The sequence below is a fragment of the Epinephelus lanceolatus genome, chromosome 9 (assembly GCF_041903045.1).
Source record: "Epinephelus lanceolatus isolate andai-2023 chromosome 9, ASM4190304v1, whole genome shotgun sequence".
Lineage (NCBI taxonomy): Eukaryota > Metazoa > Chordata > Actinopteri > Perciformes > Serranidae > Epinephelus > Epinephelus lanceolatus.
The window spans coordinates 5,595,235-5,739,413 of record NC_135742.1 but is presented as its reverse complement, the minus strand read 5'-3'; the positions used below and the strand labels follow the sequence as shown (position 1 = coordinate 5,739,413).

The 144,179-nt window shown below is 41.0% G+C and overlaps 1 protein-coding gene across 1 annotated transcript; it reads left to right on the top strand.

Moving 5' to 3' along the window:
- The first annotated feature begins 23,498 nt into the window (after positions 1-23,498).
- antxr2a (ANTXR cell adhesion molecule 2a) lies at positions 23,499-139,426 on the top strand. The gene is made up of 17 exons (XM_033620241.2): positions 23,499-23,809; positions 33,415-33,486; positions 38,986-39,057; positions 41,815-41,896; positions 42,011-42,115; positions 42,393-42,461; positions 45,418-45,498; positions 48,651-48,711; positions 49,721-49,816; positions 54,940-55,009; positions 68,357-68,435; positions 70,192-70,287; positions 80,917-80,967; positions 82,959-83,048; positions 86,779-86,949; positions 88,107-88,187; positions 138,953-139,426. The coding sequence occupies exons 1-17, from the start codon at positions 23,637-23,639 to the stop codon at positions 138,989-138,991; spliced, it is 1,488 nt and encodes a 495-aa protein (XP_033476132.2). The 5' UTR covers positions 23,499-23,636; the 3' UTR covers positions 138,992-139,426.
- The last annotated feature ends 4,753 nt before the right edge of the window (positions 139,427-144,179 follow it).

Below are 144,179 nucleotides of genomic sequence, written 5' to 3'. Positions count from 1 at the left end.
TCTCTTAAACCGACAATGCTCGCTCATCGCTCCTAGCGCTAGCTCCTCACATTTTTTCCTAGGCGGGAGGGGCTAAACAGCTAGCAAAGTCAGCTAGGTAAGATAACTAGCAGTAATTTAAGAGACTTGGGACGGACCCTATGCTGTGATTGACTAGTACTAGCCCTAACCATGACCTCTGCCCAAACACCAACAGCCTCCAACCTTGATGCATCAACGTGACAAGTACAAAGCACAGTCCGAATGATGTTACGGCCTTAATGTCAAGTTACATAATTAATGTAAAGTTACGGAGGTTGGGTTCAGGCAAGTAAAGTTACAGTGGTTGTGTTTTAGTACAGAAACATGGTGAGGACGTACCTTAAAATGACTCAGAGTTCACTGGAGGTTCACAAGGTTCCAAACACCGGTCTTCTGGAGAAAGTCCTGTGTTCTGTGGCCCATCCACCGCCCCAACACGCCTCCTTACTGGATCACCTTCCTGTTTACTCCCATCAGTGCACTGGTCATGTTATTGCAGCCTTCCAAAATATGTGTGTTGTGCACAAACTACTGGCTCATCATTACGTGAGATACTGTATGTACACATTTGGATGCATTCCTTTTCGTAGGAAAAAGTATGAACAGTGCATGAGCACAGCCTGATCCATAATAACTCAGGGATGTTCAGCGCTGTTAACTCCACTTGTTCCCCATTGAGAGTACTACCTTGATGACAATGACTTCTTTTGGAGTAGGAATGGGGTAAAACACCCATGTTTTTGAAAACCTCTTTGCTTTAGATGAGAACATGTGACAATGGATATAGTTTCACATCACATGTTTCTCTGTAGTATCCTCATCTATTGTACTCTCATGAGGGCACTTTGATTCTTCTAACCTCACACTTTTGTAAACGAGTTTTCCTCCTGTTACACCCCACCCTAGCGGAACCCTGTGGGACGAACAAAACTCCACCACTGACCCAAAAAAACAAAAAGACAAGCAAATAAGACAAGAAAAACTCCCAGGCTGAGAGGCAGCAGGACCAGCAGTGCCCCTCCCCCCAACACCAGAGGCCTCTCTCCTCTGCTGCTGGCACAGGAGCTCATAAGCACCTCCTCCTTGCCAGGTGCAATGCATCTCGTTAAGTAATGCAGCACACCTGGGCGATCCATAATGGAGGGAAAAGGGACAGCAGCACAGAACACATGCAGCCGTTACACTCCTCATTGTTTTTGTTGTTGTTGTTGTTGTTGTTGTTGTTGTTGTTTGTTGTTTTTTTAATGTAAAATGATGATTATCATGGATAAAAATTCAACTAAAGACCTAATATGAAAAAAACAAACAAACATCTGTTTACACCAAAAAATTTGACCTCCATCAGGCTTGACCTTTCTCAGAGCATTCCTTTTTTCCATGCACTTTAATTTCTGTAAGTTCTGTTACCTGGTAAACATCCTAACAAGCACCAACATGTATCGCATATAACCTTCCAAAGAATGGTTTAAATCCATTTTTTACCAACTTTCCCACACCCTTGAACTAAAGCTAAGAGATGTTACGCAAACGGTTACATCAGTCAGAGGCCTCCACGTGGGGAAGACAGACAGGACGCTCGGCCAATCATTGCATTCGGTCCAAATGCAACGACTGGCCCGAGTTTTCTTAGAACCATATGACAATGGTACGATTATGAGTTTTTATCACTGGTGGAATTCACTTAGTGTGCCATCAGCTTATTAATTGCATTTTAACCTAAACAAAGAAAAGCGTAAAATTTCCAGAAAGGTAAGTGTCGCTTTAATAGAAACATACATTTACAGCATCTGTCTTATCTGGGCATGGTTCTCGATGTGGAGGTGGCTAAGCCGGTGGCTAGCAGCTAATGGCGCTAAATCAGTAAAGAGCACTAAACGACTGCAACAGTGCTGACAGAGCTAATGGTGTTAAGGGTACCAGAGGTTGTCATGATATCAATAGCAACCGCCGTATGAGTGCAGTGCAAAGTGGCGGTGATGGGCTAGTTAGTGGTATACACGCACTACACTGCGCTGATTTATTACAACAAACCACAGGAAAGCTTGGCTCAAAACACACACAGGTAGCGTGAATCATTTTTTGCTCAGGATGCTTTTACTCCGCTATATCTTTATAGCAAATAGTGGTTTGCTACTGTAGTAATACTCTGAATTTCATATACAGAACCTTGTGATGAAGCCAAAAGCTCGACACACAAGGATGAGGTAAGAGTGAAGGAGGGAGCTGCAGCCAGAGTGTATCACCGAGTGAATTTGATTGGATGTTGCATATTTCCCTATTATAAGTCACTTCATGTCAGTTAAATGTCACTACTAACATATAATTCATTCACTAATGGTGTGAAGAAATGAATCATTTTTATTGCCGTCTGGATATGTTTTTAGGACCTACATGTTGAGCAGAGAAGTTTGATTTCAGAGGGCGTCTGGAGCCTGAAAGTTCACAGGATCAGCTCTGTGATAATGAGCAGTGTGTCAATCAACAGTCATACGTTATGAAATGTCCTTAAGCAACACTCTGAATTCCTGACTTACACACTCACACAGAGAGTCTCAACAAAATACTCCTCCAAAAATGTGTTAAACATAATGCAGTGATGAAATCCTGTGACTTCTCCAGAGATGAGCATGCCTCAGGACGCCGCGCTGACCTGATGTTTGCACAGGCAGCCCATCAGCATGCAAGACATTTCATCAGAGTAGAGGGGAAAAAACAAAAAAGGTGGTGAGAGCGAAACACTGCTGACACTCATCTGCAGCGCTCTGGACAGGAAGGTGAGCAAACAATCACCAGGAGCAGGTGCCTTTTGATGGACAAGGCTGCCAGCGCGAAGGCTGCATGTCAGCCAAGTAAATAAAACACGGAGAGGGGGGAGAGGGGGAGGCCGGTGGGAGTGTGAGACAGAGGAACGAGATAGATGCAAACTGATGGTTGTGTTTTTACAGACTGGCGGCGGTGTCTGAACTGAGAGAGGAAGCAGGTATTCACTGTTTGTCAGTTTTTGGGAAAGCAGGTGTTGTGGGTAGCTATCTATCAAAATGGAAACAGTTACAATTTTAAGTGTTATAATTAATTAAATCTTCACAGAGGATGGCAGGTGGAGTTATCTTAGATTGACAGTACAATGTATTCAAACAGTGACCCTCATTTCAGTGTGGTTTTCAGTAGTTTTAAATGCCAAGCTCTCATTTGTCACTGGTATGATGAGCTGGTTATGTTTAGCTGTTAGCTTTATAAGTTAGCCACAAACAGAAAGTAGGTTTTGTTTGGTATATTTTGGAACATACTGAGCATGTGGTCAGATAGCAGGGAAGTTCATCATGTTGCAGGGTTTTTATGCCTCCGCACTGATGATAGATGTGGTTGGAGGCATTGTGTTTTCCAGTCACCCGTTTGCACAGACATATAGACGTCCACCTAATTCTCACAAATGCAATATTTCAAGAACCCCTTAAGGGTATTTTTTCAAACTCAGCATAAACACTCACTTGGACTCAACAATGAACTGATTAGATTTTGGTGGTCAAAGGTCACTGCAACCTCTTCCACTCATTTTGGTGAATAAGATATCTCAAGAACACCTTGAGGGACTTTCTACAAATTTGGCTCAAACGTCCACTCAAGGACTCAACAATGAACTGATTAGATTTAGTGATCAAATGTCTAAGTCACTATGACCTCACATTCATCTACTGCCTGTAAACACAATATCTCATGAAGGCCTTAAGGGAATTTTTCAAATTCTTTGGTGGTCAAAGGTCAAGGCCGTTTGTGCTGAATTTTTCAAATTCAGCACAAACGGCCACTTGGATTGTGTGATGACCTGATTCGATTTTGGTGGTCAAAGGTCAAGGTCACTATGACTGTCTGTCTCATTCTAGTGAGAGCAATATCTCAAGAACACCTTGAAGGAATTTCTACATATTTGGCACAAATGCCCACTTGCACTCAACAATAATCTGATTCGATTTTGGTGGTCAAAGGTCAAGAACACTGTGACCTCTGCTGTCTCATTCTGGTGAAGAAGATATCTCAAGAACACCTTGAGGGACTGTCTATAAATTTGGCACAAATGTCCACTTGGACTTATCTATGAACTGATTAGATGTTGGTGGTCAAAGTCACTGTGACCTCACATTCATCTTATGCTTGTAAATGCGATAGCTCAAGAATGCCTTCAGGGAATTTTCATCATATTTGACACATATGTCCTCTTGCACTCAACATTGATCTAATTAGATTTTGGTGATCAAAGGTCACTGCAACCTCTTCCACTCATTTTGGTGAATAAGATATCTTAAGAACACCTTGAGGGACTTTCTACAAATTTGGCTCAAACGTCCACTCAAGGACTCAAGGATGAACTGATTAGATTTAGTGGTCAAATGTCTAAGTCACTATGACCTCACATTCATCTAGTGCCTGTAAACACAATATCTCATGAAGGCCTTAAGGGAATTTTTCAAATTCAGCACAAACGGCCACTTGGATTCAGTGATGACCTGATTCAATTTTGGTGGTCAAAGGTCAAAGTCACTATGACTGTCTCATTCTAGTGAAAGAGATATCCCAAGAACACCTTGAAGGAATTTCTACATATTTGGCACAAATGTCCACTTGCACTCAACAATAATCTGATCAGATTTTGTTGGTCAAAGGTCAAGAACACTGTGACCTTGCATTCATCTAATGCTTGTGAACACGATAGACTAAGAATACCTTAAAGGAATTTTTGTCAAAACTTTTAGATGTACTATAAGAAAATATTTTATTAAACAAAAAACACTTAATTTCTTTAAGACCCAATATATTGCTTCAACAGGATATCCTTCAAATTTTAGCTGATGACATTTTGCCTTTGCCTAACAGCTTACTTTCACATCTATCCTTTGGAAGAACCCCTGAGCCACAATCAACTCACAATTCAGAATACCTCAGTTGTGACAATGCTCCTAACTTTTCCAGATAGTAGAACCAAATTCACATTATGCAGCACCAAACTTTGGCTGGCTGTAAGTTATCAGTGAACCATCTGAGACTGTGACAGGAACCAGGAGAATCGTTTGTACTGTGTGACCATGAAGTCTGCCTGATGTGTTTGGGCTGGCCCTGATGGTGAATTCCACAGAGTTCTCAGGAAACATTTTGTGGAAATCTGCTGCCCAACTGTTTTTATGACTCTTCTGAGGAAACAACTCCTGTCAAGTGTATAAATGCTTTTGCTTGGACCACAACAATCTATAATAAATATTTGGAATTCATTGTTTATTCACCCCAAAATTATGATAAACATTCATATCCCCTAACACATTTTTTTCAGGACAGAATTTGTGTACGTATGAATACAAATGTAAGTGAGACGACATGTATGTTGGTAACAACCACATGAACCCAGACAGAATGAGGTCTATAGAAAGCAGTGAAGTGCACTTTAAACCTTTAAGTCCTTCCTTTCATCTTCTTTAACCCGAACAGATAGAGAGACAAGACTAAAGATTTGATTGTCGCTTCGAATTGTCCTTAATAAAGCTTTGATTTCATCTGTCACGGCAGGAATGACATGAAAATAAAAACTGCAGACTTCATTACTGACGGTGTTTTGGAGGAGATCAACAAAGACTTGGCTGGCATGAATATAAAAACCATCCATTCATATTTCATTTGCATTTATTTATCTTACTTGTTTATTCAACACAGACATTAATATGAAATCTGTTGTGCATTTGGGGCTCTAGTGTTGCCACAAGACACTAGTTTCATTTCCTTTAGTTACATGATTATTGTTACATTTAGTTGTCTGTTGAATGGGATTGTTTAACATGAGATAATAACATGTTTTTTGAGTTCACAAGTCAAAGATCACATTCCAGTGGACTGAGAAAAAAAATAAACTTCTGCAACTCCTCTTGGCTCTGCTTTCAGGATTTAGAAAATGTAGCCCATGATAGGAGTCTTTGGCCAATCACTTTGTTTTGTTTGTTGCTTTTCTACAATTGCAGATGCATGTCCCTTCAGTGAGAACCTAATTCAATGACAGAAAATCCTGCAGAGAAAGTTGCTATTCCAGTATTGGCAGCAACTGCCTACACTGCAAAGCAACCCAACCCGCTGATGGACTTCTCAAAAAGAGTCTGACACAAAACAAAACGTATCAATATCGGCGTTTCAGAGATGGAGAGAAAAGAGCACTAGTAGTTCATGGCTCACCTTCAAGTTCTTCTAAATAGAGGCTCGAATTACAGTATGTTCTCTGCCTCACTCCCCGCCTCCACATACCACCTTGCCAGCAGGAGAGCAGGGAGCAGCTCCAGGGATGAACCCCGAGTCAGCGGCCATGGCAATTGCAGTGCAAACCTCAGCTGTAGGGGACTGGACAGCACAAACTTACTTCCATTAGCAGACTTTCTGTTGCTACCATCACTGAAGTTAGCTTCTACTGGCCACAGCGAATTCAAGTCCCTACAGCCGCTGACCGAAGCTCCAAAGCTGCTGCCGCTGTCCTCCCATAGCAGTCCAAAGTGGCCGAGCAAATGAGCTGCTCGCAACTGTACTATGAAATAAATTTAAATAAATCAGTGTATGGTATGAAGTGCATATACCCAGGGGTTTAGGACAGATAGGGGAGAGCTGCAGGATGAGGGTGTATTTTCAAATGTTGCAGTTTTGTCTTTATTTTTTCCTTTTCCAGATTTCTGCACACCCCAAACTTTGAATTCTCTAATACTCATCTTGACATTTAACTCAAACCCTCCAATGTTAACCTTATAGTGGCACTAGATGACAAGTCAATGGGTCACCAACGTCAGTAGGAGTCATTGTTTTGGGACCACCAGTGTCTGTACGAAATTCCATGGCAATTGTTTAAAAAGTTGCTGATATATTTTAGTGTCAACTAAAGTGACAGACCGACAGAATGCTAATGTGGCTAAAAAGATTAAATTCTTATGAGCAACATTAAAATGCTCCAATCTGAAAGATATTCAACAGCACAAACTATCCCATCATGTTCAGTCTTGAACTAAAGTACAGATATTAAAAGAACCTTGCCCTGCCCTATCCCCACTGCTGAACATCAGGAAACCGCTGAATGTTCTACTTTGACATTAATCTGTTCTGCCTAATGTTTCCCAAAATTAATCCATACGTCCTCACACAGGCTTTCACTTCCTCCCATGATACTCCATGCCAAAGAAATCCTTGATGTCTCAACAGCGCGGGGAAAGAAGTTGAAAAGGTAATTCCGAAACGACTTCATCACCTGTTTTCCCCCCATCCAGCCCTCCCCGACGCCCCGTCTGAGAGTGTATTTATCCCGATTTCCCTCTAATCCAATTAAACATGGGAGCAGAGGTGCTGTCACTGCCAAACATGTTTCAGTGGGAGCCAGCTGAAAGAAAGCCTCGAGACAGATTAAGGCAAAGACGATCCTTAATTTGTTAATCACTGAACTCTGCTGTCACTGATAGGGGGAACGAGCACGTCTTCATACACAGGCCCTGATATGAGTGGGGAGTCAAGCGTGAAACACAAAGGGGGAATCAAGAACAATTACCGGGAGACGCTGAGAGGATCAAACGTGGATTCATTTCATTATCTGGACGATGCCTGGCTGCCTGTCCGTCTCTAAATGCTAACGTCTGCCTAGTGAAGATGTGTGCTTAAACTGAGGCTGATCGTGCAGCCGGGATATAATGAAAGGTGAGCACACAAGAAGTAAGCTCAAACTCATCTTTATCATGTGAATTTACAGTTTGACAAGTACTCCTCCAACTGTTGGTAACCGTCCCATATCTGTTTAGTACCTGAAGGACTCTGACCATGGCCAACCTGCAAAGTTACCGTGTGTAACTTGATTGCTGTTTTGACAATATAACCAGTCTTTGTTGATAATTTTTGTTTACTTTGTTAGGGCCCAGGCGAATGCTGCAATTTTTGCACTTTCATATCCATTATTGTCACTGTTGATGCACAGAAGGTACATTCAAAAGCGAGAGTGAAGCTGTCCAGGACAGTCACCAGAAAATAGTGTTTGCATTGTACTTTTCTGCAAACCATGATTACGTTACATTTGCACATTTTATACGAATCATATTAATGTTTTTAAACTGACATAGTATGTGAGTCGACTTTGAGATGGTGGACTGCGGGATGTCTAGGCAAGACACCTGCCAAACTGCAGACCACTGTTCGAGACCAACAAACAACAAAACCGGTGGTGTTTTCAGTGGCGAGACCTTGCTGTTTTTCCTGCTGCAACTGTGTCCCCAATACCGGCATTTTCATAGCCTTTTAAGACCATCCTGACAATGTGAGCTCAACATTCTGTTTTGCTCTCTGTATCAGTCTGGACTCAGTGCTGCCCCGCTTCTTGTATCCAGAAATTAAAATCCAACTGGGGCCAATCAGCACCATAGTTGATAATGTAAGCAGCCATTTAGGGACTATGTTGTTGAGGAGGTAAAATGCAGGCCACAGCTTGCAGAACAGTAATGATGGCTCACAACAAGCGCTAACTCTAACGTTTGTGGGGTAAAGTTATCGAAGAGAGTCAATAGAAACAGTTAAACAAGAATAAGAGTATGCACTCAAGGAGTTTCTCGGTGGACATTTTTTTCACTGTTCTTCCAACTGGATTTGGCAAAAGCTTGATTTATCAATTGGCTCTGTTGTTGATTAAGATGTTTTGTTTTGCAGAGTGGCTGAAGGAGTTTATCTGTTAAAGCAAGTACTCGCGTCCACTGAAAGTGTTTGGGGCCGCACCAGGTCCAGACTGATACAGAGAGCGAAACTGAATGTTGAGCTCACGTCATCAGGATGGTCTTATCAGGTTAGTAGTTTAAGCCAAAACACAATCTTCTCCTGAACATAACCCAGTGCTTTGTGTGCCTAAACACCATGTTAACCACTGCACTGTTGAAATGTAAAGTTTCAACATGTGAGCTACATAGTAACAAAGAAAGATCTTTGTTTGCCAAAACGTACAATGCCAATAATTTTTCTCTTTGGCAATTACCAGGTGCCTTTTTTCAGTGCGCAACGGCCGCACTCTGAGATGAACAAAGATAAACTTTTGGAACACAGCTGCATGTCATGTGACTAGGAACAACCAGTCACAGCCAGTGGATATCTTTTCATTCCTCCATAGAATATCTGTCCAACCAGTGACAAGAGAAGTTGATCTTTTTAGTGCAGGGCTACCCAGAGCTTTATGATCTTTACAAACAATATTTTATTATGCACTTGAAAAACAATGCATGGAAAGAAGATCAGCTCTGAACTTGGGATTTCTGGTGAGGAGGCAACTTGCCTCATAGCCCTGGAAAGTTGGAAGCACCCAGCACCCAAACTCATGTTGTCCAGGTGGTGAAAGACGTAGAATTTCTACGAGCTGTGATGGTGTTAGGATTCATTTTGCTGCCTAATTACTTAAAACTACATCACTGCCATAAGTAATTGTGCGGGACAATCAAGCACAATTTAAACACATTATAACCACATTTTGGATCTTCTGACCTTATGGCGTGTCTCCTGTAACACCGCCAACTGGTGAAGCTGATGTGGAGCAGCTGATGAGTTTACAGGTTGCTATGACTGAACAAAAGATGGTCACTGTGTGCGTAATGACCATTTACACATTAACAGGGAGAGGTAGAAGCCGTCTAACTCCCACACACACTGCACACATTACACTCATTACACACACACACACACACACACTTTTGGCTTTTGTGAGTGTTGACACTTGGCCTCAAGTCATGATTGATAGATGCTGTTTACTTGTGGGCAAGGCACTCAATTTCAACTTAAGATGCCATTAGTGACAAACAATGCTTTCTCAAAGGAGGAAAAACAAGCTAAAATAACAGTTATTAAGGTAATTATGAGTTATAGGTGCCATTAGGGCTCAATGGATCTTTGTTATTGTGACTAATATTTCTTTGGTTGGGTTTTCTTGAGGTGCCTTGATTTTCTGACGCCTCTCCAATTATCGATAACGAGTTTTTTCTCTCTTGATGAAGCATCATCAACATGCGGCAATTCTGAACTTCAAGGACCCTCAGAGGACGAAGCAGAGCGGCCTCCCTCCTGCAGAGCAGCTAAGAAATATTTACTGGGCACTAAACCACACTGAGTCACAGAGAGCAGGAAGCTGATTCAGTAATGCTCTCAAGTGGGTTTTCATCAGTTGTTACAGTAAACAAAACCCCAGGAGAGAGGATGGAGGAAAAGGAGAGAAGAAGAAGAAAAACAATGCAACAACTCTGTAGGTGGAGCTCAAGATACCTGCTTAGATATCCTGCAGGTCCTCCTACAACAGGAAACACCAGTCAATAAATCAGCTGTGCCTCAAAAATGATTGTTGGCCTGATAATTAAATATCAGTCAAAAACATCCAAAAGAGGTTTGGGTTTTTCCCCAAATATATCACCCCCTCCATCTCTGCAACGCTTAGCACATTCCTGCAGGAAGGCTTCCATCAGAATGAATCTGGCCTGTTGTGGTTTGATCTTATTTGGACTTCTAAAGATGGTCAGGTGGAGCATCTTAGACATAACAACACTGATTTAATTACATACATACATAGAAGAAAAACAAGTACTTGTTTTGAACATATTTTTAAGTCTGTATGGGCTTTTGTTAGAAATGCCCCGCAAACAATGTTACCTAAACAGTAGGCTAAACATCAGCAAGCTTTAAAGCCCCCCTCAAGAGCCTATCCCAGCTGACACTGGGTGAGAGGCAGGGTTCACCCTGGACAGGTCACCAGACTATCACAGGGCTGACACATAGAGACAGACAACCATTCACACTCACATTCACACCTACGGACAATTTAGAGTCACCAGTTAACCTGCATGTCTTTGGACTGTGGGAGGAAGCTGGAGCACCTGGAGGAAACCCACGCTGACACAGGGAGAACATGCAAACCCCAACCAAGGTTTTAACCTGGAACCCTCTTGTTGTGAGGCAGCAATGCTAACCACTGTACCACTGTGCTGCCAATATATAGTTTTTATTAGATTTTTCTGAGCCATGATCCTGACAATGTTGATTGGGAAGACAAAATATGACAATAGTATAATCTGCTTGTGCAGATGTACTGTTATGAACATCATAAACATTGTTGTGAGCTCACCAGTCAACTTATCTTGTATTTACCATAACTGTAGCATCAAATCCTTAGTTATATCTCTAGGTAGTTACCCTCCACCTCAGTTTGGTGTGTTTAGTGTGTTGTTTATTTTCATAATGGCATTTGTGGTCTATGTGCAGCAAACACAGTGAATTACACCAAATCACACTGGCAAAAATAGTACAACACATCTCTCCCATTCACTCGCTTCTATACCGTCTCTCAGCCTCAGGGCACTGCAAGATGGATAGACATGTTACCAAGGGCCACCATCTAAAATGCAGTTGAGAGACGTGTTAAAAGTTTGCTCCAGTCACCAGCATCGGCCTCCAAAGCCTGGTATACACTGTGTGATTTTGGGCTGTCCCAGACGAAAGGTGACCAACATGACAGAAATGTGGTGATATCTTTGCTTTTGGCTCTAAAACAGTGGTCCTTTGTCACATAGTGAGAAAGGTTCATGGATGGTCATTGTCACGGCCTTGTGATCAAAGTCAGCCTGGTATAAAATTCTGACAGTGTCAGAAATTTGGGATGACCATCTCACTGTGGCCCTGTGATAGTCTGGCGACCTGTCCAGGGTGTACCCTGCCTTACGCCCAATGTCAGCTGGGATATGCTCCAGCCCCCCCGCGACCCTCAAGAGGATAAACGGTTAGAAAATGGATGGATGGATGGATGGATGGATCTCACTGTGTGACTGCTGTTACCACCTACGTCTACTAACCAACCAATAGAAATGCAGCATGAAATGGCAGTAAACCCAAACAAACAGACAGATAGCAGCTCGCCATGGAGGCAAAACATGCTAAAAGAAATGTGTGAGATTCAGGCAAAGATCGCATTAAAAAGGATGAAGCATGGAAGGAAATAGCAGCTGCCAGGTGAGCAACCTAGCAGCTAGCAAACACACACACACACACACACACACACACACACAGACACACCACAGTATATAGTGCCCATAAAACTTTAGATTATTTAATAATCTTCCGCACTCAGTATGGGAAGCTATTGTAGGTCGTAGACTGCGATTCAGTAGGCGGTCACCGTACAGTCTGCATACATCTAACTTGATGTTTTACCCAAGTTTATTAGATCTATGTCGCACAGTGTAGCTACACTCAACTTATAAAATTGCTAAAATCTCACAGTCTGAAGGAGGCTTCACAGGTACGGACACTGGGAACCAGAAAAAGTGGCAGCAGGAGGAGAAGGTAAAGAAGAGAGTGAGTGAAAGAGAGGGAAATTGTTGTCTTATTTGTGCTCTGATAAACAGTAAACTCATCAACAAATTCAGAATTGGCTTATTTTCATATTCCGTTCTGTCAGCTTACAAGGAAGCCATCAATACGCCAAAATATAACCTGGGATTTGTTCAGAGTAGGGAAAGTGTGCAAAATGGACAGGACTTCTGTCGTTGGGCCGAGCTGTTGTAGGGTAAGAAACTGTTCCAGTGTGTGAGGTAATAGGTCATCGAAACACAATGTCTTGTTCTGTATTTCTTCACATATTAAACATGTGTTGTGCAGAATGGAGCTACTTTCTCTTATGCAAAAGTAGCTTAAAAATAATTTGCCTATTGTTGTCCTGTGGATATTCTAACATAAATCATGAGTAGATTGACAGAAATGTCTCTATGCTTCTGTCTTGACAAGTACTGTAGAAATATTTGTTTGTTCTTGCACTTTTGCATTTAGTCATGGGTTTATCTCTTGATTAGCTTCAACACTTCACTGCTTCCATAAATTAGTCTTGTTGTTTTAACTGTCACTTTTGATTTCACCTCCAGCTTAAAAGCCCCGTGACAAATCGATGCACTACAACTATTTTCTCAAGCCACTGGATTCTCATATACACGTACATCCCCCAAATAATGGGAAATACATGCCTGTTGTGTTTTTCTTTTTTTCCCCTCTGTTCTCTTTGTTTTATGGAGCCCTGCTCAGGATACATCAAGTGAGGTAGCATATACTGAAACCAAATGGCGTGCAAAAGAATTAACATTCTAATTAAAATCTAATTAGACTTTGATTTGCCAGATAATTATACTCGTGTGTCGCTGTTCTCTGGACTATTCAGATTTGATGAGGTGTGTTAGTGGTAATTACCTCGCTGATATGGAGTTGTGTGACAGCGCAGTTTTCACACTGAGGCACAACAAAAGAAAACATAGTTCCTTTGTATAATTCATGTTTTAGTTTGAATAATTGGTTGTTACACAGAATGAGGCTGGAGTACTTTGTGAAGGAAGAGCCAAATAAGCGCTGAAAGCAATCAGGAGTTAAACAAAATGCAGTTTGAGACAATTGTTTTATATTAATGTTGTCTATAGCCAGTTTTCATTATTCAATATGTTTAAATGTTTTAGTTTTTGGGACAAAATTGTTCAAGAGCATCACTCACAGTGTATACTTATACAACAGTACTTGGGCTGATTTGTAAACTTAGGCTCTTCAGTGAAACAAATACAATTCTTATATGAAGTTGCAACACAGTCTCACCCCCAACTCATCAAACACTTATGCTTAAAGACACGCTAAGCGCCGTTGGGCATCACTTCTGTTTATGTTCAACAATGTTATCAAACACAATGGCTCTAGCTCGGAGCCTGGGCTGCCGACAGAGACCGGACTTTTTCTCAGCATAGTCAGAGGACATGTAGCTAGCGGATCGTGAGGTGATGTTTGCTGTATGTGACAAAAACTTTTCAAGCTTAAGAAGACTTAGAGAGCCTTTAATCAGTGGCTCTGTACATCAAGATATTATGAGCCAAGTACTCCTCTTGTGTCAGTTATGGAGGCTCCAGGACAGCGGGTCAATTCATTCTTGTTACATGCATTGTGTCTTTTCAAAATAAACTTTAGTTTTCACAGGAAATGTTTCTCCGCTTGTTAAATGCATGCAGTCTCTTTTCAAAATAAAGTTAGAACGTAGGTACAACACTTCATTTTTAAGTTACATTAGTTAGGCAACAAAAGTACGTGGTTAGGTTTTTAAGAAAAGAATCATAGTTTGGCTTGAAATCATCTGTTACTAACGTAAAGTCATGTGACATATGTCAGTAGCATTCTGTAAGACTTCAATTAAACGCCCTGTCCCTTTCACTAGCTAGTTGTGGCTACACATTTTGACAAATAAACACCTGTCTCAATTAGATGCCTGGTCTGGTTGCCAAGCAGTTCATCTTTATAAAAGTTTTTTGGATGTATAAAACTGGATTGTTAACTCCCTCAAATTATGTGTCCATCCCGTGATTACCCTGTAAGTTATTCATACGCCTTTAGTCCATAACAGTCCTCAGATCAAAAGAATCAAAAGGGTTTTTCATAAAAATGAATCCAAGTTGTGAGGATTGTTTTAACAGGAAAGACGGTGTTGTTTCGGCATGATAGGTGCCGTAATCCTCAAGTGCTGTAACTCACTCTCTCTCTGATGCTCTGTCTGTCGGCCCTAGGTCAAATGAATGATTCATAATTAATGTTACCTGAAGCCTAATTTTATACAAAAAATATTCATACTGGCTACTGTCCCAGATATAGGCCTGTTGAGTTCAGTGATTCAAGCAAATAATAGCCTGGGCTATTAATTGAAGTTTAATGGTAGTATGCTACACACTAGCACACTACTTTGTCTTTAAATGAACTCAGTTGACTTTTGGTTTCACATGAAACACAAACAGTGGGCTCAGGGGTGTAAGTGAAAGTCCGGTTTCGTACTGAAATACACCAACCAACCATATCACCATGGAGAAGGAATCATGCTTGTACTCATGGATGAGAGGCTTGTGCTGTACTGTAATAGCGCGAGATGTAAACATTAACCGCATCCATTTTGGCTGATGAGGTGAGCTAGCAGTAGATGCGCGTGTCCTTTTTCCGCTGTGATACGACTGGCGGGTGTAGATCAGTAAAAAGAAAATAGTTCCTACATGAAACTGCTCACAACAAGGTCTGTGGATTCTTGAGTAACTGGGTCATGATTTCTGAAGTGCCATCTAGTTTCATCATACTGGAGAGAAGACAGACATCTCTACAGCTGATATCTCCAACACTCTGCAAGGCACACCAAAGCTATCTAGATTGATAAATAGCACTACAGGTAAGAGGAAAATGTGTATTTCGATTTTGGGGTGAACTGTCCCTTTAAGCTCAAAACAGTTCGGAAAAAATAGGTGTTGATGTCCTCAAAACTACAGGCAGCAGCTCCCACTGAAAACGGATTACAGACTTTTAATTTGCTGCTAGATTTACATGGATTTCAGTGCTGGTGCCGGCTGTTTTATCGCCACCAGCAACATACCATGTAAAACAAGCAAATAAATATATCTACAGGAATCACAGAAATGACAAGAGATATATAAAACCCTTTAACTCTACCTTTATTGAGAACATTTGCTGCAGCAGTTACAGGTAAACAGTGGAGAGCTCAGCAGCAGCTGTGGAGTGTTCATTTTGACTACCTGTCAGTGTTGTTACCTAATTCCATAGCCTGAAGTCACGTCCTCCAACTACACACACCTTGTTCAAATAAGAGCAATGAGGGATGAGATAAGATCGAACCTGGAATTTCCTACATGTGCTGGAAAATACCACCTGAGGAAACATATCATTAGTGTTTATTGTAACCTGAGGGGAAGGTAGTCAGGTACACTGGAGTTACGAAATGCAATTACTCATCTGTCAATAGATGTGAGACAACTGTGAGAACATTTGCATCATCCGTCTTGGTATTCCCATGAAGACTTTTGGTTTTTGGACTGCCACTTGGCCACATGTTCATATTGCATTTGTTTAAATGGGGCTGTGTAGCTCAGTGGGTGGAGCGTGGCAGCAATAAGATGAGGGAGGCTTCAGTTTTATGCATACAGCTCCATGGTGCACTGCCAGGTTTAGGGGTTCAGCTCCCCGCGTAGATCAATGAGTAGAGAAACGCACTAAGTCTGCCAGGGTTGGGGATTTAAATCACACAATGAGCCATCCATGCTGAGGATAGAGGCACCTGCAGCTTCCATAATGTGCCTTGAATAAAAAGGCAAATTTAATTAAATGCTAAAAAGAAAATTCCCCATGTGCTTGCACTGTTGCATATCATATCTGTGATGCTCAGTGCTGTCAATGATGGCAAAACAAAAATACATGTTTCTAACTGAATAGCAGTGTTTAAAGTGTACATCAAGACACAACTGATTAAGTGCTTTAAATCACTGCAAGATATGATAAACTGCAGGTACACAGATCCTCAATACGTCCCCTGAAAGGTTCTGTGTGTAACGTAATCCTTTTAATTAACGACACCTCCCTCTGAGGCCGTTAAGTTGACTGCAGTCAGCATCCTGTTGCTCACGCTCCGGTAGCTATTGTATGAGTGAGCATCTGCATCGGCCACAGCTGTGACTGACAAGAGACTAACCATGATTGACCGGCATCATGTTGATAGAACACTGAAAAATAAATTACAGCCATATTTAGGTTTACAGTTGCATTTAGGTTAAGTATCTGTAGTTTCCATGTCAGAAGCAAGCTATGTTAGCTAACATTAGCCCCTTTTGTCTTCAGAGCTGCCTTAATTCTTGGTGTCATATATTCAACAAGGTGCTGGAAACATTCCTCAGAGATGTTGGTCCATATTGACATGATGACATCACACAGTTGCTGCAGATTTGTCGGCTGCACATCCATGATGAGAATCTCCCGTTCCAGCACATCCCAAAGGTGCTCTATTGGACTGAGATCTGGTGACTGTGGAGGCCATTGGAGTACAGTGAACTCATTATGTTTCCATCCAAAAGTGATTTGAATCATTGGGAAATGTGCACTAAAAGAAATACGAATCCTGTGTGTTTCCATTAAATGTACAGACTTTGGTGAAAACCATGAACTCGTGCAAGTTTTCCGCAGAACCGGATACAAAACAAGTCTCGCATTCTTCTTCTTCTACGTTTTCTGGCGGTTGGCAACCAGCTTGTAAATGCATTACCGCCTTCCCGATCCGGAGTGTGGATATCACCATGGAGAGAGGTGCGCTACGTCAGTCTTAATTCAAACATAACTGTTTCCATCCCCCATTTTGTGAATCAACATTTTTTCGAATCAACCAAAACCCGGCTAAGGCGAGCGTATTTTAGTTTGTGCGAAACAGGGGATTTTAATTCGAATTTTGGCGTTTCCATCATAATTTTCTAGACTTCTAGATGCATCTAAACAGGCTGATGGAAACATGGCCATTGTCTGTCTGTTTGAGATGATGTGAGCTTTGTGACATGGTGCGTTATCCTGCTGGAAGTAGCCATCAGAAGATGGGTACCAGAGCGCATGGACACCAAGAGGCGAAGCTCAATAGAACGCCCCATAGCAACAAACTCGCCCATGGTTTCGTCCTACCGCCGCCATTTTGGACCGTCAGCAGACCACAGCAGACCCACTTGCATACAAAAACACACAGACAAACTGAAGTATATCGCTATTAATTATGCTTACAATGCTACTCACCTCGTGATAGCTTGGTCACAGCTGCTTTTTCACGTTTTAGTAAAGCAAAATATAGACTTTAAAAAAAACAAAAAACGAAGAAAAACGGCCTAGATGGCATCTCTACATATTACATCCACTTATGAGAAGATTAACTTAATTACTCCTTCAAAATCACCCCATAAGCCAATCTACCAAAACAAATAAAAAAAAAAAAAAATCAATATTTTAACTAGAAACACATTAATGGCGACGTCACATAGTCAGGAATGAAGATTTATTTACAGTTTGTACAGTAAGGGGACAGTAATAATAATAATAATAATAATAATAATAATATATAGGCTATTTTAATATGATATATTTTAATGCTAAAGCAGTAATCAGTTCTGATATAAATGGTCCAAGAGGCCATATGTCTATATATATATATATATATATATATATATACAACAAAACTGGCATATTAAATTAATATTAAAACACTTTAAAACTTACACCTCAGGAGTTCTTACCTGTCGGGATCCTTCGGGAAACGGTGGAAGGCCAGGTGCGGGGTGTTCCACTGATAGTTGTTGCAGTTAATTGCACTACACTGTTTTCTTTTACTTTTTTTCTCCTCTCTCCTTGACATCTTGCATGTTGTCTGGGCGCAACAGTCCAAGCTCAACAGTCCAAAAGCGCCCCTAGTGGCTGTTGGCAGAAATTCAACAGAGCTTCGCCTCTTGGTATTCATGCTCCTTGTGGGTACACTGTGGTCATAAAGGGATGGACACGGTCAGCAACAATACTCAGGTAGGCTGTGGTGTTTAAACCATGCTCAGTTGGTACTAAGAAAATCTCCCCCACACCATTACACCACCAGCAGCAGCAGCCTGAAGCGTTGATACAAGGCAGGATGGATCCATGACACCAAATTCTGACCCTACCATCTGAATGTGGCAGCAGAAATCCAGACTCATCAGACCAGGCAACGTTTTTCCAATCTTCTATTGTCCAGTTTTGGTGAGAAAACCTGTGTGAATTGTAGCCTCAGTTTCCTGTTGTTAGCTGACAGGAGTGGCACCTGGTGTGGTCTTCTGCTGCTGTAGCCCATCTGCTTCAAGGTTGGACAAGGTGTTGTTGCTTCAGAGATGGTCTTCTGCACACCTTGGTTGGAACCAGTGCTTATTTGACTTCCTGTTGCCTTTCTATCATCTTGAACCAGTCTGGCCATTCTCCTCTGACCTCTGGCATCAACAAGGCATTTTGGCTCACTGGATATTTTCTCTTTTTGGGACCATCCTCTGTAAACCCTAGAGATGGTTGTGCTGAAAATCCCAGTAAATACTCAGACCAGCCCGTCTGGCACCAACAACCATGCCACGTTCAAAGTCACTTAAATCACCTTTCTTCCTCATTCTGATGCTCCGTTTGAACTTCAGCAGCTCGTCCAACAAACCCAAAACCTCAGTTCTCATGTGAATTTCGAGCCAAACCATGATGGTCTACTCTAAACCTCACCATGTCTAGATTTATGTAGCTCTTTTCAGGATACCCAAAGACACTAAGGGAATAAGTAAAGGTCTGTCTCTGGGCCTCAGCTGCAAAATACATATAATGGAAACACTCTGTGTCATGGTGCGTGCTGGTTGTTTGTTGACGCTGGCTGACTCCATTTCTTGGCTAACTTTGCTGTGATGCTGTAGTGGAGGTGAAGAGAGATGCACTACACTGTTGGGAGAAGTTTGCCTTGAGGGCTTTCTGCCAGGAAGAGATGTATTGGTTAAGGTTCATCATATCCTTTGAGTTTGCTTGGAAAAATGTGTCCAGATTCAGTCAACAGGGTGTCATAGGCAACTGAGACAGTCGGCGAAGGTCTCGATTTTTAAGATACATCACAATCCTTTCATCCATTGGTAATAAAAACAGTTAATACATGAGTAAAGTTATATCAAACACCTTTAATACTATATTAATTGTTAGCTTTTAACAATAGTTCAATATTTTCTCAACAGTTTTATTGTGTTCTGGGGTGTTTCTGTTTTGTGTTACTGAAACAGGCCAAAGTTATTCTTGGGCACCTATGAGGGTCGTCAGCCTGTTTCACCATGTGAGTTATAAAAGCTGAGAAAGAAGTGAAGAAAGACAGACACAGAGGGTTACAAAAACATGTCACACTGTCCAAAAACAACTTACAATAAATACTTTAATGCTGAATTTCAGAATCTGTCCTTATGCAACATCTTTTCTGAGACATCCTTGGTTTCACACATGGCAGGCCTCACATCTGCAAACTCTTCCTGGTCCTGTTGTGCCAGAATACTTTCCTGTTTCCTTGTGTGTGACTGTTCTCTCTGTATTGGGAAAAGAGTTTTGGATGCCTGCTGTGTTTGCCACGTGTTCATGCTGTTTTAAATGAAGTCTGTCACAGTTTACAGCAAGCCAAGCTGATATAAATGGTTCAATGAGAGGCTCTCAACATGGACGTCAAAAGAAAATTCAGGGAATTGTGAAGGTATGAGAGAGGGAGAAGGGACATATTCTCATGCCTGTGCAGATTGTGTGCTTCTTCCAAAGTGTAATCAATCATAGTAGCTTAAAAAATGGAAAATGGAAATCATCTTTTTGTATCAAAGGCCCTCTTTCTGTGTTAAACCCACAAAACGGTTTTGTTTGCAGTCCAAAAAGAGCCATGTGGTTTTAAGAGCAAATGCAAAATGAGATTTTTGTTTTCATACAGGGCCAGTTCATTAATTTGCCACAGGCGTGACACAGTCGTTTGGACCAAACACCTCATATTATACTCTATTTATTTTGTCTATATAACTATTCAGCTACATATAATAATCTGGGCCTTAAATATAAAGAAGATCAGGTGGACCAATTATCCCATAGTTTGTGAATAATAATATACAATGACTGAGTAAAGTGTGCTACAGCCAACAGATTTCAGCATACATGCATAGACCCAGTGGGTATCAACCCCCCGACCCCTGCAGCGGCACTGCCTTGCTCTTGAACTCCACAGACCCTGTTAAATCTGCACAGTCTGAAGAACCTCAACCATCTGACCCCAGCTCTGACCTGTTCCACTAATTCTAATTCAACTTTATTAAGTAGCCTTGTTCAAAAGATGATACAGATGTTATTGGGTGTGTGCACTGGGACCTCCAGCTCTGCACAAGTCCAACAGCTGCTTCCAGTTTGGGCATGCGCACTGGACTGGAAACTGATGAGGCCTTAAAGTGCTGTAGGAAAGACTGGATTGGAGCTTAGGCAAACGTGCAGAACACATTTGTGAGCACTGTGTCGCTACTTTAAGCTTGAATTTTAAAAAAAGAAAAGAAAAAGAAAGAAATACAGTAAGTAGAGTGAAATGCTGATTACACATTGATCCCTCAGTAATTTGCCACTGTGACAGGAGCAGTTAGTCAGAGTGAGTAATACCACAACAGCGATTGATTGTGCAATACTGTATCGTAAAATGACAGTATAGCTGAACCTTGAACCTTTTAATGTTAAAGGGACAGTTCAGACTTTTTAAAGTGAGGTTGTTTAGGGTACTTATCCATAAACAGTGTATTACATACAGTAGATGTCAGTCGGCAGGCCCCCAGTTTGGAGAAGCGGGCTTGAGTCTGACATGGACACTAAGCAATGTAGTGTTGTGGAGGATTTAGCAACAAGGCTATGTTTTATTTAGAATATTTTCACTGCTTTACCTTGCTGTCAGACAGTGATTTCCAACAGGAAAATGAAGCCCTTACATAGTTTTCTTCAAAGCCAGACTCCATTGAAAAAACTGTGATTTAAAATCACTGAACACAGGAGCTGCTGGTCAACTGCTGCCTCAGTCAGTTAGTTGATTTGTGTTGTTGTGTGACTTTGGCATTTAAAAGAGTTAGTTCAGATTCACCAGAGTCACACAACAAGATAAACTAAGTAAGTAATTGCAGCAGCGGTAGACCAGCAGCTCCTGCGTTCAGCAAGCTAAAATCACTGTTTTTGTCAGTGGAGTCTGGCTATGGTTTAGACGGTGTAGCATAGAAGGGAAATGGCTTCCCTGTCGAAACAGGAGGGTTTTCTTTAGGTGGGACTTTTTTTAAGCGGCTAAAATACATTTTGTTGCTGACCTCTCCACAACAGTACATTACATTTACTGTGTGTAATACAATGACAATGAATAAGTACCCCATACAACCCTACTTTTAAAAATCCAAAGTATCCCTTTCTACATTTAGTAAACTCTTTTTTTAAAAACATATTTTTATTGTTTTTTTTAACAACATATAAAGTGCTATACAGCATTATAAAAAGAAACTTGTACATATGCCCAAGTATACACATATACACATACCTACATACACATAGAGCCTTTTAAGGAACAGGCAGTTGCAGAGGATAAAGGCCTCATCAGGGCCTGTCCTGCTGTGATAAGTGAATGTGACTTATTTCCTTTTAGAGTCTAAAAGGAAGTTAGAGTCTAGCCTATCCAAAAATGGATTCCAAATTCTCACACATTTCAGTTTCTCGAGTTTGAGATGTTGCATCACTTCTCTTTAACCACCGAGTCCAGCTCAGAGGTTGAGGGTTCCTCTAGTGAAGGAAGATTAACCTCTGTGCTAATAAAGTGACAGATTTTGTCATTTTGAGTTTACATCCTGAAATATTCTTGTTTTCCTCCCCTGCTATGCTAACATTGTCAAAGGATCTGGGTGGATTTTCACTTTAAAAAAAATCTGATAGTGTTTTTAAGATTGAACTCCAAATAGTGGACAAATAAGGGCACAGCCAGAATGAGTGTGCTAAGGATGCTGGAGAACATCTGCACCTATCTAAATTAGTAAACCTTTTATTTATATTTCTATTGATTCAGTTTAAAAAAGACATGTAATGGATTACTTCTGCTTATACTGTACAAGAAAACTACGACTAAAAATGTCATCCTTTTAACTTCTCTACCACTTAATAAAATATTGGTTGCATGTTTAATAAAGATTTATAAAATTAATAAATAAAAAAAATCAATACATTTAATTATTAATAAAGTTTATTTGTTAATAAACTATCTATCTATCTATCTATCTATCTAAAATATATCTTTATTAATAATTTTAAAAAATTAAAAAAAATTTAATTAATAAAGTTTATTTGTTAATAAACTATCTATCTAAAATTATATCTTTATTAATAAATTTGAAAAAAAAACCCAATACATTTAATTATTAATAAAGGTTAGTTAATAAATTATCTATCTATCTAAAAAAATATCTTTATTAAAACATTTAAAAATCAATACATTTAATTATTATTAAGTTTATTTGTTAATAAACTATCTCTCTATCAAAAAATACATCTTTATTAATAAATAAAAAATATCAATAAATTTAATTATTAATAAATTGTATTTGGTAATAAACTATCCATCTAAAAATACATCTTTATTAATAAAAAAAATCAATACATTTAATTATTAATAAAGTTTATTTGTTAATAAACTATCCATCTTTCTAAAAACATGTCTTTAGTAATAAATTTGAAAAAATCAATACATTTAATTATCTATCTATCTATCTATCTATCTATCTATCTATCTACGGTGAAAACAAAGTCACGCCTGCAGCGCTCAGAGTTCCGAGCTTTGGCGGAGGACTTGAATGCAGCCTAACTTTTCTCCACAGTGTAACTTTAGCTGAGTGAAGTTTGTTGTTAGCAGTGATTTCGGTTATCCTCAAAAACAGGCTCGGTGTGAGCTCAGGAGCAGGTTAGCCCTCACAGAGGATGTTAATGATTTAACGGTGAGTCATGAAGATGAAGAAACGAGCCAGTTGATGACGCTGGGGCGGTGATTTCCTTTATTTCGCAGGTCAATCAGTTAACTTGGTTGTTGTGGAGGAACTTTGACATGTAGCTGCTCACACCGCGGGATGCGCACTTCACATTCAGCTCTCCCTGCGCTCTGTGAAACTCTGTGAAGGGTATTTATTGTTTTTTTTTAAACGCGAGATTTAGTTTTCCTGTGGCAGAAAATGTTGGAGAAGCTGTCACGTTACTTCCCCACGGAGGGTGAACTTTTCCACGGGAAGAGTCGGTGGACGTCTGCGGCGGTTGCAGTCGTCCTGCTGGGGTTGTTTGCCTCGTCTTGCTGGGCAGAGGAAGCATCCTGTCACGGAGCCTACGACCTCTACTTTGTTCTGGACAAGTAAGTAACAACTAAAAGTTTATCAGCTCTGCTTCAAACATTGAAACTAACAGTGCAAATAAAGATACAGCATTAAAATATAGTTGTTTTGTGATAAAGTGTTGAGCCTGCCTGCAGAGGGAGAGGAGCAGCGATGTGTCCGGCGGAGGGAGGGAGGGAGGGAGGGGGCGCTTTGTCGCAGGTGTGACACCGTTTTCTGTGACCCGTTATATCCCGTGACCTGATTGGGGCATATTTGGCACTGCACGTGTTTTTGCATGGTCACATTATGTATTTTTGTCTGTCTTTGACCCCAGATGGTGACAGCATACAGTTAGGTGAGATAACAAATGCAGCCAAAAGTATATGGACGCTCCTCTGCTCCTCTCCCTCCATGTGGCTGCATACTTTTTAATAAAGGCAAGCCTGAGTGCTGCAGTACACCCTATGCCAAGACAGTGATAGCAGTGGTTTGGGGAAGTCCCCCTTTGTGCACAAATCCAGCCCCTTCAGCAAATGATTTTCCCAGTTTGCTTTGGAAGGACTCCACTGATTTGCACAGAGCTCTGACCTCCACCTGACCTGATCACCCACCATGAGTGCTGGACCTCATGTAAAGCTCTTGGAGGTAAATAGGAGCCAATCCCTGCAGCCAGGTCCCAACATGTTGTGGAAAGCTTTACTAGAAGAGTGGAGAGGAGATGAGTGCCCTTGGCTCTGGAGTAACACACTCAACAGTCGCATAAAGGTGTAATATTTGGTCACTTGTGAACTTTTGTAGTGTAGATCTGATAGTAGGAACCAGGGTGTAAATACATGCAGGGCAGGCAGTTGCACAGGGGCCCGTTAGGTAGGGGGCAGGCCCTCCAACAATGGGCTGAGTGGAGAATGGGCCCTTGAGTATTTACACATTACTTGGATTGATTTTTAAAAAAAACACGGTATCGCTTACCACTTTTACGCAGACGACTCCCAAATCTACCTCCCGCTCAAAAGAAATAATAACAGCTCCCTGATACCTCTACTAGAATGTCTAAAAGATATCAAGGCATGGATGGCTTTTAATTTTTGAAACTTGAATGAGGACAAAACTGAGGTTATGGTGTTTGGACCCAGTCGGGTCCGTGATGTCCCTCCTATAGACCTGGGTCCACTCCAGCCCTATCTAAAACCCATAGTCACCAACCTCGGCGTGAGAATGGACAGTGGTTTTAAACTTGATAAAGAGATAAATTCTGTAGTGAAGACCAGTTTTTATCATCTGAGGCTTTTATCTAAAATTAAAAGTGTAGTATCTTTTAATGACTTTGAGCGCTTGATTCATGCTTTTACCTCGACCTGTTTGGACTGCTGTAATGCTCTCTATATTGGTATTAACCAGGCCTCCCTTGCACGCTTACAGTTAGTCCAAAACGCGGCAGCACGGCTTTTAACAGGAACCCGAAAGCATGACCACATTACCCCCGTTCTCGCCTCCCTCCACTGACTCCCTGTCCATTTTAGAATTAATTTTAAGATCTTGTTCGTTTTTAAGTCGTTAAATGGGCTGGCGCGTGAGTATATCGCGGACCTCATTCACATCTACACCCCCTCCAGAGCATTGAGGTCCGCTGATCTTTTGCAGCTCGTTGTCCCAAAATCGAGATAAAAAACCAGGGGCGACCATGCTTTTTCTGTGGTAGCTCCGAAATTATGGAATGAGCTACCCTCCCACGTCAAAATGGCCCCTACCGTGGAAACTTTTAAGTCCCGCTTAAAAACGTACCTGTATTCCCTGGCTTTTAATCCATCATGAGAGTTTGTGTGATCTCTGTTTTGTCTTGGTTTCTGTTTTTGTTTTTGTCTCTCTCTGTTTTGTCTTGGTTTCTGTTTTTGTTTTTGTCTCTCTCTGTTTTGTATTGCGATTGAATCACTGGTTGGTTAGTTTTCTGTTTTTAAGTATTTTCAGTGTTTTGAATACTTGTTTTTATTTATTTACAGTGTTTTTTAAATTTGTTGTGCAGCACTTTGGTAACCCTGTGTTTTTAAAATGTGCTATATAAATAAAAGTGGATTGGATTGGATTGGATTACATGCAGTACAGTACATATTTTCTGATAAATCAACAGTCCTACAAATTGAATATTTATAACTATAAGTCAGCTATAATATTGTTAAATTTAATCAATGATTTCTTATTTTCTTGGGTATTTTTTGTTATGTACAGATATGCAATGATGATTGTTGGGTAATATCCAATGTCAAGTCTCTGATCATGTGACCAGACGTTATGTGCATGATAACGTGCACTGGGGCCCATTGTAACTACCTTACGCCACTGGTAGGAACCAGCGGCCATATGGAGCCTGAACACCTCACCTGTCAATATCTGGTCATCCCATCAGTCTTTTTCCCTCCTGTGTCACAGAGAGTTCACAGATTTTACTGTGTTATCTGCACATGTTGGATTAAAGCAGGGTTTTTCTACCTCATAAACTCTCACAGAGGTGCTCATTATGAGCACTGCAGCTGGTCGCTGGAGCTTACTCCAGTGGAGCTGCTTAGTGCCCACCAGTATACTGTGGTTGTACTGGGCAGCTTGAGTGCTTCACTGAAAAGACCATACCACCAAATGTGCACACTGTTTACGACTGACCAGTTCCAAGGTTTGGTTTGATTGACTCTGTCATACATATTTTCAACTAATGCATTGAAGATAGATGCAACACATTAAGAGTTACACATACACAAAAACAAACTGCAAAACGATAAACAATGAATTGCATGATCCAGTATAAAAGCAGCAAAACTCAACTTATTCCTACCACAATATTTCAAGTTTCGGAGTAACAACTCCACCACTGGTTTCAGTTAATTTAATGTTAGTATGAAAAGCAGCTATGTGAAAGTAACATTGTGTTACAGCGCAGACCTTTGAAATCTATCTGCAGCCACAGCAACTTTGGCTAAATAAAAACAGACATGATGTTTATGGGGATGCATTAACAAACTCAGTGACAAGTTTTTCGAGCCTGTGAAGATTTCAGGGAATTAATTTAAACCAGTGCCTGCCTGGAGACTTGGAAAAGTTTGGTATCGAGACAGCACACTTTTGAAAATGGTCAGCAGTACCGTAGAAAACACCTGTAAATTCCCTCAGAGTTGTGCAAGAGGTGTGAATGTTCATTTCTTATTGGAGAATTAAAACTTCCTGACACTGGGGTCAGGTTGAACTTGGGTGGATCTGATCCAGACTCACTCTGGCTTGTGATTAATCAGATCTGATATGTAAGTGACGCCTTTCTTTGACTGGCTATAGTTGTGTGATGTTCAGTGGTGACATGGGAAGAAGAGAGTACTCTGACAAACCTCATGGAATTCCACATGTCTAACCACGACTGTGACCCCTCCGTAACCCAAACCAACTTAATCTTCTGAAGGCAAAGCAAGCTTTAACATGCAGTCTCTGAGGGGCATAGCTGGTCACACAACGCTCTGAGGTTGTCCACATATTGGTTTCCTCACATGAGACGTGCGGCCAGTGTTGGGGGAGTGACCATGAGAAAGGAAGAACACAAGTTTGTCATCGCTTCCTCCCTCACACTAACAAAGAAAACGCTTGCTCAACTATCTTTTGTGAAGGTTACATCATTGCCGCAGTCAGGGAGGTGGAAAAAGCCATTATCTGTCTTGACAGTGAAAATAGGGTCACTGAAAGAAATTGAAAGGTTGTAGATTTAAAACTAAAACGGCTAAACTGTTGCATCCTGGTCTTTTAGTCTTCTTTGTCCTGGAGGATCAACTAGCAGGAATTTTACCTTAAACATATGACAGCTTGAGTCCAAAAAGAAGAGCTCAAACATCACTGAGAAATCCTTGAGTGTTGTGTGTTAATCACGCAAACTAGCAAGAAAGAATTACATCACCATTTGGAGCAGGCTTTGGCAACACATCACTTCCTGTGTCTTCTATGCCCTAAGAGTGCTGCATCAGACATCAAACATACAAACTGCACAGCCACATTCAGTCAGCTCAGCAACACTTTGCAGTAGCATCGTGCACAGAGGCCTCCAATATATTGTGGAGAGTTTACAGCCTTGACAGCAACTGTTTTTAATCCTGTCCTCCCCCGGCTTGGAAACGTGCCATTACTCAAGGCCGTTGAGTTGAAACACTGCTCCCCTGACCCATTTCCAAACTACCCCACCCTCATCCAAATTGCTAAATTACAGGATGATGACCAAGATTGTTGGCACAGTTGTGACCGAGTGCATAGATCTTAGCTGGCAGCACGCTTCTATACATTTGCAACTTGGTGGTCTGTTTGATTTACATATGCAGGTTTATATTTGTGAAACAGAAAAGCCAAATCTGCAGGTGATTGCTCCACCATCAGTTTGTCAGGGTGTCAGATAGTAGCATGTCACTTTGAAGTAAGTTTACTTTGTCCCTGCAGATAAAATAGCTCTACTCCAAGACTTCCTGTTTGTGCTGATAAGACTCAGACCCCAGTGTCAGCAGTTTTGTTGCAGCTGTAATCTGCACCATTTCTGCACAAAGAAGTGTCCATCTGAGGCCAGTTTATGAAAGCTTCACTGTTTGGTTCTGAACCCTCAGGTTACTCTTTCCAAGGAAACGTCTTGTGAGGTGATGCCTTTAATTAGACTTATTTATACAGGGAAGTTTCACTGAGAGCCAAGCTCCCTTTTTTACGAGCGCCATGATCACACTCACAGTTACACACATTCACCTGGAAGCTGACCAGTACAGTCCCAGTCTGATGTGCTGGTCACTGAGCTGCTGTTTGGGTCCAAGGGCCTCACTCGAGGGTGACTCAATGAGCAAGTGCTGCATTTGCACTTTTCTGTGCATGGAATTGTAGATATATTTTCTTTTATCTATTTCAGCCTCAGGTGTTGCAAATAAGCATTTAGCTACATACACCGGAACACTGGGTGACCGCCAGATGTAAAGCTAGGCATCAGTACTCATGTGGTAGTGCAGCTTCAATGGGACAGCAATAACAAAAATGCTAATTTTACTAATATTTTCCCTCTTACCTGTAGTTCTGTTGATGAAGCTAGATTGTCTTGTGTGAGTTGCCAAATGTTTGAGATATCAGCTGTAGAAATGTCTGTCTTCTCTCCAATATTTTGGAATTAGATGTCACTCAGCTTGTGGTGCTCAAAGTGCCAAAAATATACATTTGAAAACCTCAACAGCTCTTTCTTCTGAGCTACACCTGTCAAATGTATCACGAAACAAAAGGAAGTGTGCATCTACTGCTGGCTCACTGAGCTAGCTAATGTTCCAGCTCAAACAAGGAAGATGCCATTAAAGGGATAGTGCACCCAAAAATGAAAATTCAGCCATTATCTACTCACCCATATGCCGAGGGAGGCTCTGGTGAAGTTTTAGAGTCCTCACAACACTTGCAGAGATCCAAGGGGAGAGGGGGTAGCAACACAACTCCACCTAATGGAGGCTGACGGCACCCCAGATTAAAATGTCCAAAAACACATAATTGAAACCACAAAATATCTCCATACTGCTCGTCCGTTGTGATCCAAGTGTCCTGAAGCCCCGACATAAAAAGTTGTTTGGAAAAACGTCATTTGAACTCTGTTTTTAGCCTCACTGTAGCCTGTAGCTCTAACTGAGTAACCAGGTCATGATTTCTATAAAGAGACATTGCTGTTGAGTTTTTCAAATATATATTTTTGGCACTTTGAGCACCACAAGCTGAGTGCCATCTAGTTTAAGGATAGACCGATACATCGGCCGGCTGATATATTGGGCCGATATTTGAGTTTTTTACTTGTATCGGCATCGGCCGATACGTGCGTTGGTTCACGGATTTATTTTTCCCTGGCACTTTTTTTCATTTCAAAGTATGTGGTTAAGTTGAACAAAGCTGTTGAATCCTACTGTGTACAGTAGTTGTTGTTTTATTTATGCTTCAGCTTAAATATTTGTTTATTTTATAAAGACATTACTGGAAGATTTAAGAGCACTGAACTCTTTTTTATTTGAATGTATAATATTAATAATAATATTCTACCTGTTCTACCTCAACTTTCCATCTTGTTTTAGTATTTTTTACTGTTCAATAAATGTTTCTTATTTTAAACTTGAGACCTGTAATATTTGTTATCATTGTGTCATTTTTTTTTATGTAAATTGAGGGAGCAAAAGCAGTAACGGCCCCAAATATCGGCTCAAGAAAATCGGCAGTCCATAATCGGTCATCGGCTAAGGGTGATGGAAAAAAATCGGTATCAGCATCGGCCCTAAAAAATCCATATTGGTCTATCCCTAATCTAGTTCCATCATATTGAAGAGAAAGCAGACATCTCTATAGCAGATATCTGTCCCTTTAAAGTTCAGAAAAACTCAGTGTTTATAGCATATCTCTAAATTTTTATCACCAAATCTGACAACAAAGAATCTTCAATCACTGTACAGAACTTCCAGTGAGTTATGGCCCCTCTCTAGTCGCTGGCGTATTTGTAATCATCAGGCAAACATCTGGATACTTGGCATGAGCAGTGATAGCCACCATTGCACAACACATTGGGACGGAAAGTTATGCAGAGTACAGATAAGTTGAAAAGCCAGAACTCCTTGAATGCCTCTGCTGATCATTAGCACCATCAATACGATACAGATGTGTTCTGGAGCAGTAAAATTGATTTGTCACGCCTCTAACTGCTGCGCCATTATTTAACCGAAGTTAACCTCTGCTATGTACCCACTGACACAGTGCTGTCAAAGTGCAGTGGAACTTTCCTTTACCCTCTCTGTCGTCTCCTCCCTCCGCTGTGTGACCTTGTCTTTGGGCAGCAGGGAGGAGAGAGAGGTGGCATGAAAGATGAGCCTCCTAATGGTCAAACCCTTCTGTTTTATGTTCTCCGCACATACATTGAATTGTAATTATTGCTTTAATTACCTCATTGTCGTTACATCAAGGGCACATTTTACACACTGTGTTCATTGTGGTCAGATTGACTTATCGAGGGGTGAGAAGGGCCAAGGGCTACAGGTCGACACCCATCTAACATTGATCTGTCCTTGGTTACAGCCAGAAATTGATGCATGGTTTTCAACAATTACCAAGTCTTAATTAGTTTTAATGAGACAAAGACAGTGGTGGAAGAAGTAGTCAGTGCTTTTACTCTAACGGAGATAGCAAACCCTCAAAGGAAAACCTCCTGTTTCCAGTTTTCATTCTTTCAAATGAGCTGGCGAGAGAAAGGAAAGAAGGATTGACCAAAGAACACATGGAAGGACAGAAGGAATCAGGAGAAATGAGTTAAAAAAGAAACAAAAGAAAGCTGTGAAAGTATGAATGGAGGAAAGAGAAAAGCAGGCATTAAACCAGGAAAGACATATAATAATAAAATTTGATATTTCTTCTCCTAATATAATAAATCTCACAATCCCAGCCCGTATTAATGAACCCATTCTGCTGGACTTACCCCAGTGGAGTCAGGCTGAATGGAGTTTTTGCTGGACTCTGACCTATTTCTATTTTTATTACAGTAGTAGTGGACATATCTAAAGGTCCAGTGTGTAGAGATTAGGGCATCTATTCCAAGAAATGGAACAAAATATTCATAACTGTGTTTTCATTAGTTTAGAATCACCTGAAACTAAGAAGCATGTTTTCGATACCTTAGAATGAGGTTTATATCTACATACAGAGTGGGCCCTCTGCCACTGAGTTTTTGTTTACGTCGGCCACTGTAGCTATCCAATTTCAAGAAAGATTTCAGGGAATTACCTTGAATTTGGCACAGATGTCCTCCTGGACTCAAAAATGAACTGATTAGATTTTGGTAGTCAAAGGTCAAGGTCACTGTGACCTCACAAAACACGTGTATATGCCGCTGGCAACATTATGTTTTGGGGTCATCTGTACGTATGTCCCATTCTCATGAATGCAATATCTCAAGGACACCTTGAAAGAGTTTCTTCAAATTTGGCACAAACATTGACTTGGACTCAACAGTGCACTAATTACATTTTGGTAGTCAAAGGTCATGGTCACTGTGACCTCACAAAACATGTTTATAAGCCTCAGCGCTGGTGACAACCATGGCCGAAGGCATTATGTTTTTGGGTTATCCATATGTATGTACCTATGTTCCATTCTGGTCAACATGATATCTCAAGAACACCTTCTTCAAATTTGGCACAAACATCCTCTTGGACTCAGAGATGAAATGATTAGATTTTGGTGGTCAAAGATCAAAGTCGCTGTGACCATGCCTCCGTCTCATTCTCATGAACGCAATATCTGAGCCTTTAGGACATTTCCTCAAATTTGGCACAAACATCCACTTGGACTAAAGAATGAACTAATATGGATTCGGAGGTTGATGGTCAAAGGTTAAGGTCACTGTGACCTCACAAAACACATTTATAAGCCTCTGTGTGGTGACAGCCGTGGCCAGAGGCATTATGTTTTCTGGTTATCTGTATGTATGTCCCATTCTCGTGAACATGACACCTCAAGAACCCCTTGAAGGAATTTCCTCAAATTTGGCACAAATGTCGTCTTGGGCTCAGCAATGAACTAATTACATGTCTGTGGTCAAAGGTCAAGGTGACTGTGACCTTGCCTCCGCCACATTCTTGTGAAGGCAGTATCTTAGGCCTCTAGGGAATTTCCTTAAATTTGGCACAAACATCCAATTGGACTCGGGAATGAACTGATAGGAATTTGGGGGTCAGTGGTCAAAGGTCATGGTCACTGTGACCTCAGAAAACATGATTGTGGCCATGACTCAAGAATTCATTTGCTAATTATCACAAAATACCAAACAAAATGTCTAATATGATAAAAATGATGACGTGATAACAATTTATATACAAATGGTCAAAGGTCAACTTCACTGTGACATTATGGTGTTGTGCAAAAATACTTATCTGATTATTTCACAACACTTTAACTTGGGAACAGAAGGGGAGACAGTTGGTCAGATACTGAATTGCTGACACTAATCTTGGGTTCTCACCTTGAAACTGTGCTGATTGTATAGATCGTCTGTGCTGCCCGGCTGAAGTTGTGCGTGAAGCATCCACATTTATAAATGTGAAGCTTCTTTGCAGCAACATCCATATTTGAGGCATTGTCTGCTGTCATGGCTACATATGAGTCTGGACAGACTTGGATGTACACTGCAGCTTGGCGGTTGTTGTAGTGTTTTATGTTGCACATTTCCTGTTTGTCTTTTGCAATCAGCTTTTCCTGCCCATGGCTCCTGTCGCACACCTGGACATCTTTCTTTGAACTTATGCTCTTTTTTATTTGAGTACTTTGTTTTTGAGATCGTGGATGGGTTGGGAATCATTGCTAATGTTGGCCTAGACATAGTTAAGCATATCACTTTGGTGATTCTTTCTTCTCCAGCCAAGTAGATTTGTAGAAAGGCAAAGCTCCTGTGAACATTTGCGTGTTCTAACAGCTGAAGTGGCTGCTATAGAACACAGACTTATCAGCACAATTATCCAGCATGTGGCTGGTGTTAATGTCCAACTGTGGTTGTGGTACAAAGCACAAATAGTGTACAGTATTTTACTCCCCAGCACACAATCTGCTGCCACTGACGAGCTGCAAACTGACTGTTGTTTTCTTGTTTCAGGTCTGGAAGTGTTGCTGGTGACTGGGTCGAGATTTACTCGTTTGTGAAGAACCTCACCGACAGATTTGTGAGGTGAGTGCAAAGTCGCCAGTGGCAGTGTCGTACATTTTCTTTGGAAAGAAAAACAAAGTTTTCGGGTTTCGTAACGCTCATATTTCAAGAAAAGAAAAAACATGAAGTGAAATTATGCTCCTCAGACTTAGATCTGCAGATATTGCATGAAGCAAGGTCAAGCAATGGTTTAAACTACATAAAATAAAGCAACAAAGCAGCGAGTATAAAAAGGATTTTATCCAGAGAAGATATTCACTACCTCTTAAAAATTGGCATGGTAACGGATAGAATTAAGTTAAGACAAATGAGCTGATCAGTTGGGAAATAGTTTAATCCTTTTAAAAAATACCTTTTTATTTTACATCTGTTTGGTTTCTTCATCTGATAAATGACTGTAATTAAGGAGTCTGTGATATCAGTTGCAGCCCCCACCTGTTTTCCAAACTATCAAATTGCAAAATCTATGACATCCTTTTTTTTTTTTTGCACATAATTCATTAAAAAGACGAAACCACAGAAACCGGCTTGAAACGTTCAGCTTGCATAACGTTTGAGTCAAACGGCGCCTGCCAGCACAGTACAGACGGTGGCGACCCAGCCAGAATGAAGTGGTTGGTTGAAGAAAATAGCAAAGGCACCAGGTGGGAGTGGGTGGCAGAGAGGAGCAGTCTTCTGGGCTGTGAGAATGGCCATTTGCACCGGGGGGGTCCGGCTCCACACTTATCCCCTGCTTCCACCACAGAACGGCTGACAGGCAGACAATGTACAGTAAAGCAAAAGAACACTGGAAGGCGACGAGGACAATCTGCTAAACAATGCCCGCTCACCAAGAGCTCTTCTGTTCCGCCATGTGGAGCAAACTGGACTACTTCATCAACCCCCCCCCCCTCGTCCAGAGAAAAAGAAATCCCACCACAACCCTCTGAAATGTCCTTGGCATCACTGCCTCTTTATCTGTCGTCTTTCTATACTGTAACATATACAATCCCAAGCTCCACTGAAAGCCTTAAGTTTGACGTTAAGTCACCACCCACGATTTATCATCTGCGACTTGAGCGTGGTTAGTTTTTAGTCCACATATGACTCTGAAACTTGCAGACAGGATGTGGATGTATACGGCTGCTACTGCCACCAGCCAGATCTGGCCGTGTGGCTTAAAGATTGTGCTATGTTTGCGGGGGAGGATCGCGACTGGGCCATGTGTCATGTGGGTGAGAAATATCGGCACCTCTCCTTATGCTCCGAAGGCTTCGGATCTCTGAAGGAAACACTTGTGCGCTTAACTCTCTGAAGTTTAACTCGCTCTGTGGGATGGCATCCGTGTGCTTTGTGTTTGTAACAGGGACGGGAAGCAACTGAGTTCATTTGCTCAAGTCTTGTACTCCAGTATGCTCATACTTTATTCGGTGTATCCAATTTGGGAGGCGGCGTTTTTCTCCACTATATCACAGAAGATAATTGTACTGTTTTCTCACCTACATTTATCTGATGGCTCGAGTTACTGGTTACTTATAGCATTTAATATTTTAAATAGAGATGCTCAGATCCTACTGTCTCTTTCCATATTCCAACTCTGAGAGCAGTGCTAGTCCTTCTATTTCAATTTAAAATCTGTAACCTGTGTAGAAATGATTGGTATTCTTCTATGTATTAATGAAGATAAAGCTCTAATTATGCATATAACTTTTTTTAGGCTTGTGCAGATGTTAATTATACAGATTTTAAGTTGTGTTGTTATATTTTTATCAACCACAGTGACTAAGAAAAGGTCTATATGTGCATTGGTCACATTGTTCTGATACTGGACTCATTATATAATGTCATTACCAGCACCTGTTCCTTATTGTACATTCAGTGTGAGTTGATACTACCTTTAGAAACAGTCTTATTTTAGCTTAATGATACAATGACTTTTTAAGATTTTAAGTAATTTATTAATAGAGGAGCATGTAATTCAGCATGTAGTTTATCATCCATGCATCAAAATCCGCCCCGTTAATACAGGTGTGTGCCTCCCTTTGTGTGCCAGGAGAGCAAAAAGTGTTTTGACCACATTGAAAATGTTGTTTTTGAAAGGCTAAATGTGAACAGATATGGATTAAAGCAGAGTATTTTGTGGAATAAAAATTTATTGTGAATTTCGAAAAGGGTTACATCTGTATTTTTTAAATAAATTATGATTTTTTGGACAACGCTCTGGAGTTATTGGAAATGTTTGGATGACATGAGACAGAAACAATCCTACACAGACACTACTGGAATACATTTACTATAATAAGTGTCTCTATCTGCAGCTGTGCAGAAATACCAGGTTTAAATAGGATGAAAAGACATGCACAAAAGGGCGCAGCATTTGAATGTTGTTTTAAAATTCGAATGTTAGTGTTAGAATGAACAAACTATTTGGTACAACCCTGATCTGTACAGTATAGGACCGCTTTTAGGCTTAGAGTGTCGGTTGGGATGAGGAAAAACTTCCTTAAAAAACCCTCTCCAGGATGTACAGACACACATTAGAAAGCTTGTGCACAGAGAAGACTGACATGATGAGCAGAGTTACAATATGTAGAAACAAGATGACAATATTAGGCAGATAAATAAAGTGAGTACAGATAAGAATGTGTCAGCAGCTGATTTTATCTTAATTTAAATCAGAGCTGTTCATTCCAGTCTCTGTCTTACAAGTTGTTGTATAGCTGCTTTGTGTTAATGAAAAAATAAAGACATGCATTTGAGATGTTCGTCTTGTGTTGTGTATATTGCTCAGACTAAGATATTGGAAAAAGTATTTTTTGTATTGATAACTAGGGGTGGGAAGAGGATCCACGATACAATATTATCAAGATACTTAAGTCATATTTTTGCGATTTTTTTGCGATATGCTGAGTATTATGATAATTTTTATTGATTACCTTTTTTGAATTGTAAATTATGTCCTCAAAGAAAAACTTTGTCGACATCTGTTTTATTTAATAAGATAAAGTTTTCAGTCTGTTCAAGTCATTTCAGCCATTTTTTATTGCAGCAGCAAAATGTTTCTAGTGACTGACCAAACATCTGATCATTGTAATATTTCAGTAGACTACCTAAAGTTAGATTTGTATTTATTATATTAATAATTATTATAATAGAAAAATCAATACTTTGCACTGTTAGATGATACGATATTGTCACACAAAAATGTCACGATACTATGCTGCATGGATATTTTCCTCTAGACTTTAAAATCTTGTTACTTGTCTATAAAGCACTAAATGGTCTCGGGCCTAAATACCGTACGTTATGAAGCATCCAGACCCCTCAGATCATCTGGAACAGGTTTACTCAGTGTTCCCAGGATCAAAACCAAACAAGGTGAAGCAGCCTTTAGTTTCTGTGCTCCCCGTCTGTGGAACAAACTTCCAGAATATCTGAGGTCGGCTGAAACTGTCAGCTCATTTAAATCAGGGCTTAAAACATTACTATTTACTGCAGCTTACCAGTGAACTAGATATGTAACTTATTGTTAGGATAATCTGTAGCTATTGTTTTTATATTTGTCTGCTGTTGCTTTTGCTTTATGTTTGCTTTTTAAATGTATTTTCTGCACTGTTTTTCTTGCTTTTAGCTTTTGTTTTTAATGATCTATTGTTCCTTTAATGTTTTATCTTAACGTATTTCTCTTGTAAAGCACATTGAATTGCCTTGTGTATGAATGGTGCTATATAAATAAAATTGCCTTGCCTTGCCTTGCCTTACTATTATTGATAACAAAACTAAGGTGTTTGTTGGTAGGGCTGGGTGATATGTCCTGAAAATTATATCACGATATTTTGGGCTATATCTTGATACACGATATACATTTTGATATTTTTCAGTCTCTTCAAAAGCTCAACAATATGTCTCACCAAATACCCCCTCAAAAAAAGTTGTACAGATGACTACTACTACTCATTTTTGATCAGTAACCATCAATAATGTCAATATAACGACTAAGTGGGTTTAGGCAAGCATTAAAAAAAAAAACAAAAGTCTGGTGGGTTGATCAATTTACATCACTTTACTAGAATGCAGCCTTTAAGATGAGGGAAAAAACATCACATATCCAACATCACCATACAATGATATCCAAAATCTAGGATGATATATAGTCTCATATCACGATAATACGATAACGATAATATCTTCATATTGCTCTAACCTATTTGTTGGCACTTGGATTGAAAATATTCAAATAGCATCCAAGTAAAGGCAAGCCTTAATTTAGTGGATACTTTGGGTTATTTGAGCATTCTGACAGTTACCTTTATCACTTTGAGTACATTTGATTTTAATATTCGAGTACATTTAATAGCTGATGCTTCGCTTTTGCTTCAGTAAAATCTCAGAACTTGTAGTATTTTTTCTATGAGGTGCTGTCAAAAATATCTGTTTATAACAGTTTCAATACTCATTTCTTGCAGTATCAATACACCAGTACCAGCTGTGCTTTCTCATTCTGTCATAGTGTTAATGTTTACTACAGTCATTCTGCTGTTCTCTGCTGCAAACCAAGAAAAGAAAAGGTGTCGTCTTCATGTTGTTGCCCTGTTATATTTATCTTTTAGTGAGAATTTTAATTTGTATGCTGTCAGTGTTAATTCACCGGTATAGAATATCAATTGATCAAGGTATTGCATCAAAGTTAGACTTTCTAGGATCATTAAAAGACACTATTGCCTGTGTGGTTTTGCAGCTTTTATTCAGTGTCTGCACAATCCTAAACACAAGCTGGTGAAGTTTTCAGCGACATTGTCACAGTGTGAGCTGTGCATTGCCTTTATCTCCATGCTAATTTAGCTTTCATATATTTCAGCTGGATGTATCCTTAGGAAGCAGTTGTGTTTACATAAATAAAATCCGTTCATATTTCCGAGGCAGCGAGCGTGCTGTGATCTGACAGAGGGATTGCTGAATGTAAACAGTACTGGTTGTACAGAGAAGACTGCCAGACTCTGTGGTCAGAGACACAGCAGAGTGTCCACTGTCAGTTCACACCCTTAAACAGTCACAGGTACAAAGTATATGTATTTGTGTAATAGGATGTGTGTGTGTGTTTATGTGTGACTCACCACCACAACATGTTATCTGTCTGCGAATTGATTAATCACTTCCTCCAGTCCCACAGAAGCTGCTTTAAGTCGTACACTAATATTAGTTGACATTAAAAAAGCCCCTTCTGTTTGGTTAATTATACATGCCTCTTTCATTCTCCTGAACTGAACTGAACCCATGTAAGAGCTTTATATAAAACTGTCAGTCACACTGACTCCTTAATAGCCATCCTGAGCGTTTTACATGTCAGCCTGTGTGGGTGGTTGATAGAGAGGATGAAGGACGGAAGTGATGATTTTATGGAGTAAGGAAAACCTGAGCAGATATTACAATATTTCAGTATATTGTCTGGGGTTATAATGTTTTTCCACTATAAGACTGATATATTTAATAAAAATGTAAAATTTCCGATTCCTAATGTTTGATTTTTGTTTGTCGTTTCAGCCCCAGAATGAGAGTGTCGTTCATCGTCTTCTCAGCCAAAGCACAAGTCCTGCTGCCTCTGACTGGAGACAGGTACTGAACTCTGCAATAAACTCTCTGGAATAAATTCATATTGGTATCAGGTTACTGTACCTGACCATGGTTTAGATATGTCTTAAGATGTCTTTTTAGGAGGCAAGACATTGAAGTCCACACAATTCTGTCTCGTTTGTTCATTTTTTAACATTTTGTTTGACGTCCCACACCAACAAGAATTGTGAGATGATATAAATGTGTCAGCTGTCACAGATTTCACCACACTGTTTAAACCCTTGCATGTGTATTTGATCAATGTGGGCAATGGTGTGAATCAGTGATCAGGACTGTTTCATGGCATTGTTGGAATTTTACATGGTTATTGCATCATTGTGATGATGTAACTCAATTAGTCAGGCGGCTGACTTACTAGATTTGCCCAGAAAAGGCATTCCTGTCTTCAAATAGTTGCTTTATACATAAAATAAATTAAAAAATGTCTCTATCTTATTAGGATAAAATAACACATACTGTGATAGTCTTTTTCCATATTGCCCAGTCGTGTGACTTCATCTGTTTGTGAAAGAGTTTAGCCTTCTTGTAATAATTTGCATGATGACTGATTCACATTTTAACCCAGAGGGCAAAGACAGTCTTTCTGTTTCTTCATATGTTGTTAAGCTAGGAAAGCCTTAAGTATCTTTGCTTTTCCATTTAGGGATGTTGGTGTAGTTAGCCCCCTTTACACTGCCTGTTCAAGGCAGGAGTATTGCGCCATTATGCCGTCTCGCTGTGTGTATATAAGTTATGATCGCGGAATAAGGGGACAGATTGGTCTCTCCTTTAATCTGGCACAGAAGGACAAAACTGTATGTGTATAAACAGAGCAGCAGGCAGGATGGCACCATTAGCACGACAGGTGTGACTACTTGACGACATGTTATTTGTGCGACTCACCGTGGGAGAGTTAAAAAGCAGCAGGTAGCAGTTAGCGGTTAACTCAAAAAGAAGAACAGCGGCCATTAATGTCGACAAATTGGGAAAACAATGAGCTCTTTACCCTCAGAGCAGAGAACAAGATCAGCTTCCATGTAACAGAGACGGTAAATGACTGTTACTGATGATTATATTACAAATAAGTGTTGTGCTGCCGACGCATATGTTACATGTCACACCTGAGGGCAACGCTGAAGTGTGAAATGTCACACCTGTCATGCCTGTTTTGATTTTGCGATACCACACATCACTCACAGACAGGCACGATGCTGCCATCGTTTGGTTCTGTGTAAAAATGCAAAGGAGGCATAAAGAAGGGACTTATGCCAGGGCCACATCAGACGCGGAAGCGCTGCAAATGGCCTCGAAGCGCCTAGAAAGCGAAGCCAGTTTCCTTTCGGCGCCCATGTTAACCGATTGTGTCATCCACACCAGCCACGCCGCGCAGCTCCGCGGCCGGCCCTGCAGCGATCATTTCGGCGTCTGGTCTATTTTCTGCACGAGCCACGAGCGAATGTGTCAAGCTGGGCAGGAAGTCACACAAAGGAACAACAACAGCATCTGGTCAATTTTCAGAATAAAACAAATTTCAAAATAAAACACCCCGTTTGACAAATGCGATGTATATATGTGTGTGTTTATATACATATTAGTCAGTGGTATCTGAACAGAGCGTGAGAGAGATGAACACACACAACACCCAGAGCGAATTGAAATTCAGAACGTTATGAGTTGTCTGCGCATGGCTCTCAACATGGAGGTGGCTGAGCTGGCGGCTAGCAGCTAATGACGCTAACTCCATAAACAGCCCTAAACAATAGCAACCGTGCTGACATAGCTAACGTTGTTAACTAGGAACTAACTGGAGGGTGGGGGCTACACTTCCTTGACTATACCTGAACTGTCTTATGAGCGCAGTGCAAAGCGGATGCTGATGAGCTAGCCAGTAGGATGCACACACACACACGTGTGGCTGGACTGACTTACTGCAACAAACAACAGAGACACTCGAATTACAACTTGCACAGACACAAAGTGTGACAAAGTGTGTACAAAAATAGTAAATTCAGAAGTATCAAGAAGTATAAAAACAGTAAACTGATGGTAAGATTCTTATTTCGCTGATTACGTTAATGGCCATGAATGATAAAGTGTGGTCTTATACATATAAGTATGTGCTTTATTTTCATTATATACAATAAAAGAAATCAGTGTTGTGCTCATGTGCAAGTTCAGTATCAATTCAGAATTTGACTTATACGATAGTTCAAAGCTGCATGATATCTAGAGATCAAAAGCTCTCTAATATTAAACTAACACACTCTCCAGAGCTGTCATAATAATATCATGTACATTATATATGGTTGAATTTATGTATTATGTTTTTCCCTTGTTGTAGTTACATACTGTGGAAGTGTTTTGTTGGTTTGGGTTTACAGTTAACTTGTCCTCTCCTGCCAGGCCACCTCAGTGAAATGTTTGCATGGTGACATTAGTCTTAGGTTAGAGGTTCAATCCCCACTGGGCTTTTAAATGCCAAACTGGATAAACAGCTTCTATTTTCATCTTTATTACCAGAACAACTTGTTAACGTCTCATTTTAGGATGCTGCGGTTATCAGCATGACCATAACCACAAGTTTCCAACACATCATGTCGCCACAGTCCGGGGGCTGTACTAATGATTGTCAGTGAGGTGTTAACATGATACAGAAACCTTCAACCACAGTGTGAAAAAATAATCATAATGGAATTGTGATATGATTTCAGTGCAGTAGAAAAGTGGAGAAAAATGTCAACCATTTGTGTGTGTTTTCAGATACCAGATAGAAGAGGGGCTGAAGCGCCTGCGGGAAGTCAAACCAGCAGGAGAAACATACATGCACGAGGGAATAAAAGAGGTCAGTTTACCCTCACAAATAAATCAAATTACAGCTCGGCAGCTTTTTACAAATATTTAAATAATTGTGAAACTGAGACGTGATGAAATGTTTGTCCTTCGTTTGAACCTGAAGGCCTCAGCGCAGATACAGACACAACCCAGCAAGTCCTCCAGCATCATCCTGGCTCTGACGGACGGGAAACTTGAAGTTTACGTTCACGAGCTCACAGTGAAAGAGGTGAGATTCATATTGTCACACAGTTGTACAAGTTTTCTTGTGCAAGTGTCGCAATGGTGAAATTCTCAGAACAGAAATCATGCTGGTTCCCACAAATCTGATGCAACACTAACTTCAGTGTGATTAATTTAACTGCAAAAACGAATTTCCCTCTCTTTCTTAGCTTTTTAAAACATCCTTATAAAACCTGTTGTTATATCCTGTATGTATTCAGTTTCCCCCCTTTTTTTTACATTCTACCTGTTGCACATCATCTACACATTTGTTTGATCTGCAGGCTGATGAGGCGAGGAAATACGGTGCCCGTGTTTACTGTGTGGGTATCAAGGACTTCGACGAGCAGCAGGTAAGAAAGCTTTAGTCTTAATCTGCAGCAGTCAAACACCAGTGAAGTCTGTTAGTGAATGTATGCCCAGTGATTACATTCAATAGCAATATAACACGTTGCCATGTTGGAAGAGTGTCAAGAAAGGTAAACACATGTAATATGAGTGCCATTACCTGTATGCTAAATCCATGTCTTAAAGTGGGACCAATAAAAACCACTCCTGCAGCATAATCCACTTTTCAGATGTTTACCTGCGTGTTCAGTGTGCTCCAGATCGTCAGTGTTTTGCCAAGAGAACATTACTACTACTACACACTACTTCCAGTGGAGCTCCAAGAACAACGGCATCTGTAGATTTAGAATTTCTTCCAGTTTGAGTTTTTGGTTTTCTATTTCCTACAGTAATTAAAGGTTTCAGTACTTTTATTGCATTTTCTTTATTGGCTAGATGAAAGATAAGATTGATACATGGTACTGGGGCACTTCATGATTACAAGAATAAAGGCATAACATTGCGTCTTTAGGTAAAAATAAATGACAAATAACAATTGTTCCCAGGAATATCCTAGGTAGAAACTTTCCATGGGTGTTAGCAGGAATTTATGGGAATTTGCTCAAGTTGTATTTCACCATGTCATATGTGCAGATGGAAACAAACCTTTTACCGTATATACCGAAAACATAATCTATTATTTTTTTTAAATAAATCCATCAATTTGTCATATTTATACAATGTGAAATGTGCCATATGGTGAGTTAGCAGCTAGCTGGATGACGCAAATAATGCATAACGCATCATTCAGTGGAGTTTCATTGGCTCTCCTGGGCTGTTGCTCAAACTAAAGTCTGCTCTTGCACATTTTGTATTGCTCGCCACTCATGCTGTCACTATAGATGGAGAGAGGAGAGATACAGATCAAAAGACAGCCCTGCCCTCCTCTTTCCCTCTCTTAAACTCGGACTGAAATCCGACAAAATGGTAAAACTAGGCAGTGCTGATTGAATATAATTCAAGGTGATGTTACTGCCCTGCCTATTTCTCGCCTACAGTGTTTTCAGAAACATATTTTAGTGCATTGTTTGCTGTAATAGTGAGAATTTGTGAACAGGAAGTGGGTGCCATACTGTTCCCTGCATAGTGAAAACAGAGGACAATAATATTGAGAGCAATAGTAAAACTAACTGATGAAATATAAACTAATGTTCTATGTTTGAGTTGCCTATTTCTCACCTCAGATGTTTTCAAAAACATGTTTTAACGTACAGTTTACTTGTAATACATAATCGTTTATTGCCAGCCAACTGCCATTGTGTCAAATGTACACATGAACTGAGTTTGCCTATCAGCTGGAGCGTTTATTGGTCCGGTGTGGCGAAGTGCATTCTGGTAGTTGTAGGTTTTCTACGTCTTGAGCAAAAACAAATGCCATAGTCTTTTTCTCTTTTATCTCTGATCATGTAGAACAAATCTTAAAAGTGTTTGCATCTTTCTGCTGCATAGACAGCCCAGTTTTACGTTCGGACCTTCTTCATATCGCTGAAATCCTTCTTTTACTAAAATATTCTAATAAAAATATTAAATCTATTTACTCCAGAACTTGCATGAAAGCATGAAGTCCTTTGGCTCAGACAGTGCAGTAGTTCTGGCAGCAGTGTTGGCTGCACATGTGATGAGAGAATGCACTGTGTAATTGATCTGAACATGTGATGGAATATTGCTGCTGAATGCAGTGCATAGTTATAATTCAATTTAATGGACAGACTTTAAATAAAACATTTAATAAGATCTAGTAGGGTTTTTTTTATGTGTATTTCCGCCCAAAATAAGTTCACTATGAAAATGATTTCAGATTAAAATGTGCAATATTTTGTAAATTCCTAAGCTTAATCTCCCTTGGAAATTTACCGACCTTTTGCAACACCACATGTTTGAACATGCAGCAAGTTAATTACACTGATCAAACTGAACAAAGAAAATAAGTTAACTGGAACAAATTCAACAGTGAGTGTTCCCTTTGAAAATCAACAGTAATATAAAAAAAAAAAGTGCAACTATGAACTAAAAACAGAGGCGATACAGCAAAATCATACAAAGATGAAAGTGTAGTTCATCATATAGTTCTGCTGTTGGTGCATTTAAATAAGACGTGATAGTGAATTCTGTGATTCTGTTTAATTTGCTCCATTTTGTGGAAGCTCTGCAAATGAGCATGTGTTTTAAAAAGATGATTTCTGGCCTGGGAAAGTCTAAGGAAGTGAGCACTGACGTCTTCAGGGTTTGATCAGATAATTCTGTACAAATTTCCTGATAAAACTAAGAGTATTTCCTTGTTGGATATAATCTAGACGTGGACAGGCCTGCAGGGTCATGTTACCATGAATCTGTTAAACACTGATGTGTGGCTATGAAAGCTTACTGTGAACATTTGCATTGTGTGCAGTCTTAAGAAGAAAGTGTGGATTATAGGCATCAACTCCGTTGGCTGTTAGATCAGTTATTGGCCCGTCACACTGTTCACACTGTTTAGAAATCAGTAATTTATTCAGCCGCAGAAAAATCTGATCACTACTTTATTTATTGTCTCCACAACATATGATCCTATCTCAAGTTATGCTCACATTATGAATGAGCTGCACTGAAGTCTTTCCTTCTTATGTCAGTGATGTCTGGAGTTTTACTGTCTCTCTTCCAACATGGTGGCCTGTCCCTTGTAACCAATGGTAACCATCCTGTGATGAGCTCTTATTAAGTCAAAAACAAAGGCAATATTGCTCCCAGTTTGTGTTGCAGTGATTTTTTTTTATGGTTGAGCAAAGTGTTTGCCACAGTCATGCCATCTGCTATGTCTCCTCCTGCCCATGATATGAAAGGAAAGACAGTGCTCAGTCATAAAGAGGAAAACAGAAAAAGAAGAAAGCAGCGTTAAATCCGCAGTTCTCCTTGTTTACTCAACTCCTTTGATGATACCAACAGCTTGCTGATATTGCGGACACCAAGGACCAAGTGTTTCCTGTCAAAGATGGCTTCCACGCACTCAAAGGCATTGTCAATTCTGTAAGTTCGCCTACTTTCTGCTTGTGTGTGAGTGAGTGTGTGTGTTGCTGGACTTCCAGTTTAAGCCACCTCCGGTTTGAGGCTGATGTATGAGATGAATAAGTAATCTTTCCTTTTATCTTAGAAATAATTGAAGTTTAAATTATTGGTGAATTCAGGAGTCAGGTGGGCAGGAGGGCAAAACAATTCCCTGCCTTGGCTTCATTGAAGTTGGTCACAAATGAAAGAAAACCTCAGTGAACTTCCTGCTACGCTGCACGGAAAATGTCTGTGGAAATAACTGCTCGTTGTGTCCACAGTTTGTAGACAGAGAGGGAAATGTCTTCGCCACTCTGTAGCAAATTAAGACGCTGGAATTGGAGCAGCTTGACAGTTAGTCACTGTCCATATGACATCTCTTCACAGGGTTTTTATTGTGTTCAGTGTCAAAACTCTCAGTGCAGCAGCGCTTCAATGCAATTAATGCTTTTATATTAGATGAAAAATTCAGAATAAAAGCCGGCGTTAACACATCGTCTTGTCAGTGTAGTGCTGTAATCAGTGACTGGCTGTCAGAGCATAAGAGTCCCTTAAACAGTGTTTATATGAAGTTTCCCAAGCAGCCTCCTCGTCCGCTGCCAGCCAATTAGTGATACTTTCCATTTGCTGCAGCTTTTAGCCTGAACACTGTCAGCCAAGGCGGGGGTTTGTATGGCAACATTTTTACATGAATGTGAACCCGGAGCCCCGCGGAGCGCGCTGACCTGAGCTGGACTTGCATCTGTGTCGGAGCCGACAAGGCCAGCAGTGTTTAGGGAAAGAACAGAGCTAGACGGAGCTGTCAGACATGCAGCTGGAGGGACGCAGAGCCAAAGGGTGTGTCTTGTTTCTGTTGTACAACAAACCGTGATTGATTATGTTGCTTTTAACTTGACTGTAAAGTAAAGGAGGGTGTTAAACTGTGGCTGTGAAAGTGGGATGATGTCTGAGTGCAGACAATAATGTGCTGCATATCTCAGATGCCAGTCTCTTCTCCTTATATTTCTCCTTAATGATTTAAGCAAATTACGACGATGATTAAAACATCAATTTAAATGTTTGTGTGGTAAATATACACATATTTAAAATTCCCACAATTGCATGACCCCACATGTCATCTAGGGTGCAATTAACTAAGTCTTGGTGATGCATCTGTCAAATATTTTGCAGCACAATGAAACAAAGTGATAAAACATGCAACCAGAATTCATCCAAAACACTTGTAACAGTTGTTGGATCATTATAAAGCATGAGTAACCATGACTGGCACCCTTCAAAAGGAAAAAGGAAAAAGTGACACGCTGCTTCTGACCCAGAATATTGTTATCTCTCAGGAACATGTGAATCCAGCTTGTCATTATTAACATTATAATGTGTTTAAAGCCTCTGAAAAAGCAGATTTGATTATTTATAATTAGAAGAAAATATGCTTGGAAAATCTTTTATTTTTTATTTCCATGGCATGCACAGTCGTGTTCACAGAGTCGTCCTTGCCATTAAAAGTCATTCATGTATTTTTCTGTCCTCCCAAACTGTTTTCAAAGCTTGCACAACAAAAAAGCCCATGGCCTCAGTCCTCGCAGGCTCTGAGCATAGTGACGCTTCCAGCATCCAAATGAAACGCGGAGCATTCTTCTCTGATTAGTAATACTGGATTCCTGACTAGTTGGCCTCCTCACTCCTCTGTTGGATTTCGAGGATTTGAGATCATCTGTGCAGCCTTTTGCTGCAGGATCCACCCCGTCTCTGTTACCAGCATGACAAAACTCACAGAGAGAGCTCAGCAAAGTTGTGTCTCTGCGCCCTGTTGGGACTTTTTTTTTTGTTTTGTTAGTCCTGTGCTACACTGGGCCTTTGTTGTCTGAGCTGCGGGCCTTTTGGGAAAACCCCAAATTGCAAAGTAGCCACATCGTTATCGTTAACTTCCCTTTGCTCCTGAACGCATTCAGCAGAGTTCAGCCACCCGTACAGTATCGCCGACTTCAAGATACTCGGATGTTGTGGCGCAAAACCCTCACACTCCTAATTATTTCCACTAAATGACTAAACCATCCTCATCCTCTCAGAAACCCCACCAGTTACAGCGCTGGCTGAGATACTTGAATGACTTTGAGTATTTGGACGACTGCCTCCTTTTCCCCCTGCAGCTCGTAAATAATGTTTGTCACTAGATCCCAGAGAAATGAATAGCTGCTGTTTGAGTTCAACCAAACTGAGGCCTCTAATCTCAGTGTTCAGATCTTATATTTTAATATCGACAAAACACCAAGGTCTTCCAACCCTTATGAATAACTTCATTTACCCAAAGTTCTTCAGAAAGCACCATATTCTGTTAAATTGAAGAGTGAGTGCTACTTTTCTAAATAGCAAATTTCTCATTTTGGAGCCGAACTTTTTCTTAACAGGAAAACAATGTCATTCCTCGGGCCCCTCCATCATTTTAAGCACAGGCAGGCAAACAGTCTATTTTTTTTTTTTCCCTTTTTATCTCGGGCACTGCCAAGGAAGTAATTAGACGGGGAAAATAGTGGCACAGAGGAACAGCAGCAGATCCTTTTCCTCCCAGCTGTCATCTACAACCCTCTCCCCTTTTAACGATTCCATATCAAACCATCATATTTAATAAGGCCGCTGTAAACACTCCCCTCTTCCTCTCCTCAGATTGAAGTTTCACCCAACATCAAATGAAAGGTTCAAGTGTCCTATATTGCAGTTAATATGCTTCTTTTTACCAACTGTGTACTGGGATTTGCATAGTTTGTCCTTTGTTGATTTATTGAATCATCGCGGATAGTGCAGCTCCATGACAGTGGGCTCACACAGGCCTCTTTATATGATAATGCAGGATCCCGGAGGTTTTTAATAGAACTGAGGAATGTAATAGTCTTGCATAATTTTCCCATAAAGGCTGACACAGCTGCCGTTTCTCCCTCCTGTTCTCCTCGCCGCTGATATTCAGCGCTCTCCTTTAGCCGCCAGGCCCCGATCAGGAGCGAGACATTTCTCAGGTGTTGCACCCTAATCTGTTTTCTAAACTTGACAGAGCCGATAACAGCCAGGACTTGATGTATTTATTCTTGGCCCTCAAGCGATAATGTACCCATTTCATTTTTTTTCCCTTTCTCATCCTCCAGATATTAAAGCGATCGTGCACAGAGATCCTGAGTGTGGAGCCCTCCAGTGTCTGTGTGAACGGTGAGTGGATCCTCCTGCTACAGTCACTCCCTGGAGCTCTGCACACATTGGTTCATTCTCTGCAGGAATCCCTCTTTTTACTGCTTGCTTACTGAACTCATGGCATCTCTCCAGGAGGAAAGATTTGTCAGTTTCAGAGAGTCTGCTTAGAGACAAGGAGTAGATTAATCACTTACACCATCGTCCATCACGGGACATTTAAACTCCCCACAGAACCACAGAAATCTGCACATTTTGCATCTTTTTAGCCTTTGAATGCACCTAAATCAGTGGTTCCCAGCCTTATTACTCTAGTGCTTATTTAAAATTAAGCAATGTCTGCTCGTGACTCTCCATCACTGCTCATGGCAGATTCAAAAACCTGAGTTTTAAAACAGTGTTAGAGGTGCTGTCCTGTCACTGAAGTTAGAGGAAAGTCAAAAATTAGAAGTTTAATAATGAAATGTATTATTTTTTTCTTCCTGTGACCCTGAATTACCTCCCTTCATAAGGGGGGTGCGGCCTCCACATTGGGAACCACTGGTGTAAATAACATGCCCAAATATATCAGTGTAAAACTCAGAATCTGTGACTCAGTCTTTCAAGTGTCGCTTGATGTAGTTTGTTCCAGCTGTGCAAAACACAACAAAGATACTGAAGTTAGAACATGAAGTTCAAACGTTTTGTTCTTGTTTTTAGAAGAATATAATTTGGAATGGAATAAACCTGCCAGCCATCTGAAAACTTGAACATTGCTTGCTTATAGTGTGAACCTTTGTATCTCTGCACAGAAGAGAGTCTAATCTATAGATACTTGGATTTTTATTCATTTTCATGAAACTTTTTATAGCACCAGTGGTCTGTCAAAGTTCTACATAGTTCCAGTTTTTCAAACAATAAGTGGTTGAAGCAAATGACAGCATGATTGCCTGATGTTAGATAATATTAGAAGAAGAAACTCTGTTCTTTGCGTGTACAGTGTACGTATGTTCCTCCTCTCAGTCTTATCTCCTGTTTGTTTACATTCCAGAGTCCTTCGACATCGTCCTCAGAGGGAACGGCTTCACCCTCGGCCGCAGCAATGAAGGCGTCGTCTGCAGCTTCATTGTCGACCAGCAAACCTTCAGTAAGTGATGGAAATCAGAAGTAGTGACTATGGTACACCTTGTGTTCATAGTTGAAGCAGAGTCTTTTTAAGGGTAGGTTTAGTATATTTCTCTGTTTTGCTATCCAAGTGACTAATGAGAACCAACTTTTGGAATTTGTCAAGAGCACTGCAGCACTAAAGTGCTTGTTTTTGCCACTGACAGGCTCAGATTATTATTTTAAATGTCTGATTACACGATTGAAAGGATCTCTCCACAGATGGACCCTTTTGTTAAAGAGTAAGAGCCATAAACAGCCCTGACATTGCTACTGCCTAACCCACCAGACTCCATTTGAATAAAGAGCAATTTTATCATTGAAAAACAGACCTACCTCAAAGTGGACAGACACAAAATAAAACTCAGAGAAGCCATCTTGGTTTGTCTTTTCACTGTTCCAACAATCACCAACTCTGGTTTGGTTGAATTTAACCCTTAATTCACCTGGTTAGATGTTAAAATATGCTGCCTCTGTACACTCTAAAATTACTGTTTATTCAAATGGAGTCTGGTTGAATTAGTAACGGCCATTTTGGGGCTGTTTCTGGTTCAACAAAAAGGATCTTACTCTCTAACAGAAAGGTCTGTCTCTGCAGGGATCCTCTCCATAATGTTGTCACACACTTGAAATAACAATCTGAGCCTGTCAGTGGCAAAAACAAGCACATCTAGTGGGCATAAATTGATGGTGCACAAATGCCCCAAGTGATTACATTGCAGCTGAGGTCACTTAATAGTGGACTGAATTTAAAGACTGTTGTTCCCATCAGTCACTTGGACACCAAAACTTCCGAAAATACACTCCAGGTTGAAAAATACCACGTTTAGCCTTTAACCACAGGACCAGACTAAGATCAGGTTCTTGAACTCAAACTGCAGCTTTAAATGTTCATTCAGCACAGCTCTGATATTTTCTAATAACCATGAACAGCAGAAAAAAAAAGGCAGAATGTGGCGTCACATAATAATTCCTGTCTGGCCCTCGCTGATATGAGCTCTAAATCTGTATCCCAGAGCGTGCACTGATTAAAATAGTCAAACTGGAATTTGTAGGTGTTGTTTCGACAATAAATGAGTCATAAATCTAACATCAGGCCGGGCCAGCACGAGCAGGAGGACAGCAAAAGCAAAGAAAGACCTTACTGCTATTTGTGGAGGTTTCTAAATTTAGTCAAGTGTGTTTTTAAGAAGCAGGAGATTTGTTAATACAATAATGAACCATTCACATTTCATACAATACCTCTGTTCAACACTTCCCTCAGTTTATCAGACGTGCTTAAGTTTAAGTTTTCAGCCATGAACAGAAACAAAGAGAAATGATTCATTGCCACTACATTTATCAGAGAAGGAAGTCATTAGTGCAGTTTGCATGTCATGCATTACTGATATATCCACGTGGGCTTTTATGTGGACGACTTTGCAGAACTCGAGACTTTCTGAAGGGGATTACCATGTTTCATAGTGTCCTAATATTAGAAATGGAGATGGGGAAGTTTACACACACACAGCATTAAGCACTGGGTCCTTTGCACATGATGGTGTCATCATGTACGCTCCATCCAGGTAGCATCCATCGCATTCAACATACAGCACGACTTGGGCTTTTGATCATTTCATTTTTTTCAATACAATGATTATTTGTTATTGCATAGATTCAGAGACTTATTCGTTTGATGAAAAATCTCAACTCAAGGTTCACTTAAAAGCTTCTCCTGAAACTTTCACTAAGTGCTCCAAGTAGGCCGGGACTCACTGGTGTCCAGTGCCAACACTTCTGTTTTAATCTTCAGTGTACCATGACTTTTTCTTGTGCGCTAAGCTGCTGGTATTCTTTTCTGCCCTCTCCATATCAGGTTTTTTGGGCGAGTCATAATGGCATTGGGACACCACATGACACTCACAGAGTATCACTCTTGCCACAGTTGAGAGAAGTTTTCCTTAAGGGCTTTCAACCAGAAAGGGAATTCTTGGTTAAAGGGATAGTGCACCCAAAAAATTAAAATTCAGCCATTATCTACGCACCCATATGCCGAGGGAGGCTCAGGAGAAGTTTTAGAGTCCTCACATCCCTTGCAGAGATCCAAGGGGAGAGGAGGTAGCAACACAACTCCACCTAATGGAGGCTGACGGCACCCCAGATTCAAACGTCCAAAAACACATAATTGAAACCACAAAATATCTCCATACTGCTCGTCCGTAGTGATCCAAGTGTCCTGAAGCCCCGACATAAAAAGTTGTTTGGAAAAACGTCATTTGAACTCTGTTTTTAGCCTCATTGTAGCCTGTAGCTCTAACTGCCTCTCTGTACACCGCGCTCACGTGTGTGCGCTTGCGCGCAAGACCAGCGAAAGCACGTGAACACACAGGAAGGTGGTGCCCATGTCTCACGGTCTCGCGCATATTTTGTTCGCACACATCTCGCGTCTTTAACTGCCTGAAAAACACAAGGTCAGGTGCTGGGCACTACTCTTGTGTCCACGTCTCAGGTTGCTAGGCGATTATAACCAGAGTGCAGAGCTGATCTTCTTCCAGGTTACTTTTTGTAAGTGTGTATTTGGCCAAAAATACTGTCCATTTTGACAGGTGTAAAGCTCTGGTAGCCCTGCACTAACATGATTAACTTCCTCTTGAAGTTGATCACAGACTGATATTTATGGAAGAAGGGAAAGATATCTGTCCGCCGTGATTGGTTTGTCCTTGTCACATGACATGCGGTGCTGGGCTCCAAAAGCTGTTCATCTCAGGGCGCAGCCATTGCACCCTGAATTATTGGCGCTCAGGAATGTGTGCGTGCTGTGATGGCGACGCTATGGCTTTGAGCATGCCTGCTGCACGTCTACATCGACAACAATGAATTTGAGGGTGCAAAAAACATTGCATGTTTATGGCCCCTTAGATTTTGGATATTGTGTGTGTTGGGCTTTCAGTCGGATGGGTCATTCTTTGGACTAACGGGGGAATTTTTGCCCGTTAAAACAATGGCAATTGACTGGAGACGTTTCGATATCACTTGGTACTTGGTTATTTTGGCTATCAGTAATCCATACCCAAAGGTATCGAGTACCGGTAGTCTGTCCTTGTCTTATAGTGGGTTTTCTTGGAGTCCTGACACTGATTTTGCCTGACACGTAAGTCACTTATGACCATTGTATTGGTGTTGTTTTTTCCTGGTTTAAAGTAGTGATGTTATTTTCGTAACTTACCAGACTTATTTAGCAGTTCTGTTATTTGCCTTTACTCATTTAGTCATCATATCCACAATACTGATGATTATTTTCAGATATTTCATCATGTAAATATTTCATAAAAGCACTGATAGTCAACTCTACAGTTTCATCACAATATTAATATCGAGGTATTTGGTCAAAAATATTGTGATATTTCAGAAGGAAACAGCAATACACATAAAACCCCCGTATTATAGACCCTCATGACGCCTCACGGTTGCTGGTTCTCATAGTGAAACATCACAGGAGCTTCTCAGGAGCTCAGCAGCCAGAGAAACAGTGACCGTCAGAGCGAGCGATGGAAAGATTTGACACAGTAAACAGAGCTCAACAGGAGTCAACACAATCTGACACGACCGAATCTGAGCCCACCAACAAAACTAAGATCACACTGAACGCTACTCGGCTAACGGCTTAGCGGCCAGGTTTTAGCTGCTTGTGGAAGACAGTGATCGGATCACTCAAGACGCGTGTAAATACCTGGTGTAAACAGGGCCAGATATCCATCATTGTCCTATGGCTCATCCACCGTGGTGCTGTGTGTTAACTGACATCATATATGTGTAACGTGGCTCTCTGTGGTATACATGGAGTCAGGCCTGCGGGTGGTGACCTCTGTGTTCAAAGGGAAGGACATGCCAAAACAAACCCCTGTCCCAATACGTCTGTTATCTCACAGCAGCTCCCCATCTACGTATATGATGAGAACAGAAGAAAGGAGGCTATGTAGGTCACTGTGCTTCTTATTTTGAGCTTGCAGTCTGTTCTGTCGAGAAATCCTTTTTCAGGAAGCAAACGGGATTTGGCACCGAAAGCCAATCTTTTCAGGCTCTCATTTGGCCGTGGGATCTGTGGGATCGACGACTGCCAATGACAACACTTCCCTCCTTGACAAGTTATTTTTGATTTTCAACATTTCAACTTGACTAAAACACTTGAGCATATTTTTTTTTCTTTTAAAAAAGAACTGCATCCGAATCAGGAAGTGGCCATTAGCAGATGTCTTCCTGTTAGTCCTTTCTCAGTTTAGGCTGTCTCACATTCGCCCACTTGGGGCTATTTATTCCCTCATTGGCTTTTGCATGTGTTCAGCCCAGACCTTTCTAACAGTGGGGCACCTTATAATTATGGACAGGCATCATGGCGACTATGGAACACACACACCACATATGTGGAACAGATGCTACAGTCTTCTCCATCACCAAGTCAGTCGGAGCCCCGAGCAGACAGGCGGGATAAAAATAATATCAATAATCTCAACGACCTCCGTGGCTGAAGATGGTCCGGGCCTCTGTCAACCTGAACACACACACAAGCACACACACTGGCGCACGCACACACATGCATCATAATCCAATCTGTCATCTGTCTATTTTTTAACCTTTATGCAACTCTCAGCAACAGAAGAGAGCTGGAACATCAAACATATGACATAATACATCTTCCTGATACTACCATATATCATATATATATTATTTTGTATAACTGATGCTTAGTTTGAAAGAAATTCACATGACCCTTCCATGTAATACAGAGGGTCAAAGAGTTCACATGTGGCTCACTGAGAACATGAAGTTTAAAGGTTGTTTCCGCTTAAATTTGGCAAAACGGAGTTGATAATTATTTTGTAATATCGCTCAAAATAACTGTGGCTTTATTTTATTGTAACATGAATTAAATTAAGTGTTAAAAAATAACTAAATTGGTTGCCAGTTGGGATTGCAAATCTGTGATACCCATAATGCTCCATAATGACGTGGAAAATAAAGCAAATTTTTCATGTAATGCTGCTGTAATTTACATTTGCTCGTCTCCTGACGCAGTGATGATTGAGAACAAATTTTGACACACTGTTTTTGTCTTCTGTTTTTTTACAGATCACAAGCCGAGCACTGTGCGCAGTGATTATCTGTTGTGTCCTGCACCGGTGCTCTACGAAGTGGGACAGTAAGTAGCCAGTGGGATTTCTGTTTGAGGGGGAGGAGGTGCTGGTGGAGTGTTTTCATGTTGCATATGGTGCAAATATTGACTTCATATTGAGATTCTTGTATCAATATCAGATTTTGGCCGGTCATGTGGTCTAGTGCCGATATGATGCAGGTTTTCTTTGTTACAAAAGAGACAGAAAAAACAGTGCTTTACTGTTTTGTCTGATTTTATTTGTTATGCAATTAAATTATTTATTTTTCGACAGTAAAGACAAAAATTCCCCATTTTTTTCCTTTTTTTGTGCCTTTGATCATCAAAATATCGCAAGTTTGACACATTAATAAATGGCTGGAAATATGCAACGCATGCATAGAAAATATAGCTGTATTATTATGAAGTAAATCTTCCAAAATAACTGATGGCGTTGTGTGATGGCAGGGTTTCTATAGATGTATGTAAGTTGCAGTCTTGGCATGTGGACAGCAGGAGACGTGTGAAATTTTAATGACAGGCGTCTCACTGTGAGCTCCAGGATTTACAAACAGGACAATCTAAATATTTCTGCGCCAAAATTTAATATGTTCTCCTGTAAATTGTGATTTTGCTGTAGATGAGTGAAGAAAGAAAAAGCAGCATTGTGTTGTGTAAATGTTTGGACTGTTGCAACTGCATCTAGAAATCAAGAAGCTTATCACAGCTGAAATCGGCAGAGTGAATCTTCCTTCCTCTGTAAAACAACACACACACACACACACACACACACACACACACACACACACACACACACACTCAAAGATACTTCCTCTCTTACTTTGCCACCATCAGGACTCTTTCAAAACCATTTTATTTCTGCTTTTCCTCAGATGTGTTGTCATGTATGTGCTGCACTCCTCTGTCTTCACTGTTCATTTTCCTTCTGTTCTTTGTTTAAATCACCCGTAATTCTCGTATATTTAAATAAGTCGTCTCAGTCCTCTCAGTTTCTCTTGTTCTTACATGCACAGTTTTTCTTTTTTTTGTTCTTCCGTGCCAATAAACAACTCCTAAATCTATAGATTAGCTGTATGTTAAAACAGTAGATGTAGGGATGAAGAGTTTGGTGTAGCGTAAAGACGCAGTAAACATTGTCGACGGCACCCGACAGAAAAACACTCCATACATACAACCCACCAAGATTTAAGTGAAAATAGTGTAAATATGCGTTTATTCCTGGCTGCATAGCTATTGTTTGATTTCCAGCGTCATCTCTTATAATCCCAAACCATAACAGATGATCGCTAAGGCATTCTAGATGGAACAACAGATTTTAATGTCCTCCATGACGGCAATCCAATCAAAAATGTATGATTATGAGTGCCGCTGGCTCCTGGAGGTCTTTGAGCTCTAAAACAGATTATGTATCATATGATGACGGCGGTGCTGTAACTACTCCAAATCAACTTGAGCCTCACCTCAGATAATCCTCTCACATAACGTCCAAACTGCTCATGATAACATGTTTTCCTGCCAGATGCTGACTGACGGTGAGGAAAGAGGAACAGGAGTTTTTGACGGGAAACAAAACAAAAGTTAGACGCGCTCTCGTGTTTCACTTCTATTTGTTTGTTTGCAGGATATCTCAAAACCTTCCTGCAGATTTAAGTATTTCTAGAGTTTTTAACACACAAATGAAAAAAATGTAATACACTGTTGCACCTGTGTGTCGATGCACACACAGTCCTGTGCAACACGCATTTCATGCTGCCGCTGGCTCACAGAACACCTGATGTTGGGGTGCACATTTAAACACAGGATCCAGAATAGTTGAACAGTTCTATGGTGGTTGTCGGATGATTTTTTTTGTCACTAATGCATCTGCTACGGTATCACTCCTTTTTCTTATTTTCAACAGTTTAAACTTAAAAATATCAGTCGTGTCTTTGTTCTGCGCGGCATGTTTGAAAGGACAAAGGAGTCGCAGGCCTGAGGGGTGGAGCTTTATAATCATGGGGAGTGGTCTAGTCAAGAGTGCAGGTGATGCAGGTGGGGCGATGACTTGTGATTTAACAAGTACATAGACACATGCATTTCACCTCTCACACACACAACTCTCTTTATTGTCTGTTCAGTTGTTATAACACTGAATTAAAACATCTAAGCAGTGTCCAGAGCTGCAAATTAGCGTCAGATAAACGTGCTAAACACACATTTTGCACATCTACCCGTAATGAACATGTTAAATAAACAGATAGGATAAATCAATGAGAAGTTGGGACATGAAAAAATTAATATAGAAATTGTTTTTGTGAAGATCTGGGAGTTTTTTTTAATATATATATATGTTACAAGAAGGGCCATTTACCACTGTGAGCTTTAATACAAGGCCATCAGAACTATCGCTGGCAGTAAATATTTTATTTTGTAAAAGTATTCTAAAAAGATAATGCTATTGTTGTGTTGCATACTGACCTAGGACGTGCTGAACATTGTATTTAAGGAAAATACACCAAAAAAACGAACAAAAAACAATTCAGTTAAGGACATAAAGCAAAATAACATTTAACAAAAAATGTGAAAATATGTGCATTATTTTTTTAATTTTGATGGACTTGCATTTGTGCTATCAGCTGATGACATTCTGCACAAAAAACTGACAAGTGCCCCACTATTGTCAGTCACTTTGCATTTTGATACAGATTTCCATGCAGACACATAAACATTTTCTTAAATGAAATAACAAATTTAAAAATTTGCGCAGCCTCGGCAGCGGTCTGTGCTCTCAGTTATTTCTTTGTTTGTTTTTTAACAGCAGGTCACTGCTGCTTTTCCTCCAGCTGCTAGCGATACTATATGTGACACTTTTTCCAGCTGGCATCACTTTAAGTAAAAAAAATATTCACACAAAGCAGTGGGATCACAATCACCTGATTGTCTTTACTTATCAGTGTGAAGAAAATGCAGCGTTTCAGATACAGCTGCTCTCATAGTAGCAGCTACTGGAGAAGTCTTCCTTTCACTTTATCCAGAAATCAGGAGATCAAAACAGAATCTCACATCATTCATCCAACTCACAGAGGACACAGTAAAAGGATGAACCTGAGCGACTACATCTGTAAGCCACAGGCCTACAGCGCCTGCTACGACCTGATAGGACCTGAGCCGACGCTGATGCTACGTGCCCGCCATTTGCAAAAGGCCTGCTTAATTAACTCTTGGCTGCCGTTGGTGACCCATTAAGTAGTTAGCTGGTATGGGCGGTGAGTAAACACATCTGCTGGAGGGGCTTTAAAAGGATGTGCGACAGATGCAGCCATTCCCTTCTCCACGCTCCCCATTTAAATAATTCACCATGCACTGACAATCCCTGCACCCAGGACCACCTGCATGGAACAGCGGAGCCTGGAAACTTCCGTCTCTGTCCATCTGTCTGCTTCTGCTCCATCACCGCTACCGGCTCACAGGGCGCTCCGTTAACACGGCTCAACTCAGCCGAAGAAGAATCGCCTTCCATCTCCCTCTTCCCCCTTTTAACCATGTTTTGTTCCACATGAGGCCTCCTCCTCAGTGCTGCTTGAATCTCTGTCGTGACCTCATAGACATGGATTGCCGGGGAACATATTTCAGATGCAGCAGTCACCCGAGTTGAGGTGCTCAGCTGCAGCTTCCTGTCCCACCGGGAACTTGGAGCAGGCGGCTTCACATTCAGCCTCGATGTCCAGGAATCACAGTGTCCTTAGTTGGTCATCGAGCTGTGTAGGAGCACTCACGGCGGAGGCATCATCTGTGCTGACAGCTGCGGCATCAGACTAGAAACATTGGCATCTGCTGATGCCCTTCCTTCCCTCCCAGTCCCGCTCCCTCCCGCCTCCTCCTCCCCCTTCCCTGTATCCCCATTAGGAGACCCAGCATCCCCTGCTGGGGCGTCTATCGAGAGGTTAAGTGGCTGCGCTCTTGCAGCAGCATGTCCTCACCTGGTGTTTTCACAATAACGGTGGAGAGCAAAAAATAACTGAGGGGGGAGTCGACACCTGCCTTACAAAGCAGGTACAGTTAGCTCGTGCTAATGCTCGTCAATAATGAAACAGGCTGTCCCAGGGCTGCTGCTAGCAGAGGCATCACTCCATCTGCGTCAGTGGGGGTATGAAGATGTCCTGTTGTTTGATTGTCCTCCGTGTTGTGGGACTGACATGTCGGATGTGCACTGATTTGTTGTCACATGATGAAACTGGAACCAGCTCTGTTTGATTGAAGGATGCAAGGAGCAATGTGTCAGCTTCAGATCTTAAATGTACCATGGAGGATGAATCAAGCTACAGCAACGAACTGAACTGAAAATTCGGAAATATTTCAATTTGCACTTTGATCCTTAGTGACAAACATCTTTTAAGTCCGACACAAACTGAAGAGCTAATTTTTTATAGGACTGAGTTTCAATTTTAGTTGAAATATATCACAACCTGACCCATACTTTGTGACACATCTCAAATGTCATTGTTTCAGCTGTTCTCCAGATTTGTTTTGCAATAGAAAAGATATTGAATTCTGCCAGTTTACCAGTTTACCTCTGCTTTCTGTTGCATCGTCTTTAGCAGTCATTTTTGTTGGTAAAAGTGAGACGTTCGTGTTGCACACGTCTGCATCCTCATAACCAAAAACAAGGAAATGGGTTTGGTGACTTAGAGAAAACTGCGAAGCAAAAAGTTGTGGTGATTGGACAGAATTGCAAAAATTCACTAGGACTGGTTAAATTGGTGTGAACTAGCGTAACTAGTGTAAACTATTTTTAACATTTACTTTACATTAGTATTTTCTAACATTTTGTTTTGTGACCCTTTGAACTGACGCAGTGTCGATGGGCTATACCTTTAGTGCTTAAATTAGTCACGATAGGTTCAACCAAATTTTTCTTTTTCTCCCAAATATTTATTTTGAAGGGGAATTAAAAAGCTGAACGTACCCAGCAAGTCTAAAAGATATATTTTTCCCCTCATCTGCCTTTTAACAATTTTGTGATTTATGTTGCGACCCTTTGAAACAAAACTTTACATCACAGCGAATCAGTTTGGCCGATGAGTTTCCATTCATTTCTGTATGATCCAAAAAGAGTATTCTTGGGTAGAGAAACATCGAGTTTCACAATTTTGTCATTATATTATGGTTCTGGTTTAATGCAGTGCAATCTTTTCAAATCAACCTAGTTTTCTACAGCATTTTGTCACATCAATGACAAAAATAATTATAACTTAGTAGGTCAGTTTATTGAAACAGAAATTACTAGAAACAAACAGCGACCAAGATTGGTAAAAAAAATAGATCCTGAAATCAAACACTGTTCACTGTGTACTGGAAGATAGTGCTTAAGGAATTGTATTATGCAACAACAACCCAAACGCCAGAAGAAATGTTGGCATTGTACGTTCTTGCAAACCAAGGATACACTGCATTTGGATTTCATTATGTAGCAAATACTTTGAAAGTGTTTTTAGTTTTAGGCAGATAAACAACTTGGTTATGGTGAAGAAAAGATCATGTCTTGGCTTTAAATACTCGGTTTTAAGGGCGTATTTCCAACTGAAAGTAGAACAATGTCTCCTTTTGTCCTGGGAAAAACAGTAGCGGGTTGCAAAAAATATGTTTGGTGCTTAAAAAGCTGCTGGAAACACAGCGATGACTCGCTAAGAAACAACTGGTTTTGTTGTCTGATGGTCTGGAACAGTGGTCTGCAGCTTGGTAGTTATCTCGCCTAGCTGACACAGCATCCACCATCCTTCCCATCTCAGCTCATATACTACATCACTTTATAAATGTTGATATATGTTTGAAAGTGTCAATGTAATGTACATATTTGTGGTTTGTAAAAACGCACAATGCCAACATTTTCCTCTGGCAACTGGGCTGGCTTCACCCTGGTACGGTCCGTTAAGTTACCAGCTGTGACGCCACAGGACACATCACTTTATTTTAATTTGGTCCCATCAGTCAGTTTGTTAGAGTGCATGTCACTCTCTCCAAATGGTGGATGTCTCACTCTGGAACACAACTTCTCATCTGGTCCCCAGGCTTCACGAGGCCGAGTTTCCTCCCCTCCGTCAGAACTTCTGCCACACAGCCCGGTGCAGAGTGATGACTCCTGGATGCCGAGTGACAGGCCTTGCATATGCTCTGCCGTGAATTATTCAGCCTCCTCAATTTTCACATCTTTAAGGGAAGTTTGAAAGCCATTAGCGTCACCATTGTCAGCCGCTCCAGCTGTATCGCATCACCAAAGCTTAGCGTCACGGCGGGCTTACTTTCTGACAGATTATAGCGAGCCCGGGGACAAAGTATTTCCAACGTGGAGCCAGAGATCTGCAGCGGGAAGAAGCCTTCTGCCATTCAACTGGTGTCCCTGGGAGCCCGTGTCGCTTTCCACCCAAATTTTGAGTGATCCCTCGGCCCTGTGACAATCTGCCCTCTCATCTCCCATTTATTCAAACGTAACCGCCGACCCACCAAGCAGCTGCAGCTCTCTCCGCGGTGTCACTCACTATGCTTTCATTATGGCAAAGTTAAATGACAGCGAGTGTGGTGTTAAATGATTTATCCAGCTCCTTTTTAAAGTCACTCAGAGGCCTTTTTTCATTCTTTTTGTGCCCTTTTGACCCTCTGTGCTACCTGTTTGTGCCTGGCATACCTGTGTGACATTCAGTAATGGCCCTCATCGTGGTTTTGCAAAACAAAAAGCAGAATTAAGAGCATAAATGTGTGTAAATGTGTCTGTGCACCATCACCAGATATGCACAGGGTTGTTGTTTCAATATCAGGAGACAGTTTCCAGAGCACAGGTGACATCTTCCAAGTTCTTGTTATGTCCGAAAACCCAAATATTTTGAATTCACAGTGATATAAAACAGAGAAAATCAGCAAATTCTCACATCTAACAAAAGATTTAAACAATTAGGTCATTAAAAAAAATACATACATCTTCTGTCGAAGGTCTGACGAATCATTTCAGCACTAATTTTAACACAGTGCTGCAGAATAACCACTTGAAATAGACATCACCCAGTTACTAATCATTCTTTTAATATTCCTGGAAGTTAAAGGGTGAAAATGAGAAGTGCATATATGACTTATGCCTCCGTGCTGGAGCAGATTCTGCCTACTCAACAGTAACTGGCTAAATTAGCAGTCAGTGTCTCAGGGAGGAAGAGAAAAGGCCTCACTGACTATGGTTGGGTTGTGGTGCGTTAAGGATGTCCAGCCATGTCAGGCGAGAGAGGGTGGAGGGGGGGTCGGGCGTTTGTCAGTGTAACTCGCTTGGGAGCTTTCCTCCTTCACACGCCGAGGTCCACACCTCCAGCTTGATTAACAACCTGCCCGCCATTATCACGGATTGAGGGTGTCAGCTAAATTAGCCTCTCCCCTCACCCATTCAGCACGAGCACTTAGTTAACATGCAAGGACCTGGAAGAGCTCCGCTGAGCTGCAGAGGCGTACAGCGTTTCATGAATCCACATCAGACACAAAGGGATGTTTTCTGATTGAAACCAACTGGTTCACACTCAGAAATTAGGAGTTTGAAATCTTTTAGCGTGCTCTCATTTGTTGGGAATTTAAACATTTATGATTTAAGAAAAGTTAAAAGCACACGTGCCTTTTTTAATGGGTGCGCACAGTCAAACTGTCTCTGAACAGAAAGGTCGGATCAGGTGCAAACAATTAAAACAAACCAAACACCTGTCAGAGCAGATCAGAGTGTGTGGAATACACACATGTAGAAATATGCAAAGTTTTTGTTTTATGCAACATTTTAAAATGAAACCATATTTTCTGTGTCGCATTTAAAGCTGTTCGTTTTGTGTGGTAAACTTTAATGCCCCATCATTCCTTCGGTTAAACTCAGTCTATTACAATTTTGTTATGCTTAGGAGTTTTTCTTCTACAAAAATTAATCAATTAATTGATAAGTTGTCAACTATTAAATTCATGGTCAACTAACTGCATAATTGATTAATAGGTTTGAGTATTTTTTTTAAGCCAAATGTCAAATTCTCTGACTCCAGCTTCTTAAATGTGAATATTTTCTGGTTTCTTTCCTCCTCTATGACAGTAAACTGAAAATCTGATTCACATTTTCACCATTTTATTGACCAAACAACTAAATGAATAATCGAAAAAATAAACGGCAAGAAAAATAATTGTTAACTGCAGCTCTACGTTTCTGTTTGTGGCATTAAGTTAGATTAAATTTCTTATTGACAAGAAGGGTTAACAAACATCTCATTGTTAAGGTTTCACACTACCGCACATCTCTTCTCTTAATAAAACCTCTTCACAGCAGCATAGATACACACTGATCTCGGCATGTAGTTTTTAATGGCTCTGGTAAACGTTTTTAATTATTATTTTCTCTCTTTCTTTGTTGTATGCTGGTTGTATGGTGTTTCTTGTTCATGGGTTTCCTTGAATGCTTCAGGATCCTGGGTCAGAACTGAACTAAGACGCTAAATGCAACAGAATCTTAGTGCTCAAAAAATCAAAACACTTCAAAATGAAAACTCCTAAAACTCCAAAACATTCTGAATGTTTGTCCTCTACTTGTCTCACGATGTTTGAAGGTCCTTAAAAAGTCTCAAAATGTCTTGAATTCAATTTTATATTAATTATTATGCTGTAAGTCATTACATAGTCTCAAACTTGAATTTGCATTGTCTTAAATGCCATAAACATTTACTGTAATTTCATTTATCCATCTTTTAAATTTCTTTTTGCCAAAATGAGTCGAGCTCTTCTGCATGAAAGTCTTGTAACATTTCTGATGTCACAGATCTTTAAACCTCCGACTGAAGCTTTACTTTAGTCTTGCACTGCCCTGTTGGCAATAGGGATGCAGGGATATACTGGTTTTAAGGTATATCGTGATTTAAAGGTTTATGGTTATCATACTTACGATATTAAACATACGATATTAAAGAAAAAAAAAAGCAACCTGACTGAGATCTCCCCTTTGTTTTAGTTACTCTTAAAGGAGAGACTTTTTACACAAACCTCCACTAACAACATTGTGTTAAGTTTCAGTTGTAATGTTAGAAAACCCTTAAAGACCCTTACATTTTCATTCCTGTAAGGGTCATTCTGACTGATAATGTAAATTCTGTAATACCATGAAACTGCAATATTTTCTGAGATGGTTATCGTACCATAAAATTTCATATCCTTACAACCCTAGTTGGCAAAATGTAGATTAAGCTAACTCACCCTAATAACCATATTTATATCAAACCTACCTCTGCATGGGACCACATGTTATATACTACTTAACTTTATACTGACCTGTGAAGCTTGAATAAGAGTAATCTGATTTGTCTAGAAATTAGTCTTAAATTTAGTTAAAAATGAGCTTAATGACTCTGCTCAGCTAAACCATCCCTAACAAATAAAGATTAAATGGTGCAAATGAAAAAGAGATCTAGACTTAGACTGCCTGATTTAATAAAAGTGACTTTAATAAACGTATAATAGATACAATAAAATAAACATATAATAGATAGATAGATAGATAATAGATAAGTGGAGGCATCAACAAGTTAAGTGTCAAAGTTCATCTGGTTTAAAAGTTCCATGAATGATATTTTAAATATTCAGTGTGGGTAAATTAAGAAAGGTGCAAAGGAGTCAGTTTAGAATATTTAGAATCTGCTGCACAGTAATGGACACATGGTCTGGTTGCTCATCTGTTCTGAACCACAGGAGAATTGGTGGCCCAAGGCACTGCCTCAGGCGAAATCCGAAGCAAAGCAAAGAGCTCTCTTGTTATTATTCCGCAGCACCAGTTTTAATGCAGGCCTCCCCTGTACGCTACCACACACTCACAGCTGGCCCCTCACACACAATACCGCTCTGCGTACTCCTTTCTCTCCTCTTTTTTTGTGTTGCACTCGCAGCGAGGATTTCAGGGCTCTTCTCTCGTTCCATATCCTGAATTCTCATTAAACCTGCGGTAATTGGATTGGGCGTAATAGACATATGGAAATTGCGGTGCCGTTCATCATTAGGGTTTTAATTGTGCCCATTTTGGCTTCCGCATTTCCTCCTCTAAATAAGTCATAGGAGTTCACGAGCCTTGTTACTGCTAGTCAGGTTACTTCATCCACACGTGCTGATGGCTGTGATAATGAGAGGATTTCCTCCCTCCGAGTTTGACCGTTTAGTTCGTACCCATTGTGTTCTTTAGTGAGCGTTGTGCTAATGTGAGCGCTCGACTTGTTAGTCTTTATTTAACAGGATTTGCTTGTGAAATTATGAAATTAACCTCATTATTCTGTCACTGGAAATCATTTGCTGATTTGTGGGCTTTGGGGAAATTACTGATATTTAGAAGACATTAGCTGATGTTCCTTTCAAAAGCATAAACAGTTTCAGTATTTATCCCTCATATTTATGTTGTTGAAATATTGTGGCAAAGATATCTAGTGAAAGACTGTCCTCGTTCATTACCGTTTTTTATCATTATTATTTTTAAATCTGTGTAGATATGAATAGCAATGCTTTTTGTCCAGCGTCAGTGGACTGTGTCTTTGAGTCCACTGATGTTGGACAGTGATATTGTCTCTGTCCAAAAGAGAAAGAAGTACACTGTTTTTTTTTTTGTGTGTGCAGATAAAAACAAAACCACAAAAATGTTCCTTATCAGAATAAATTCTAACACGGTAAATTAAAGTCATTTTAAATAGTAAAAAATAGATGAAACACAACAGACTATTTTAAATGGCTCTGCTTTACAATTTACAGCCTCTCATTCACACACACTTACACACCAATTGCAGCAAGCTACTGTGGAAGGTGCTGGTCTGATCATCGGACAGGAGGAGCTCTACGTCCTGAAGCAGATCCGCCTCTTTATTTAGCAAAATAAGAGTCAAAAATGCATAAAAATTCAGCACAGAACATTCCTGCACTGCAGTTTCTACATGAATATATGCCACCATATACACCAGTACTTATAAGCTGATATCGGCAGGTAATAGTAAAGCCGGGGTTTTGTGTATTTGTGTAATGAAGGCCAAGAAGAATAACATTGCTAACGTTACCATACATTTCAGTTTCGATACCGATGCTGTGGCTTTGAGTATCAGCCGATACCGATCCGATACCATGGTTGACCTAAAAAGCTATATACCTTTACATGTAGAACAGAAAAGACGAGAGGTATCAGGCATTAGTCGGGTTTCCATCCACCTATTTTTATTCACATTTTCAACAATTGCGAAAAAAAACTTGAATGGAAATGGCGGACATTTGAAAAAATGCCGAAATATTGCAAAAAAGTTTTTATGCTTGGAGGGGGTGGAAAAATCAGCATATCAATATTAGGAAAATGCGACTTTTGGCAATGGAAACAGATTTAGGGAATAAACAATGACGTAGGCTACCGAATCCTACGTCTACTTCACACACACCTGTATGAACTTAGAGAGAGGTAATTACTCCAGTGTCAGGTGAGTGTATTTCACAACTTACCTGAATAGACTGGACGTATTGAATACCGCTGCATCATGTGCGCTGCCTGGTGTAGCAACACAGACACCACGGCATTATGTAGGCTGCGCTGACAACGCTGATAGGAGTGTGATGAGAGCTCTGCAGTAGGCAAGAAGTTCCCGAGGAATCTCTCTATCTCGTCGTAGTCATGGATGTGCCGGTAGTTGTTTACATCAGTTGTGGACATGAGACACTCTCAATGACGTCATCTCACGGCGCCCTCTTCTTCTGCGGGCGTTCTTTTGCATTTTTATTTTTATTTTTCAAGAGAAGCGCCACCTACTGCTCAACCTGTTGACTCCCAATTAGTCTCACCACCAGACAATCAGAGATCTCCGCCTTCTGATAGTCTGGGGATACTCCTTTCTAAAGTGTGTTTAACACACCGGAGAAAACGGCCGGCAACAAAGCAACGCCTCTTGCATTTTTTAAAAGGACACGCCCTCCCGGGAAATGTGCGCTCCCCCTTTTCTCGTCCGCAAGGAAACAAACACACAGAGAGCTTGAAAATGGATGCCGAGAGATTTAACTTCGTTTTGTCAAACGTGTGCTCAGTCCACAAGATTGTGGAAATGAAGGACTTACAGCGACTTTGTTTAAAACTTTTATCGCAGTCGGACTATGTTTACGAGCACAAGAGTTCAGCGAGCCACAGAAGGACTGCCCTGCGGATTTACTATTGGTTCTGCAACGTAGGGAGTTTTTTTAAACTCTGAAATTGTATCCGCCCATCTAAACACAAAATCAGGGAGAAAGACATCAGTCTTTAGTTAAGCAAAGCATCTAAAGACTGACTTGTGAGTCTAACTCCCAATATTCACAAAACAATAATGAATGGAAACGTGCATAAATTCGCATTTTCTTTTGGGCATTTTCACAAAATTCGCTTAAAATTTGCGATACATTTGGATGGAAACCCAGTTATTGATGACTACACAGTTCTTTGCTAAGATAAAATGAAACAAGATGAAACAGATTAATGTAATGATGAACTATTTATTTTTTAACAAACATAAACAATTCCGATTCTCTCCTTTGCTCCATGACATATGACGTAGCTCGCGTCGCAATAGATTTAAAGGGAAAGGATCGCCTCAGGTATAGGTTGCATTTTCTGATACCCAATCCATCTATTTTGATGATATCGGGGCCGATATCCAGAGATTGGATCGGTGCATCTCTAGTGACAAATGTACAAAGAAAGTGGCAGATACATATCCAAAGGAGATGCCGAATTCAGGTGAAGAAGAACCTTATTGTACGTCTTGATGCAAAAGTCAGTACATTAGCAGCAACATGAAGTGAAAGCAGTGCTCTGTTTATTTAAAATAATCTGTGATCACAATATCAAAATAATCCTGATCATTATTTCGGCCATAATCACGCAGCCCTACTTGCTGGGTATAAATACTTAAAAGAATAATGACTAAAGTGGTCTTCTTGCCGGAAGACCCGATGACACCTGTTGTGGTGGTGGATACTGACACATCAGTGGGCTGAACGGAGATGACGTACTGGATAAAATCATGTGGCTTATAAGCTGTTTTTGTAGTTGGAAAGTTGGAGAGTAGTCCTGTAACGTTATCCCCACCACTCACAGTCACCATTTTTCTCAGCTTGACCCCTGGTGGCGCACACTGTGCACTACATCGCCTCAATACAGCATCTCCGTATCGGTTTAATAGAAAGAGGAGCATCTGTATTTTTGATGGTATCGAAAATCATACCCTCAGGATGTCTAAATACCCAGATATACCGTATCACCTTGATACTGCCGAAGCCTCATTCAGTTCACTGTGTTTACATTATATGTGGTTAATTAAACGTATTACTGTGACACTAATGAACCTCTTTTCTGTGCAGGACTATGGATGTTCTCATCAGCCTAAACCACGGCAAGTCCTTCATCTCCAGCGCCTACACCATCACCGCCACCACATGTGTGAGTCTCAGTTACCTTCATATGTGAAACACAATATAAAAGCATCTGCGGTGATTCTGAGCTCTGATCTTCTTCTCTGTATTTTCCATCTGCACGCGTTATATAACACACTTCTGAGTTAAACAGCTCTCCTACTCTCACACCTCTCTTTCATAACCTGAGCTGTGTTTCCTCAATTCATGTTTCAGTTCGTGTTGCTCATATTGTGGTTTGAGTACGTGATAGTCGCCGTCCTTATAAGCAGAACTCCCTCGTCGTCTCCTCCATGTTTCTCATGTGATGTTTGCAGTAGTGACTTCATAGTTTCTCAATGTGTTTTGTATGTGTGTACGTAAAATGTGTGTCAGAAATTCAGGGTTCCCACGGTCATGAAAAACCTGGATAGGTCGCAGGATTTCATAGTACCTTTCTCCAGGCCTTGAAAAGTCATGGAATTAGTGCGAATTATTGAATGTTTACCATCACATACGTCACTTCCTTTTCTACCTGTGTTCTGTCTCTTCTTTCATGTATGCTTGCTAGCTGAAATTATGGTTAAATAGAATCTGAAATCGATATGTTTGACAAATGCCGGGCAAAAGTAAAGGAAAATTTTTGAAATTTTGTGTATGAAAATATTTGGAAAACCCAGTGAATTGAAAATAGTGTAACTGTTGATACAAAGTTGATAAAAATAAAATAAAATAAAATGTACACCTTAAATCATTGTTTTATATAAGAATAATGATAATAATTATAGTAATAATAATAAAACCTTGTAAAATATTTAGGATCATCTTCTTTTGCCACTTAATTGTCTCTGCATACACTGTATGTATTTGCGTCTAATGGACGACTTCCACTTGCACCATTTTGCATCCCAATGTGGGACCAGTTTAAAACACACAACTGTGGGTTTAGTTGTTTTATTGAAAGGTTGTAAACATCCTCTTCATCTGCATCTCATCTTTACACTCCAACAAACTTTAGATATTATTCCACCCGCTAATTATCAGACATTTTGTTTATTATCCAAAAACAAGATGCATTGATTTGTCTTATTTTACCACTTGGATGTAACAATCAGGGTTCCTATAGTCATGACATTTCTGAAAAAATGCAATGAAATTACAAAAACAGTTTGAAATGGTTTGGTATTTTTTTGAATATACATTGTTTTGGCTATTATACCTGACATCTGTACATGGAAAGATGTCTTCCCAGTATGCCAGATCAATGATCCACTTGGACAAGGGAAGCCGGACGAGACATGCTGGTGATCAACCTTGATTTAGTAAGGTGTCACAGATGCTCAGGTTTCAGGCAAAGTCCATAAATCAAACGTTTGTTAGACAAGAAATAAATGCATACAGACTTGCACTGACATCCATTTGATCTTTGGTCTCCTGTCCCCCCAAAAGGGGGCGTGGCCTTGAGGTTTTGCACCTGTATATGCCGGTTTGGTCTGTTGACATATGCAGCTAGTATCTAATAAGCTAGTACAGTTAGCAGGTGCTAGCAGTTTGCTAATCTGCATATGCCTGGGTAGTGCGTGTTTATTAATGTATGGCTGTATTGCTATTGAGGCCAACCCATTTCAAACTAAAAAACAAAGACGGGAAATCAGGAAAAAGTCAGAAAATAAGGTAAAATATTATGGAAAAGTTACTGATATGTTTTGAAACTTCAATGGAAAAAATGTGATTGTTAGATATGATGATAATGATAAAAATATTAATACTAATAACCTGATTACTTTTGTCATTTCCTCCTGCAGTCAGATGGTCTGGTGGTGTTGATAGTTATCCTGGTGCTGCTGGTCCTCGTAGCTCTGGCCCTCATGTGGTGGTTCTGGCCTCTCTGCTGCACACTGGTGAGTGCTGCTACACTGCTCAGAACATATTCAACTTTGGGCAATCAGAGCTGATGATTCATTGACTCTTGTTTTGCATGGAGATAGCAGCAGGCTCTGTGCTGGCAAACATGCCAAAATAACTCATATGTTGCCTGTTTTGCCTGCAATCCAAAAAAATAAGAATAGCACTCGCTGTTACCTTCTCTAGATCTCATGATGACAAACATCCTGTTGTTGCAAATGCAGCTTGGTTTAAGAAACAATTTTGTAAGCACAGAATTCAACTGAAAATCATATTGTAGTTGGGGAAGTGGTCCAAACGGCTGACGTTATTGCCCTCTTATAAAGCCCCAAGCTGCGACCACAAACCAGTGATAAACTGCACGTCAGTGTCAGGTTTAACTGTGTCCGAGGCCGCTCGTACGCAGCAGCCTCCGAAGAGAAGTGGTGTCAAACATCTGCTCAACCTCGTCACCTCCCGTTTACCTCGATCACCCGCGGTGGCTTAGCAACACCACAGAGGAAGAACCTCAAACAGGAAGTGAGGAGCCCACATCCTGTTCATGAGTGGCTGATCACACACTCACGAGTTCTCAGAAGAGATAGAGTCATCTCATGCGAACAAACTGTTAAAAACAAAAGATTAGCAGGAGAATAATGTGAGTGACAGATTGCATGAAAGTTAGCAAAATCTCTGTTTGCTCAGGGCTAACATTGGGCCTACCTGGGGACTGACGTGATTAATAATAATCACAGAGATTATTTATGGTTTAATCACATTTGAATCTTTCATGCTTATGCGCCAGCTTAAAATACTTACTCTGTTTCAGTAAACAGATTTCTTCATTTACTAATCCTGTCAATCACAGTGTTTTATTTCAGCTGCACTTTGTTTTTGCCCCCTTACTCCTTCTATTAATATTATTATTATTATTTGTCGTTAGTGATTGCTGACTTCCTTCCTTCATTTAAGAACGCAGCTTGTATCTAAATCTCAGAGGAAGTGCAGGATGCATGTTTGGCTCTGCTAAATCAGCGTTGGATAAAGTTGGAAGCTGCAGAATATAACAATTTCAAGAAAGCTCTTGCACACCATAAAGTGTTGTTGACATTTCAGTCCTTCATTAAGTAAGGTTTTTTCAAACGGCACTGGCACCATGTATAGAAATTCGACCTGAAAAAACCCACCAATCAGAGCATGCCAACAAAACCTCTTTTCATGTTACACCATGTTGCTTAAATCTACACTAATCAACCAACAAAAAATATGTACTTAATGAATAAAGGTTTCTAAGAAGTTACTTTTCAATTCTTAAGTATTTCTCTTTAACCTTATTCCTGACCAAATATACAGCCATTAAAGTCAAAGGAAAACAAAACATTCAAAAAAGGGAGCTGATATCCATGCTAAGTGTGTGTGGGTGTGGTTTGATCATATTTGATTGATGGTGCTGGCAACGTCTGAAAACAACCCACCAACATTTTGATTCAGACATTATTTTTAAGTCCTGATCGGTGCATAGAGGTACATGACATCATGTTTCCCCAACTGCTCTGCCCACTTAGAATAGTGCAGAGGAAAACAGCACAGACATAAATCTCCCATGTGAAATAGCCAAAACTGTTTTAACTTAGGCAGGAAATATTGTGTTGCTGTAGGGTCCCATCCCTCGTAGTAATAGGCTGCTTGAGAAAATATGTTTTTATGGCCCCTAAGATATTTAAAGACAGTGAAAACAGGCCAATTTTGGCTTAAAATTTCATCCTGCAGGTCATTGAGCTCAATTTGTGTGAATGCAGGGAGGTGCTGTTACTGTAGATATGGTCCCTGTGCTGTTTGACTGAATGGATTTTACCCCTGGGGCAGGGAGGGGTGTCAAAGTCCAGTCTTAAAGACCAGATGAAGGGAAAAATACTCTTTCCCAGTTTTAACCCTCTGTCCCTGTTAATTGATCATCTTTTGTTATGTGCCAAATACATGTCAAAGAATCAGCATCAGAGAATCTTTACATCAAAATCCCCATCTTTTCTCTTTCTGTTAAATCGGTTAAAACGGTTTCAAATGTTTGATGACTCATTCTGCGTTTAGGGGCGTTTGCAGAAATTCATTCAATGAAATGAGGCTTAAGGCGACTAGCTAACCACATGAGTCAAATAAAACTGCACCTCTCTGATTATGGGTTGTACAGTAGCAAACCGACTCTGGCTGTTGTGGCTAACGGAGCAATATGAAGAGGGGTAAGAAGTGTGTGTGGAAATCAGTGGACAAAACTTTTTTTTGCCATTTCCAAATCAATGTGCCAGAGGTCTAAGTCATTGATCTCTACCTCGTCCCCCTCCTGATCTCACAGTTAAGCAGGTGCAGTGTTGCCAAAAGACAGCTGTAGCTCTGCACCACTCTAAGCTCTGATTTAAATTCCTCTTGTAACTGTACTCTGCTCAAATTTTCCGTTTCACTTGGAAATACATCACAGCACAGAGGCTAATGACGCTTTAACTTCCTTTTCACTGAGACTTTAAACTGGACCAGTGTTAAAGAAGTATTTCACTGCTGGAAAGAAATAAAACCAGAATGTCTAAAATGTTGAAATTGGTGCAACATGATAAGAGAAAACAGAGAGAAAGGGCTGCCCCATTTGCTTTTGCTTCAGAGGTAGAAAACCTACAACTACCAGAATGCACTGCGCTGCACAGGATCAGTAAATGCTCCTGCTGGTGGGTGATGTAATGCAAGATTGGTAGTTTTTCCACAGGAAACAACACGGCGACCATGTTCAGTAGTGTGCTAAATATGTTTCTGAAAACATTTGAGGCAGAAAAATTGGCAACACAGTAACATAATATTGGTTTATATTTGATCAGTGTTGCTCTTTTTTATAGTTTGATCTCAGTATTTCGAACCTCCGTCTTTACAAAATAGGGAACAGTATTGTGCTGTCTTGTATTACTGTCAAACAGGGCACTGAAATATGTTTCTGAAGACATTTTTGGAGACAAATAGGCAATACAGTAACAGAATCTTGGTTTATATTTTATCAGCATTGCCTACTTCTACTGTTTGAGCTATTATACTCTTTGGGCCAGTCCCAATACCCCCCTTAGCCCTACTCCTTGGCCCTACCCCTACATTTGCGCGTTCCCGCGAGGGGTAGTGGTGTCCCAATTCCTTTTTGCGTGTGGGGGTGTCCCAACGAGGGGTAGTAGGTATGAAACTAGCCCTTCGGAGCGAGGAATTTCAGATGCTGACTTGCCAGCGAGGGGTAGACGTCGCCATGGTTACCACCGAGCAAGAGATGGGGAAAAAAGTTCATACATAGCTAATGTTACCGTTGTCAAGTTGCTTGTTAGCTAGCTAGCTAGCTCGCACTATCTGGCGTCTGTCATCTGTCCTGTTCTGAAAAATTGACTTTTCACATTACGATAACACGCCAGCTAGTATAACTATGCTGCCTCGTAATGTTAGCTGGTTAGCTAGCTAGCAGAAGTCCCCTGTCGTTCATCAAATGAAGCATGATGAATGCGGCAAACACGATAGGGAGGATGAACTCAACTGGAGACTCCATTGTAGATGCCGGTTGGAAATGTAGATGGCTCGCAGCTTCCTGTTTAAAATAGTTACGTATGCGTGAACGTAACCGACGTAGTGACGTAGTGAATGGTGTCCCAATTCCTAGGGAAAGATTTCAACCCCTACCCCTCGTTGCTTCATTTTGAGGGCCAAGGGGTAGTGGGCAAGGGCTAAGGGGTAGTGGGCAAGGGGGGGTATTGGGATTGGGCCTTAGTGTCCATGATGGTGGGCATAAAAAATGTGGAAGTACAATCTGAAATTCAAGCAACAGCCATAGAACCAGTAAAAATTTCCTGGATGAAAGTTTTCATGTCATCCCACAGATTTGCACTGAGAGATGAACAGGGAAATATGAATGCTGGAAGGATAGTTAATAGTTAATTCACACATACCACCCACATTGTCTTGATACAGAGCTGGTTGAAAATCAGCAAAGTATCCCTTTAACTGATCATTACTGTAATGCTGATCACTTTCAGGGCAGTCAGACCCCCTATAGGTACTTAAATCTTGGTTGCTAATTGATTTAACAACATTTTCAGCTAATTATGCTTTCATTAGTGTCATTTTTTACAAGATAAGATAAGATATGCCTTTATTGGTAAGATAAGATAATCTTATCAATAAAGGTGTATCTTATCTTATCTTGTAAAAAATGACATGTAACAGTAGTTACGGTGGACGGGTGAAAATGCTCTGCAGAATGGGCTGTTTCAGCACTGATGCACCACATTTACCACGAAACTTCTGAAGGAGTATTGATAGGAACACCAGTGAATAATATGCCATTAAGCAGTATTCTTAAGGTTCATTCTCACTGCCGTGATACGGAAATGCGGGATGGATTTGCGGAATATTCGCGCAGCGCCTTTCCATGTTTAAACCATACACACAGGCGCGGTATGGACGCGGTGCGGAATTTCGCGTTGTTGTGTTCCAAGTCCACGCTGCGTGAACGGATGCGGATGAACATGGACGAAAGTTGCAGCAGCAGCGGCAGCGAGCTAGCAAGCTAACGTTTAACAAGCATCAACATCAACTTTCTGTAGCACTTACCACTTTCACCGCAGCCACCAAGCTGGACAATGGACTGCCAGACATTGTCCTTTAATTCATTGTTCATAAAATCATCCTGTCTTTTATCAAAAAGGACGGGGCGCTGTGAAACAACATTTATCAACCTTTCTCCCATACTGTCCTGCCTGACTGGATTTCGGACTCTCCCAGTCTGCGCAACTATAAACAAACAATTTCATTGGCCCAGCTGTGTAGTTCCACCGGCGAATTCCACGGGGGGTCAAAGTCTGGGCGGAAACTTTTTTCACCGCACAAAAGTTCCCCCCCGGCGTGCAAACTTCCATAAGAACCCATGAAATCCACTTTTATATTTTTCCGCGAGAATAATCCGCGCGGATATTCACCCTCAGTGAGAATGGACTTTTATTCAACCTTTATTTAACCTGGAAATCCCATTGAGATTGAAAATCTCGTTTACAAGAAAGACCTGGCCGGGGAAGCAGCCAATCAAAACGCATTAAAAATGCAACAAATACAACATATAAAACAAAAATCCACAATAAAACAACAACTATTCAAACATAGTGGCCTCTGAAGAGAAACAAGCACACGTGTCTGTCACCACATTCTTTACGATGCCCTTGAATTAATCAACGGGTATAAGTGTCTCTGATTTTAGATCTCTTTGAAGATTGTTCCACATCGAAATGGAGGAATCTGAGAATCAGTTTTCCCCAGATCTGTTAAAACCTACACTGAATCAAGGCAACATAAAATGGAGGAGGTTGCACCACAATCAGTCACAGACAGAAAAGTAGCTTCCACAAGTTTTTTCTTAGCGCTGAAAGTAAAAGAAGACTTATCTCTAAAAAAAATAAAAGAAAAAAAAAGCCAATCTTCACTTCAAGCTTTCTGACATTAAATGAAATGAAAACTTGCCATCTATTCATTTACCATATATTGATACTGGTGTATACTGACTCCAGTTCAGCAGCTCTGGTGATTAAAGAGAATGATATTAGTGCAAATGTGTCTGAATGTGGAGGTTAGAAGGTCATTCATTAATTCCACAGATCGCCACATGTCGCCGGTCCCATGTGAGCAGGGTGTTTGTGAAGGTGCAACTTGAGGCTGTGTGTAATTAACCAATCTTGAATGTGCAATGAAACTCTGAGCTCTCCTTTATTGTTTCCCTTTGAACAACTTGATTGCACTTGATGGAAGGTATTTCTGTCTTTAATCCATTGTTTAAACTTTTCTTTCGTCTGGATATTCATGAAAACTGCTCTCATCCCCTTTGGAAAAACAGCCTCACCCACTTAACCGTTTACAAAAATCCACAACAGATTATCGTTTGGGGCTATAAGCGAGGGGCTGCAGATGGTGCACCCTGGTCTTTTTCTGTCTCTCTGCTTTTTTCTACCGAGATCTGATAAAGGCAAATTTACCCTCCACCACCGCGTTCCCGCTCACCCGCACCGCCCCTTAAATGATAGACGTCACCTGGCTTTGTGGACCTGAAGGGAGCCCATCCAGGATGAGATGGAAGCATATTTTGGAAAACCAACAAAGGCATTAAAATGTAAACCCCCTGCAGCATGTCTGGCCGCGGACGTGTTTGTCTTGGTGGAGAGAGCTGCTGTTGCCTTCCATCGAGGGACGCGGCAGAAGAGGAGGGCCATGTGTGGCTTGTTAATATTTAAACCCCCAGTCTGCCAGGTTTCAGCAGTCGGGATGAGGCCACGCACACACACACACTCACACACAAACACACACAACCTCTTTCCCACAATCCCTCTCTCTCTCTGTGTCTCTCTCCCACATGGATTGATGCCAAGAGAGAGGTCATACAAGCTGTGGAGTGGTAATTTCTTTGTTTATGATTTGTTTGGAAATTAAACTCAGAATGGCGTAGCCTTTAGTTCAAATCAAAGGATTCGGGATCGGAGATGTTTTGAATTACATCGGCAGTTTATCCAAATTCAAAAAGATTCACTGCTGAATTGGACGCACTTTTGGACACATTTTCAACTCGGTTGGTGTTTAATAATCTCAGATTACTTCTGTTATTTCATGTTAGGAGTTGTCAGCGTTGCTCTCCGACGCAGAACTTCTGTCTCCTTATGTTCCAGTTCCCCTCAGAATCATTTTGATTTCCCACAAACAGGTTAATCCATCCGCAGTTATTAAAAGCACAAAGCATTTTTAAATTTCTAAATATGCTACCTGCCACTGATCCGTCACGATAAGCCTCCCGAAACAGCTTGACACAACACGGTTTGAGCTTGAGGTTTGGGAATGGACGGATTATGGAGGCCAGTTGGACAGTTACGGAGACAGCCATATGGGGACGATGCCCCGAGCCTCTCTGATTGGTCTGATTCCCCCCGGAGTCGTGACTGCGGTGGCGAGCCGCTGGGCCTGGCGTCAGACGGCTAAGTATCCTGCGGTTTTAGTTTTTAATTACGTCGCTGAGCGCTCCTCTTCACATCTGTCCATCAGGTAGCTGGGAAAGAGCAGCAGAGCCCCGTCATTTGTATAATGCTTTATTTATCCCACAATATGTCCAGGAAATCTGCTGCATAATTACTTAATAAAAAGAGATAATCCTGTCAACGTAAGGTGTGGCTGAAATGACGTTAATCAGCGTATGGAGAGGCTACCAGTAGACCTTTACTGGATTTGCTTACAGTCAGTTGTGTGTCAAAGAGCAATTAATTAACCCTAATTGATTATTTTTCATTATTCTAATGACAACAGTATGTGGAGAGTGTGATGGTATCCCTGCGCTTAACAGTGAATGAAACAGCTGTTAGGATCTATGATATGCCATTATTACATTGCTCTTTTTTTCCCTCCAAAACCAATTTAGCAAATGCATAAGCAGTGATGACAGTGAAGTATCTGTCTTTGATGACTAATGGACAAAGGTCTCACTTTGCCGCACACCTCAGCTTGAGATATGTCCTCGCTGTAATTATATGTACAGTATTTATAGGCCAGCGACTGTGCTCTGCTCCGTGTGGAGTCACGTCCACTATTGTGTAGGAGGGAGACTGTGAAACGAGGCTTATCTCAGACCAACCCCGGGAAAATGTGGGTGGAGAAGTGAACAGGAAACAGTGCTTCCTTTCTTATCAACTTCTGCTAATGAGCAAAGTAATTAACCTCGTTTTCAGTATCATATAATCTGGGATAAACGTCCATAAACGTGATGTGTGTATGAAATATGATGTCTTCCGCTGCCACCTTCATCCAGCAAACACACCAGAGCCCAAATGTATATAGTTTAAAGGAATACTTCATCCACAAAATGATCATTTGTATATCAGTTACTTACCCCATGTTACCTTGAATTCATGAAGAAAACTTTACATGCCTCCATGTTGATCAGAGAATTAAAAACGTAGGAAATTTGTGATGAGTTGGAGTAAATGGGGGCCGCGTTTACAAACTCACACACAACTTATATGTATACTCAGTACTTCCAAAACGCATGCATTTTTGCTAAGACGTAACTATTTAATGGAACAATGGGCAAGTTTTAGAGGGATTTAGTGGCATCTAGCGGTGAGGATTGCAGATTGCAACTAGCTGAAATTTCTCCCGGTTAGAATTCCCTCAGTGTTCATTGTTTGGGAGTTTTTGGGAGCCAAATTATCTGCAGACGTCTCCTCATCACCAGAACAAACAAGCCAAGTGATTTAAACCAGGAAAATTGCCTAATAAAGCAGTTTCGTGTAACAAATAAATGTTTCTCCACCGCTGTTCAGCATGTCAAAGATGGGTTGCTAGCCTAGCATCAGCTAATGTGAGCTTACTTTATTTCTTATCCATACGTTCATGAAATTTTTACCGGGAGCCAAATTATTTGCAGACATCTCTTTTGTCTCTAAAACAAACGGGCCAGGTAATTTAAACCGGTAAAATCGCTCAATAAATCAGTTTCTCATTACAAATCAGAGTTTCTGCAACTTTAATGTGTGCTCACCATATTTCTTATCCAGACGTTCAGGAGGTTTTAACCGGGAGCCAAATTATCAGCTGAGGTCTCTTTCTCTTCAGAACAAACAGATCCAGTGAAACACAGAATAAAGCAGTTTCACGTTAAAAAAAATCCATGTTTTTCGGACACTGTTCATCACCGAGGGGCTTCAAACCATGGCAGCTGATGCAAAAACATGAATAGCCCTATCTAGAACCAGTTTTTGGTTTGAATATTTAGGGCTACTGCAGAAGTGTCGCCGTGCAACATGCTGATGTCCGTAGATTAAGACCCACTTCCTATGTAGATATAAACGGCTCATTCTAAAGGCCTGAACATACTCGGGCGTACTATAAGCGGAGCGGACTCCGCGAGGAATGTCCGCAGTCATTCGGGCTTCCATAGTCGAGCGCACTTCCGTGTTGTAGTTTCCTGTAAAAATGTCCGTGAAATACACTATATTACCCACAATTCTTGCGCGTCGATGTGAAAAATACATGCTGAGCAGTCACTGGTGCATGGAGCGGAGTCCGCTCGGTCGTAAAATCTGAGCTTTGCACGCACAGGGCTTGCAGACGTCCGCTTTTGGTTCGGGCGGACCTCCGCAGAGTTCGCTCTGCGTACGTTCCGCCCGAGTATGTTCGGGCCTTTAGATGGCAAAAACACAGTCATTGTTATTTTCAGGTGATTATACACTAAAGAAAACATACTTATTACATTATATTTAATTTCTGTCAATTTATCCCCTTAAATCCTACACACTGGGGCTTTACAACACTTCTGCACACGTGTAGCACGCCTAGGCAAGCGTGTTCATTTGAACTCTGGTCATGAATTCCATTGAGCAGAGTTCAAACGCACACACTTGCTTCAGTGTGCTACTCGTATATGTGTGTGACTGTTTATGTGAAAGTGTTTAAAAGTGACAATGCATGTAATTTTCTGGGTGAAGTATTCCTTTAAAATGATATTAAACAGAACATTACATTTCTAACGTTGGAACCAGATAATGGTTGGTATTTTTTCTTGATAAATAATTTAAATGATCAACATAAGTTATGTATCAGCATAAGGCGCTCCTGTACCATAGGGGTTTATACATATATGGTGACTTAAACCCCACAATTTTCAGAAGACATAAACAGGACCTCCGTGTTTTGGGAGCTACAGCCCTGCTCTGTGTAGTGACTGTGACTCACGTCTCCTGTACCCTGAGAACACAGAAGAATACACTCCGTCTCTCCATCCTGATCCCTGTCACAGATGGATTGAGTGGCAGTGGTGTCTTCAGCAATCCTGCGGTAAAAAGTTGGACATCAGTATGTGAAGCGTCTGACTGACACCTGACAAATGTCACTGTCAGGCTGCTCTTTGCTTTGCGATGCACATCTGAAAATCCCAGTGGAGGCATCTTGTCCTTGAGTGGAATCACATTGTGGACAACCTGCTCCTCAGGTGCCATGTCATCCAGTGTTGTCATGAACAATGCCGCTGGGCTGGTCACTCTGCTGTGGGAGAGGTGTGTCGTGGTTATGTGTGTGTGCATTTTATCTTTTTTCTTTCTGTGTGTGTGTATGCTGCCGCTCATCTTCCACGCAGACAGGGCTTGGAGCTGAGCCCGAGCCTCCTCCTCTGTATCTCATTGGAGCTAATTAACTCCTTAGGACTTTATGATTGGGGGGATTGCTTGGGAGCACTGAACCCCATCCAATTAATTAAGAGCTAAACGGGCAGCGGCGCTCGCCCCAAAGACTCCCCTGTCAACAAGTTGATTTTCAGCTTTTCTTTATTTTGCACGGGGGGCCCCTGATGTTGGTTTACAAGCAGAATCCTTGTAATCAGTAGTCAGCGGGGCGACGGGGTGCCAGTTGCAGTTACAAAGCAGCCTGGCAGCGGCTGCATCTCCGCTGTGCGACGAGCTCAGGGACGTCTCTGTTTGACTCAGTCACCTGTCACGAATCACCTCCGTCAGCCTCGTCTGTGCCTGTCTTGACAAGGTTCGAGCGTGTGTGTGTGTCTGTGTACATCCCCTGATGGACTTAGTGCTGACGCTCTTTTGCTTTTTGTGTTTATCCAGGTCATCAAAGACCCACCACCACCTCCTCCACCTTCCCGTCCTCCACCACCTGTGAGTATAGTGTTGTCACAACACCAGAATATTTCTGTTGATGCCAATGCCATTTTTAGAAATGTAAAGGTCATCAAGCAAAGTCACATAACAAAAACTGCACTTTATTATAACACAAGAATATCATGAACAAAAAATTAGCTTTAAATTTTGCTAAGGAATAATTCCACATTATAAAAATGGGTCCATGACTTCCTCGTGTCTTTGTGTTAAAGGATAATTTCAGTTTTTTCCAACCTGAACCTAATTGTCCCATGTTTTTGTGTCTAAGTGACTAATGGGAACAACAATATTTTAATTGATCCGGTATTGAGTGAGGGCGCTGCAGCCAGTAGTGTACTGTTGCAGTGTAACCACTCAAGGCATGTTGGCACCGTCAGTCTACGTCCACTTGAAGCGCTTGTTTTTGCCACTGACAGGCTCAGATTATTATGACAGAGTCTGACAACACTATGGAAAGGATCCCTACAGAGATAAACCTTTTTGTCAAAGAGTAAGATCCTTGTTGTGTAACCAGAAACAGCCCCAAAATTGCCATTACCAAACCCACCAGACTCCATTTAGATAAACAGTAATTTTAGTGAGTATGTAGCCGACATATTTTCACGTCTAACTGGGAAAATTAAGGGTTTATTTCAACCAAACCAGAGATGATGGTTGTTGGAACAGTGGGAAGATGAAACAAGACATCTTGTCAGTTTTATTTCACTCTCTTCCACTTTAAATGAAGTGTGTTTTACGATGATAAAATTAGTGTTTATTTAAATGGAGTCTGGCAGGTTTGATGATAGCGATTTTGGGGCAGTTTCTGGTTAATAAAAGGATCTCACTCTTGGACAAAGGGGGCAACATCTGTAGGGATCCTTCTCATAATGTTGCCAGACACTTACAATATCAATCTGAACCTGTCGGAGGTAAATACAAGCACTTTAATTGGGTGTAAATTGATGGCGCAGGGATTACATTCCAGTCTGTTTTTGGCACTGCTGGCTGCTGTGCTCTCACTCAGGACTGGACATTTTTAAAAGTTGTTGCACCCATTCGTAGCTTGGACACAAAAGAAGGCCCAGGTTGGAAAATACCAAAGTTACCCTTAAAATATGAAGCTCGAGCCAGGAGGCTGTTAGCCTAGCTTAGCACTGAGACACACTAAAACCTCGACATGCTGATTTTCTGTTCATGCACAGATAAAACAAACACAATATTATGTGTTAATTAGAGTTCTTTAGAGATGTTAATAGGTGGATATTTTAACATTGGACAAAGCCAGGTTTGATGCTTCTCTGTACTGTCAGTCTTTATGCTAAGCTAAGCTAGGCTAATCACATTCTGGCCCTGGCTCTGTACTTAACGCACAGATATGAGAAACCTTTTCTTGTCACTCTCTGAAGGAAAGTAAATGTGCATGTTGAACTACTTCTTAAAAACAACATTTAAGAAGTTTTTGGATCACACCAAGAAATTTCAGCTGATTTGTTCTTTGTTCTCATGGCCTTTTTTATGTTGAATAAGCCGTTTGTCATTACTGGAAAATTATATCATCATATCATAAAAATGTGACTCATATCTGTGTCATCACAATATGCACAAACAGGTTTTGGTCTTTAATAAGCCCTAGAGTTTAAGAGCTCCTTCTGCAAGACTGTATTCATCTGCGCAGGATTAAAAATACTGAAGGAAATAATGTGAAGCAGTGAAGTAATTGTTTAGTTGAAATCCTTGAACCACGTAGAGAGAATTGATGGTTGTAGCAGGAATAAGGACATGAGAGCCTCTTCCTTCCTGACGAAATGACGTAAGTGAGTTTTCCTGTTGAGAGGAAGTGCATTCACATATTGATAAATGGGATTAACAGAAAACAGAACAATAGCAAACACAGTCCTGCACCACCTTCCTTTTGTCGACGCAGCAGTTGTCATTTACAAGCATAAAGTCAGCATGTGGCGTCACACCTACTGTAAATATGAGTAATTTTCCTTTTTCATTTTAAGGAGCCAGAGCCGCTGCCCAAGAAGAAGTGGCCGACTGTGGATGCTTCCTACTACGGAGGAAGAGGAGCTGGAGGGATCAAACGCATGGAGGTCAGAGCCTTAATATCATCCCCCAACATATTGCTTCCAGGAGCATGAAACACTTTCATCACAGTCACAAAGACACGTCTCTTCCATTATGTTTGACACATGAATCTCTTTGAAGTTTGCTCAATGTGAAGTGATTAGAGTAGGAAATGTTGAAACATTAGGGCATCTTTTCATATCAGACCTAACCAGCGGAAAAGGACTGAAATCCTGCAAAGATAAAATCCTAGAAAGCAGGAAGCAACACATCTCTGACAGCTGTTATCCTTTAGTTTGTTTAAAAGGAAACTGCTGACAGTCAGGGTTTTCTCCGAAGCTACAAGTTTGTGGAGTTATACAGGCAGCAGGAGGAGGGACCGGCTGACTGACCGGCCGGGCCGCTGTCCTCGTCAGCCCGCTGATGCCTCTGACATGACAGGCCCTGCCGTCTCATCCTTGACCGCCCGAGCCTGATTGGATCAAGTCATTGCAGGATGAAGGATTGAGTGCTGCTGTCAACTTGACATATCCACCTCACCCACCTCTCCTCTCCACCTCCCCCCTCTCAACTCCCAAACCTTGGCAGCCTCTTTGTTAACCTCCTCCTCCGATGGGAATCCAGGTTTGAAAGGCGAGCTCCCTTCCTCCTTCCTCCTCCCCCCTCGCTGTTTTACCCCCTGCCGCTTCTCAGCCCCGAGGAAGTTGGTGGCATTGCAGGGATTTCCCGGCATCCTCAGGGAGCTCCTATCTCTTGACTTTTTCCCCAGGAGTGTTGGTGAGCTGCGAGCCCGGCTGTCCCGTTGCTCTCTTCATCCTGCAGCAGGTTGATTCCCACCGACAGGCCCGTCTCCACTTCTGAAGCCTCCCCCCTGCGTGTAGAGAACGAGGTGCTTGTTAAGATCAACCTGCCCTCTCCTCTGCATCCACATTTAAGACGCCGTGCTGAGAAAACCACCTCCACCTCCACCGCTTTGCCGTTGCCAATATTTCAAACGCGTATCGAGTCGGCTGAGGTGACAACGTATCTTTTATTCATCGCAGCCCTCTCTTTACTTGATGCGGCAGGCCAGGGATGTATCCCGGAGATGATTCTGAAAAGCTGTTCTATATTGTCACGGCTTAACCTACAGCTTGAAAACTGTGTCGCTAATTAATCACCTCTCCCCATTCATGTGACGGTGGATTTTTTATCTCCTCCTTGCAACAGATGTGATGAATTCAATTAAAAAGCAGGACAGCTTAACTAACACACAGGCCTGCATTCACACGCTCACACAATGTCACATTATACCACATGTAAATGTGCCTATTAATAAAAGCAAAAACAGCTTTTCAGGTCATTTCGTTTTCTTATGGATAATATAGATAGCAGTTGTCCAACTCCCTTCTTATTATCAGCATATTTATCTTCCTGTAGTGCAGGGGTGTAGTGCTGCTGGAGCGCACTGGAACATCACTCCACCACTTTTTTTTCTTCAAGTGAGAAAAGAGAATATTCATAATGTACATAAACCGATTGAGTTCATATACATTTGTTAAGCGCTTGAAGATCCAATCATCACCAAAATTTATGTTAATAAAACAAATGGAATGGTCAAAGTTATCATATTGACATTTAAGGTGTGTTAATTGACTCATGCATTGAGAAACATGCAAGAAAACAGTCCACCTTAAAAGTTGCCAGTAGCTGCCGGCAGAAGTCTTTGAGCCACACAGTGAATTAAATTACTTTAATTCAGCCTTTAGCTACTAGTAATTAACTAGTAAAGATAAAGAGGCAGCAAAACATCCTTTCATTTTATAGTTGTAGTTCACCAATGTGTGGAAACTCGCCACAGTAGAAACAGTGGTTGCTTAACTTTCGAAACGAGCCACAACTTAACCACGCGCATGTGTCATATGTGCGCTCTGGTGCTGAAGCAAACAGCACCACACCCCTGCTGTAGTGTCTGAGAGTGTGTTCAGCCACTCCTGCCTGCTTATTGGCTGTTATAGATGATATAGCTAAACGTAGCTTATGAAAGTCCAGACAGATTTTTAATGAAGAGGTGCAACTAATTATTTGAGCTTGTGAAAATACTTGTATAATATTGTCTGTGGCTCTGCAGGTGTTTGTTGAGTCTGAGAAAATCATCCCCATGATGTCACTGTGATGTCATTATGTTTATCTCATCGTGGGTGTGGAGAAGAATTAAGTCTATGTTATAAACTGAGGTTGTGGAGTTTAAAGACAAGGCTGTAGGCGTTTCTCAATCTGCGTTCTTGCCTGGACTTGTGTTCTTGCGGTCTTGTGAAACGTCATCAGTCGCAGCCCAAGTACTGTTCCAATTCAAAGTTCGCATCCAGCCAAGTACAGTCCAAATGTACGGATGTGAACTTGCTCTGCCCGTTCCATCGGGGATGCATCGGGAGGTGACCTGTGTGGACTTTCGACAGCCAGGTATCCCAGAATGGGCAGCCATCCTTGGGAGTTTGTACTCCTGAGTCGAACTTGCCAAGTCCGACCTCCCAGGTGCACAAGTCCAAACTTGGCGTACTTGGTATTGAGAAATGCCTTGTGAGAGCCTTATGATAATACACTGTCAAGTTGCATTATGGGTAGTGTAGTAGCCTGTGTTTTTGGAGTTTGACCAATATTAGGAACTAAAAGTCAGGATATATGGTGGTGCAGAAATGAGTCCTAAAACCAGGAAATGAGTTAGCATTTTAGCACTCCTGTTTCCTTCTTCTTGGTTAGATGCCTGGCATTAGGTCAGTGGTTAACACAAGCTGAAGAGACTTTTATGATTTGTGCTCCAACATGAAATACGTCAGTAAATACCCCACTTGGGAATTTTGAAGCCTTTAGTGGTCTTAAAATAGATGTATGCTAACAAGTGGCTAAATGACATTAATTGTCGTCATGCCAAAAGCAGCTTTACAGTCTGGTCTTGGTGGTGATGTCGAAGTCATGCAACTGTGGTTAGTTTGTTTAAAGTCTCACGTTAACCTTTGACTTCTGACAATTGCATTTATGCGACAAAAAATATCGTAAAAATGGTGCTCATTTGTGGAGATAATCTTGCTGAACAAAATATGTAATTATCATAAACATATGTTTGTAACAATCTTGTCTTCTGCAATAATCCAAAATCCAATGGAAAAGTCTTGTTGGCTTTTTGTCAAGGAAAAGAGGGCGAAGCTAAGTCTTGGGTTGGCCTGCAAAAAACCATCATCATCCCCACAGCACTCTATATCTGCCTCTACTATTTTGATCAATCTTTTTTAAATCTGTCTCTTGTTCTTCCCCCAGTTTAATGAAAGAACAGTCCTAAGTTGCTGCAGTACCCCCTGGGGGGGCAGTTGTTTTTCTATTCAGTGTTTTTTATTCACTGTTTGCCTTGAAGAATGTCAGAAATCTAAAAATGCTCACCACAATTTCCCAAGACCAAGCAGATGTCCTCAAGATGTTTCTAACCAACAGACCAAAATAATCAAATTTTTTTTTTCAATTCTATAAAACAGAGAAAAGCACCACATCCTCACACATGAGAAGCTGGAAGCAGGAAATATTTACTAACTTACTAACTTTTCAGTGATGATAATCTGTATCAGATGAAGAATCGCCTCAACCCCATTACATTTGTGCTGGTAGCGATGGAACTCTTATCTGGATGAAGAAGGAGGACCGCACATAGAGTTGTTTGCTCCATCGATCTCCAAAAATGATAGTATGAGCTATAAATTGGTGCTGTGTTTGCTTTTACCTGTCCAGGTGCGTTGGGGCGAGAAGGGCTCAACCGAGGAGGGGGCCAGGCTGGAGAAAGCCAAGAACGCCGTAGTGTCCATACCAGAGGATGTGGATGAGCCAATGATCAAACGTCCAAGCCCAAAACCTGCCCCTGCCTACCATCACAATGAGAACAAATGGTACACTCCCATCAAGGTGAGTGCTACAGCCATTACCTGACTCTGATGTCACTGAATATGTTGGGTTTTTTGTCTTGGGGCGTAATTCTTTTCAGTTCTCTTCACTCTAATAAGTAAAATGTGATATTATGTAACCTATAGAGGTCTTCTTAGTAGCTCTTTAAAGCTTTTAACAGCTTCTGGTGGTCTTCATTCAACAAATGAAGCTGGCTGAAGAGTCATCACGAGACCTGTTTGGAAATTCGGTCAAGTAAAAGTGGTCTGATATGAACTTCAAAGATCATCTTTGACTTGAGGAAGAGGTTATGAAATTCCATACTAATGTCATGTGATGATACCCGAGCCAGCTCCATTAACGGTCACCTCTCCCAATACCCACACTCCCCTAGAAATACCCACTTGCACTTGGTTGTGTGCGTTCATGTTTAGGCTAGTGGTGTCTCAAAACAGAACTGAGGTAGTGGAAGTGGTTTCCAACACTTAAAACCAGCCCTAAATTCCAAGGGAGCCCTGACCCACACTTACAACGAAGTGGAAGATGAAATTTCCCAGAAAACCTTGCGAAGTCAGCAACGTTGGCAAGTTTTGGAAAACAATTTGTTACTGTATGATCAGAATATAGGCTATACAAACAACAGATGGTTGGACTAGCGTAAACTCATCAGCAACTCGGTTGAACACAGCGTCAAAATATTTAAACTAATCGACTTACCCGAACAAAATCGATCAGAACTAGAAGACGTCGTAGGCGCCTCCTGTTTTCAGCATTTCTTCTCCATTGTTTCATCAGACGAAGAATAAACATAGCACACGCCACAACACAAGCGCTGGAGCCGGCATTTTCAAACCTGAATGACTACCGGTAGCTTGCGTTTGCCTGCACGTCAGCCACACCGATTTGCATGAAGTGGTGTCTCATCTCTTAGGGAAAGATCTCTACCCTAATGTTTCTCACTTCCCTCATCAAGGGTCTCGCAAATGAGGGCACTCAATACCAAGTGGAAGATTTAAGGGGTAGAAATGAGACTGGGCCAAAGACTGTTAGATGCTTATAAAGTGGTCCTTTGAGCCTGTTTTGTTTTCATACAGAGGTCAAATGTGGCCATCAGTACTCAAAGATTCCTGTTACATAACATGTTTCTGCACTAAAGTCGCATTTCTCTTTGTCATCAGGGTCGTCTTGACGCTCTGTGGGCTCTACTGAGGCGGCAGTACGACAGGGTTTCACTCATGCGACCCACAAATGCAGACCAGGTAAGTCAGTGAAAAGAACCTCAGCGTTTTACACCTCTTGACGCTTCTGTTCCCAGTGGAGAATCTATTTGCAGAGAGGCCTAAAATACCATCCGTACCGATATGCAGAGGCAGACTGAAGAAACAGTGAAGTGTGCGTGGGTGTTTTACTGTAGGGTGTGTGTGTGGGATACAGTAAATCAGCGCCAGAGTGTTGTGTTTTTAGCTGCACAAACCTGCAGCCTGAAGGGATTGAGTCAAAGTCTCATCAGCGGTCATCTGTGCAGTTTGTTGTATTCAGGGATATAAATACAGAGTTTCCTGCACCAGTCAGCAGTGTGGATGCTCCTCTTCCTTTTTTGACTATTTAATGTTGTTGTGGCTTTTCTGTAGATCCCCTGTATGGCTTATTTTGAGTGTTTTTATCCTTCCAAATCTTTTGAGTCACCACAATTACAGTTAAGGACTCATTATTTTATTGCTGTATTGAATTACAGCTGCGGAGGTACAATAATCTGTGTACTGGCTCTCAGCAGAGGAAGCTGCTGGCACGAGTTGAGCATTGTGTTGTTGTTACCTAACTGCTAGCTGCAGCTGCAACGGCTCACTGAGGGAAGCATGATGGGGACGACCTAATATGGTCAAACTCTTTGACTTTTCTCAACCTCCGCCAGAGAGGAGGAAGCATATCAGCTCCACAGACCAACACACTGAAACCCGACGCCCCACAGGCGGTTAGCAGCACACGCTGCTCACAAACCGCCACCAAGTCAGAGTTAAACAGATGTTTTCATATGCTGATAGCTCTCTAAGGCGCAGCAGTTTATCTAACAAACCACAGCATCTGCTGTGGACACTGAGCTATATGGCTTATCTCAGAATGAATAACATACATTAGAATCAGTTTGCAGAGGGTGTAGAGTGATGATGGAGCATTTAGATTTCATTTCTTGACCAGATTTGAGGCCCAGAAAGATTCTTATTCCTTGTCTTATCTGTACATACATACCTACTGTATAAAAGTAGTCCCTGATGTCTTTCATCCTCTGTGGTGGGCACTTCTGATCATCTTCCTCTATACAGAACTTTGAGAGCAGGAGCCTTAAGAGTCTTTTTAATGGTTTACAGAATGATGTCAGACTGAAAACGTCTCAAGTGAAATAACGTTTGCTGCTCTGTAGGACATGGAAAAAACTAAACTGGTGGGCCAGCTGTGAGCCTGCCAGTTGCTACTCAGGGCATCACAGAAAACTCAGAATACCAGAAGATCCACTGCAAAAAAATAACCATTTGCAGGTCAAGAATTTTCCAATATCATCACAAAAACTGAGCTAAATTTGGCTGAAATGTTACAGACCTGCAGGTTCTGTATAACCATTGTCTAAATTTCTAAAGTCAAAGACCTGTAGTCAGCAGGTAGTTACCAAAACCAGTGAAATTTCACAATTCTTGATACCCAGTTGACCCTTTGCTAAGCCCTGCCCTTTTGTGAAGGTCAATCAAGCTGTCAGCGAGCATGGAGCCCACACTGTAACTAACTGCACTCCCTGAAGAAATATTATCAAATTCTTGGAGAATCAAAAAAGCAGTTTAAGAGAGCAGCAGACAGAGGGGTCTACAGTCTGTGTTTGAAGGATATATCCAGGATGTCAAACTGACTCAGCAGCAACAACAGGTTAAAAAGACAAAGATAGTTAGAAGCTAAAGCCGAACTATAGGCTATGGACCTCTGCCGAACGAGTCAGCAGCTCCAGAGAAGTCAAACCACGTTCATCTGCACACACTGTGATGACACACAGCTGGTTGAATATGTGCAAAGTTTCCCTGCTTCCCTTCACTTGTTCCTGTACAGCAGGGTCGCTCTTTGTTTCACTGTTATAATCATTAAAAAGCAAAAGCAGCATGTGTATACATTCAGTAGGCTGTATCTTCAGTAGCTAGCTAGCTAACCCTACACTTTTCAGGGTTTGATTTTGGTTTTGGAACAGGGAAGAAACGTATATCTTTTTCCAACCTCTCCAGGTAACGAGTATCATTAATACACGACGTGCCCCAGGCACAACATTTAGCTCCAAATCCACAAAACCAGCCTGAAAATGAAGGAAATCTGAAACGATGGAGCACAGCTGTGATGTTGTCGGACCCTGGTCTGGCTGGCGGAATACGCAATGATTGGCAAGTCTGCGTTCGAGGGGCGGAACTTAGCGAAGGGGGGTCAATTCAACACCACGGTATAAAACAATGTACTTAAACATACACACATTTGTTAGAAACACTAAAATTTAATCTGAATAAAAGTTTATCATTAATTCCTGATGATAAATGGTACGTTCTAGTCTATGTGGGTTCATGAGAGATTTGTTTGGGTGAGGAAACATATATTTGAAAGTCTACTGTATGTAAACATAATTTTCCTCCATTGTTGTTGTTCTTCAGCATTTGGACATGTAAGATCTGACAGTTGGTTTTTCTGGTTGGCTATTTGTCCTACCCCTCTTCCACTGTGATTGGCTGGCTGGGTTAAAAGTGACGGAGATGAGCGCAGCGTTTTACCCAAAGCTGAACATTTTTCAAGTCTCTGCGACTAGAAAAAAAAAACACCAAATGTGCAGCACTCAAAGCAGAATAGACGCTCGGCGCCTCGTCATCCTGCTGGTGTCTGTAGCAGAGTGTAATACGCAGCACTCCCAATGCAAGAAATTCACAAAACACTCTGACCTCAGAAAAACACACTTTCTTTTCAGTGTATCAAGGCGGAGCTGTCGCTTCACTTGTTGCCATCTTTATGTGCTGTTCTTCTGCAGGCAGATGTTCATCCTCTTCCTCAGCATTTAACTAGAACACTTGTAGGCGTACGTGCTGACCCGTCAGGTTGATGGTATTGGAGAAAAACAAGTACTGTTACGTTTTCAGAATTTTGTCATCGACTTGGCACTGAAGTATTGGCTCTCGCGTCATCCCTGCCCGCTAAAATATAATAGCTGGGGTGATTTCAAAAGCAGATATATGTAACCTGGTCTTAACAACTACAACTTAGTCTGTGCTGTAACTTGGGTAAAATTCTGCTTGACATTCCTTGACATACAAATGACAAAACCAGAGCTGTCTTTGTTTGTTAGTCTCCAGCAATACCATTTGTTTCTCTCACTCTCTCTGTAAGGGCAAACGGGGCTCAAGAACGATGTGAGCTCGTTTCACTGCCATGATAAATTGTTAACAAATGGGCTGGTGCTGTTTGTGTTGTGTCATTCGATGACCAAACTTGCATATTTTCCTGCAGTACGCTCGTTGGCAAGGCTGCTGTTTTCATGTTAGAATGACAACAATTCCCCCGCCCAGTATCCATCCAACTGAGCAGAAAAAGGTAGAATGAGGAAACATCATGGCTGCAGCTCCCTCTGAGTACAGGATGATAGATGCTCCCACACAAGAGGTCACCTCAGTTGCTCCGAGCAAACTGTTTGGAAGTGTAGAAAACAGAGAGCGAGGCCCACTGGTGAGTAAAACAGTTGTGTCAAAGCACTTCGGATAGAAGGGGACACGGAAGAAAAGCTGCCAGTGGAGTCAGCGGCACGGCTGTCTCTCTTCATTCACGTGCCGATCACTGCGCCAAACTCCACTTTCAAGTCTTTGATCAAGACTGTACACAGCGGACACAGGAGAGAATCAAACGGGAGGCCACGGAGGCTGTGTGTGTTTGAAGTTACATCTTAACAGAGCGGTCGTCAGCAGTGGATGGAAACTAAAACAGAAATCATTTATTTTTAAGTGAGTCATGATGTTTTTAAATCCTCCATTGACTCACTGTTGAATTTAAACACAATATTCCCAGCATCAGTATGAACAATACAAATGACTTTTATAATAAAAAGGCAAACATCTAAATGATTTAAGTCAATCGTAATTCTACTTTAACACAAAGGATTTGATTTGTTTCAGTTTGACCGGTTTCAGTACGTCCAAAAGGAGTAAAGATTCCACAAATACAGACTCTGAACTGATTGTTTTAGCAGTAATTAAACTAAGAAAAGCCTCAAAGTTACATTAATCTAATTTGGTTCACAGATTAAATCAGCAAGGTCAGATTAACTGATGAGTTTTGCTTCTTTCCATTTACCTTGAAAGGTGAAGATCAGACCTGGGACCCGAGTTAACTGCCTTTCATTGCAGCAAGTCCAACACTGCCTCACTCCGAAGTCGCCGAAATCTGGCGCATGGGAAATTGCTTGTGGCATCAGACACTGACAAAAAAGCTGTCCTTAAACATCAGCATGATGCAGGGCCAGTCGCTGTTCTAGTTTAATAGCGCTCGGCAGCGTCGGGGGAAACATGGCAGGACACAAGCAAAAGTTACGTCATTTGTGGGGCACTAATTTGTAGGATATCGTACGAATCGTTGTATGAGTAAACATTGATAGGTAACACCTCTATTTTGTGCGTACAAACGCCAGCAACATGTCCAAGTTGGACAGGGCTGTGTGTACGACTTTTTTAATGAAACACAAAGAAGACAGAAGTGCTAATTAACAGGAGTTTACTACTACCGTTGATGCACAGAGCAGCCATGTTGGATTTTTAGGTTGGAGTTGGTGAGGTTCTTCCCACTTTCCCAGTCAGAAATCTGACCTCAGGAGGTGTTCCTATTGAAATTTCTGACTGGTGCAATGGTGCAAATGAAACACACCATTTTACATCCCATTAAAATCCATGTCAGTCATTCACAACTCCAGAATTGTCCAGTGATGTCGTGTCACCTTTACCAACACATGTAAGACTGATACCTGTGTTAGCGTGTTTCCTAAAGGTTCTGGGCATCAACACAGTTTCCATGTACTGGTGATGTCATATACCTGATAATAGAGTTTCACTGGACCAGTTTTTACCTGGACCTGGTCCTCTAGTCTAGTTTTACTGGACTTTTAAATGTTGGATTTACAATGTCAGTAGCCCACTGTTGGGTTTCTTCCAACTGTTCAAACTTTCTGTTTCAGTAACTGACATTTACCTGCCTCCTGTTGCACAAGTGTTTTTATTGTTCCTTGTTGTCTTTATGAGCTGATGTTGACTCTGTAACTTTGCCTGTCGCTGGCCTCCAGCCTGGTCCGCAGTGAGACATGCGTGTGATATCGGGCTGAACAGATACACCTGATCAAAGTGAGAGGAGTCTGAACTGTCCGGTGGGAGGTTAGGTGTAGATGGCAGAGCGGGCAGCAGTGACGTGGAGAAGGGAGAGGAGAGGAGCAGCCGAGGGAGGGAGGGAGGAGAGGGAGCGAGGGAGAAGGGGAGGGAGGGCAGCGGTCTTTGATGGCGGACAGGAAACCTCCAGGGTCATGAATTTTTCAGCGGGCTGCATCCGCGGGGTTACAAGGACTCGTACAGGTGTAAGGAAGCAGGTTGTCGCAGACATCTGTTCAGCACGGGGACCCGGGTGTCCGTGCCACCCCCTCACCTCCCCCTCCTCGCTGAGCTTCCATCCTCACCCCTCTTCCCTCCCTCGGCAGTCTCCCTTCCCGACCCCTTCCCTCCCTCCCTCAGTGCTGCCGCCCGGAGCCAGACTGCTGGATTGTCAGCAGATGCAGAAGAGAGACAGAAAATGAGAGTGAAACAGTTTTTTTCTCTCTTTTTTTTTGTGGTCTCACATTTAGCGCCCGAGGGCCTTCAACACCAAAGGTAGAGCGGGGGTGGACACAGCTGCAGTGCCGAACTTGCCCCAGGCACAAATAAAGAGATCTAATGTGGTTTGACTGTGTTGTCGGTGAGACCAGGGAGCCGGGGAGGCACTTCAGAGCCAACTTAGCACAGCAACATCTGCCGCCAAGTTTTGCCGGGGATCGACTGGGGACAGCAGGTAGAGGAAGGTGGCAGATAGAGGGAGGGAGGGAGGTTGGCCTTATTCTGGTGCTCACTCGGGCTCTTTTTGAAGAGGTGGTGGTGTGCATGCACGCTTTTTTTTTTTTTTCCTCATTCACCTCCCCCCACTCTCACATTGTAGGTATTGTTTTCTAAAAGCAGCTGTCCACGAAATGTCCAAACAAGGTGTGCAATCAATGATGCATCACTATACATTAAACCCTCTGTATCCTCCTACAGAAACACACACACACACACACACCACAGTGGGCAAGCCAAAAACAGAGAACAGGCGCTGTGTGTGTGGATTTCCAGTTGGATTTCCATTTGTTCCTCTTGTTCTCGTCTGTTCCTCACCAGGGGATGTGTGGGCTGAGTATGCTGCTGTGTGTGGAGGTTAATAGTATTATCTGATGGGCCGTTATACTATTGCTTCAGCGTATTTGTTGTTGGGTTTACAAAATAAATTTTAAGCTTTTTTTTTTCCTTTGTGAATCTTTGCGGTTTTAGATTTAATGTACTAATGAGGTGATGGTTACTGATCCCTCTGGGTGGAAACACAGGAGAAAAATAAAAGCAGTGTGTCTCTTCCTACGAGCATCTTGGGTATTGCTCAATATCTCAAACGTCATTTAAGCACAACATCTGCAGAAATTAAACCAAATTGAAAAGAAAATCCCCCATCTCTCTAAAAAAAAAAACCCTTATTCCTCTTCTCTGTGCTTCTCTCCATCACATGTGACATCATACTATTGGTTATTTTACATTAAAGAGGACTTAATTTGCTCATTTTTAGGTTCATTCATTTTGGGTTCTACTAAAACATGTTTACATGTCTTAACGTTAAATGTTAAAGCATAAAAAAAGCACAAAAGCATTATAACATATTTTCCTCACACTGTCTGTACTGCAACAGCTGTATTCACCCTCTGTCTGAAACGTTCCGTTTTTGCGCCTGTCTCTTAACGCCCCCCCTTCCGAAAAAGCCCAGTCTGCTCTGATTGTTCAGCATTTCCGGGTCCTCTGCATCTCAGCGTCTCTGCACCATCATTGCAGCCAAATAATTACTGTAACAAAGAATAACGACTCTTTCTATGGTTAAAAACTGCCAGTAAAAGCTTCTTAGCACCACTGGACATGTTCCAGCAGGAATTTGATGCGAAATTGGGAAGAAATTAACATCTGGAACCAAGATTTTATGTTGTTAGCATGTAGCTACAAGTAGCAGTGTACTTGCAGCTGGGGAATGGCTGCATATAGTGCTGCTTTCTCCCATTAGAAAATCACCAATAACAGCTTTTAAACACAACCAGATAGGGTTGTCACGATACTAAAATTTCAAACTCGATATCGATACCCAGGAAAATATTCAATACTCGATACCATTTTCGATACAGCAGCAAAAAATTAAGAGGCATGTCATTTTTTAAATAAAGATCAGAACAGTAACATCAATGATAACAACAAAAAATCCCCCCAAAATAAATAACCAGAAACAAGATCTGTCCATACAAATGTATTTATCTACAGCCCTGTTTATTTTCTGTGCTTCTGGTGAATTGGCACCATATTTTCATTGCTGATCAAATAGAGTTGGTAGTTTAGGCTCAGGATGCTCCTGCTTCAGAGAACCAGGGGTTACGGGAGAAACCAAACGTTTTTTCAGCTTCAGTCTGTGACTTTACAGTTAACATAACTTTTCAGACACACATAATTGTGTTGTCCTGTTAAACTAACATTGTCTATTAATGTTACAGATGGGCATGACTGATAAAGTTTTCTGCTTAGCTCCCACATTAACGTTAGAAGTTATATTTTAGTTTGATGCTGGCGACACCAGCTGCTCAGCTGCTAGTGAGGTGAGGGGCTGTACCTGCCGTCTGCAGCGTGCTGTGTTCACTTCACTAAATATTTCCAAAGAGCGCTTTTTCCTTTATCATTTTTGACCAAAACTGGCTGCTCTGATCCTCCTGCAGCTGCGCTGGCCATATTACAGCAACAGAAATGTGTGCATGCATGCACAGCGATGACAACAAGCCGGGTTGCAGCGAGGGCTCTGTGCCAGCCAGACGCTACCTGCACAGCGCGTGTCCGTTGGACCCGTTGCGCGCACCTGACAGGCGCTGAGTTGGCGTGCACTGTTAGTATCGATACTTTTGTAAGTTAGTGTTGTATCCGGATACAGCGTATACTTTTCAGAGTATCGATACTTTTGACAACCCTACAACCAGATGTGTTCCATCAGAAACATGATCTGAAATTTGGGAGAAATGTATTAATTTGGCAACCATGATGAGACAGTTCCCTGATGTTAGCATGTAGCTACATGTAGCAGTGTGCTTGCAGCTGGGGAATGACTGCGTGTACTGGCACTTTCCTCTGTTAAAAATCACCAATAAAAGTGTCTACACACCACTGGACATGTTCCAGCAGGAATATGATCCCAAATCAGTGATATCGGCAACCAAGATTACATGTTTCTGTGACGTTAGCATGGCGCTTCCTGTAACAGTGTAGGCTACATATTGTAAACCCTTGCAGTAGCATACCTGGAGCAGATGTCCATATAACTATCTGACATCAGCTTGAGGCTAAACTAGAAAAAATGGTGGATACACAGTATTCAGAAGAGTCTAAAGCCTCAGGTTTGTGCTCACAGGGATTATGTCTGCATAACTCAACCTTATTATTTGAAATTTGGCCATGTTTAAAATAAACATCTGACATTGTAACATTATATATATATATATATATATATATATATATATATATATATATATAAAAGACAGAAAATGAAGAAACGCATAATAGATTGCCTTTGAAGTGTCAGCTAAGTGAAAAAAATGTTGAAATTCATCAAGGACATATTTACATGTGTATAATCCTCTTGCGTAAACTCACAAGTGAGTGCATCAGCAGAAAGAATGTAAATCTCCGGACTGTACTATGTAAACAACAACTGGAGGAGAGTGCAGGAATTAAAGCTGCAGCACACGGACGTCGTTCTGAAACAGCATTTTCAATTTATTGATTAGTTTTTAAATTGAAAACTAAATTTTTAGTTGATAACCTCCATCATTCACTGTTTTACAACGAGTCCAACAAAATATCCCCATGACAATAAAATAGTATGCAAGTAGTACTAAAGGAATTGAGGCAGGGAAGTGTGGGAAGACCTTTTTTTAACATCAGGAGAGAAGTCAGTGTAAATGTAGTGGGAGATAATCTATAATAAACTGAGATTTCCCCCCTAAAATGCCTCAAAGAAACTGCACAGATGAAGAACACATGTGGGGCAGTTGCAGCGGCAGCTTCCCACCTCTCTGTGTGTCTTCCTCCTCCTCTCCTCCCTCAGCTGGTTTATCTTTCCTTCACCCTGCCAGCGCTCGGTGCCCCGGCTGTGACAGCGTCTTAATTTAACAGCCGTCGGTCACGTTATAGACGGTGCTTTGGGAGCGTTTAATTAAGTGACTGTGAACAGAGGGACTCTACAGACCTGCTCTGGAAGAGTCCCGTCAGATGCAGGGAGGAGACGGAAAAGGATGGATGTAAAGGGAGGTGTAAGGAAAAGGAAAAAAAACGAGGACAAGGCTGGCAGAAGCCGAGGGCCACCGAGGGTAGAGGTGACAGTCTGCTTGCCTGGCGGAGCCTGGCATGGCACGGCATGGCATGGCAGAGCTGTCCTTGGAGGTCAGAGCAATACATGCTCGGGTTTATTTTCCCCTTCCTCAGCAGCTCAGCGTAGCGCCCGCCGGTTTCTCAGGGCTCAATTAGGATGCTGAGAGGTGCTGCGGAGTGATTGTTTGCATGGAAATAGAGCCAAGTGAAACATTAGACTGCAAATTGGACGAAGATATTTGCTTTTCAGTTTCAATATTTGACTGGCACGAAGGTGCTACATGTAGCATTTTAACATCAGTAAGTCATCAGTAATTACCACATTCATTTTGAGACATGAGTGTAATTACTGTAAACAAACAAGACCGTGTCTGAGAGGATTGGCAGCCTCCCTCTGGCCTCTACACTGCATTTTTACATTGCGAGCCACCGGGTCACATTTTGTGGGAAATGTTCTTTCAGCGCAAATGGAGCTCAAGTTTCTCTCAGAGTTTCTCTCAATGGCAGATGGTCGAGGAGTGAACGGCTGATGGGGGGAAAAATTATTTCCAATATGTTTATCGTCTTCAGAGAAAACACAAAAAAAAGCTTTGATCAGAACATCATCTTTGTAACAAGAGCTGAGGAGGGTTATGGGAAATATAGTCTTCTACGAGCAATACTACTGATTTTATACCTTCTAAACATGTGAACTTAACAATACTGTTTACCATGTTTCTAAAGAAAGCATGATTTCAGATTTCCCACCTTTTATTTTCTGTTTAATCAGCTGACTTGAAATTTGTAATGGTCATAGCTACCGTGACATCACCCACTGGCTTGTAGACTCTTGTTTTGAGGCCTTGAGTTTGGCCATCTTTTTTTTTTTTTGGAAGCTGTCGGGGAGCGAGGGGTGGATCTGAAAACTGAAATTTTCAGACAGGTCCTGACAGATGCAGAGGCATCTCTCAAAACCCTCAGTCTGTCAGTGCGCTTCAGTTACCAGCAACTCTCTGAAGACCCTAATATTTCCCTGTAACTGTGTGTGGCGATTAGTGCTGATCTTTGTGAATTGGGCTGTTTTTTCAATGAGGCTTATTTGCATAGAAGGGGAACAATTTTGCACCAAATATTTGTTTATTATCTTGCATATATATACAGGAGCACCAAGGATGCTGCTTGATGCAAAGCACAGTTAGGGTTGCACCCTTTGCAGGTTCTTTTTGTCTTATTTTTGAAGGTTTAATAGTCGCACAGTCTTTTCATACATCTCCCCGTGAGTGTACTTCACATTATTACTTAGACTGACCTCCTACTGATTTTGGTTAAAGCCTGTACATTTAGTTGAAATGTCTAGAAGGTTTCATGTCTGTCACACTTTCTTGACAGTGGTGGTCAACCACACAGTGACCATTATTCCTGGTGGTGTGTGCACAGATGCTGAAACCTCCAACTTTTTACAGTTGGCTACCATAGAGCTGCTGAAATTGAAACCAAAAAGACATGATATTCAACTGTCATGGACAGTCAGATCATGAACGTAATGAAAACACAAACACAGAAACAAATTGAAATTAAAAACATTGCTGTTTGGCAGCTGACTCTAAAATTAAAATAACCCCAGCAGCTAAAAATGACGCCAAAGTGGAAATGTTAAAAAGTGCAGTTCCTCTAATGGCCACTTGAGGCTGGCTCCAAAAGTGAGTCACTCCCCATAGACCCCAGTGTTAAAATGCCCAACTTTACAGCAGAAATAAACATGTTTACAGCCTGGTACAAAAATAAAGTTTTGGTTTTTATAGCTAATTTTTACAATCCAGACAACTGTACGAGGGGTACATTTTTATATAACTCACCCATTTACATTTTATTAAGGCTTAAAGTTACGCATAATTAAGGGTGGGTTGTTTTGAGTGACAGGCTGTCTGTGGATAGTGTGATGGGTTCTCAGTCAGATCCATCCCTTACTCCTCCATAGCTCCACTCTTTCATCGAAATATGGTCACTTGTGGTTCCAAAGAAACCAAGATGGCAATTGTGGAAATGTCAAACTCGAGGCTTTAAAACTGGAGTCCACAAAGTCATAGGTGAAGTCGCGGTAGCTATGTCCATTATTTTTATGGTATAGTCCATCCATACATCCATTTTCAACTGCTTATCCGAAGCCAAGTTGCAGGGACAGCTGGCCGAGCAAAGCATTCTAGACATTCTTTCCCCTGCAATGCTTTCTAGTTCCTCCTGGGGGATCATAACGTGTTCCCAGGCCAGATGAGATATGTAGTCCCTCCAGTTTGTTCTGGGTCTGCCCCGGGGCCTCCTACCAGTGGGACGTGCCCCTCTAACACCTCAAATGGAAGGCACCCAGGAGGATCCTGATCAGATGCCCATCCTTCCTCAACTGACCCCTTTCCACGCAAAGTACCAGCAACTCTACTCTGAGCTCTCTCCAGATGTCCGAGCTCCTCACCCTATCTCTAAGGCTGAGTCCAGCCACCCCACTGAGGAAACTCATTTGGGCCGTTTGTATCCGCGACCTCATTCTCTCGGTCACTACCCAGAGCTCATGCTATTAGTGCAGTATTTTTTGTGAATCAGACCTCAAGACGAAGCAAATAGGGGTTGCAAGTGATGCTCAATTCATGGTGTTTTCAGCAGCTGCAATCCACTCTTTGTGAATACACCCCTCAGTCTTTGAGATAAAACATGGTGTCATCTTTATACAATGATTTGTAACCCAATTCCTTCATTCCGAACGAACAGGCTGAAAGCAGCATAGACTGCACACAAGACTATGCAATTATTTTACAAGTTAAAACACAGGCCGTGTAAAAACAGTAAGATAGGATATAAATTCTGGATATAGTGGCTGTAAGAAGGCAACATGTCAGCTGTTTAAAGAGCAAAGTATCACTGATGTGTTGACATACTGCACAAACATACTGGATGATTAATATCACCAGTAGCAGACTAGATAAACCCAACTGACTACGCCACTGAATCAGATTTAAATACAGATTTAAATATTGGACTGCAGCCATGCCATAGGATCAGCAGTAAACCGGCTGCCATACTGGTTGCACTGGTGTATCAGTATGTACTACTGTGGGCAGGCTGGTAACATGGAAATGATCCAAGAGAGGAAATGGCTGCCTCACAGGAAATCAGGCCGGCTGATTACGGCCTGAGAGATACACAGTGACCCATTTAGATAATACAAGAGGTCAAACAGCTGTGACGGCCTCAGACTCTTAAAGAACGGTGAGAATGGATTTTTACCGTGCACAGCAGTGACATTCATTCAGCAGAGTGTTGATTCAGTCGTATACATAAAGGATGTATCTAGCAGCTTCTTTCTTTGCATCTTTTGTCACTTAATCTCAGTATGTAAAGCGGAGCAAACATTTGCTCGGTATTGTTAAAAAGGGAGAAAAAAAACGTAAACAGATGCACACATACTCATCCTTTCACGCTTCCCGTTTGTTGCTTTTGTCTTGTCGCATTACAATGCCACACTGAATATGGTGAGAACATCTTTCTTGAAACTAATAAAAGCCGTCAAACTGTATTGTTCAGTGTTAAAATAAATGCCTGAGAAGAGCCAAAGGATGACACATCCTTGAAGGTTTTCGGTGTTGCAGAAGGCCCACGTTTTGCTCTCTCCACAGCCGTTGAAAGGAATAATTTGGTACCTAAACGTCTGATAAGACAATATGCTAATGTGGTATTAATATATGCCTAAAGAAAGAGTTGACAGCAGCACTAATGCAGAATAAACACAAGGTAATGCATGCGGGGGGACTTTTACATGTTGACATCAGTCAGGATGTTTACCATCACACAGATAAATACCTCACAGAAACAAATGTAACACTTAATTTCACAATAAAAGGCTTTAATGGGAAGTAAACAACCTGGCAAATGACATTAAGTTGAAACGAAGCCCTAGATCAGAGAGCATGAGATTTCCTAATTAACAGGGGTAATTGGAATTAAACCAGAGCGTCGCAAATAATGAAGCGTCAGGAGAAGAGATGAGGCTTCATTGGAAGAGGCTGAAAAAACAAAGCTCAAAATAACAACCAGGCGTTACTCATGCTTGACATTTAACCCCCAACCATAAACCATCACATTTATCTCTCTGTGCTGAAGGGGGAGGAAATTATTTAGGGTTTTATTTTTCTTCTTCTTTGTTGCTCCGCAATTGTGATGTGTCAGTTTTACTCAACAGGGAGATGGAGAACAGGGTTAATAACTGGTCTCCATTGTTAGTCAGTCTTTAGCAACCCAATCCCCAGGAAAAATGTTTGCATTGTACGTTGTCTGCAAACCGATACGTCACATTTGCACATTAGTATGTAGCAGAATGGTGGTGGTTAACATGTGGTCAGGTTTAAGCACAAAAACCACTTAGATATGGTTAAGAAAAGATCATGTTTTGGCTTGAAATACCTGGTTTGGGGAACGATCCTGGCCGGAAATGCAGCGATGTCTCACTAAAAAAACTATGACTTTTTGTGGTATTATCCTCGCCAACGGATCATGACAAAACACCCATGTTTGAGCCATAAAAGCCATAGAAACACAGCAGTGACTCTGTGTTTGTTGTCTCAAACAGCGGTGTGCAGCTTGGCATGTGACTTGCCCTGTCATGCCATTCACCACCCCCTCCATCTTTTCATGACAAAATTAACTCATACATTACGTCACCTTAGAACTATTATGTTACATATGAAACATGCAAATATAACATATTGGAGGTTTGCAGAAATGTACAATGCCAACGTCTCTGGATGTTCTAATGATGTTAAAATGTTAAGGTGCTTCTTTGTCTCATTGGTGCTGGTGGCTCATTGCTAATTTGTCTTTTAAACCAAATCTCCCCTCTTCGCTGAAAACAAAACATACATGAGTTTGTGTACAACAGTAGATTGAAGTACTTTAAAATACCCATCTTTGGTATTAAGAACCATGAATATATTATACAGCCTTTCATCTTCAGGCGTTCTGCAGATAACTGCAGCACAAAAATGTAAAATAAAAAGAAATTACTTAAAAGAAACACAAAAGAAAATGACAAAACCTTCATGCAGGTTATGGCAGTATGAACTAGGGCTGCCAAATTAATCAAATTATTACCAAAATTGCAATATGACCAAGTGCAATTTCCAAACATAGGGGCTGCACTTTTAATTAAAGGTAAAATTTGTCACAATCTACCATTATAAATGAAGCATTGTGATCCTACTATTATTCCAGATGTAAGGGAACATGCTTGTTAGGTACATACCGCAGCAAAAATCACATAATTTTTAATTCTTTTCAGTTAAAATGAAAGGTAAAAATTGCCGCTGAAATCGCAACTCATATTGCAATTGCAAAACAATTGCATATAATGCAGCCCTCATATGTAAGTATACATAGCAGAAAATGTTGAAAAGAAAACTGTGGTAAATTTTTCATGGCATATTTAATTGCGTCATCAGGATATAAGTGCTCTGAAAGGATGTTTAAAGTCAGGTGTTACAGATCTTGCTGCAGTTTGTTTGTAAAATAAAATGCACTGCAAAACATTTTCCGCTAATTAAGTCATTGTTAAATCATTGTTAAAACTCCCCTTCTTCTAATGAACATAAAAACTCCCGTCAGGTGTAATTTTCCTGACACTACACGCAGTGTGTATTTCATGTGAGATTCTTTTCTTTTCAGCGAGAGGGTAAACGACTCGTTCAGATGGATGTGCATTTAGTTTCTTTCTGTTTGTCTCTAATAATCACGATTGATCTGTGTTCATTCTCGCACCTTGGAGCAGCCACATAATGCACACAGCACATAATGTAGCAGCGGCGGTGGTGGTGGGCGGTGGGCTGTGCGGGGTAGCGGCGAGCCCTGGGCCTCATTAGTCCTATCAGTGGACGGCCTTGTTAGCCCTAACAAGTAGCCAGCTGACAGCTCCATTCAGCCGCCGCTCCCCCACAAGAGAAGTGACAGCTTTAACTATGGCGGAGAGCACCGCCGATTTATGAGCCGCGCCCGTGCTCTCTTAACCAGATTAGTTCTTTTTACATTAACCGAGGAAAAGTAGGGCAGATGTCTGTATGACTGGTTGTAAATTTGATAATGACCGCCATGTTAATCCCCCCCCCCCCACCACCCTCCATCCTCCCCTCCTCATCCATCCATGCCCCCGCACGGCAAGTCCAGGCTGGGACCTGGCTGGTAACAGGATTACCAGCGAGGGGACCCTCCCCGTGTGTGTGTGTGTTTGAGTGTGTGTGTTTCTTGGAGCAGGAAAAAGGAAGCTAATTGTTGTTGGTGGCGGCTGGTCGGAGGAGAAAAGTAACCTAATGTGGGAAAAAGGGAGAAATAATGGGAAAATGATTAGTGAGACATGAGGACCAAATCCCCTCTAGTTTTTCGCAAATTTGTCAGAATTCATGTCTTTGCCTAAAAATGTTTCGACTGTAACGACCACTTGAAACACTTTCACTTCAGAGTACATTCAAATTTTATTGTTAACACTTAAGTCGGGTTAAAATTATTTTGAAAAGCAGCTAGAGTTTGACGCAAAAGCTCATTGAAAGACATCTTCTAACTTTAATGTCCCTGAATGCGTTGAATTCACACAGACAAATATTTTATACAGTGCAGACTTAAAGTATTTTTGAAGTCATTAAATAGAGACAAATATGACAAAACAGATTATTGCCTTTCCAAGGTTTTATATAATTTCAAATATTGTTATTTTTGAATATTGATTTCCAACAACAACAAAAAACAACAAAACACATTAGTTTCTCCTGCAACATGTCACCCAAAAACAGAAGTAAAAAACAAGCTGTTTGTCAGATATTTTAATATCCTTCCAGATTTAACGTCATTTATCTGCATGTGAAGATTCTGACTCTGATCAGTTTTGGATTAGCTCTTGTTTTTCTCGTCCCTTTAAATCTCATCCTGCAGTGAAATCCACTTTGAACGCAGCTTCATTCACTCGGCTACAAAAGTGTTTTGCGATTCAATCAAGTCCAGCATTGTTGTTGTTGTCCTGGGTGTTGTGTTTTTGGGGACTGTCCAGCCCCCCTGTGTTGGTCTCCCCTTTTCCTCTCCATTAGCTGATCGGTGTTGTTGTATTTGGGTGGCCGGGGCTGGTACCTGCACCCACTGTCCTCCACCCCACTCCCTCCTCCCTCCCGCCCTCTCCGCCTGATACGATCTAAACTGATGTCCTGCCGGTGCCTTTTTTCCCAGAACCCCTCAGACTGGTTGGAGCAGTGGCGGTGGCGCCGTGCGCCGAGCCTTTTCTTCATCACCTATTAAAATCAAAGCCCTGTCGTTTGGCGAGGACCGCTGGGATCTTGGCTTTAATTAAATTACATTATTGTTAACGTCAGCTTTGCCGAGGCCGGCTCTGTCGCGTGCACTTTGCCCTCCTCCTCCTCCTCCTCCTCCTTCTCCTCCTCCTCGGCTCACCTCCTGACAGACATATAGAAGAGGCAGGAGAAGGAGGGGAGGGGGATCACACATACATGCAGTAATGTATTCTAATGCCCCCCCTCCTCCCCTCCCATCCATTTGAATTTTTAAAAAGATGGAAGCGGGGAGTCATGTTATGCAGGGAATATGTTCACAGTGAATATTCAATTAGGCCGCTCGTATTTTGTATACATAAATGTAACGGTGTGACGGTGGCGGCTAATATGTAGTGAAGGGCCCTCGCATGAAGCTACATGTAATATGATCCGCTCTAAAATGTTTGCGTTTGATAACAGACGTGCGTTATGAATAAACATGTAAACATGTGGACCTCAGATTGTGTTGCTCATGCTCAGTGTAAAACATGACACTTCTGAAGTTTGTACTTTAATCCTCGAGCTTTACTATCAATCATAATGTATTCATTTAAGCTAGAATCACCCTCTCACTAAGTCTCTATTATTCTCTTCTTAAATTTTCATCTAAAAATCACTTTTTACGCAGGCATATTATGAATATATTTTTAATCTGTTGTGGTAATAAAACATCCTGAGCATCTCCCTGCCGAGCCTCTCCCCTCCATTGTGAATAGAGCAGTGAAGTGTCACTAATGTGGCTCTATTCATTGGTCTGCAGGCCTGAGTTTTGTCACAGACCTCCTCCTCCTCCTCCTCCTCCTCCTCCTCCTCCTCCTCCTCTGTGCTCCTCTGTCCCTCTCTCTGCTGTCGTCCTGTTGCTCCTCTAAAGCTGCTGGCTGATAAAACGCCTTCAGGTCACCTGCTTTCTGAAAGGTGAATCTGTCTTTGAAGAATCTTAGCTTCATGCTGCAGAAGGCCTGGAAGATACAGCTCACTTCTGTATTATAATAATAATAATGATAATAATATTAAACTGTCACCCAGGTCTAGATTGCACCTATATGGGAAAATTAACAGGCACCACAGTGAAGGCACATGGACCAGGAACAAGAACTCTAAAGGTGCTTCCATAAACGGCGAACTGATGTTTAAATTTTTGCCGATAGCTGAGGAGGAAAGCCGCCTATAAGTAGTGTCACTTTACTGAAATTTTGATATCATACGTTAAAAAATATCATATAAAATACAATTTTTGATACAAAAAAAAAAACGACATTGAGGGCATTAAAATTATTGTTGTTATTATTTTTTTAAGAATAATATCACAAAGCTATAACATGACGTAAACTTTTCTTTACTTGTTTAGTATCAGAGAACAGCAGAATGACTGCAGAGTGCATAAACAATCAGAGCCAGAGTGTGAAAGTGCAGCTGGTTATGGTGTATCGATACTGCAGAAAAATGAGTATTGCAACAGATTCAAATATTCAGAGTCAGTATGTATGCTAGATCGGAGTTTTTGCTACCCATATCTCAGTGCATCTTATTTCATGATCAGTTCATGTAGTAGATTTCAGTCACGCCTTTTAAATCTGCAACATTTTCTGCATGAATTAACTACTTGTGCAACTTTTCCGAAAAGGTTCATTATTTTTCATGACATCTTAGTAATTTTTAGGATGTTAGTGCAGCTAATTCAGACAATATGCTTCATGTTCCGATTTACTGCTGAACACTACACTGTTTCCAAGTGTCTGAGATCATTTCAAATCAGATGTGGAAAAAAGTGATCATTTACAGTAAGTTGATCCTTAAACTGTTTCCTATTAGAGGTACGTTTGAAACAAGTTCACACAATCAGAACAGAAATAGGTAGATATTGATGTTATCTATGCAGAATACTGCAGATCAACATCTCTGAACTGATTGATATGTCTCATACCCCGAGGTTTGACATGTCTTTGCTCTTCAAAGCATCTTTTGGGACATTTCTTTGTTTTTACGCAAAGGTGCCACATGGATCTGTTTGAATCTAAACTTTAAGCGTTGAGCAGACAATATTTTTTTAATTTTATTTTATTTTTTTTACAGTAGTTGGATCCTTGAAAGATTAGTAACGAGTATTTGTAACAAAACCAAAAATGACTCATCATGGTTAAGAAATTAGGAAAAATAAACAAATTTAAAATCAGACAAACATTTTGACATCTATCTCGATAACACTGGATGTGGTTACTTGTGTTCATATATTTTATTTATTTATCTCTTATTCCGTTTATTCTTTTTACAGTAAGGCACCCCCCGAGATGCTAATTGCATCCGTTAGCATCGACCTCCACTGACCATTTAAGTGAATTAGCCGCGTCCCTGTCAGCGCCTGTGAAAGGGTCACTCCTCGTCCAATTACTGGCTCCACCTCGTTAACTCCTTCCACGCCAGGCCTCTGCCATTTTTTTATTTAACATGAGCTTAATTATGCTAATGAGCTTAAGCATGCAAATGGCCCGGGCTCTTTCATCCTAAACTGTAGGCTCAACAGCTATTTAAAGAGGTTTTAATTCCTGTTTGACACTGATTAATTTTGTGTTAAGTGACCTCAGCTGAGAAGAAGAAGCCTCTGAGAGATTTTCTTGCTTCCTGGTTTCATCTCGACACACGATTGGTAGCTATGTGTAGGGTAGGTTTCAAATAGGTATAAAAAGTACAGAATTGTACCATGTGGCTGAAAATAAACTCAAAAATCGGATCTTTCTGACATTTTTGCAGCTGTTAAAAATGCCTCAGCAGCTCAGCGGTCACTCAGTAAAAAGGGTTTTTATTTACCGAAAACAATCTCTGTGCGACTCTTCACTCTGTGTCTTGTGATTTAAACAGATGTCTTCTTTAAGGATGCTGCTGAAAGCTTTTTCTTCCCTGTCAATCTGGGGGTTGAATTCTTCATACATTCACACAACTGGAGCCGGAGTATCCCATGAATAAATTACAGCGTTTCATAATTGATTGAGAGAAAAGATGCAGATGTGACAATAGTTGGCAAAACGGCCCGGCGGCTAATTGAAAACATTCTTGAAGGGGTTCCAGATGTAGTTGTCATTTCTTTTTTTTTTCTGTTGCACCTCAGGAAATCTCATTATGGTTATTTTTTTTCCATCAGTAAAGTGCAGATTCAAGTATTCATCTCCAAGACTTTGATTCACTTGTCTCTCCCTCTCATTTGTCTTGCCTCGTCCACGCCATCTTTAAAGAAGACGCCTATTTTACCACCTATTTTATCAATATGTCATTTATCATTATAATAGATGTATCTGTTGTTAATGACGATAGTTTATAAAACAGCTTATTAACCTTAATGACAGTGTGATCTTTTACAATTGATAGGTTGTCTCACCTTCAATTATACTGAGTAATGATGATACAGATTTAATTAATGCTTAAGTGCTCTAATGGCTTTTTTCATGGCTGTACAGCAGCTCGCCACTGCGGCTCCACTGGGGGTTCCCTTTATTGTTTATTGTTTATTTATGTTATTGTTCGCAGATATTGACTCTGAGGCCGTCTGTGAATGAGGTTGGAGAAGTACAGGGCACAAATTTGATTACATGTAGGAATAGTGCTGCACATGCAATTAATATGCAAATTAAAGAAAATCATGTCATGGCAAATGACAGAAAAACTATTAGTTGAATTAAACCGGAGCATACTGTGATGATCTACTCTCATCAGATAAAATCTCCCAGCCCCCAAACACATAAAACCAGCATAGAAGTGTGGTAACAAAAAAAAAAAAAAACTAAACAAAAGTATCTGTGTTCCTGAGTCGTCCCTTCACTTCTCTGCGGTCCGTCTGTCTGTTTATCTGTGTCTGAGCGAATGCCTCGAAAGCGCCGTTCAATCCCACTGTTTGGGAGCACAGATGCACATTCAGTCCTGTGTTCTCTGCAGTCTTAATAGTGTTAACCCGTCAGCTGTCCCCAAACTGAGGACACAAGCGTCTCCAGTGTTTTCGCCGCTAAGCCGGATTTTCACTCTTTCTCGCCGAGCAAGTAGCCAACACAAGTTCCACTCGCTTCTGCCCGACTTCCACTGAAAAATCATCCTTCTTTTCTCTCTCTGTGCTCTCCTGCTGACTGCTGGTGTCTCTCACAAAAGGAACTCCAGATGTGTGGTTTTTTTTAGTTCCTTATTCTAAAAGAAAATGTAAAGCCTTTTTATTTTATTTTAGGTTGCATAAAAAAAGCATTTTTCAGGCAATCTAAGCCAGAACAAGGAAAAACTTAATATTCTTAGCATTTCTTAATGGTAAAAACACCCACAGGTTTCCAACTCACAGGGTTCCATGTCCATTTTTTTCTTCAACTTGAAGAGCACCTTAAGGTTCCTGGACTGCATTTGAGACAAGTCAGGCACCTGGCATCTTCTTTTTTTGTGATGTGCATTTGGAGGACATTTTTTAGCTTTTAAATGTTTTGGATTTATGTGTATTTGCGCTGCCTTTGGGGCATTTGCAGCTCACATAAATATGGCTGGCTATTAAACTTCAAAAATGTGTTGGTACCGACTAAAATGTGCCTTTTCAAGCAAGTTAAAATTGTGGAGCACCGACATTTTGGCATGGAGCGGTAATCTTGTTTGAATAGTCTTTGATCAAATGGTGCCTGATTTAAGTCTGATTTTTTTTGGCAAAGTTCTTGCGTGGCTGCTCCTCTTTAGACAACAGTAAACATTTAAAACTTAGAAGGATGGATTATTTATATAAAATATGTTTGTGTTTAATAAAAACTACTGTTCTCTGCCAAAATGCAGGTATCCTTTCGGCACAAAATTTCAAATGATATTTTACCTATCAAGCATTTCTTTCTTCTTCACATATGATGATGTATAGTCGTTTTTCAATCACAGGAGCCTGAGCATAATCATTTGTTTAGTGTGATGAAACTTTGCCTCACACAGAATTCTTTACCTACTTTCTCATGTCTCCTTTTATTGCACACTGTCACAACTTTCAGTTTCGTCTCTTTCACCCTCTCTCCCTCCTTCCCCTGCCTGCCCCTCTTCTTCCTCCTCCGCTGTACATCTTTTCCCTCCTTCTCTCTCGCCGCCTTTGTCTGCTGCCTTGGTGTCTGACTTTGTCCTCCTCTGCGTCTCTAACATTCCCTCTCCATCTCCATCCCTCTCTGTCCGTTCACATCGGGACGAGGGGTGCTGGGCGCCTCTGACAGTGCTCCTAATTAAGACGTAAAACTGTGGGCAGCAGGTTTCTGAAGGTTACACTGTCTATACCGCAGGAAGTGATAAAGAATGGAGTCACTGATGACATGTGACGTTTTCACCAAGGATGATGCAAACCGCTGCTAATGAAGCCGGGGCTATGGAGGAGAAAGCGAAGGGGACAGGGGGCCTCTGTGTGTGTGTGTGTGTGTGTGTGTGTGTGTCTGTGTGTGTGTGCAGGTTTAGCTCCAGAGGCCTTTGGGATTTCAGGGCAGAATATTTGAGTCAATTAGACAGATCGAGTACGTGAGAGTTGCTGCCCTGCACTTCGACTGATAGGTCCATTCTCTGGTACAGTAGATCTGATGGTCCTGCTGTCCACTGCTCTGATGATGTAAGATCATTCTTATGGCTGGGTGATGATTCAGTCTTATCATTTATGGACTTTCAGTGGGGTCATATCATGATGGTGTGATTCATATTTTACAAAATGCAGTTTTTCAGATCTTTAATTCCAAGTAAATTTGTCAGAGAAGTTGCAAAACAAACAGTTATGAAACTGCATGTGTAACGCGTTCATTTGCATTCATATACATATTGTGATATGTATTGATAATAGCCCAACTAATATTGTGAAAAGAGAGTATTGAGTCCTGTTGTATGTAAATGCTTCATCAGAACTTTACACTCATTTACTTTTGGACACATTTAGACAGGTTTCTTTATTTTTCACTATTGCATTTAACAATTCGGCTTATTTTGTTAAATGAAAAACCAGATTTTGACCTGACAAAGAGCCGACTGGGAAGGAAATGTTTGTCAGTTTATACAGATACATCTGTGGGTTGGAGGCACTGTGATGGAGTTACTCTTTTCATTCGTGCAAATTTACAAACCTTTTGCACCTACATGTCAAACATCTGAAATGAAAAAAGCATGACCATGATAAAGATTTTTTTTTTTTTTAAGTAGGATAGGGTGTCATTTAAAATGTTCAATAACAGATGAAAGTTTTGGAAGAGATGCAAAAAAAAAAGCTTTCTAATACCTTAGTGTCAGTAATATTAACGTGTTTAAGTTTTTTTTTAAATAATTTTTCGAAAATGTGTTTTGTTTTTAAACAAAACAGTCACTTCTTAAAACACTCCCTTTCTCAGCATGAGATTTTCACAGTTCAATAACTGTCTCAAAAATATCACAGTATCATGGTATTACACAGTTATTGTTATTATTATTATCATTACAATGACCCTTAAAGGAATAGTAAAACAAACATGGGTTTTGGATTGAACAAACCCTTAATTATAATTAAAACTTGAAACCGTTTATGTTATGAAAGTATGTGTAAAAAAAATCTGTAGACCTGCAAGGATTAGTCAACTAATTGCTTAGTTGATCGACACAAGAATAATTCCCATCTATTGTGTTAATCGATTAATCGTTGTTGCTTTCAGCCTCTCAGATATGATGATTTCCTGCTTTTCTCTGTCTTATATTAAACTGAATATCTGGGTTTTGGACTGACAACACAAGACATTTGAAGACATCACCTTGGACTTTGAGAAACGGGGTCGCACATACTTTACCTTTTTCTGACATTTTATAGACCAAACGATTAATGTAGAAAATAATATGCAAATTAATCAATGATTAAAAAATACGTATTATCAGAAAGGTAGATTTTCTTATCAGTTGCTCAGTCCAATTTATCAGTGTATTTTTCTGGTGTTTACACATTTAAAGAATGTAGAATGTAGAATGTAAGCATCATCTGTCAAAAATTGAGCTCTCCGCTCAAAAGTTCAGCTTTGATTGAGTGAATTTATTTGATGATTAAAACACATATAACACCACACTGCAGTCAATAAATATACTACAGATCGGTAAGATGTAAACACACTAAGACCCAAAGGCTTATTTCCACTGGGGTCCTTTAAGTTTTGAGCAGAGAGCTCAACCTGTGCAGGTGTTACACAACATAACAGTAATATCTGTGAATTTGGGAAATTCAGTATTGTCTGGTCGGTCTTAGATAAGTGTGTGCTGTCAGGACAGAATAGAGACGTTGTGGTTAAAACATTTCGCCAGTGATTTAGTTTCCTTTTGCAAACAACAAACAAACATTTAGATTTAAGACACACCTATTGTCATTCTGTATTCTGTTTTATTTTTGTTTGCAAGGTAAAATCTTTGAATTATTAAGTGACCCAGAAAAGCATTAGTGCTCTAACCATTCAGGGAAAAAAGAACAGTTTAGTCACAATCATTTCAGCTAGATAAAGATTAAATTAAACTGCATTTCAACACACTCCCACCCAGACACTACATTGGTGTCATATTCCATCACCGCTGTACGTAGTCTAGTCTGCTGGCATGCGATGAAGGCCCAAGCATCTGCAGTGAATGTATGAAACCTGTACGCTGTAAAATATAAAAGCTGAAGCACAAGTCAAGCTGCATTTTCCAACAGCGATGTGAAAGAGAAATTGAACTGAAAAGCGAATGCATAAAACATGACAGCTGGCGTTCTCCTTCAAAGGAAATAATCTTGACACACTGTGTTGAAAAGCGCATAATAAAAGACTAGAGGATGAGGCGTCGCTGATTAGCATGCATGTCACCCTAACAGTACAGCTTGACTCCCCAAAAAACTTGGAAACTTGCAACAAAATGCTCTCGGCCAGTTAATGTAACATCATATGTGGGTCCTCCTGGTGAAATCTCCTCTGAGACTCGCATTGTGCACATAGTAATGAATTACATGGCCACCAACCTCGCCATTAGGAAAACAGCAGTTCTATTAGCCTTTTTAATGCCGTGCGGTGGAGAACGGAGCCGCTCCACACTGCTGAATAATTACACTTAATACTGAGTGTTTGAGATGAGGCTTCAGGCAACTGTGAATGTCTGTAGTTCCCAACATATGCAAATAAATTAACATAATGCAGATCGCACTCAGATTTGTGCTCATGGCAGCAGCAGAAGTTGAAACGAGTGTTGACCCACTGCAGAGCTCCAAAACCTGCTTAATTAAACAGTGCAATCAGTGTTACTGCAGGGCTTTGAATCATGAAAAGAGCAGCGGCAGAAACTTCTTTTTCACGTGTGGAAGTTGATATTTGGAGATTTTGAGTTGCTGCTATAGATCGACTGATTTATCAGAGATAAGAGCTTATTATAGACGTGTCTGTATTGTCCTATACGTTGGCAGATATGCAAAAAAAAAAAAGTGTTATCTGGCCCAAATTTGAGTTTTTTCAAAGCAAACCAAGAGAGCTAGAGAATGCTTTTGTTATTAATTAATTTGTTTATTTTTTTCTATTTTTTTTCAATTGATCAAATGGCAAATGATAGGTATCTCTCCACACCGATTACAACAATAGGTGTGGGATTTATTGACAATTTACTATTTTTTCCTCCTTTTTTATTGATTTTTTAATTGCAAAAATGTGAAGACACACACATGCATAAATTAACATAAAAACAACATCATTGACTGAAAACAACAGCAAATTGGAGGTTAGGAACACAAAATTGATTTAGTAATTGTTTCTGCACTACAGCAGATAGTTTGATAAGTCACATCAGGAAAAGTACATGTACACGGTTCAACAAAAAGGATTTACTCATTGCACAGTGCAGTGTCAGGCTAGTAAATCTAGCAACTCACTTGCAAGTGGAAAAATGACTTAAACCTGATGGTGGACGTAGCTAAGGAGTGAGCTGTCTGACTCTTTTGTCATCTCTGTTGAGAGTTGCACATGCGCACTACCAAGGAAATGGTGGCAGGTGGCGGAGACATAGTTTAGTTGGATGGCGGTAGAGGACATGGATGAAACTCCAACTATGTGTTGCGCTGTTTGCAGCAAATTTGAGAGCAAGGCGAATAAAATGTGGTAGTTTTTCAAAGGCATGTCAAGTGTCTTAAAACGTAGCCATAACAAGAGTCACCAGCATCTCACTAGCATGGCAGCTGTTTAATTAATAATTAAAGAATTTGCACCACTGGGCAAGTGAAATAAAACTAATAATGTTGAACCCTGTAGTGTTTTATTAAAGTCTATGTGTGACGGTAACTGACAGGCGGAACTCTTAATGAGTTCATTTGTTTTGAGTTTTTGAGATGTGGTCTGGAAAACTGATTAGTCGATCCAATCAGAGCTGATCAGATCCAATTGATGGATGAGAGGAGCAGCTGCTGCAAAGGCTAACTTTGAGACCCAGTGCAATGAGAGGTGAAGTTTCACTTTCACTGTGCCGGTGTTCTGCTGCTCCGCCTGTGCCCAGAGTCAGAGAGTGTGGTGCTAGAAGGTATATATTTTTTAGGGTTACTGCGAATGAACAGTCCAGCTCCAACAATAGGAAATCAAAATGTGGCAGCAGATGTTTTAATCATGGTGGGCCACCACAAATTAATGTATGTGTGGGAAACCCTGCCCTGATGTGCAATAAGACTGCTCACAGTCAGTGAGTGATTTGTTGAAATGCCTAAAACAACCTCTGTGTACAGTGTATTAACCTCACTAAAATCCAGTAGCTGGATTTTGACTTGTCTGTCAGGAGCAAAACTGGAAGTAGCGTGGTGTATTTATTATTATTAGCGTTGCAAAATCTCTGGGGACAAGGTTGACACCATAATAGATCATTAGAACCACACGTGCCCAATGTGGCTGCACACTGAGCTGAAAAGCTCAACAGCAACCAACTCTTCTTCTTTACCAGGCTCTACTCAATATTTTAGTAAAGAGGAAGCAAAGCAATTTTTAAAATATACCCGAGTGTTTACCAATCACAATAACTTGTAGCCACATTCCACAAGTTGCCTCCTTTTGCTGTTCAAACACACCTCTGCACATGAAACGCTGCCATTTGCTCGTAGCAGAATAATGTTTGTCTGTTGATTCCACATTTCCAAAGGGAGAAAAACAAAATCAGACACATTGGAAAGTGAGAACAGATTTTTTGCGTATATCTGAAAGTAGAAAGTCGAGGTGAGAAAGGCTCCCATCACCTGAGAAATTACATGGCGGCTAGTTGATGTATTAAGTTGACACTGATCTGGAGAGGATCCGAGCGTGATTATTGACAGACAGGAGTACTACTTCCTTCCAGTCGTCCAGGATCACTGTGAGTGCTGCATGGAAACGTGAGGAAAGTATGGAGCTTTGACAAGGAGATGTAAACAAAAAGCTTTTGTACTTTCACAGAAAATGTACATTTATTCTTGATTTGGCACAAAGAATCCTAAACCTCAGACAACCTGTCATTTTGCAGGTGCTATAATTTATACACTTCACTTCAAAGCTACATTCCTTCCTCTCCTTGCTTTTAAGGCACGCTGATTCTATGGACATACATTCAGAGAATGTTTTTATCTCACATTAATCATGCATAAATATTTCACAATAGTATTTGTTCCAGTTTTTATTCCTAATCCAGCAGTTCGGAGCAGGTGTTGTGCAAGTACAGGATACAAAAGAGTACTGTCCAGGTGTTCTGGAAGATTTCAGTGTCCCAGATGATGTTGTCAAAAGTATAAATTTATTGATATAAATTGAACTGAATATTTGAAACTGTTTCAATACTAATTTTCGGCAATATCAATACATCAGTACCAGCTGCTCTTTCTTGCTCACTCTTATTGTTAATGTTTACTACAGTCATTCAGCTGTTCTCTGCTACCAGCCAAGGAAAGACAATTTGTTGTTGTCATGTTATATTTATCTTTTAATAATTATCTTTCAATGTCCATTTTCCCTGTGGAATCAACCATAGTATCAGTTATCCATATTTTTTATTGTATTGTATCAAAGTTAGAAATCCCAGTATTGTGAAAACACTAGTCCCAAAGACGTGGGAGAAATTCAAATATTATCTGTGTTGCTTCAAAACAATGGATAGACAGGATATTTAACCAATGACATCATCAAGGCATGTAGATTTTAACGTATTCTCACAGAATGCTTTGTATGATATCCTACGAATTGGCGCCCCACAAATGACTTTACATCCTTAACATATAGGAACATAATTTAGAGTTTAGGTTAAGGCAAGTTAAGTTACTGTGGTTACATCAAGGAAAAGATACATGGCAAGGATGTACTTTAAAATGACTCAAAGTTCCGAGCATGTGACTTTAGGGGAAAGTCTCGGGGGAATGTCCAGGTTTTTGTGACCAATCCACCACCCCAACCTTCCTCCTTACAAGACCACTGGTCACGTGATTGCAGCCTTCCAAAATATGTGGAATATGTACGAATTTGGGTGGATTACTTTTTGTAGGAAAACATACAATTTATGTGAGAAGCTTGAATAATTTATAATATTTTTTTATTGAAAAGTAGGCTAATTTTGCCCATACATAATATTCCAAATAAAATAAGTCAGTCAACTGACATGCATAATAATACTGTTTGAAACTTGAAAAATAGATGTTATACTAGCCTACGTTTGTTGGGGCAGCACTTAAACAGAATTTCCTGTGTCCTAATTGAATACACAATCTGAACTTTTGTTTGATGCCCTGTTTCTATGAATTTCTGTCATTTGTTTTGTAAGCACCACAATGGATGAGGGATTTGTGAAGTTGAAGTGAAGTGTTATCAATATGATATCTGCTCATTTCCCTACAAAAACCTAAATAAGATGGCAGGTGGCTGGAAGCTGATCCCCGGGGAGCTGAAAGGTTCTGTTAAATGAACATCACTAATAACAACGTACTGCTGTTAGCAGGTTTTCTGTTAAGAAAGTTTAATTGTACGAAGTAAGCAAGTACTCATACATAATTTAAGTGGTCATGTCTCCACTCAAATCCCGATCACACAACTGATAGGTACAGGGTTTGTTTATGTGTGTAAGAGAAGTGCATATTTAACAGATTATATGTGGAGTTCCAATGTTACGTGTTCCAATAGTTGCGATAGTTGGACACAGTGTAATGCTCGATTTATGCTCCACACATCCATTAGGGTTGCAAGTGTCCACGCAGCCAAAGTGATGTCACACCATCGGACATGGCCCTTTGCAGTGGTCCAGTGTGGGGAGTTTGGCCAGTCCGTGCACATCGGACATGTGGATGGGGATGGGCAGAGAAAATGGAGAAATTATGCTGTAGATGTGGGTTTTCGATAAACTGCCCCCTACAGTTTGGCAGAATATCAGTTTGCTGCAAGGAGGAACTCACACAGAGTGTAAAAGATCCTCATCCGCCTTTCTTCATCACTCTTCAGCATCTTCTCATGTCCATGCAGCAAATATAACTGCAGCTTTAGGCCTGTGTATTCTAAAATGAATTATTTTCACTGGACATTATGACCATAGATTTAAAGGTGTTGGACTTCAATAGATTTTCCAGAAAATAATGTTAATATTGTCCAATAATGTCCAGTCTTTCTCAGAGGAATTTGCATCTCCTTTATAATAAAGCATTTAACCATAGAGTGAAAACACTGTCTGCAGTACGAGTTAAGAATAAAAGATGGAGGATAAATGCACGCAGTTGGACTTGCACGGAGGATGTCAGTGTACACGCAGTACAGTTTTCTACCCATGGCTTCTAAGCTGGTAAATCTCACCCTCAAACACGACCGCAGTGCCGCAGCTCGACAATTCTCACTAGTTCATTGGTGTGAGCATCTGAGCCCAATGTGAACTCCAGCCCAAATGTGACACACTGGCTCTGGCCATATGCAAGCTTTTCACCCCTCCTCCCTGCACTGATACTGGTGTTGTGAGTACACGAGTCATGACTGTTGGCTGTGGCAACACTCTGACTCACATAACCCCTCACAAAAGATCTGGCCCAGCTCCTTCAGCCCAGGCCAAGCCAGGCCGTCTCTGCGTAAGACTCTAATTGATTTGATGGACTTGTGCGCCGTTCACACCCCTTCCCCAAACAAACAGTCCGCCCAAGATTTGTCTCCATTGAGACAAAGAGGCAGTGCCCACCCTCCTCTCGCAAAGCAGCACTGTGCGAGTGCCTGAGAGGGCAGCGTCGGCCTGCCAAACTTGTTAGTTTCACTGCTGGGCCTCGGGGAAGGTTTGAGCATGCTGTGCGACGATTCATCATACTGCAAATCAAGACTCCCTCCCCCATTCTTCTACCAACTCCCAGGTCAACCAGAGTTGACTCAAGTTCACAGTCGTCGTTTCCATGATCGTAGCCAAGAGCGTTGACTAAGGACAGTCATGAGAACGGCGGTGCAGCTTCAGAGGGCGGTCCCTTAAAAAAGCAGATGTGTTATTTATATCCAGATTGATTTAGATGTAGCTCACTCCAAGACCTCCGCTAAGCGTGCGGCACCCTGTGGCTTTCTTAAAGATACACTCCCTTATTTTGAACTAACACAGTTTTGTCTCACAGCATCAACAGTGAGCTCCAAATGGATTTTGGAGAGATTATTGTGTACTATAAAAATCTAAAACATCAGGAGGGCCTTTTTTTTTTTTTTTACCAAACAAAGAACAGTAACAGCCCCAGGATCAAAACTCAGCAAGTAAAACAGCAACTTAGAGTCCATTTTCAGGTTGTTTTTCTGATTCAAGCTCATAAAAATAACCACAAAGATGAAGCCAATAAGACCAACATGAGAGTGAAATGAAACCACCCAGAAACCAAAACCAGAGGTATGGTCTTGTTGTCAAAATGCAGGCGAGTTCCTATAAAGGGGACTCTGGTACCTGAAAGGCAGTGGACTGAGTCCACAGCTGTCCGGCTGAAGTGAGAATGGCTCCATCAGCTGAGAGGATGGAGGTTAGTGTGTCACGATAGTAGACATGTTTAGCAGGAAACAATGAGTATAAGAGTCTAACTTAAGATAGAAGTGAGGAAGTAGGGCTATTTTAATCCAAACTAAAGATCTCCAGTCAGCCTGCAGCTATATGCAGAGTTTGCCTCCTTGTTTTGTCACAGCAGCTGCACATAGACTGTACGAATGAGTCTCTCAGGTTCCCACCATCTAAAGCCCTATTCAGACGAGACTACTACTACCTGTGGACTGCTGGTAACTTGTAATAATTGCAGATGTCGTCTGTGATCTTAATCTAATGGGAATCTGCCATGTCTGTATTAGGGCTGCCACTAACGATTATTTTCGTTGTCGACTAATCTGTCGATTATTTCTTCGATTAGTCGACTAATCATTTCATCGAAAAATGTGTTAAAATGTTGAAAAATGTCAATCTGTCTCGCCCAAACCCCAAAATTACATCACCTAATGTCTTGTTTCATACTGACGCCAAAGGGTTTTAGTTCACTGTCATGGGAGAGTGTGTAAAGCTGCCAATATCTGAACATAAGAAGCTGCAATAAGAGTATTTTGGGGTACTTTTATAGTACTTTTCTATGAAAAATGACTCAAACCGATTAGTCGACTACTGAAATAGTCACCGATTATTTTAATAGTCGATTAGTCATCGATTAGTTGACTAATCGTGGCAGCCCTAGTCTGTATTTAATAATTCACCAACCATATTTCGCCAAACACACAGAGGTCATGATAATATTAATCTTAATAATAATATAATATTAGCACTAGCATTTCGGTTGCTGGAGGGTCATCTTGCTACACAACAGTGAGACATATTTGCAGAAGAAGCAGAATTGAATCAACGAGAAGAGCAAAATCTCAAAAGATGATGTGATGGTTTACGTGACAGTGTGTGGCAGAATCAGTCCTGTGTCTTTAACACTGTACATCATTGCAAGTGGTGCTGTACAGTTTTTGTGTTGTGCAGAGTGAAGTTAAAATGCCTGTGCACATCATATGCAGGGGTATAATGTCAGCAAAGCCCATATCTCCATATATCCGGTGCAAAAATACCCCACAAAACACAGACATGGGGGTCCTGAGGTAATACTAGTCCCTTGCAAAGCTGAATCGAGAACAGCGGACAAAGTTAGCAGCTTCTTTGTGAAGGAAGAGGAACGTGTAGCAGCTGAAGAGCTCGATATTGTTCTGAGGAAAAACTAGATGGCAGCCATCTCTGCCAAGTCAGTCTGCAGCCGATTGCGACACAAAAGTAGACAAGGCATGAAACCTTTTTAGGGTTTCAGGGTTAGAGTTTTTCTGTGGGTAACTTGAATCTGTGTTCTAATTTTTACAGGCAACATTAGAGTCGCAATGCATCTGTCTCCACATGCTGGGGCGACTGTAACAGTTGCAGCCCTACCCTAGCCCCACCCTAAAGGGTGAAATGTTTCAGGGGAGCCCGTTGAAAGTCAGAGATTAAATTGATTAGTTGGAGACCCCTCAGTTGACTGACATTGCTCCAAATTGAGTCATTGACCAAAACGTCCTCAGATCTTCCTGCGGAGTGAGCATTGTTGACTTTCATGCTACTCTTTGGTGCAAACAGCGGTGGACGTGATGCAGCAGCACAAAGTAGGAGAAAGTTTACACTGTAAGACTCCGAGACAGCGTTATCGTCTCTCCTCTGCTTGGATGATGTGAATTTACAGCTCACAAATAATTAATACGAAACACTTTCTGGCTTTTGTTTGTTATCTAGTGTCGGCATGAAATGTTGTTGCACATTTCCGATCCATCGTTAGCGCCATTAGTTTGTTTAGTGTATTACTAAATGCCACGTCACATTGAATGTCCCGCTGAGACCTGTGAGAATCGTAGAATAATCATTGAAATTTTATGTTATGGAAGCACATTGGCCCAAAATCTCAATATTGACTGGTGCATTATAAAAACCTGGGGTACCTTGCCTTAAAAATGTTGTGCTCATGTCGTCCTCCAGGCTTATTCTGTCTCATGAAATGTGCAAACATGGAGAGAGGTATGCTAGGATGCAGTCTTGAGGCATAAAGAACATTTAATCAGTAAAGGAAACATGTAAAAGAGAAGACACCCAACAGACATGTATACGCTTTGATCATGTACACAGATGATATGAAGATAATTCAGTTTTGCAAATTTCCATTAGTTTAGTGCAGCAGCAGACATAAAAACTGTGATCTCATCAGTTTATAGTTTGTCTTGTGCATTGATTTATCACGTTACATTGATATTTAATGACTTGTGCTGCCTTTACTCAGTTGTCTGAAGGTGTGTGAGCTCTGTATGTGTGTGTTTGGTAAACTGCCTGTTGTCGGTCCACCCAGTGTGTGTTGCTGCTCATGTCTTCACTGCTCAGGTCACATTAACCCAGTTCTCACAGTTTGTAGCCCATGTTTAAAAAAAAAACACACACACACACACACCCACACACACACACACACACAACACCTCCCTGTTGTCAGCGTGGCTTCAGGCTCCTTCACGCTGTTATATTTCCAGCATCGCTGGCCGATGATCACGTTATTTACTGCTTGTATTAACATGCGGCTTGATAAGCATATTTTCCTCAGTAGAGCTAACAAGATGCTTTATCACCGAGCCTTTCCACCCGGCGTAGCAGGCCGCCGCCGCTCGCTCATGTTTCCACCCGCGTAGTTTACTGCCTCGTAAATAACAACTTTTTTCCTGTTGAGATTTAAAGCTGGAGTTTTTGCTGTAAAATCAGATTTAACTTTGAACATGAAGACAGATTTGGGCTGTGAGTTATGAACACAGAACCTTTAGTGTAAATCAGCTTTGAGCTCTGCTAAATAAGCAGAACAGCTTTGAAATATACAGCACGAGTTAATATTCAAAATGCTTAAAAAAAATCAAATGTGTAAAGCTAAGGCATTAAAATTGTGTCTTTTACTTGAAACTTGTGCTTTATTAACTTTTAATTTATTTTTTTTCTGATGGATCGGTCAAGTAATGTAAATTTTAAGATTTTTCACACTGATATCAAAATGTGAGTAAAACTTAGTGGATGTTAACGGCTTATTTCACATGCACATATTTGCAAATCTCACATTCTGGGTTTAAACCTGGAAAAAAACATCAGTTTATTGCAGAACAAGAATAAACAGGAGTTATCATAATTATCACAAGACAAAATAACCGAGAAGAAAACCTTAAATAACCCAAATGATTCAGACTAATTGATGAAATAATTTAAAAACGACTTGATGTGTTTCAGAAGTAACTTTCCTGTCTGTCAGAGCCGAACACTAATAAGGCAGCTACAGATGTTCATGTCCTGGCAAAGATGAAATAAACCACAATTGTCAGAGAAACTAATAATAACTAATTCATCAACCCGCAACGCAATTATCTCCTTTGTGCCTTTGATTAGACACAATTTCCCATTAATTCTTTTGTTTTACCTTTTCTGTAATTGTAGTTAATCATGTCAACTGCAGGAAAGCGTTGCATGTTTTTGGCAGTGCACGTCGGCGCGTCATTAGCTGCAAATCTGCATCTTTAATTTGTTGATTAACTCTTAAAAGAGAAGCGAGGGTTGTGATCTCTCTCCCGCTAATTGCGTCTGAAGGATCAATGATTCAGTAATGATACAAATATGAGATGTTGCTTTTTTAGATTTGGGAAACAGAAAATCGTTTTTGTTTTTTTAAGGAATCACTTGTACAAAAAAAAGATATGAATATTCATTGCAAATCAAATCCAGTGGAACAATTAAAAACTATTTACACACATGAAAGAGACACACACAAATCACCATCCTCTTTTTTTTTTTTTCTCGCGCTTGCTCCAGATTCATTTCAGGTCAGGGTCGACCCAGACCAGCCTTCCCTTTCACCTCTCGACCGGGCGCATCGCCAAACCCATTTCCTCCTGCATTAGTCTCATCAGGGACTTTAATATGTGCCACCCTGTAGGAGGGGAGCCTCCCTGGCACGTGCACAACACACACACAAAACACACCGCCCCGTCTTGACAGCTCACTCCAATTACTGGCCCTCCCTGTCGCATGGCCTGCATCTCCGCTAAGAGCAGATCACATGTGACCCCGTCCAGCATGCCGCTGGTGGAGGGGGAAGAGGGGGAACCACGCAGCGAACAGGAGCAGCGACACACACCCACTCGCACATTTACACACACTGGAGGGACACTCTCCAAAAAGCGAGGCCAATCAAAGAGCTCCATTCCAAAAGGAGATCTTCAGCACTTGAAAATATATATCTGCTCACTCTGACAAAAAACACGACTGGCATCAAAGTAAAGCACATTGCTGCTAATGAGTCATCTTAAAACCTTTGTTTACTAATAGGTTTTTGAAGATTGAATCATCTGTGCTTTTGAAATATTGACAGATGAATTTAAGGCAACAAAGTTTAGACCAAATGGATTTTCAGCATATTTATTTTTGGGAAGAAACAGTTTGTTTTTTGAATGATTAATATTTAAAGGCTGTCTGAGTGAAGATGCAGACAGTACGCGCTGCTGCTAGTAAAGGTCCTGTGATAAAAACTGTGTACAACAGTTACAAATGAGACAGTTAGACACGGCTCAGTTTACTGAAAAATTCAAATGATATATTAAATGTTTTGTCACATCAGAAATGAGACTGGAAACCTGAAATTTATTGTCAAGTCTCCAGTAGGGCTGCAACAAACATTGTTTTCATTCTTGATGAATCTAATAGTTGTCTGGTCTAAAAAATGTCACAAAATTGTAAAAATGTCAGTGTTTTCCAAAGCCCAAGATGACGTCCTAAAATGTTTTGTTGACAACTCAAATATATTCAGTTTACTGTCACATAGGAGTAAAGAAACCAGAAGATAAAATAAAATAACATTTAAGGAGCTGAAATCAGAGAATTAGAATCAGATTTTCGCAAAACAAAAAAAGAAGTTACCCAAACCAATTATGCGAGTAATTTTTTGATCTATAAAATAGTAAACAAACAAAAAAAAAAAAAAATGCGGATCAGTGTTTCCCAAAGCCCAAGATAACATTCTCAAATGTCTACCTTTGTGCACAGCCCAAAGATATTCAGTTTACTGTCATAGAGAAGTAAAGAAACCAGAAAATGTTCAGGATTTTGACTCTGTTTTCATAAAAATAAATAAATCAATAAATAAAAATACCAACACTGATATATCGACTTGTTTTTGGTCAGAAAATTTTCACATTTAAGAAGCTGAAATCAGAGATTTTTTATTTTATTTTATTGTTTTCTTAAAAAATGACTAAACTGATGAATCAGTTACCAAAGTAGTTGGTGATTAGTTTAATAGTTGACAACTATTGATTAATTATTGCAGCTATAGTCTCCAAACAAAGTAATAACCGTCAAACACACTGATTCTGTCCCTGAACTCATCACTTAGCATTTTAACAAAAAGGCACCAATGACTCTGTACGTACTTGCTTATATCACATATTTACATATATGCATTTCTTTTACCAGGGGAAGTGTTACCCACTCTAACATGATCTTTTTACTCAAGGACAATAAAAAAGCTCCTGCTATATTGACAGTTCACAACAGATGCACAATAAGCATGCCCAAAAATACAGTACTGAAATCTACTATCTTCTGCAGCAGCGAGAAAAGACAAATTACTCTTAGAATTTACTGTAATAACGACCATCAACACATTGTTTCCAGTAGGGTGAGGCCTTTATGTGACTTGATGTTAAGATTTTTCTGAGAAATTCTTGGACGGCAACATCTGATCCACGCAGATCATTGTTCATAATGTACAGATAGCAATTTTAAGCATGCGATAGTTTTAAAAGATGTTGAGAATGTAGACACATCCATCCTCTGCGTCCCTGGTCAGCAGGAATGAAACTAATTTGCTATAGGGCAGTGATACTCAACTTATGGTTCGCCGGCCAAAACTGGCCTATGATCGCGTGCCAGGTGGCCTGCTGACCATTTTCTAATTCACAATAAAAAAGAATTGATTCACTCTGGAAAATTTTGTTTTGCAATACATGTAAATAAGGTGTGGAGTGGAGGTAAGGAGGTGTAAGGAGTGTGTACTCTGTGTCCCCGGATACCTGACAGAGGTCCAGGCTGAGCCCTGAATGCCCTTAAATCCTAGAAACGCCCCTGCACACGCCTGACCTGTGTGAAACTGCTGCAGCTGGTTTTGCCTTGTTTATTCACTTTATCTAATAAATATTATTTATGTTTGTTTGTTAGCTGGCCCCCGGCCTTGTGTCATTCTGCAGACGTGGCCTCTGGGCAAAGCAAGTTGATCTCGCTAAAGGGGAAACATTTTGCGGTGTGTCTGTGTGACACTGAAATCATGGCTGCTGTTAATACGTATTTCATCATCAGTGGAGCTGCATGCATCTAAAAACCCTGAGGTTTCAGCAGCAGCGGGGGCTCATTCCATGTAGCATAAAACAGTTTTATGGCGGAGTATTAGCAGGCAAATATTACACATACTTTATTTAACCAAATACAGGAGCTGTTTGGCTGATGGGCTCATGGCCTGGAGACATGATGTGAGCTTATGTTTTAAGTGCAGTTCTGAGTGTTTGTGGCGTCTCTCCTGGCCTCTCTGGGAGGACAGTTGTGGCGATGACACGTAATTTAAAAGTACAGATGAGCCCAGTGGCTCTCAGTGGACGCTGATACGCTGTGGCACCCAGAGGAAAAAATTAACAAATGGCCCCCTCTTTATTTTTGGTTTGTGTTTGGAGTCCTTGTTCAGAAGGCTTGCACATGTTGTGTGAGCGTGTTGTACGGCAGATCTGAGCTTTTGGGACACTGAACAGCTGTGTGTCCACTGCACGACTCTTTCCTTTTTTTGGTGGAGTCAGGGTGCTGCTGCAGTTTGCATGTTTTTACCCAAAGTGTGCGACAACTGCGTATCTTACTCGTGTCATCTTTTCGGATTGCAGGCTTTCTACAGTATTTTCTGCTGCCAACTAGCACCTGAGAAACTTTTATCTATATTGTGCTGTTCTGCAGAGTTTTAAAATGTCACGCTACAATTTTCCCAATCTGCCCACCTATCTACTTTTCCTCTCAGCTCTGAAAGCCGCTCACATTTTTAGAAACCACACAGAAGGCTAAAATTGGCTCAAACTTAAGGTATCGCGACCCCTCAGAAGTATTTAAACTTTTATCAAAAGAACACTGAGCTCCAAACTGGTTTTCAAGGGCCTCTTAGCACCACTGAAAGCTGTGACTAGTTCTTCCTACAAGCATCTGCTTAGCACTACTAGCTTAAAAAAGAGACACAGGGATGTTTTTGTGAATGCTTTGCACAACAAATGTTAAAATCTGCAGCATGTGGGCATCACATGGGAAATGGAGGAAAAGATTTGGGCGACAAAAGAAGTCTAAATGTAAGTCTGTCGCCTCACGGGTCGTAAAACAGGCTATCAGCTGGCTTACACGTTGTACAAAAGTACCATTGTACCAGGAGAAGGTGCAGTCTATAAACTGGCTCTTCCTTGACAGACAGTGTCTCAGTCAGTCCATTAGCTGTAAACCCAGTTGTCTGGCTGGAGTGGGTTGACTTGGACAAGGTCTGTCTAACTCACTTCAGCACGTATCAGCCCAAGAACAATCTCTCCTCTGTCTGATCCTCCTGGCACGGCTCCACGCAGATCCTCCCACGATCTCCCTCTCTTATGATTATTTTATCATTTTAAATTCTTTATGCCGCATTGCCGTGGCATCGTCCCCGCTAGAGCAGAGCGGCGCGTTGGCCATACAGTACATTCACACTACAGTTATTTGGACGCCGCTCCGGTGTGGCTCTGTCCCGGTCCCTCGGTTGGATTCTGCTCGTCCATTAGTGCCATCTGTGCCTTCCTGCGCCGTCTGTGAGGGCCCCGTCGACGCCAAAACGATTGGCATTTCTCTGGAACAACCAGAGGGACGGTGCCCAGAGCTTTTAGCTGCCAATGATGTGCACTTACTCTGAGAAAAAAAAAAAAAAAGCACAGAGAGGGTGGGGGGGAGTGGAAGCAAGCATGAGGCCCCGGCAGGAAACAGCTGCACCTACAGTACTGCAGCGTCCATGTTCAAGCTTCAAGAGATACCACTTATCCCTGCAACAGCAGACAGCTGATACAGAGTCAAGAGCTGTGTCATTTTAGACATTCAGCTGGCAGTGTTGTGCACAGTGACGGGGTGCATGAGCAGAAAGGTGCAGGTTGACAGATGCTACAACAGGAAACAGGAAATAGGAAACAATAAAACCTGCAAAGCACCAGGTCGTCATGCATCAGCAGATTTAATCTGCTCTGCTCTGAAACCAAGCAAACTGATCTTTATTAACTCACATTCTGCAACAGCGAACAACTCGCTGTCACCAATAACACGCTGCTATTGTGACGTGGCCATATGAATAACCCTTTCACAGACTCATTCCTTTTTCTTGCAACGGGCTTTTGTTGCACAATGCCAAGGACGAGATTTGAAAATCATGGTGCATCATGCAGCATGGGTTGTCTATTCTGGAGGTATGACTTTAACTGTCAGTTTAAATGTCTATTAACAGTAGTATGGTAGCTAACGTTAGCCTTAAAGGTCCAGTGTGCACAGTAGATCTGGGGGGGATATATTGGCAGACATGGAATGTAATATAATAAGTATGTTTTCTTTAGTGTATAATCACCTTAAAATAAGAATTATTGTGTTTTTGTTCCCATAGAATGAGCCATTTACGTCTACATTGAGAGCACGTTCTCGTCTATGGAGTTCCCCCATGTTGCACCACCAGTAGCCCAGAACAAACAAACCAAACACTGGCTCTAGATAGGACCATTTGCGTTTTCGCTTCAGCCACCATAGTTAGCAGCCCCTCTGTGATGAGCATCATCAGAAAAACACTGATTCCTTTTACGTGAAACTGCTTTATTCAGTGTTTTAACCAGTTTAAATGACTGTTTGCTTTGTAGAGGAGGAGACCTCTGCACATAATTCAGCTCCCAATAAAAACCTGCTGAACCACTGAAGGAATTCTAACCAGGAGAAGTTTCAGCTGGTCGCAATCCTCACTACGAGATGCCACTAAAATCCCCCTAAATCTTACCCGCTTGACTTTGAAGGGCTAAAATGTTTATCGTTACTTGGCAAAACCATCAGCTGCAGACTTCAACTCCTAAATATGAAATGTGTTTGTAATTATCAGGGCAGCATGGTGAGTCTGCGAGCAGTTCAAGAGGTTTAAGACTAGATCTCTAATGGTGTCACACCACCAGATAATCTGAGCCGAACATCGGTACTGACCATGGACTGGATTTCTTTTCCAGGAGGGGTGGATTAGAGATAGTCAAAAATCTTTAGTCTGAGTCTAGCTCAAGCACATGACCTCAAGATACAGGAATGTGTAGAGGTAAGGAGAGAGATCAGATATCGTTTACCCTTTATATCCTGTAGTTCTCTATCCCTGAAAACCTGAAGTCAAGAAGTACTTTAATCTGTTTCAACTAGCACACAGTCTTCCTAAAATTCAGACTGATATGAACAAACAAGAGGAGACATTACCAAACAGAGTGCTGCACCATGAAGCTAACGTTGCTCAAGTCTGATCAACATTGTTTCCAAATGGCCGTTGAAACCTCAGCAAAACAACAAACTGCAGAGGCGCTAACACCCGCGCGACGGTTCGGACCAAAGAACTCGACCTTTTTCTTCACCATCAGCTCCTCTTTTCTCCACTCAGTAAAATATTCTCCTGTCTGCAGGAAATGGGAGCCAGCGATGCTCTGACAGTCTGCAGACCATATGCTGCTGCCTGCTAGCATAACTTTTTACTGCAAGCTGTCACTCACTCCCTCTCTGCTCCCTGGGTCAGTCAAGTAGCCACCAGAGCCTGATTTCCCATCAGCCACCACTTTATTCACACTGAGACTCTCTGTTGGAGGCAGTGTTGCTGTTTGAAAGGGATGAGACGTAAATAAGGTGTCAGGGGTTGGATTTTTATATCGTACGGTTTGATGGTAAATTTGTGTTGCTGTTTGCTCAGGTTTTGGATTATGAGGGTTAGTGTTGTGTCTGATTAAATACTAACATCTATGGGTATTACACTGATCTAGCAAAGCACGATCAAGTTTAGTGCTTTACTGTTACTGTGCACAAAGCCTGCTCCATGAGGAAGTAGTTTCCCCAGTTTGTTGTGGAAGAACTTGACTGGTCTGCACAGAGCTCTGACCTCCGCCCCATCCAACACCTCTGGGATGAGCTGGAACAGCGACTGTGAGCCAGACCTTATCAACCAGCATCTGTGTTGGACCTCACTAATGATCTTATGGCTGAATGGGAGCAAATATCTGCAGCCAGATCCCAAAATCTGGCCTGAAAGCAGAAGAGTGGCGGCTGTCGGAGCAGCACATTGATGCCCATTGGTTTTGGTTGATCACATAAGGGTGTAATGTTTGGGCATCCTTATACGTGTTTTTGGTGATGATACAGGTGTATACGTATGAGCGTGGAGGCATTTATAACATGGATATTAAGTATAGAGAGGAAAAACTTCATCCTGAAGGCATGGCTTCTTTTCCAGCATCTTCCAACATGTCTGCTAAACTTCATAATAAAAAATGAGTGTTTTATTGTTTATTAAATGTTGTCCTCCCATGTACCTTATGTGCTTGTATAATCTTTATTCATCCCTTTACAATGAGAAGAACTGCCCGAGTTGTCAGCGAGCATCATGTATTTGGCCGAGTCTCAGGTGGCTCTGATTTCCCAGCAGGCCAGATGGCAGCGCTGTGTGGGCAGTGTGTGTGTGTGGACGAGGGGCTGTGAGAAGAGGGCCAGCAGCCTCGTGGAGGGAGGATTGCTCACACCCTGGCTCTCTCCTCTGTCCCCGTGCAGCTGTGCTTCTCCCTCCAACTTGAACTTTTAATTTGTTCAATATGTGGCAGAGGACACGGAGTAAAACAGAACACATGTCTGGTGGCTGAGGCTCGACAGGCAGGGACTCGAAGAGGGATGATGACACTGTGTGGAGTCATTTTTTTAACTTGTAAAAGTCTGCTGCTTCCACTGCAGAGGAGGCTGTTGCTATGATAAAGGAACAGTTCACACTTTTATTGATTCCCTGTACTTAGGGTGGATTGTTTGCCTGATATCGGATAAAATTGTCATCTCATTAGACCCAGTTTCCATCTTCAGTCTGACATTGTGCCCACTTTTTTCCGATGGGGAGGGAGATGCAATTTTCCCTAACGAGTCACTAAAGACCACCATATCTGCCGAACTCTAATGTCATTTTGAGTCCACTCTGATGCGTAGCCATGCTGACATACGGGTTTTTTGGTGGAGCGGGGTGAAGTAAAGCAGACTACGATGTTAGGCGATATTTAGAAGACATGGCGTCTTGACAGCAATGTCTGTTTTGTCTATAGTCGTTGCAATTGTCGTTATTCCTCGTTGTTCCTGGCACACAGCTTGACAACAGCATCCATGGCGCTCATTGGATCATCTGGTTCTCAACCAAGAAACCACTGTTTCATTTTACGATACCAGACAAATCAGTCAACTGTTTGAGTGGGCAGATTTCAAAGTTCTGGACCCAGGCCAGTGAATTGCACCATCAGTGATCACTTTAAACTAATTTCAGGGTTCCCACCGTCATGAAATTTCACAATCACATTTTCAGGCCTTCAAAGTCATGGACTTTGGTTGTGTTTAGTGAAATCGTCACAGTTACCTCTGTGGATAAGCTTCTACACAATGTAACATAACAGTGTGTTTATTTTCTGTAGCTGTGGATGTAACGTTGCTTCAGTGTGCGTTGACGTAAGACAACATTTTATTTACCATCACATACGTTTCCTTGTTTTCTCCCCACGTTCTGTCTCTTCCTTCATGTGTGCCTGCTTGCTGAAATAATGTATAGAGTAGAGAATTACGGAAGTGTATAGCATTCACTTCACAAATTAAAAAAAGCCCTGTTTTTCTGAGTAATTTTTTTCTGTTTTTCAGAGTAATTTATTTATTTTTCTGTTTTTCGTGGTAGTTTTTGTCTGTTTTTTGTTTTGTTTTTTTTGGGGTTTTTTTTTGTTTGTTTTTTTTTGGTGGTAATTTTTTTCTGTTTATCGTGGTAATTTTTTTTCCTGAACGAGGAGACGAGATACTTCAAAATCTCGCGAGAAGCTCCCACCTGGCACCTGCAAGTGACTGGTGCCTGCATAAAGTCAACAAACTAATGATAACACCAAAACAAAGTAAAACTGAATTAAACTAAACAAGCAGGTCATGTTTGCTTCCATTATATCGAGCTCTCAAGAAAGGAATGACAGCATCTGTTGTTCTATTGTTCTCTTAACTCTGAAAAAAATACTCAGAAAAACAGAAAAAATTCCACGAAAACAGAAACAAAATTACTGCGAAAAACAGAAAAATAAAAAAATTACTCCAAAAAACAGAAAAAATTACTCAGTAAAACTGATTTTTTTTTTTTTTTTAATTTGTCAAGTGAATGCAATACGCTTCTGTAGAGAATAGAGGAATTTTGTCCATGAAAATATATTGGAACCTTGTATTCTTTTTAAACGATTAAACCAGATTAATTTCAACAGTTTAAATTAAACTCTGGATTATTAAAACTCAAGTTAAAACCACCATGATTACCATATTGCCAGGAAGAATGAGCTCCAGGTCGAAATAGTCACTGACAAAAACCCATAAATGGCACTATGTCATGACATGACACCATTTTATTACAAATTTTTGGGTCATGTTTGTAACTATACTTTATAAGGTTTGGTGATGTGGTCCACCAGGAGAGATTTGGCAATACTGTTTATACTGCGGGAGCTATTGGAGGCACGGTATGTAGCAAATCAGGGCTGGATTCTTGCATCATTTCATCTTTGCATGATCTCGATCATCCAGCTGCCTCAAGGTATGATGATTTAGGCAGACGTGGAGGAGAGTGAAGTTATAATACAGAAACCCGTAACACTTGAAATCGTTGTATCCTGGAGCCTTAAAGCTTCCATTTTAACAGTCATCTTGAAGCCAAGTGTTGTCTTATATGTGACAGTTGTTCGTATTGTTTGTACGGAAGTTTTAAATAAAAGAAGAAAATACTCAAATAATGAGCACAGTAAAGATATATTTAGCTATTTCTTAATTGAATTTACAGAACAATTACTGTCGCATGACATCTTTTACTGTGATATAAAATGACACATCCAAGAATAGAAGATTGTGGTCATACCGTCCACCTTTAACACTTCACAAATGTAATGGATACATGGGGAGACAGAGAGGGACGATGTGCAAAAATATGGTTTTAGCCCCTTAGCCACTGCAGAAAAAAGTCTTGTTATTGAGCTAATGAACTTTTGGATCTTTTTTGGAAGACAAAGAAAGAATTAAACCAGAATGTAGAAGCACGCCTATGACTAGCACACTCCCATCTTTAATGGCATGTCCCAACCTTTCCATCAGCCTCTATGACACACAGATGTTAAGTTATTCTTCCCCAGGAACTTGCTCATTTCATTGTGTCCATCTCCAAAATGCAGCCATGAAGTTAAATGATCTCAACTGTTAGTTTGAGTTAAATAGAGATCCATGTTGAAACTGAAGTTTAAAGGTTCAGAGCAACTTGGTGCATCACATCCTTAGTAGCTTAAAACTGCCCAAAATCAACAATGAAGATTATGTGTTCCTGGTAGTTTCACAGACAAGAATTCAATGCTTTGCCTTGGGGAAATCCTCCATAAGATAGGTAATGTGTTAAAAAGTGATGTGCCTAATTTTACCTTACATGTTGAGCAATGAGTCTCTGTCATTACCAGAATGTTCCTTGTGATTTCTGCAACCTGATCAGAACCTTTTCCAAACCTTTTCCAGTGGACGTGTAGCAGCAGAACACACTGTTTGTAGTTGATGCAGTGAAAAGTGGAGCATCCACAGTACAGCAGCTATATGGTGCAGTTTGGACTTGCTGTTGAGCTCATTAACATTTTGTCAGAACAACAGACACGTGTTGGAATAATGTGACGAGTGTTGCAGTCGTCCTGTTGCTGTTGGATTAAGTAAGCCCTAGATTAACTAAGATACTGTATAGGCTGCAAAGCTCTAATGTGGAAAAAAGTCTCTGTTCTGGTAATAAAATCTTTCAAAGCCTGTAGCTTATCACTGCAAAATAAGCATCTTGCAACTGGATTACAACTCTCATGCTTGCAAGTGTTTTCACACTACAGTCCAGATGGGAGATTCGTTCTGTAACCTAAATGGATGCCTTCTTTCCTGCGTCTTTTTTTTTTGTTTTGTTTTTGATATTGTTAATGTGATAAACTATACAATCAATTAATACGACAAGCCAATACAAATATTTGGAAGGGAGCTAACTCGCCATCAGCTGTGTTTATTTCCTTTCATTTGCCTCCCAAAATTTGTTGTGGAGACTTATTTCAAACTGAGAGAAGACAAACACATGGCAACTTAAGTTTTCAGATGTAGATTTGTTGGACTAATAGATTATTGAAGATTTCTAGATTATTTTCTGAACTGTTGAAGAAAAGTCGAGAATAATGTGCAGTGGAACATGAGTGTTACTTCATGGCCTGACTCGTGCTCTGGATCAGATCCTACTCGATGACTAAATGACCTACGAGTGTTGTGATTTTAAGGTGAAGTGACAGTTTGGGCAGCATCCATCATGGAGCTGCAGATTCAGTACCTGCACACAATGGCTGGATTCAGCTGCAAATAAAAATATGACTTTCCATTTCTTTGGTGCGTTGGAGGACGTGTCCGGTTGCAACCTTCAGCTGTGCCCGCTCATTTAAAGCTTCATGCACTCTGAGGATGTCAGAAACATTTCAAACGTCATACTCTCAACTGTATCCATGTCAGTAACAGCGACGTTGTTTACTCTGGGTCATTTCTTGGAATGATTGTTTGCAGATGTGGTCGTTGTGCAGGTGCACTCAGCGGGAGCAGCGAAGTTTGGACATGATTGTGGTGTACACAGTTATTATAAAAACCATTAAGCTCGCCAGCATTTCCTGTGGTTGCATGACGTCTTCTGAAACGTTTACACAACCTTCCAGCTTTTGTTGACTCAGGTGATCTTTTCCCCAAGTCTGACACTGAGGTCAGGAAATTGGAAAGTGGACCTCACACCTTAAGCATCTCCTGTTTTGGGGCATTTGAAATCGTCACCTATCCAGAATATTATGCAGAATAAAGGAAATGAAAATAAGGAGCCATATTTGTTTAATTCATCTTGCTATAGGTCTGAAAACCCCACCCAGCCTCGTGCACACTGCATGCATGTTTGACTCAAATCTTCAGCTACTAGAACGAGAAATATTCCTCTGATCGTCAGTATCGTCCCAGAAACTTTCCCAGAAAGACCGTGATAATTATTATTTACAGTATTTGTGTATCAGAAGACATAAAATGTCCCAGAGTTTGGTGTGAGCTCTGAGTCTCTGCTGTACTGTCTGTCTCTCTGAGCTCCTCAGAGAGTCGCAGCTCTGGGGGACTCAAGCTGCTCAGGGTGCGAACACTGCGAGAGATGAGAATGGAAATCAAACGCACGCACGCACACACACACACACACACTCAGTCACACTCTCTCTCCACTTCTCTTCTGGAGCTCTGCCTCAAGTTACAAGCCAACAGTCCAAGTGACAAACATGTTGTCTGAGGACTGGGCAAACGTGGACCTCTGCAGCTCCTGTCAACACGCAGCGAGGGCCCGCTAACAAGACTTCAGTGGAGGTGGCTAAACTCCGGTCAGATAGTGGTGTAGTCGGCGACATGCAGAGTTGGGACTTTGGAGGATTATTTTAGGTGCTGAGATTATTGATGACATGGGATTCAACAATTTTACAGAAGACTGAAATATAAAGTGCAGGAATTTTGTCGCTTTTGGCAACAGTGGAGCTCTTTGTTGTGTTTTTAGTTCTTTTAAAAATGGTTTTACTGAAAATATTATTCATCACAGTTGCAATGTGCAGTCAGTGAGTTAATGAGAGCATCAATCAGGAGATTTAACTATTGATTGTTTTAAAAGTTTAACTATTAAACTGCAGAATATTTTTACAGCATGTTCGAGCTTTTTCGATGTCACACTTTGCAGCTTTTTTGCGCCTCATTTTTTAGTCCACTAAATCTTTTTTTTTACAATCAATATTTATAATATTTCTGACATTTTCAGACTAAAAATAATATAATTATGATCATAACAGAGCAATAAGAAAGATTAACATTAGTTTAAGCACCGATTTTTCATATCTTTGCTGCAAACTGTTATGTTGTGTGTTGGACCTCTCAGATACATCAACAATAAGTGTTGTTATAATCAGTTTAGTTTGATATCAGGGTTCAATATATTTCCATTAGTTTCAGTAGAAGGCCAGTGGAGTGTCTGTAATGAACCGTATTTATCACAGTCTTCATTTGGAAGTGGCCGCCTCCCTCTGACCCCCCGCCTCACCCCCTCCTCGTCTCTTCACCTCTCCGTCTCTCCACCTGACTCATCCACCCGTCTATCTGCCGTCACGCTCCCGTCCGTCTGATGAGATTTCACTGACATTCCATGCTGACATATTCAGACTATTGTTCTGCCGCTCCGGGTGGCACAGGTGGGCCTCCATCTCTCCAACATGGCCCAGTTACAAGGCGGCACTCCCTGCCAAGTCAGGCCCCGCTCATCCGGGAACAGGGGAGCTGGAATGGGTTTGACCGTATTGTGCTGCACCTGCTTCGCCCTCGCACCAGATCCCCCTGCTTCGCCTGCCATTCTGCCGCCGCAGAGAGCACTTCTTCCCTCACCGAGCCCCCCGCGCCGTAAAACCCGTAAAATCCACTGAACTTAGCCGCTCTGATGGCCGCGGCCAAAACAGCATCTGATGTGCCTTATTTGTTGACTGTGTGAGATTAGTTGCAGAGGGTACACGTCGAGGGGCTTACCATGCAGAGATGGAGCGAAGCCCCCACCCCTCCATCAAACACCCACCAGCCCTGCCAAATAATGAGAAATGGAAGATTCTCCAGCTTGTCTAAAGCCCTCGTCACAGTCGGTCCGTGCACACTTCTGCTCCCGAGCCAGACTGTAGTGCAGATACTGTAAGAGCTCCCACACCAGAGGAACTGGCTGCTGACTTCTGCATTCACTCTGCAGCTCAGGCGCCAGTGCCTTCATCATTTCTGTCCATAATACCTCAATGGGGGCATCCACCTGGACTGTGTGAGGCCTGTGTGTGCAGGGATGTGCCTTTGTGCAGAGATGTGCGGCTCGAATCTGTGCACATTTTCATGCAGATTCAGATCAGGTCTTTATAACATCAGATTCTGTACTAATTAGGGCTAGTGTTTGGAATTTAAATTGTAGTTTTGTCCCTCAACGCTAATGCAACTTGGGCTGTGATGGATTAAAGACATTTTTAGTCGACTAATAATGACAAATCATCTTCTCCAGTCTGATTCTCCCTCTGCACATGAGCGTAGTCACGCACAAGGATCCTGTAAAGCATATTAAGCACCAAAGCATGCAGTACTGGTGAATATTGTTGTTTAAGAGCTGTGAATATCTGTATACTTTTCCAGTAGTGACTAATGACCAACACTCATCCCTCAGAAAGTCTTAAAACGTCTTAGTCACCCAGTCTATAAATACTTATTAAGTGTGTAGCTGGCTGCGAGGGGCCAGCCATAAATGGAGCAACATATTTAAAGTCACCTGTCAGGACAAGAATGAGAAATCCGGAGTGTGTGGACACATTATTTTTAGGGCTTCAGCGGATGCATCTTGGTGCTGTGATAGCGAAGCAAAACTATTTTATGGTGATGTTCTCACTGCGACAGGGTCTGCATTATTACTATGACAACCGAAGTAGTACTATCAGCACACGGCGTGTCTGTGGAGATCAGGCTCGGACAATGAGAACTAATCAGTGTGGAAATCCAGAGAGCAGGAGGCACAGTGTGTGAGAGGAGACACAGAGAGAGAAATCAGGTTCAGGTCAGAAATCAGACGACACAATTACATGTGCAGGATTCAGTTGTTTCACTGTACACACAGTTGGTCAGTAATCGCAGTGCTCGCCTTCCTCGTCCCTATTTTTGAGACAAGATTGTCGTATTTTTAGCGTGTTAAAGGACCCTGTTTTTGTGATATGACGCTGCAGCTTGATCTCGTTTTGGCCAGTGCGTTTGGACAGTGACACAGTGAGAGGACAGGCTTTGTAAAGCGAGCACACATTTATTGTTGTTTTTTTTCTTATTGGATTTCGTATGTTTTGAGCTGTGAAAATTATCGTATTCAGACTGATTTATTTCAGTTTCAGTGGGACTTTGGATTGTTTTATTTTGGCTGCAACGAGTCATGATCCTCTTTCATCCTGGCACAGTATTCCAAAGGGACACTGTCTCTGTCCATAGTCTGTATCACGGACATGTCCGCTTACAAAACACAAGGTGGACATTCAGTTATGAGTCTACATGACCAAGAAAACAGGGCTTTCAAGCAGAGACGTTGCTCGTTTAATTCCCCCACTTGTCTTGTGCTGTGTAATTTTGTTCTTTTCATGTTGCACACTTATATAAATTAAAAAACGAAGAGGAAGAAGAAACGTTGCTCTGTCACAGTAACCTCGTATCTCGAATCCTTTACCCTGCATGGTGGCTCATAGGGGTCACACTCTGAGCTAGAAGGTCCTCATTTCAAAGCTAATTTGGGGGCTTTTATTTTCGAGTTTCTGCCCATGATTGTGTGGCTTTCCTCTCAACCCAAAGGACATTCTTGTTGCATATTAAAGGGTCAGTTCACCCAAATTACAAGAGAAGATCATCTCATTTTTCACTGTGATTTTAAACTTTTAAGGAGCTTCTGTCAGACATAAGAACACACTTTATTTATGGGAAAATATGTTGCTGCAACACAAACAAAACCCCATTCACTGTCACTGCACTGGTCACATGCATGGACAGATATGACTAGTAAACGTGGGTCTGTATCCTTCAGGAATACCTCTGCTGTTGCTGTTGAGCAGTCCTCGGTGTCCTCAGCTCTGATGCCGCTCTCTGCCTCCAAACATTTCTAACTCGTACACATGTTGTGAGCAGGTTACAGTGAGCACATGTAAACACGCAGACAGAGACGGAGGGAGATGATGAAGAGGTGCAGAGAGTCAGAGCCGTGTGTGTGTGTGTGTGTGTGTATTTGTGTATGTGTTTGTGTGTGTGAGGTTGGAGGCCCCGCTGGCTGCTGGGGATTCGCTGTGCGAGAGCTCCCTCTTGGTGCCAGTCGGCCTACTGTTGGTGAGCAGGCTGCTGATGATGCTGCTGCACCGAGAGGCTCAGACAGCTGTCTACAAACACACACACCAAACACACACACACATAAATACACATGTTGGGTGAGACCATGCACAGGGAGACTAAAGTGAGATGATTTTTTTATTTGTCAGTATTTGTCAGAAAGGTGGTGAGGACACAGGACCAAGAATCAGACGATACTTCATTTGATTTATTAAAATATAATTTCTAACATTGGAGTTTAAATTAACTTTATTTATCCTGAAGTAAAACATGCTCTCCGTATATTTTATATGTGCTATTTCCGAATGACCTCCTATTATTATTAGAATCAATATTATTATGATGCTGTGTCTATTGAATATTACCTCTTTCTCTTTGTTTTCTTGGTTTGTTTCACTTGTGTTAAAATATATTAAATTAAATATTATTTATAAATACATACATATTTAACTTTTATCTTAATCCGTACTGTTGTGGATTTTTTAAATTTTTTATTTATTTTATTAATTATTTATTTTTATCTATTTATCAAAGAGTCAATTATCAAATCATGATTGCACTTTTTATGTTAATTAAATTATATGTAAATAATTAAAGATAATAATTTGAAATATTAGTAAATATAAAAAAAACTAAGTTTTAATTGCTTTATATGAATAACTGTGTACAAATAAAATATAAAGTGGTTTTTAATTATAAAGTTGTAATCGTCTGTCTCTCTCTGTCTGTGTGTTTCAGGGTCGGTGTATTAATTTCAGCCGCGTGCCGCATCAGTAGAAGAGAAGAACTACTGTGTGAAAACCAACATGTGCTGATCGCTGTGGACAACAGAAGAATTTCAGGTTTTTTGTTTTTTGTTTGGAAGATCTTTAGTCCTGCAGCTGAAACCACTATCTGTTCACTCCGCTCTACTCTGTGCACAAAGTTTCCTTCCTGGTTTTCTGCTCTTTAAACCTCTGCAGCACACAGGGTGAAATGTTAATACTGATTCTTGTTCATTAAGTTATTTACTACCTTTTTCTGTTACCAAATATTTTTATAAATTAAGAGGAAAAATAAAGAAACAAGCACAAGGCGCCCCTGAACTCAGCACTCAGACTCGGTTAGCTTTTCGTGCGCACCAAAGGCTTAACATATTCTGACCATATTGTGCCTTCTGTGAAAAACCTAATTTCATGGACACAGACGGAAGCTATCTAAAGGAAAAAAAAACTGGAGAAAGAGGCTGTTTGCCTTTGGCGTGGAAGTCGGAATAATCCCAGTGGGCCTCACAAGTGCAGAAGTCCGTTGCCTTTTGGCAATGTCTCATCACGAATCCTCTCCAACTTCAGCAGTGCTGGATGCCTGGCGGCTGCCCTTTGACTGGCTGATCTTGTCATTTTAACACTGAGAAGTGCACACGCATGACAAATTGTAGACAGGATGCCCCAAGGTATTGGAACGCACCAAGACTTTGCCCTGTAGTTTTTCGTTGTTGTTTTTTTTTTTTTCCTAAGACACCTTCCTTTCATTATGCGCTCGGGACAAGAAAATTAATAGAGCGTTATTCGACCGCAGGACAGCCTCCTGACCAGGGTGATCTCCAGCTAGGTTTGAGGGATTGATGCCTTTAAGACCTTGACATGGCGCTTGGTGTTTTTTGCCCCTGTTTTCCGTGCAGTCTGCTCTCTGCTCAGCAAGGCGTAGCACATCACAGCCCATAAACAGGCCTATCAGTTAAGACTTTTAAGATATAGATACAGCTGCCTCGACACTCCTCTGCCCACCGTCTCAATCCTCCGAGGGCTTCCCGGCCGCGTCACAACCCACTAGTTCTCTCAGCACCAGAATATCAAAGTTTAATTAAAATAATTAAAGGCAACAGCAAGCAGCAGCCTGTGAAGACTTGGCTGTCTCTTTTTTATGCCTTTTGACATTGAATGACCTATTACTGCGTTCTTCACAGGAAAAAGAGGACACTGTGCCACGGTGACGGTGCACCACGTCCAAAACGCAAACCCAAAGTAACGGATGCGATGGACGGATAAGTATTGTTCATTTCCAGAAATTATGTCCCCCCCTCCACCCCCAACTGCCTCACCCCAAAAAGCAGGGTATATATATTTGTATATATGGTGGATTTCTCAAGCGCGCTGTCATGACGCCAATCCCAAATGATGTTAGTGTGAGCGGAAACACTGTGGGGGAGGAAAGGGGGCAGCAGCTGAAGAAAAAGGCTCGAATGATCCAGTCACTTCGGATACCGTACTTCAGATGCAAAATGGATATTCGAGTCGAAACCTGACAAAGCGCGCCGGCTTTGACGGGAAGCAGTATAGACAATGACCAGTGGCTGGGTCAGTGGGATGTCTCTGTGCAAGCAGGGAAGCTTATCAAATGACACTAAAAATAAGTTCAACAACCATCAAGTTTGAGGGGGAATGGGTGAGCGTCTCACATTCGGTGGGCACGAGGGCGCGCAGGACGGGCGGCGCGCAACACGCCGGCCTAATTATTCCTTTGTTTCCTCTCCGTCCCCGATCGGAGGGACATAAATAATTCCAAATCAAATCCTCGGGGTGTGCTGGTATTTGTGTCCGACTTAAACGCTTTTAGCCTCTTGCATAATTTTGCAGGCTGACATTTAATAGGCTCATCAGCCTCTTTCTGGACGGTCGCTGGACGAGGAAATTTTAGCACTTAGATCTTGTCTTTTTTTATGTTACAACCAAGAGCACAGGAATGTTATTAACCCGAACTAATGAGATATTTACATAGCAGTCACAACACGAGTCGCCCCGCTAATAACACGTCACGTCCCCTCTGTGTCCTCTCCACACATCATTACACACCGTAGTATTCGTCCTTAGCACCTATTGTTGTAGATTTAAAAAAAGATCATTGCTGAATTTCTCTGTGCCTTTTTTTAAAATGCTGCATTTGATAAAAAAGTATTTTTGTATGTCTTCACTTGTAAAATGAGGCTGTTTTAATGTCATTTAAACACCAGAAATTACAGCGGAATGTCTTTTTTTAAACCATTTATCCACATCAGCAAAGTTTTTCCAACTTTATCACTTCAGATACAACTGAAATTTAAAAATCATCACAATTGTTGATTTATCTTTGTTTTATTTCTGTCAACATTTCTGTCAAATTTCGGATTTAATTTGAGTTGCATGCACTTCTCTCTGCTTGGTACATTATTATCAGCTCATTTAAGGTGCCACAATTGTAATTTATCATCATGTTATCTTTAAAATTGTACAGTTTTTGTCTTTCATATTTCTTTTTATACTCATGTAGCACCTTTACGTCCAGGTTCAGGTCACACAAGCTGCACATATGTGTGTGAGCTGCAACCGAAAAGCCTCTTATTTGCAAAGCTTTTTTTTTTTAATGAGTTTTACACTGTTTTTATTTTGTTCTTGTTTTACACTGCAGTCTGTTGTGTCAAATATACATTCATTGAAAAGCCAAGTGTGTTTTTTGTTTTTTTTCTCTCTCTCTCGGTCTCTCTTTAACACGTGTGTGTGCTGGTAGGGGTGGACATGCTAAAGGCGATCTTTAATTGGGCCCTTACAGATTTATAGGGCCCGACAGGGAACGTGATTATACAGAGTGTGTGTGGACAGAGGAGTGGACAGTGTGCAGCCTCTCCCCCTGTGAAGTCAGTCACCGGAGGCACCGCACACACACACACACACACACACACACACACAGAATCCCTCTAAGGTCTTCAACGCCCCAAAAATGAGGTCTTGCATTTAGTAAAAATATGCGCTCGTACACCTTCTGCTTTATTCACGTTTGCATGCTGTGACAAGATGCCAGCTGAGATGTGTGTGTGTGTGTGTGTGTGTGTGTGTGTGTGTACATGCAGTAACCCCTCCCCCATGTTGGAATTGAAAGAGAAAAGTAATGTCATCTTGTTCGAGGTCTAGATGTCACAAAGATCCCACGTTTTCGTCGGCTGAACTCTCCTCTCATGAATATTGTTGAGCAAAATCAGGTTTTGATTGCATCTCTGCCACTAAAAGTCTCAAGAAATTTTCTTGTGTTGTCCAGAGACACAATTATGTTTTAAAATACATCCATATAAAGCAGTTACTGTGAAGATTAAAGTGCCTGAGCAGTAACAGACGGATCTATGGACACACAGAAAGCGCGACTACTGTTACAATGATCAAACATGTCACAGTTTTAGTACCATAATTCTACTTTATAATTATTGTACATTACAATTGTAAACAGAAGCAGGTTCTATTAAAACTCCTTTTGATTTAAACTTAAGAGAAATACAAATGTAAAGTCATTCAAAGCACTGTTGCAGGGTTTTTGTACACAGTCTTCTATATGCCAGCGTCACTGTATCTTAGCTGCTCTTTGTTATTATGTGTAGCATACTTTTTGGCGTTTCTTTGTAGTAATCTGACTTTGTGTTTTATATTGCTTATTTCAGAGCTGTATATTTTTTATTCTGTATTTATTATCCTGTGTTGTCTGTCTGTAACTTATGTCGCTGCCTGTCGCGGACAGGACACTCTGGAAAAACAGATTTTTAATCTCAAGAGGTTTTTCTGGTTAAATAAATATATAAAGATACACGCTGTAAAAAGAGGAAGAAAAAAGAAAAATCACTTGAGGAAGACCTTCATTTTAAATGATGCAGAGACAGTAAAAACAATCAATAAGCAAACGAAGAACCAATATGCATGCCAAAAAGAACAGAAATGAAATCTTACAAAACAACAAGCAATAATAGCAGTGTATAATAGCTAAAAAAATACAACTACAGGATAATAAAAGTTATGGTGTACAGTTCAAAGCATTTTCTCTCAATTCAAACAAGACAAATAAGGCATTTAAACAGCTGTAATGGAGGCAGAGGGTCTGTTGGAGATAATTCCATGTATAATGCCCTCTATACACTGTGTGATTTTAGCAATCTCATAAGACTATTGCATGACACATGACGTGGATCTAATAAACTTTCGTACGACATCAAGTTTGATGTGTGCAGATTGTACTACTGAATCACAGGTTATGACATACGTCAATATGCAACGTCATCAGCGTAATTTAATTTATTTAAGTTTTGTGGGCACTATTGCGGTCGGTATATGTGTGTATTGTGTTTGCTAGCTGCTAGCTTGCTCTCCTGGAAGTTGCAGTTCCTCCGCAATTTCCTTCCATGCAGCATCTTTTTTCTCGCGGTCATGATAGCAGCTGGAGGAAACATCAAATAAACAAGTGTCTGCGGCCACAGCTCCACCAAACTTTCCTCTCTCTGGGAGTTCCACAGACTTCTTTTTGTTCGTTTTACCTCCATGGCAAGTGATCATTTGTTTGAGTTTAGAGCCGGTGTCGTGGTGACCATTGCATCATTTCCTGCTACATTGCTATTGGTTGATTAGTAGACGTAGGTCGTAGCAGCTGTCACACTGTGAGATAGTCATCCTAAATCTCTGACACCGTCAGAATTTTATTTCAGGTTATCTTTGGTCGCAAGACGTTGACATTGGCCGTCCTTGAAGCTTTCTCACAGTGTCACGTAAGACCACCGTTTTAGAGCCACGACCAAAGATATCGCCACGTTTCTCCCACGATGGTCATCTTTCGTCTGGGACAGCCCAAAATCGTATACCGGCCATAAGGTGCACTGTGAGAGAATGACATAATGATAGCTAATTGATAGCTATCAGGAAAAAGTTATTTAAAAGCTGAGGAGGTTCATTAGAGCAGTGGTTCCCAACTGGTGGGTCGTGGTCCAAAAATGGGTCGTGGGTCCATTCTGAATGGACTCGCAAACATGTCAAGTTTGTAAAAAACACACTTTATTTTTAAGTACAGTAAATTTCAGACACAACTTTTCAAAAAATTTTGACCTGATGAAGATCAAAGTAGGATCGAAACATTGTCCTTATAAGACTTGTGTGGTGCGGAGGAAGTGTGCAGGCATTACTTTCTTCCCTTAACAAAAATG

Bases quoted from the DNA above. Each gene is read 5' to 3' on its own strand.
- antxr2a (XM_033620241.2), top strand. From the start codon at position 23,637: ATGTTGGAGAAGCTGTCACGTTACTTCCCCACGGAGGGTGAACTTTTC. The intron at 23,810-33,414 runs GTAAGTAACAAC...TTCTTGTTTCAG, and splicing joins CTCTACTTTGTTCTGGACAA to GTCTGGAAGTGTTGCTGGTG. The intron at 88,188-138,952 runs GTAAGTCAGTGA...TGTGTGTTTCAG, and splicing joins GACCCACAAATGCAGACCAG to GGTCGGTGTATTAATTTCAG.